This window comes from Dermacentor andersoni, chromosome 4 (genome assembly GCF_023375885.2).
Source record: "Dermacentor andersoni chromosome 4, qqDerAnde1_hic_scaffold, whole genome shotgun sequence".
Lineage (NCBI taxonomy): Eukaryota > Metazoa > Arthropoda > Arachnida > Ixodida > Ixodidae > Dermacentor > Dermacentor andersoni.
The window spans coordinates 171,691,342-171,813,237 of record NC_092817.1 but is presented as its reverse complement, the minus strand read 5'-3'; the positions used below and the strand labels follow the sequence as shown (position 1 = coordinate 171,813,237).

General features: G+C 47.6%; 2 protein-coding genes and 1 long non-coding RNA gene across 3 annotated transcripts; all 3 read right to left on the bottom strand.

Moving 5' to 3' along the window:
• Positions 1 to 9,148: 9,148 nt before the first annotated feature.
• Positions 9,149 to 68,266, bottom strand: LOC129384876 (neprilysin-2-like). The gene is made up of 5 exons (XM_055070462.2): positions 68,218 to 68,266; positions 27,666 to 27,835; positions 24,148 to 24,302; positions 18,902 to 19,184; positions 9,149 to 11,179 (listed from the first exon to the last, which is right to left on the bottom strand). The coding sequence occupies exons 1-5, from the start codon at positions 68,264 to 68,266 to the stop codon at positions 9,149 to 9,151; spliced, it is 2,688 nt and encodes an 895-aa protein (XP_054926437.2).
• Positions 68,267 to 69,744: 1,478 nt separating this feature from the next.
• LOC129384751 (uncharacterized) lies at positions 69,745 to 98,074 on the bottom strand. The gene is made up of 4 exons (XM_055070353.2): positions 97,936 to 98,074; positions 94,835 to 95,017; positions 81,530 to 81,655; positions 69,745 to 70,044 (listed from the first exon to the last, which is right to left on the bottom strand). The coding sequence occupies exons 1-4, from the start codon at positions 98,005 to 98,007 to the stop codon at positions 69,850 to 69,852; spliced, it is 576 nt and encodes a 191-aa protein (XP_054926328.2). The 5' UTR covers positions 98,008 to 98,074; the 3' UTR covers positions 69,745 to 69,849.
• A 4,811-nt stretch (positions 98,075 to 102,885) lies between these two features.
• LOC140217171 (uncharacterized) lies at positions 102,886 to 116,002 on the bottom strand. Its single transcript, XR_011893686.1, has 4 exons — positions 115,819 to 116,002; positions 109,159 to 109,384; positions 105,095 to 105,269; positions 102,886 to 102,996 (listed from the first exon to the last, which is right to left on the bottom strand). It is a non-coding gene; the product is annotated as an uncharacterized lncRNA (long non-coding RNA).
• Between the last annotated feature and the right edge of the window lie 5,894 nt (positions 116,003 to 121,896).

Sequence of the window (121,896 nt, the reverse complement as noted above, 5' to 3'; positions counted from 1 at the left end):
GCGTGCCAGTCCGATTCTCGCGCACGAGCTGCCGGTCTGTCAGCACCGGCCCAGCGTTGCCTTGCGGTGCTTTTCTTGACGCTTGCGGTGTGGCGGCTCTTTGAAACGCAGTTGGGATGTGGCGGTCGTCTTCTGTTCTCGCAATGCTGGCGGCATTAGCTCCCTCCAAAGAAGCATCGTCCCGATGCGTAGAAAAGGCCTATAGAGAAGCTAACTGCTTTAAAACGACGGTGGTCAGAGGATGGCTTGTGCTAGGCTTGATCGTACGTGCAAATTCTGGTAGTCAATGCCTTTCATGGTAAGGCTTCATTCGTACTTCGTGTACGATCTCTGGGCGAGTCCTGCGTCCTGTGGAGCAGACTTGGCCTTCAGGAGTTACCTCGTAATTTAAGGGACTTAGCCGGCGAAGTCCTCTGTAGGGGCCAAAGTAACGGCGCAGTAGCTTCTCCGAAAGACCGGACGTACGTATAGGCGTCCATACCCACACTTTGTTTCCGGGGTCGTACTGTACCTCTCTTCGCCCTAGGTTGTACCGGTTTGCGTCGACGTTTAGCTGTTGTACGATACGGTGCCTTCCCAACTGACGTGCTTCTTCTGGCCTTTCTATGTACTCACTAACGTTAGGGTCGTGTTCACTACTGTTGTTTACAAGTAACATCGCGTCTAGTGTCGTTGTTACTGTCCGACCGTAAACAAGTTCAAATGGCGTGAAATGTGTGGTTTCTTGTACTGCAGTATTAAACGCAAAGGTAGCATATGGTAGAATACTGTCCCATGTCCGATCCTCGATGTCCATGTACATTGAGATCATGTCAACAAGCGTTCTATTGAGCCGTTCAGTCAGGCCGTTGGTTTGCGGTTGGTACGCTCTGGTTTTTCTATGAGCAGTATGTGTTAGTTTCATAACAGTCTGCATCAAACGGGCAACAAAATTGTTCCGTTGTCTGTTATGAATACTTTAGGTGCGCCATGTCGTAACACTATGTGTGTGACAAAAAACTGAGCCACTTCAATGGCGGTTCCTTTTCTAAGAGAAGATGTCTCAGCATACCGAGTCAGATAATCGGTTGCTACCACATTCCACCGCTTTCGTGAGGTTGATACGGGAAATGGTCCAAGTAAATCCACTCCTATTTGTTCAAAGGGTGCTGCTAGTGGCTGTATCGGTTGCAGAAAACCTGCTGGTTTGAGTGGCGGTGTTTTGCGTCTTTGACAACCTCGGCATGATTTGACCTAGTGCTGCACTGAATTCATCAACTTCTGCCAGTAATATTTCTGGCGGATTCTCGCCAGAGTCTTACTAACGCCTAAGTGGCCAGCTGCAGGATCATCATGACAAGCTTCTAAGATCTCAGCTCGCAGCGATGATGGTACGAGAAGTAGAAGCGTCTCACCACTGTGCTTGAAGTTTCCTTGGTAGAGGACGTTGTTCCGGATGATATACGAAGACAATACGCGGACGAAAACTCGAGGCACTTTCACTTGACGACCCTCCAGGTATTCGACGAGCAGGAGTAATTCCGGTACTGTACGCTGGTGATGCGCCATTTCCGTCGTATTTACAGCCCCAAGAAATGGGAAATCTTGCTCGTATTCAGGTGACCTACATTCTATTGGTGCACGTGATAAGCAATCAGCATCATTGTGTTTGAGACCGGACTTGTAAACGACCCTGATGTCATACTCCTGTAGACGCAAACTTCATCTAGCGAGTCTTCCAGAAGGGTCCTTGAGGTTCGCCAGCCAGCACAATGAATGATTGTCGCTGATGGCTCGAAACGGTCTGCCATATAAGTATGGCCGGAACTTACTGATGGCCCATATAACCGCCAGGCATTGCTTTGCTATAGCTGAGTAATTTGTCTCGGCTTTTGTTAAGGTACGGCTTGCATAGGCAATAACTTTTTCTTCTCCTTTCTGCCACTCAATAAGTATGGCACCGAGACCAACGTTACTCGCGTCGGTGTGGATGTCCGTTTCGGCATTTTCATCAAAATGGTCAAGTATAGGAGGACTCTGCAAGCGCCGTCGTAGCTCAAAGAAGGCGTCTGCTTGTTCTTTCTCCCACACAAAAGGGACACCTTCTTTGGTCACTCGCTTGAGTGGTTCGGCAATTTTAGAAAAATTTTCTACGAAACGCCTGTAGTAGGCACACAGTCCCAGGAAACGTCTAATAGCTTTTTTTGTCTCTTGGCTTCGGGAACATTTCTACTGCAGTGATCTTCTCAGGATCGGGGCGGGCGCCTACAGCACTGACAATGTGTTCGAGAAAGCGGAGCTCGCCAAAGCCGAAGTGGCATTTTTCGGGTTTTATGGTCAATCCCGCCGTGCGAATAGCATCTAGAACTGCTCTCAGTCGCTGCATGTGCTGCTCGAATGTAGTGGAGAAGACCACCACATCATCAAGGTGGACGAGGCACGACTGCCATTTCAGTCCGGAGAGAACAGTGTCCATCATCCGCTGGAAGGTGGCGGGCGCAGAACACATACCAAAGGGAAGCGCCTTAAACTCGTATAGACCATCCGGTGTCACAAATGCCGTTTTTTCGCGATCTCGCTCGTCCACTTCTATCTGCCAGTATCCGCTTTTGAGATCCAAAGAAGAGAAGAAGTAAGCATTGCGTAGTTTGCCCAAGGTGTCGTCAATGCGTGGGAGCGGATAAACATCTCGCTTCGTGACGAGGTTGAGTTTCCTGTAATCAACACAAAATCGTAGGCTGTTATCCTTCTTTTTGACCAGGACTACCGGAGATGCCCACGGGCTTTTGGATGGCTGTATCACATAGTCTTTGAGCATTTCCTGTACTGGACTTCTTATCGCTTCTCTTTCTTTTGGAGCCACTCGGTACGGGTGTTGGCGCACTGGTCTTGCAGGTTCTTCGACCACAATGCGGTGTTTTGCGACGGGAGTACGACGGACTTTCGATGAAGTCGAAAAGCATTCAGCAAACTCTGTGACCAAGCTCACAATCTTATCTCGTTGCGGTGATGTCAGCGCTTGGTCAATGTCGATGGAGGTAAGGACACTTTCTAAAGTGACAGAAGCTGGTGATGCTGCATGGAAGGTTGACACATCTGCAAGTGGTGCATAGTCATGAAGAGACGCTATGACTGTTCCCTTCGCCACGTGTTATGCCTCATTGCCAAAGTTAGTCAAGAGGACATCAGCGCATCCGTTACGCAGGTGAACAAGGCCTCTTGCCACGCATATTTGCTTTTCCAGTAGCAGCCCGATATTTCCGTCTGCAAGTCCTTCATATTCACGAAATACGTCGCTCCTTACAACTACAGTCACACTGCACCGTGCCGGCACCGTCACGTGTTCATCCACAATACGGAGAGAGGAAATATGTGGCTGTTCTGTATCAGAAATGGTAACAGCATTTCCTGTAGAAAACAACACGCGTGATTCTGTCAAGTCGATAATTGCGCCATTCGTTTGCAAAAAGTGCATGCCCAGTATAAGCTCACGGGAACACTAGGGAGAGCAATAAAGCTGCTGACGTATGTAAAGCCTCTAATGCCGATTCTTGCTGTGCACATTCCAACGGAGTCGACTAAGTGTCCCGCCGCTGTACGTATAGGAGGTCCGGTCCGATGCGTCAATACCTTTTTCAATTTTTTGGCGAGTACACTGCTAATAACTGAATAGTCCGCACCAGTGTCTATCAACGCAGTCACTTCGAAGTCGTCGATGATGACGCGCAACTCAGAAGTAACGGCGTCATCACTGCACTGGTTCGTCGGTTCGTCACTGCCGTCATCTTGTCGGATTGGCGATGGAGGGCACTCGGTGTTCCGGGCGTCAGCGGCCTTGCCTCCACAGGTCGCTGGCTCTAGTTTTCCTGTCGCGGACTTTGTGAGCGACGCCTCGGTGAAATGGAAGAGGGACGCGGACTGGGCGACCTATAACGCATTGGGGCTGCCGATCGAGGTTATGTTGCTGGGGGTTTCGAATAGTTTGGCGGGTGGACAAAAATGCTTCAGTTTCATCAGGGCGCTCACTGTTTCGAGGGCAAGGTGCATTCACAGTGAAACCACGCAGTCCTTCTCGGCGATACTGCCATTCCCGGCATAGGTGACCAGCCTCTCCACAGTGGTAGCAGAGTTTTTGCAGCTCTTCCTTTACGACGGACCTCACTATTTCGCGTAGGATGTCCATGTTGTTGGAGAGGGCTCCTGACCCAACGTCAAATGATGCGAGGCTTACATCTCTGTTGTACTGCCTCGCACGCTGCTGCAGTGTCTTCTCCATCGTCGTCGCCTCTGATCGAAATTCGGCTACAGTGCGGGGTGGATTACGAACCAGGCCAGCAAAAAGCTCCTGTTTCACGCCGCGCATTAGGTGCCGCAATTTCTTGTTCTCAGCCATGTTTGGATCGGCTCGGCGGAAGAGGTGGGTCATATCCTCAATGTACATGGTCACACTTTCGTTGTTTCGCTGGTTCCTCGCCTGAAGAGCGGCTTCTGCCCTCTCTCTGCGGTCCATGCTCGGGTACGTAGCCAGCAGCTCTCGTCGGAAGTCGCTCCACGATGATAACGACGCTTCATGGTTTTGAAACCATGTGCGCGCAGATTCCTCCAGTGCGAAGTACACATACTGGAGTTTCTTTGTTTCGTCCCAACCATTACATCTGGCTACACGCTCGAAGTTTTCGAGCCAGTCCCCGGCATCCTCGAATGTGTTTCCGTGATAGGATTCTGGCGTCCGGGGTGAATCAACGACGACGTGAGGAGGCATTACTTTAGTAGCCATCGCACTGGTACCTAGGCTGACTGCTGCCGCTGCCCTTGGTGAATCGGCGAGAGGACCAAACTCGGGGGCCTCACCTCGTATGCGGTGGCTCGTGCGTTGGTGGACAGGTGTTAATTCCGTCGGCTCCAAACTACGGGGATCCGGGCTATCTTCCCTGGCGCGTGTGGGGCTTGAAATCATACCCCGCACCTCCACCAGATATGTAACCAAAAGTTATGACAGCCGTTTCTATGAAAACCAGTTTATTCTGGGCGAACCTTTGCCAGTCAACAAAAACGTCCCTTGAGCTTCGCCTCTTCTAACGTCGTTCTCTTCTTTGTCGCCTTCTGTCGCGTGCCAGTCCGATTCTCGCGCACAAGCCGCCGGTCTGTCAGCAGCGGCCCAGCGTTGCCTTGCGGTGCTTGTCTTGACACTTGTGGTGTGGCGGCTCTTTGAAACGCAGTTGGGATGTGGCGGTCGTCCTGTGTTCTCGCAATGCTGGCGGCAATATTCTTGCGACACCGCGCAGTAGGCATAGCCTTTTCCTCCACATGAATTTCTGGCAGCTGTTTACTTCTTGTTCGGCCCGTTTTACTGCAGTACTCGCATGCGACAGTCCAAGCGAACCCGCCTATGTGACTTATGTAACACACTGCTGGGTGGTGGGAAGGTAACCTAGACGCAACGGGCTGCGGTGAGACCTGATATTTACAAAAGGCTGCAATGCACGGTTGGTGATTTGTGCATTGTCACCAAGGGCAGCGCGATGCCTCGCAACAAGCAAAGAAACTGTGGCGCGCCAGCAAAGCATTAGCAGTCGCCGCACAAAGATTTTCGGCGACATTTCCTTGGTATTACCTGCTTGGATGAAGCTTAAGCCGGTTATGAGGAAGCTCCAGCTCGGCAGCTTCCACCTAAACACATGGAAAGAAAGTACTGGTTTCTCTCGGCAACCACGGCGCTGAATCTTCGAAGGTTTTCACGAGAAAAACGTGCAGCAATCCCCTGCGCTAATAGTTTAAGTGAAACGATCGCTGGTATACCTTCACAAAATTACAGTATCATGGTAACGCGCTTCCCAACTAGCAAACTGCGCGCACAAGTACGCGTCAAGGAGCCGCCTAGACTGCATTAGTTTCCCAGGATGCCGTCTACAAGATCGCATGCAAGGACTGCGATGCTGAATCCATCGGCGAATCTGGGAACCATGAACGACGCATGACGCAACTTCAAAATGAGGTTGCAGAAGCACACAGTGCCTTGAACGCCTTATCTGAGCACCGCGAAAGGACGGGACATAGAACAAACTGGGCCTAGGTATCTGTAATCGCCATTGAAAAGTAATTATCGACACGTATGCTACTAGAAACACGGCGCACACAAATCACACATCGCCAGATAAAACGGGCACGAGGCAATCCGCCCGATATTTGCTGCACTCGTTGCACCATCTACTTTATACATAGGCCACTGTCATAGCCTTCAATATATATTGGGAGCAAGGTACTCAGATATACTTCGAAACATGAAATATATTTATTATATTTAGTTGGCGAACGTGTGTTCTATTCCAAATATGTCCTTTCCTTGGCGGACTGGTTTCCGCCGAACACCATAGCCATCTAACCAGCCTGTATAGCGTGTCACTGCCAGATGCTACGTCATGCCAAAGTCAAAATGCCTCCAAAGCCATCTGTCAAAAGAATTTACAGTAGCCTTCTCCGACTCGTCCAATCCTTTGTCATATGCCACATTACCTATGTTGCTGCGTACCTCAACTGGTACCGGGCTGAGCAAAACAAGATCGACACCCTCATACGAGGTATCTACAAGCAAGCACTTGGTCTCCCACATTGCACCAGCACTGAACTCTTCAACCAACTGGGAGTTCACAATCACCTTTCCGAACTCATTGAAGCCCAACAACGCTCTCAGCTTGAACGGCTCACCCTTAGTGAAACGGGGCGCTTTATTCTGTCCACGCTTGGCTTCACCTACCATCAGCAACAGGGCCCCAAACAACCGATCCCGAACGACATCCGTAGCTGGATCTACATAGACCCTATCCCTAGATATATGCACCCTGAATATAACAGGGCCCGGCGCCAAGCTCGGGCCGGAGCTATCATAAAAGCCCTTGCCCACGTACCTGGCGTCACATTTGTTGATGCAGCCCAATACTCCCATGGCACAAGATTTGTGGCCGTTGTCACACGCGATGGAGTCCTACACCACGCCTGCAGCGTCACTACCCCCTCTGCGGAGACGGCTGAAGAGGTGGCCATCGCCCTAGCCGCTTTAGATCCCACCTGTCACACCATAGTGTGTGACTCTCGCTCAGCCGTTACTAACTTCAGCAAAGGCCGTATTTCTCCCCAAGCTCTTCGCATCCTCTGCCAGGCACCACACTCTAAAGACAGCATAATCTCCCTAACATGGATCCCGGCCCATGCCGGCCCTGTCCACCCACACCTCCCCAATCTCAACGAGGTCACCCACTCCATTGCGCGAGGCCTAGTCTACCGCGCCGGAGTCACTGGAGATGAGTTGGGCACCAGGGACAGTATGACAACTTATAACGATCTCGTGAAGGCATTTTACCTCAGTCGCCGAATCTTCCCCCCGCCTCACCCAAAGTTCAGCCGGGCGCAGGCTACCACCCTGCGTCTATTACAAACAAACACGTACCCTTCACCCGCCCGCCTCAACCTTATATTTCCGGACGTCTACACTACCCCCAACTGCCGGTGCTGTGGAACTCACCCGGCTACACTTGCGCATATGCTATGGGAGTGCCCAGCACAGTACACCCAGACTAACACCACGACTCTCTCGTCGAGGTTGCATGAGGCTCTGCGGAGCTCCGCCCTCGACGACCAAACCTGGGCGACCCAGCACACCCGCGAGGCGGCGCCGAGGCAAGCCCTCGACGTCCCTTCGTGGGAGGCTTAGGCCCGGCCATCATAAAGTGCTGGTTCTACAATAAAAGTTTATTCCTCCTCCTAGTACTTTCGAACAGAATACGTTCATGCCTTCTGATCAGTGTCCAAGGAAGTCGTTTACTTTCCATCTTTTTCGCTGTGTGCAATTGAGCGTAGTAGAATGAATTGCATAGTAACGCATTCCGATGTATAACTTCAGCATTGCGGTTACCAACATGCACCAGGGACGCCACCATTAAGGCAATCGCAGCGTTAAAGCACCTGGTCGGGAAGCTTCCTGCAGCTCAGTCGCTGCGACGTGCATTCATTTCAAAGAGGAAGCCGCAGAGTGGCGAAGCCGAGGGAATAAGAGAGGCTCACAGTCACAGTTATCACTTTCAGCAGGCGCCGAACGCAGTGAGCAGAATGTCCTTCGCTGCAAAGAGGCTTCACGCCAGATGCTATGTCATGTAAAACTCAACATACCCATAAAGTGTCCTGTCAAGTACATCACCAGATAAGTGAGATTGCATTCTCGTTATGCCGAAGCAAGGAACATCTTACGCGCAAAATCTACACTGATATTTTACCTCAGATATTTTTTTTTTTCCTGCGACCACCGCTTTTGACACAACCGCAGGAAACCCGCGTACGGGAATACTGTGCGATGTGGACTGGTTAAGGCTGCTCTCGGACGCCTGATTCTGCACAACAGACCCATCAGAGGAGTCGAACTGAAGTGGTCGCCACACGGAGTACCTACCTTTGGTGTATTACAAGAAGTGGACGTTTTCGCGGCAGACACGTTCTAGTTCGCAGATCAATTCTGTACGGTTTGATAATTTCAAGTTTGAAGACATTAGTCCGAAGCCACTGTTTTCATGTTGCAAACAAATTTTGCATACGAGAAACGCAGACAAATATAGAACAGCTCCGCAATTTATACAAGAGTAAATCACTTAATATCAAGCACATCAAAACAAGGGGACTCGTCGAAAATACAGAGCCGGTCGCTTACATCTTCGCAAAACCTTACGTTAGGCCATTCGTCACGACATCGAAAAATCACGCCTCGTACACGAAGGATCATTTAGCTTCCTACAGCAACCATCAAGATTCTGGATTCTAACGATAAAGAAAAACAAGCTAACTCAGTTCAGCGCATTAAACATCTCATTCACTGAAATATAGTCAGTGTCACAGCATTCGCGATACAGGGCGCACGTCTGCACGTAAGTTCTGCATTGGCAGGATCATGCACACGGTAGAGGCATCGACTCATACTTCACAGATGAGCACTCAGTTGTAAAAACATAAAGCAATAGTAAACAAATTATGATAACACGGGTGACAGAAACAAACTCTTTGAAGTAGCAGAGGGTAGGGTAAACACGTCCACTTAGCGTTTTCTTTATGGTAGTTCATCATTTACTCTTAATCGCAAAACGAGCGTAGGCATTCCAGAATAGTACGCATTCATCCACTCCGCAGATCAGAAGAAACTGCACGTTTTCTCCGGGTACATGGCGGACCCCTTGGAGCAAGAGAACGCTTCAGCGAAGGCGGCAGAGCCACGCACAGCTTTGTTGCAGTCGGCTGCGGAAGGATTTCTCTCTCCACGCTGTGAGCAGGTCATGTAGCAAAGGGTCAGGAAAAAAACCTTGTCTTCGGGCAGTGCGTGATCAATCGGCGGACGCGTCTCGTTGGATTTCGCGTAAGCAGCGTAGGCGATCTCCATAGCCGGAATCTCGGGAAACACGCTCGGCAGTCCCTCTTCCTTGAGGCAGCCATCTTTTGCTTGGTAGGCGCGCATCGTAGACCACGACTTGATGGAATACGCCAGGCCATGATGAGGATGCCACTTGAGGCCTTCGCTGTCTATCGTCTTCACCATCTGCAAGGCTATGGAAAACCCGAGCCCACCATACAACATCGCCCGCGTGCCGTGTGGGTAGAACAGCGGTCTCGAAACTGCTCCGATTGCTACGTCTACGCTGTTCATCATATAATTAAAGAGCAGGTACTTGGGCGAGTTGTTTCCGGGAATTTCGAGTACGTACTCGTAGCCAGGCACTCTGTCGTTCAGCTTCGGCACCAACAGCCGCGATTTCACCCAGTAGTCTCCATAAGACTTCTCGTTATCAGGGAAATCAAAGTAAACGGACTCGAGTGCGTCGTTGCGCATAAATTCAGGCGGCGGCCACAAACGGTTCGCCAGCCCTGACACCTTCTGACCGAACATTCGTTTGCTTCCGACATCGAGCCAGCTGGAGGCATTGACTTTTTCGAAAAAATTATCCTTGAGGCTGTCAAAAACGTTTGTGATAGAGTCAACGTCATTGGGCTGTAACCGTGACACGACGTACAAGGACAGGACAAGTGCCTTGTAGGACATCTCGACATTAGTGGCACAGAAGACCGGGTGGTAGAACGTGAACCTTTCGCCACCTCCGATCTGAGCATGTAGCAGCCTATAGCTGGCAACAGTCGCATACTGCTGAATAACATGCCAAGACAAATGACGCAGGAGGTCTTCGTTGCTGTAGTTCGCGAAGATGCTACCAATCGCTTGCAGGTAACGGACATCATCTGTAATCACTATATCACTGCTATTCAGTGCTGAGTCGAGCTCCATCTTGGCATTCAGTTCTTTAATCCAGTCCTCAGATGACAATGGCTTCGTGTGTCGTTCGATTTGTCCAAGGAAAAACACCGCAGAAGACTTTGGGTGTGTGTTGTAGGCACTGGCCAGCAACGTCAGTATGTTGGCCTCCATGTCAGCTACTTTCGCAATGTCTTCATTGCTGGCGGCAGGCCCTGAGCTGTTAAGGACGACAGACTCGAAATCCCTCCAATACTTGGCGTAATTCCCGCTTGACATTACGCTCACGTGGTTCTTCAGGAATATCGTGATAAAGGGACTGGGCGAAATTGTAACTGCCCGTGTCGATCCTAGATTTCGTGTTCTGACCACAAACCAGAACGCCGCTTGAAAGTCAATGTCGAGAGCGATGAGCACGCTGAGAGCTGTCACGTTTGACTCGGGTCTCCCCGGCCAGCGTAACCCGTAACGGTGGAGCAAATTGATAAATGTGTCCACCGACTCGCCGAATATTGGTCCACCGGCCATGCAAGTGTCATACATGGCGCGGACTTTCCTCCCCACAGGCAGCGCGAGCGTCCCAATAGTGAGGGTTGTGTTGAATCCCTCGTACCAGGCAAACCTCATTTCGTCCAACGTGGACTTCACGTAGTCGCGATACCTGCTGTCTGGTAACCAACGGGAGCACACGTGGCCGTAGAGATCTTGGCACGGGTCAATGCTCGTGTTAATGGCATGCAATAGCAAATTAGCGTGCGTGAGGCAGTCCCCCGTGTGACAAAGCTTCTGTCCGCCGAGTTGTCGTTCGTGCCTGGTCAAAAGAATGCCTACAGCAACCAGGGCGACAATTACCAGGGCTAGGGCAGCGATCGTGACCTCCAAGGTTCTTTTAGTGACCCGTGTCATCGCCTGGGTCAATACCTGAAAAAGAGCGTTTCACAAATCAGACCGAGCGATAGCACAGTAAGGACTATGCTGTACCCTGCCAATCTTTATTGAATGTATATCGGCATCAGATATGCGGAGTGGCAACTCCGGAGTTGGAATGATTCCAGGATATTTCTACGTTTATAAACAGGTGGAGTGGAATAAGCATGGTGTGATGTTACCTGCCGAGCAGATGGAATGGTAATAAAATGGGAGCCGGAAATCATGGATTGGAAGTCTGAATGGAATGGTCACATAGTACTGTAGCAATAAATGTTTGTTTTAGGTAATACTGGAAAGCTACAAAGCCGGTGAATTTACCATTTAGAATAAACTTGACTACGCCAATATATGCATTTCTCCTAGCGGTTATTACAGTGTCCAAGTCTATAGGATTACCTCTGCCGCTGTAATTAAACGCAGCACGGCATTCTGCACTTCTGAAGACCCGGAAGACTTTGTGCGTTAGACAAGGTCGAAGTGCGTGTAAACACAGCAGCTTCTAGTTATGATCGGTTAAGTGAGAGCAGGCTTGAACCTCCGAAACAAAGATGAGGATCAAGAACGACTTCGAATATAGATACACCTGGCGCGAGCCCACGGTGATTTAGAGCGCGTGCCTTGTTTTGCTTTCTTTTTTCTTTTTTCGCGCACTTTTGAGTATTCATAAAGTGCGATAAAATGAGATATGAGAGGTGACCTGGAAAAAAACCGCTCGCTAAGTGCCGGTAGATGTGAAACAAAGAACATTGCCTTGTAAAATTTAGCTTTTGCATTAGTAAAAAAAGTAACAGAATACTCTACGTGATTGCACGACAAGTGGTGCAGTCGTGAACTAACAGGTGTTCATCCAAAGTGAGGCTAACTTTACGGATTAGGAATGGGCAGGTGTAGGCTAGCACTTAAAGAACTGGCGTACCACGATGTCCTAAATCAGAGTCATGTTTGCCTTAATTATAAATTGAAGAAAAACCGCGTAAACTCGAAGACGCGTAATTTCACTTATGTAAGCCTCCGCCGTTGTAGATGCAGTTATTACGCCAAACGTCTTTCAGTTCGCTCACCAGAGGGGATAGCTTGCTAAACACCACAGAGAACAGCATGTTATACTGTTATGACTCAGGAAACGTGACTGTGCCCGCATCGACATGGGGATGGATACCATCACATTTTATTATCAGGTGTTCTATTGTTTCTACAGATTTACCACACACAGTACATGTGTCTTCTTCGTTAAATTTCTTCTTATAGCTGTGCGTTCTATGACATCCTGACCAAGCTTCAAATAGTAGGGCACTGCCTCTTGAGTTATCATAAAACCTTTCATTTATGATCTGCTGTTTCCAGTATCGATATAGTTCAACACTATGCTTCTTTTCCATTAAATTTATCCAATTTTTACCTTCCGCGATTTTAACCTGTCGTTAATTGCTCTTTCTCCATCTTCGTGTCTGGCATACTTAGTGGTTAGCTTCCTAGTCCTTTTCCGCCGTTGTGAATCAATGCTCTTTCTGTACAGGTATTTAAATACCTTAGCTGCCCGCCTGTTATCGTCGAATTTCCTCAGACGTTTTTCGTATAGTATTTTACTCTGAGCTTCCCGTGCTTCGAACGATGCCCAGCCCATATCCCCCTCTACTGCCTCGTTTGTGGTTTTCCCGTGGGCACCTAGTGCTAATCTTCCAACAGGGGCGCTATAACGTAAATCTATTCCAAACTTTTCTATTCCAATTCTGCTATCAGCCCTGCACGATTGGTGCAAAACTTTTTTCGACCACCCCCACTTCACCTGTCTGTCAGGCGGCATCACGAAAACCGCGATACCTCCCCATCTGATATGATGTGTACACACTGATTGTGCATGATTTGACAGAAGAAAGAAAAACAGTTATTTCTTATTTGACCCCTTTTCGCCATTAGTCCTCAGCTATTGGTAAAAAGTTTTCGGGCTGCACCCACTTCACCTGCCTGTCACGCGACGTCACAAAACCGCAAGAACTCACCGCGTCAAAGTGACGTGTATGCGATAAAGATGTATTAATATGCCGAACAAAACTGAATTTTCTTCGGAATAGCCGCAGGCTGCCCCGTTCCGAAAGGAATAGAAGACGGCTGCCGCCGATCGCTCAGTCGCTGGCTACTCGCACCTGCCGGAGAGCATGGGTGCATTTGCGTATAATAAAACTTCCTGCGTGGCCGTGTAACGTTTTCGAGAAATTTCGGCACGTTTACGCCCTCATTCTGCCAACTCTTATTTGCTGAGGGTCCGTTTTAGCGTCATTCTTGAGCTTCCGTTGCATGCCGCCGCGATTTTCGACCAGCCACCGCAAGCTAAGTAAGGGAAAGCCAACCAATCGTAGCCGCCGGCACCACCCTCTTCATCCGGTTATCGACTTTCAGTGCAGCGGCTCAGCCCCATCGAATCCCTCTCCACTTGAGCGTTCTCCTCGCCTCTTGTCAGCCAATTAGATACGACAAGCCGCTCAGTGTAGGCAATGATATTCGTTTTTCAAGCAAACAAAAGCGACCTCCTATGAACGAGGAGAGCGTTTGATTGGTCTGTTCAGACAACCCTGTGGGTGACCGCCCGGTGCCTGCGTCGGTGGTTACGCAAATTTGACGTCAGGAAATTGGAATAGAAACATATTGGAATAGTTTTACGTTATAGGGCCCCAGCTTTCTGATTTACTTCTAGTATCGGCTGAACTTCTGCAGTTAAGTACAGGACCGCATTACCGAAAGTAAGCCCCGGCACCATTATTCCTTTCCAAATACCTCTCAATAATTCATACCTGTTGTACCCCCGCAATGCCCTATGTTTCATTATCCCGGCATCTCTTCGCCCTTTTGCTATGAAAGACTGTTCGTACTTTTCCGTGTACATCTGCCCTTTGTTTATCCATACCCTGAGATATTTGTATTCGGGCACTCGGGGTATTTCATGGCCTTGAATTGTAAGCTCCTGATAAGTTGTATCGTTGAAGAGCATCCCACCGGGCTTAGCTGCACTAAAACTAAAACCTAGAGTGTCTCTTTCGTCTCCACTTGGCTATTTGCTAACAGTACAATATAGTCCGCATACATTAAACCCAGTAGTCCTTGCCTAACAACCTTTACGCATAATCTGTACGACAGATTATACCCTAGATTGCTTCCTTGTAGCATTTTTTTCCATACTTGAAGAAAACGAGTAAAAACGAGTAAAAACGAGTAACAGCACCAAACAACGGGACGCGATCGAAACAGACGAAGCGATGACTTTCAACCAATGTTTTATTGCGTACATAGAAATATACAGAAGGGCTCGAATAGGAAGGAAAGAGAGGAGATCATATCATAGTAGGAATATATTCCTAGGAAGATAGCCACGACAGAGAATGTAAAAACAGCACAACTAAATTGTCGCTGTCGTTCACGTGCAAGATACGCGAGCTTCTTCTCGAGGAGCGATATCGAAGGAACTCCCCCGCACATATGGTCTTCCGTGTCGCTACAAAGTAATTCGCATATCACGTGCACGCTCGTCACCATGGCACCTTAGTATTTTGCGTTTGTCAAACAGTGCACAACCACCACAGCGGAAGCTATGCGCGGCTAGGTGGCTGTCGACACTGCCCCCCCCCCCCCCCCCTTCGTTAAACTGGAATGTTCTATGAGGCGGTCATTATTGCAACGGTCAGCTTGGCCGATGCAGCATCGACCGCATGACAGGCAGATGTCGTACACAGCATTGTGGCAGCAACCATCACGCTTTTCAATGTGTTTCTTGTCACACGTGCGGGGCCCCGTGTCTGCCCTATTCACTTTTTTGGTACATACTGGAGAATTCGCTTTTTGCCGAAAAAAGAAAAACAACACTAATGCCTGCCCAATGTGCTACCTTCTTTATACGATGAGGCATTTGGTGCAAATAGGGAATGACCGCGGTTCTTGAATGCGAATTTGTGCCTTTTTCATTATTACGTTTATGAGGTTTTGGCTCTTTTAAGGCTGCTAAAAGACATTCGGCAAAGGTTTGTAAGCCTCCGTCGTTGTAGATGCAGTTTTGACGCGAAACGTCTTTCAGTTCGCTCACAAGATAGCTTGCTAAACACCACAGATGAACAGCATGTTATACTGTTATGGCTCAGGAAACGTGACTGTGCCCGCATCGACATGGGGATGGATACATCGCCATGTCCCCTGGGGATGAATACATGGGCATGGATATGGGGATTGATACATCCCCTTTTGAATCGAAACGAAAGACGATATGTGCGGGAGAGTACCTTCGATATCGCTCCACATGCGTATTTTGCACGTGCATGATGGCGGCCATTTAGTTGTACTGCTTTTGCATTTACCGCCGCGGCTATCTTGCTGACAATGTATTGCTACTATGATATTATCTGCACTCTTTCCTGCATATTCGAGCGTCTGTATATATTTCTGTGTGCGCAATAAAAGGTTGGTTGAAAGTCAGCGTTTCGTCTGTCTCGGTCAAGTCCGGTTGTTCGGCTCTGTTGGTCGTTTTCTTCAGACAGCATACCCATGTTTGTATTCATTATGGTTTTTAAAAGGCCTAGAGAGAGAGAGAGAAAGAGAGCCATTTCTTTCGCTTTGATTTTTATATGTTGGGAATAAAAAATTGGCTTCGGAAAAGGGGACTGCATGTAAGATTGTCCCCACAGATGAATATATTTTAGAGATATATTAATTCAAAGGCCTTAATATATTTTGCAATCTCAATATCAATAATATATTTTGTATGTTATGCAATAATGCCACATATTTGTTATTCCTAACCCGCGCAGCTAGCACATGCATGTTGACGCTATTTGACAAGCAACGCAAAATTTTTGTAATAATGTTTTATGTACTTTTTGCCTAGTCATATTACACATGTAATTATCTTGAGTACTCAGCGTCGGTTCGTGTATGTGAAATTAGATCCCCTAAATGGGTGCTATACTAAATAGACACGTGCTTTGCAATCCGAGTATTTCGCGAAATGCCGCTCTTGTGCGCTCGTAGTCGTTTTCACAGCTGATAGGCAGCTGAATTTTAGCTGAAACCAAAACTTAGGAAAGGCTCCTTTAAAGATCGGTGGATATTGGAGAGGTTACAGGCAACACCGCGCAGTAGCGGTTACAGCTGGGCCGCGAAGCATGTTTTTCATGCAAGAAATTGTAGTTATCTCTAACGTTGTTAATAAGTCAAAAGCATGCTTCTTTTTTTCACGAGGCATACAAGGGGGCACAAGAGTAAACAACTGTAGAGCAAGCGTTCGCCTTTCTGGAATTGCAGAAATGAAAAGAATCAGCTCAACCAGTCCACGAGTGGGAATGGTAAACTCTCACCATTCCGAGGAATTAAAAGGAATGAAATTTTAAAGGATTTGCGCTCTTCGGAATAGAATGGGAATTGAATGGAGAGCCCTACTCCGCAATTCAGATCGGAATTAACAATTTCGGGCCGCAGGATCTGTGACAGAACTTTGTATACGATATGTCGCGAAACTTGGACGTTCCTCGCCTATATAGAAGCGTTGCAAATAACTACTGAAACTTTTTTTCTCCATTCTTATGCTCTATACGAGGTTTGTAGTACGTCTCTCCGATGCCCTCGGTGAACTAAACAAGGTAACTTGTTTTTGTATGTTTAAAGTTAGGGGTATGTTATGGGCATTGTGTAGGCGAAGCTCTAAGTGTGTGAAGTAATTAGCACCTTAGCAGTAAATTACGCATGCAAATGATTCGAGGCGTTATGGGCGTGTTTTACAAACATGCTAGGAACAGTGCTAGGAGAATATGTATTTATGAATTGGTACCTTTATTAAAAAAAAATCATCGACATAGTTTAAAACTCCCTCAAAGAAAGATCATCAAAAGATCCCTCAAGAGAAAAGCTTATAACAGCTGTGTCTTACCAGTACTCACCTACGGGGCAGAAACCAGATGCCTTACGAAAAGGGTTCTACTTAAATTGAGGACGACGCAACGAGCTATAGAAAGAAGAACGGTGGGTGTAACGTTAAGGGGGGACGTAGATAAGAAGAGAGCAGATTGGGTGAGGGAACAAACGCGAGTTAATGACATCTTAGTTGAAATCAAGAAAAAAAGTGGGCATGGGCAGGGCATGTAGCGAGAACAGAAGATAACCGATGCTCATTAAGGATTACGGACTAGATTCCAAGTGAAGGTAAGCGTAGCAGGGGGTGGCAGAAAGTTAGGTGGACGGCTGAGATTAAGAAGTTTGCAGGGACAACATGGCCACAATTAGCACATGGCCGGTATAGTTGAAGTATGGGAGAGGCCTTTGCCCTGCAGTAGGCGTAGCCAGGCTGATGACGATGATCATGATGACGGCGATGATAAGAAGAAGACGATGATGATGATGTGGGCCAGGTTATAAACTATGCAAACACATGCGGGTACCTTTAAAAAGTGCGTGATCTAATTACAGGCAGCTTAAGTTCTTATTGTTTTTGCTCCAAAAAATGGAGTCGTTGGAAATTTGGTCGTGATTCTAAAATGTCGCATAAGACTGCTCTCTTTTTTTGCTGCATTGAATGCGAAAACTTGCGTGCAATTCATTGCCGACGCACAGGTCGCCGCAGTACAGCTTGTATATATAACCATGTGCACAAAACTTTGTCCCAAATTTTGTCCCTTGTAGCGGGTGGGTCGTAAAACCAGGTGCGTGAAAACCGGAAATTGTTTGCAAGAGTTATATAGGAAATATATGAAGGACGCTTAAGCTGTGCCTTTAAATGCGGAATGCGATAGCATTCATCGATCCCTGACTGCTTTTCACGCTTCCGGACAACTGCAGCTTATGTAACCGTAATATTTACGGGCAAACGCTGGCGACAAAATCTATGCACGAAGGCGAGTTCTCTGGTAAAAACGCGGCCGCTTGCGTGGGCTGCTCTTCTCTTATTGTTTCACATGGTTGATATTTTAGTCTCGGAAAATTTAACATAAAAGGCACGTGCTGTCGGTGATTTGTTTCATGACATTTGTTTGTAGACGCCATTGACAAACTAGACAGAAATAACTTTGCAAAGAACGTAAGATAAGGTATCAGTAATTTTAGTGATAGAACAACTTTAGTGCCATATCGAATATGCGTGAGCCGGTGTTTTTTTTTTTTTTTTTTTTGCGAAAAGATGGTCTACGCTGGACGCGGGACGCCAGATTTTCTGCGACACGCAGCTCTTGACACTATCACGTTAGAACTAAACCAGGTAGAAAGCATAGTCTATTATACTAAATTATGTTGTAGACGGCTAGGTCGCAACGTTGAAGCCCGCCTTTTATCGTCGCGGTGAAATATGGCGCCAACGTTCTGTTGCAGCAAGACTGACATTCCTGATCGGCGTCTCCGCAAACGACCAGCATTGTGAACGAAAGGGGCAAGCAATGCTTGTAAACGTGTTAACTGACCTCACCACAAAACGGCTGCACCAAACATTTCTACATTGCTTGTTGCGAAAAGACAAACTGAAGAATATTTGCCGCTCTTCATGCCTTGAGAGACTTGTCTCTCTGATAATAGGGTTATTGCAAAATAAAATATAAAGCGAAAGTTTTCAGAAGGTTTCTATTACAAATGTCGCTGCTCGAAAGTATAAATCTCGCTCCTCCGAAGATTGCTCCAAATCACAATTGATTGGTAGTAGCAATACAAGTTTCATAACGTGGTGCAGACGCCGTCCGTTTCTGGGACACTCACCGAGGACCGGCCATCGAGCACGCTTTCCAAGCGGCCGCGGCTCCTGGTCGTGACGCCCTTGGTGGGATATCCACAGCTGGGATATCCTTCCGGGTATTCCAGTTCCTCGTTGAGTGGACACACCGAGCCCTGGTCGCGCGCTTTCACCTCGGTAGCCCGTGGCTGCTGGTCGCGCGACGCCAGAGCGTTCCGCTTGGAGACGGCCGTGCGAGTAGGTGCCATCTGGTCGGAATCAATGATGACCCGTACTTCCTGTCTTGGCCCCGCTCCGTCTAGGAACCGCCTGCGGACACGAAGACACCGCAGACACACAAAGACGAACCAGGTGAAGCAAATGTGTGGCTGCAGCAGCGCGACGTAACTTGTCAGAGCGTTTCGCATAGCAGAATCGTATTGTGTGCAAGAAACCAAGGCAAGCGCTACCACTACATTTAAATGTGGACCCATATAAACACATGCCTTAAACCCTGCATTAGTGACACTTACTTTGTCACCAATACAGTGCGTCGTTATACGGCTTTCGTGTTTTACAGCGAAGCTGGTAGCCTCGGGTTGGTCGGGATTTTTGTGTCTGCATGCGTGCCCTTTGCTCATAAAAAATGTGGGCCGGTCACAGAGAGTGCAAAGAAGCGGAAAACACACAGTGAGCTGCTTCGCCAAGAGGTATCACATGACGCGATCAGGTGACACCATCCCTTCATGAAAACGCCATCGTGTGAGGTCCCGTTTGACATAATGAGTTCATCAAATTCCGTCATAACGCCGATATGTCATCGCACAACTTTAGGCGTGATCACGCAATCACGTGACGTTTCACGTGCATTAGCAATGACGTTACGCCATCATGGGTCCACCCCGGATCTCCGCTGCTTCCCCATGAGGCATCCCACGACATCATCAGGTGACAATTTCTCTGGACGATGACAGCATCACATGACGTCACCAGGCCATATTGCAACGCGAAAAAGCCGTGATCATGTAACGCAATGTTTCATGTGATGATATCATCAAGCGACTTGTGGCGTGATGAAGTCATCACGCGACGTTTGAGGTGATGACGTAATCACGTTTTGTCACCATGTAAAACGCGTCGTCACGTCTTGGTCACATGTGTGTTGCTACTATAGGATGTTAACGCTGCATTTTCCGCTTCGTGGCGCACATAATAATTTATTATTTATACAGAACACTCCCCCTCAGCAGTTGTAGTGGCGACTTCCCACAGCTTCACTGGACGTCCACTTTCGCAGGGCCGGGATAGCGAGTCATTATTCTCGCTATGCCAAAGGCCGCAATTACTTCTACCCGGAATCAACATGCTTATGTTAACAATTTTCATATTTACACGAAATATTTTAATTACTTACTATATTAAACTATTGCGATAGAAGCAGGCCTCCGTCTACACTTACATTGTCACCAATGCAGACCGTCGTTACATATTGTGTGTTTTCTTACCTGCACCGAATTTCAAAAAAAATTGCCTATGGCAGATAGGAATATTCTGATCATTGAGATAAATTACTCGATGCTGCGCGAATTACTTCTGCGAGAAATTAAAATGCATAATTACCCGAATAATTTCCATAATTACATTATCTTAATTATTTACTTTGGGGCGCATATTTCAATCTAGCAATAGTAGCTTTAGTTTGTAAAGCATGGTTGACTGGTTGACCGCATAGACGAGGGGTTTGTGTCTTGTGACGATCAGAAAATGACGGCCCTCGACAAAGTGTCGAAAATGCTTTACCGCAAGGCATGCATCCAGGAGCTCTAGCACAAAGGCACTGTACCATCTTCGTGCAGGCTTGAGCTTCATTGAAAGAAAAGGCGAGAGGACGCATCCGCCATAGTGGAGGTTTGCGCGTCAGGCCTGGAGAGTACAAGCAGTGTAGCCTTGGCGAGCACGATTTTTACTCGAGTGAATGCCTCGATAGACTCTTCAGGTCATTTCAAGGTGGATTATTTGTTCTTTATTGGCAGCATGGCGTCGAGAGGAGCGTATAGTTGAGCGCATCTTGAGATGGTGTGGTACTAAAAGTTTACGAAGTTTACGTTATGGGGGCAGAGAGAAATCCTGTATGCCATGAACCTCATCTGGCAGCGCCTTAATACTGCAGGGGTTGACCAGATCTCCCAGGAACTCAAGTTGCTTCTCTCGCAGTTAACACTTCATTGCGTTCATCGCGACCCCGTGGCTTGCCAGTCGGGAGAACAGCATTCTAAGATGCCCCATCTGCTCGTCAGGAGAGAAACTAAAACGAGCAAGTCATCCACGTAAGCTAATATGAAAGCAAACCCTCGTGTGAGCAAGTCTTTGGAAACACTGGCCGGCACGGCGAAGGCCAAAAGGTATAGGAATGGATTCGAAGACGCCAAACGGGGTGGCTAAGGCGGTCTTCGGTATACCGTCTTCGGTGTACAACGTCAATCTTTCAGAACATCACCACGCCATGAAGGGCAGCCGTAAGGTTCTGGGTGTTTGGGAGATGATACCTGTCAGGAACTGCTATTCTGTTTAGTGCACGATAGTTACCGCAAGGTCGCCAGTGCCCCGTTTTCTGAGGAACAATATGTAACGGAGACGCCCAGTCGCTTGAAGAAGGTCGTACAATGCCTCTAGCATGTGCTCGAAGTCTACTTGCACGATTTTTGGTTTATCAGACGCCAATCGACGTGAAGCAACAAGTACGAACGGACCGCTTGTTATGATATGGTGGCGGACGTCGTGTTGTACAGGTTTCCTCCAATCAGGGAGTCGAGAGGGTCTAGAAAATTCTCTAAGCAGTGCGGCGAAAGTACCGTCGTTGACAGTGGTCAGCTTTGCAACGAGCCTTCGCCTGCTACTGACATGTGAGTCATACGGTCAAGAAGCTGTCGACGCTTGACATCGACCCCGACGCCATGACTCATTCCGAAGTAAGCTCCAATTACCGCGCTGTGGACATTGGCAACTAGAAATACCCAGTGGAAAGATCGGCGTAATCCCAAGTTCAGGAAGAGCAATCGCTGCGTGTTGCAATTTTCGTGCCGGTTACCTCCGGACCGTAGGAAGTTGGTGGCGTTTTCATGACTGCCTCAGCAGGTGCCCGGAGCGCCGGCAAAACCCAAGCGCGAGTGCATGCAGCAGGCGTCTGCGAGGCTCTCCTGCTGCGACGATAGCGCTGCCTTGACCGAGGTGCAGCCGCTACAACGTGAATGCCCATAATAATCTCTGGGGTGACTCGCAGTGCGACGCACGAGGTCGAATAATTGAAAACTTTATTTTCTGTATTGGTACGGTTCTGTTGAATAAAAAGAATTCCATCTTGTATACTGACAGGCAAAAAACGCACTAGTCTACTACATAAGAGTAACGTCTGCAGCAATAATGCCGTAATAAAAATGAAAGGTATTAAAAATGCGTACAAGGGTGGCCACTTTTCCATAGTTCTAAACCTAAACAACCAACCAAGTTGAACGGCTTGTACATATACCACGTATGAAAAGCGACACAGCCGACTGGGAATGTTTTGGAAAATGTACACATTTGAAGCGAAATCACTTCGCAGCTTTTAGCATAGATGATGCAGTGGCGTACTTCGCAGCTTTTGTTATTGAGGCTGCATAAAAATGCATCCCACAAACAAATAGAAGGCCCCGTAGGCGATGCGTCCCTACGTGGAATGAGGAATACATGGAGGCGCGTAAACACAAAAGCAAACCCTGGAGAGCTTCACGAGAGTCTTCAACTGTTGAAAAGCTGCAGGGAAAACGAACATGCCGACAGGCGAAAAGGAATTGCTGAGAGAAGTACCTAACGAGCCTCAATCCAGATGAGAAAACACAGATGAGAAAAAACGAACAACCCTTCCCCTACCAGAAAATAGGGGTAAGCGAAGCTTGTCCTGCGCGCACCTGACCTTCGTCATGGGTAAGTAACCCGCAGATAACGCGGTCGAATAGCTTCGGCCTCCCGCTCGCTCAGTTCGGGATCCTCTCGTTGCTGTCGGAATGCCTGGGCTCGCGTAGCTGTAGCGGCTGGGTCGGCGCGCGCCGCGTGCGAGCCCTTTCGCGATCGACTTCTCGCCGCGCCTCGTCTAAAGGCCGAGCGATTTTCCGGCAAAAAAGGAGCGACCGGTCGCCTGGCGGCCAAACCATAGCTGTTCGCCGCTGATCAAGCCGGGCTCGATATCCTCGCGGTCGTCAGCCGCGGGCGGAAGCAGCGAACGCAGGCGAGTAGCACAGACCAATCAGGGCTCGACTGCATCCGACTTCCGGTTAAAATAATGGCGGCGGTGGCCTGGCGGCCGCCACCTGCTTTTCGTTACTTGTGCGTGCAGCACGTCGAAGGGACGCCGCCGTGTCGCCGCGTTGACGCTTACCGTCGAAAGTTCGCCAGTAAAGTTTGCTCCGTGCGGGTCGGCCTTAAAGCTGCCCGTTCCTCGGGGGAATGCACAACACGTGGACGTCCCATCCGTTTTTCGAGACTGAACTCAACGGAAACGAAGCCGTCGTAGCGCGCACAATACCCTTTCCAGTCCTGTCCCTCCCCGACGGAAGTGAAACGGCTCTGATCGGTTGCGCACGCGGCGTGAGCGCGAGATTATGCAACGGGAACCCTTGCTAATGCCTAACGCTCCGCGCCGGCGCAACTGTCAAGTCATGAAAGCACCCTCTCCCGCAGCTCCTCTGCTCTGGGAGCAATGTTTTTTTTTTCTTTTCTTTTGCGTGGCACCGAATTTTGTGAGCCAATACAAGCTTTGCTTGTTTAGCCCAGTCCCCATGCACCCTCTCTTATTGGAAACAATCCACTACGAATAGTGAGCGAGCACGACTGCAAAATTTGAGCGAGAGATTCCCACTACGTGTAACGTCAGTTAGGCGTCTAAGTTTTTAATACGTAAATGAATGTAACTTCTGCGTTTGGCTACGTCATTTCTCTACTCTTCGCTCCCACACACCAGCTGCAGCAAGCGCAATTAGTTTCATGCACCCTAATATGGCTGCGTCACAGATACAGCCTACAAGAAACCTTCCTTTTTAATTCATGCTGCCTCATTCTTGAGCGAACGTTGCACCTATCGTGTTCCGCTCAATGGCTGGTTTAGCAGTCTTTCGCTTTCTTTCGGTTTACTTTGCTGTCCCGGACCGTTTAGCAATGACAAATGTTTTTGTAACGCATTCTTCATATGCATAATATTTGTGAGCTGTTGTTCCCGAGTAGTGAGAGATGAGTTCGTGTGCTCGAGCCCGATCCTTACCCGATCTTAGTCGTAGTGAAGTCCACGTCTTTGTCCGTTTTGGCGCCGTCGTTGACGCCTGCCTGCTGCCGCTGCTTGGTGCTGGTCAGAGGGTCGTGACTAGCCACTGTTCTTTCGAAGCCCGCTGCTTCGTTGTCAGGCACCGTTGCTCGCTTCTGCCGCAATGAAATGATTTCGACTAAGCCTTGTAAACAGCGCCTAATTTCCCACCAAAAAAAAACCCAGACCAATTGACCGAGAGGACAGGCACCTTTCATTTACCACATATCTGCTATATCCTATACCCAATATCACCTGATAAGTTCGGCTGAAGGCGCCCCATCCCTGTAACACCAAACATCCAAGGGGGCCAGAAATTCACGCTACCATGTAAGTTTGCATGAATCAACAGTGCTACAAGAGCTCAAGACGCGTCCCATTGTCGAAACGTTGGCTACAGCGACATTCCTTGTCCCTCACTGCTTTGAATATGTGCTTGGTTGTTGGGGGCACCCCTGCCCGTACGACAAATGCTAAATGGGTAGAAGCAGAACAGGAGAATGGAAAGACAGTAAAGAAGTTAGGAGATATTTAGAGAGGCACATTCGATGCGGAAGTTTTGGAAATTAAATGCGAATACAAGCTAACTGAAGCGTTGAGAAAACAGTTAGGAAATAAAGGATTACGGCCCACCGTCACGTGATCCAAGCCAAGGGAGCAGGGCCGCTATAACGTAAAACTATTCCAAACTTTTCTATTCCAATTCTGCAGTCAACCCACCGCGATTGGTCAAAAAGCTTTTTGGACCACCCCCACTTCACCTGTCTGTCACGCGACGTCACGAAAACCATGATAGCTCTCCATCTGATATGACGTGTACGCACTGATTCTGCATAATTTGACCGACCAAAACAAAGATAGTTATTTCTGATTCGACGCCTTTTTGCCATTAGCCCTCGGCTATTGGTCAAATGGTTTCGGGCTGCACCCACTTCACCTGCCTCTCACGCGACGTCACAAAACCGCACGAACTAACCACGTCAATGTGACGCGTATGCATGAAAGATGCATTAATATGCCGAACAAAACTGAACTTTCTCTGAATAGCCGCAAGCTGCCCCGTTCCGAAAGAAATAAAAGATGGCTGCCGGCGATCGCTCCGGCACTGGCTACTCGCCCCTGCCGGAGAGCATGGGTTTATTTGCGTGTAATAAAACTTTTTGCGTGGCCGTGTAACGTTTTCGAGAAATTTCGGCAAGTTTACGACCTCGTTCTGTCAACTCTTCTTTGCTGACGAACCGTTTTAACGTCATTCTTAAGCTTCCGTTGCATGCAGCCGCGATTGTCTACGAGCCCTATCAAGCTACGTAAGAGAAAGCGGACCAATCGCAGACGCCGGTAACACGCTCTTCATCCGGTTATCGATGTTCAGTGTAATGCCTTGGCCCCATGGAATCAATCTCCACTTGAGCATGCTTCTCGCCTCTTGTAAGCCAATTAGATAAGAGAAGCCGCTCACTGCAGGCAATGTTATTCGTTTTTCAAGCAAAGAAAAGTGACCCCCCATGAACGAGGGGAGCATTTGATTGGTCTGTTCAGACAACCCTGCGGGTGACCTCCCGATACTTGCGTCGGCGGTTACGCAAATTTGACGTCAGGAGATTGGAATAAAAACATATTGGAATAGTTTTACGTTATACGGCCTCAGGTCAACAAACTAGAGTTAGGAGGCGCTTCTGCACGATACCACGTAAAGAGTGACCATTTCAACTTTCTCAGCAGGCAAACATTGGCCTGTGATTGTACTAGTCTTAATCAAAGCTGAACAGAAGCAAAAAGAAATGAAGAGTGTATTTGTTCTTCAATACAGCGCAGCCCTTCGAGACCATCTCGCATTTCCTGTTAACAATTTATGCTCAATGAGCACACGATTGCACTGAATTCCACGCCTACCTCTTAAATGTTCCGACATAAACCGATCAACGCTTCTATCTATTCTATTATTCTAATTAGCTGAGCTACGCGATGCAGAAGCTGGACGCGGAGTTTTGGACGCGGAGTTACGTTCACTCGAGGGCGTGGCAGCGCTCTCCCGTGCCGCCGAGTTTCTCCCCATGTGGACATTCATACGGCATGTGCGGACATCTTTCTTTAATTTACCTATTACAATGATTCATGCAAGTGTAACCGCTAAAAAGTTTATTAACCTATTCTAGTTAATTAGTGCACTAAGTGCCTGGTCTGAACCGTTCGCTGACGTCCACTCGCACTTACATCACGGCTTCATGTGAGTTATACTTTTATCGCAAAAAGCTTATTGTTCTTATATGAAATGTCTTGTACATCCACAATGTACAAGATGTACAAGATGTACAATGTACGACCCTCACAGTAGCAAGATTCTAGCACGGCTTATGGCCCTTTATGCAGTGTCATCTGTGGAGTATCGCAGGGCCGTTCAGTGTCACGCGCAACGAACAGGTTGCACGATAGCTCCCATGAGCGCGCATCCTGCTTTCACCGGCGCTTAACCATTGCAGTGCGAATTGACGAATGCACACGAGGCACACGCAGGTATCTTTAGTTTTTATACAAGTGAAGCCCGAAAGAGGGAGAGCACTGGCTCCCGCGACAAGCAGAGTTCAGTGATCGATACGACAAATCTAGGGTCAGTACGTAGCTCTCTTCAGGTGGGAGTCACGATGGAAGCTCGCAACGTAAGAATGAGCTGGCAATTTACCTGTGCAACGAAAGGCTTACCGACCGCATGCGCTAAACTTAGAGATGTTTTTTTGATAATATGAAACCTGCGGACATGTTATGTAAAAGTGGATTCTGTTTTCCAATTTTCATTCATTACTATTCGGGCAAGTGAGAATGGAAGAGAACGATGGAAAACAAAGTAGATTGTTACATCTGCGCTGCTTCAGTACGACTGACGGAAATGGCAACTTATACATTCCCGCCACCTATTATCCAAGCCCAGAATAAAGAAATCTTTCATGGAAGGAGCTTTACAGAGGAGGGGACTGTAGAATTGTTTCGAGATCTAAGCTCTCGGGTAGCGTTAATATGATAATCATTGCGATAATCATTGCGGCGAATCGTACACGCGGGTACCGCCTTCCTCATCCGATAATCTACACGTACTTCGACTGTGCTAGATAACACCCATAGAAATCATCTCCACCTCTGCACGCTCGTCGTCTCTGATTGGTCAATTAGATAAGAGAAACGTGCAAATGCAGGCAATTCTATTTTCGTTGGCGGCAAGCAAAAATGAACTTCTATAAATGAGGAGAGTGTTTAAATGGGTTGTTCAAAGTAAGCCTTTCTATCATCGCCCGATGCTTGCGTCAGCCGTCACTTTAAGTTGACATCAGTTGATTGGAATGAAATTAGAATCAAATAGTTTTATGTTATATCACCGATGGTCTATATTACGAGCAGATCGGAGTTAGTACAACGACTTTCCGGCTTGTTTGAACTATATTACGCACAGTAGCTGGTTCCGTGTCGAGGCCCGAGTGCCTGCTTACCTCCTCCTGCTTGTCGACGGAGCCGTACTGTGTCCCGTACCTGGCACGTCCCGTCCTGCGTACTCCGTGACCACGTGCTGTGTCTTGTTCCGGGGCTACCAATCTCTCGTGATGCAAGCCGTCCGCGTCGTAACCGGGACGCGCGGACGATGGGGAGCCGGACGAGAGCGCTGAAATAGCCGACAACGGGGAAGCAGATGAAGGTGGGGAAGCGGCTGACGGGGGGGGTAGCGGGCGTAAACGTGGCCAAAGTCTGTTTAAAGCCGTCGTTCGGTTGTTTCTTGCGGCCTTTGGGGCTATGATGGCGCAGCGTTATCAGATGCGGTGCGGTGCGGTCCTCGTCAGCCGTGGACGGCACACTCGGCGATGGCGAAAGTAAACCTTGCCGTTGATGTGGTCGCGTCCAGGCTGCGTTGAAGGCTGCTGTTGGTTTCGTCGTCGGGGACCTCCCGACGCGAGAGCGTCTTCTGAGCAGCTCGTTTGGTGACACTCGTCCTCGCGAGCTGCCGGGCGATGCTTGACGGCTTGTGCCGCCACTTGAGTACGCGGCAGCGCTGGCACCGTGGTCACTGCGGGCAGGGTCGCCTTGCTCTGCTCGGCCTTCGTGCATACTGGATGGCCGGCGCATTTCGACAACACCGAACGCGCAAGTCGAGTTTGGCGTTGCCTGTAGTTCTACTATGCCGTGCTTGCCGTGATTGTCCGAGTGTGTAGCGACCTGCCCACGGCTGGAAACTAGGCGTGCAAATGCAGACTTGGGAAGTAGATTGCAACGCAAGCTGCGGAAACGTCGACCTGCGCGGAAGGCCAATCTTCGTCTTCAACTTTCGAGCAGTCAGCACTCACGAGGCCCGATTCATGCTTCCTCCTTTTCGTTCTCAGTGGATGATTTTGCACCGACTACTGAGCCGAGCCCTCATAACAGCCACAAAATTCATTGAGATGGGCACAGGGACGTGTACGCAAAGAGCACTACGACGACAAAAAGCAACACGAAAGGTAAAATTTCAGTTCTCTTTTCCACAAAGACCTGCCACTGAATGCATTGGAATGTGTTCTGTTTCAGTAGTTCCCCGCAGCAGATTCAAAGCTACGAGGCCCGCGAGCGCAGGTTCTTGCTCAGCGAGATGTAGGGCGAGGGTTCGGAAGCCGTTGGTGGAATAAATGGCCTCGACAAATGGTCTCGTCGCCAGTTGCCTGCTTGGAAGCTTCTCTGCAGGTCTTAGGTCCGATTTTGCCTCAATTTCGCTTTCGCTTCTGAATAAGATATGTATTGAGGTTCCATGCAACAGAAAATGAAGTTCTCCACTTGTTAGAGTGGAAACGTGCAGGGAGCAAAATAAATCAAGGCAACGCTGCCGTATAGACATTAAAGATATCCGGAACCACACCTCGGGCTTGTGAAGAAACAATCTGCAGACAGCATAAGCTGCTGCGGACATCTCAGCCGGATTCTGCTATGCTGTCATATTTTTCACATATTTTTCAAGTCATATGTTTTTCAAACACTCTCATTTCAAACGAGGCCTTCTCCTAACCCTCTTTGAAACTGACGATGGCTTTCATATGTCCTCATAATCGAAGTTCCCGTAGACGGCTACCATTTGATGACAGCTCATGTCAAGGAGGCTGTTTGGATCAGTCTGCTTCTTTCTACAGTTGCTGTGTATATTTGTTGGCGCCGTTTCAATAAACACGCTGGAGTAAGCGAAAATCTGCTTTCTTATTTCTATACCAATTAGGTATTTCCGGATAAAGCCTTGTCTGCTCATGCTCGACCGCGGCGACAATCGTAGGAATAAAATATTGGTCGCCCTCCTTATCGGTGTCGTAGCCATTGGGTCCCGCTAATTTGGATTTGTTTAAACGCTCAACTAGCCTCGAACATCGCAAAATTTAAGGTCAGAGTACACGCATGCTTGACAGCGCGCGCTCACTCCTGGCCGGTTCTGGCTATACACCTTGGTAGACATCGCTTCGTACTGAGCTATTGAAAGCGCTTGAAAATGCGCAAGTTGGATGTGGCTACCATGCCCCGATCAATCGGGTGTAGGTCAAGCTGGTCTGAACCACGTAGCACTGCCATACGTGAACCCGAGCGCGCACTCCAGCCCTGTTACGCACAAAGCAAACCTCGCGCATACACACAGCAGATGCATGTAGCTTCGGTCTGCTATGCATGCCCACCGAGATTCTGCGTGCGGGCAGGTTATGTTCCTGCCATCAGATTTCGCTCGCTCCACAGCAAGAAAGCGTAATGCGGCGCGCACCCACCTGGTCCAAGATGGCGCTGTAAGCCGCTGGCCGCTAAAGCCCCTTGATAATTTGAAAGAAGCGAGACTCTCCTCCCCGCAGCACTCTCCTCCTCCATTCTGAAACTTGGGGTTGCGTCAACTTGAAAAGTTCTACACCACTGGGGCGCGTAAGTGGCCCAAATTGATGCGATTTCACCGAATAGGCGGCCGCGCGCCAATTTTCATCCTAGACGCCAGCGTTCGTTTCTCCCCTGGCGGAACGATTTCACCTGCCACGGGTGTACGTCTCCGCCGCTTCCCTTCAAGGTCGCGCCCGCGCTTAGTTCGTGCTTCATGCGAAAGGTCTCTTGTTTGCGACGGCGCCCCTTCGGATGACTGGAAATTATTATTGTATTGTTAACTGTCACGACAACAATGTAAACATGAAAGGGTAGCTACCAGCATTAAAATTCTGCCGATTTACAAGAAAATAGTACGAAAAAAGCAGACGACAGACATAAATTACTGCGGTGCACCCAACGAAAGTAAACAGCTGGCAAACGAAGCGAGCTCGGTCATTGATCACTCGTGAGTGTATGACGGTTTTTATATGTAACCCACACGAATTTCATGATTACTCGATATAGAATCCTTTTATTCATACAAAAACTTTCAGTTGTTCGACAAGCGCTTGTCCTATCTTCTTTCTCGTGTTTCGTTTGTGTGTGTGCTACCAAATAATGGGAACCGCCTCTGTAGCGTGCGCTAGCAGCGGTCGGAGTTCACGCTTGCCGAGAAATTGAATATGTGCACAATGCATTGAACATGACCGGATTTCATTCCTGCATCACCACTGCACTGATTAATCGAGTTACTGAACGATACACGCCCGCGTCTTGGTCGCGGCGGCTTTGCTGAAGCAGAAATGATTACTAATACTTTCAACTTTTGTCTCTCGAGCACTGTAAAAACATGGCCAAGCTATTTACGTTGCTGCCTCTATTCTATATTGTAGGGGACGTACTAGTTAAAAGTTTTGTGCGCATGTCTTAGTTGTGCTATGCGGCGATATATTTTGTCTATTTCAGCACAGTGTCGATGGAACTCCGTTGTCGCCATCAGAGGCAACACGGATTTGTAGGAAACACTTTGTGGGAAACTGCAAAAATGACTTTAGCTAACACGCATCGTATCTGCCGACAATTTTTCCGGCGGCACATACGACGTCGTTACCAATTACCTGCTCAGCGTCACTCACATGGCTAAGCAGACGCTGCCCTTTCGCCGAATTGCAGCCTTAAAAATAATCATGAAGCGTACCGATCTTCTTAAAGGCAAATAGAAGCGTGTACATCGCCCTTCGAATAAAACGTCCACGCACGCATACGTAGGCATACACCGCGCGCGGTACGAAACGTGCCCAAACACGCGCAGTGCCAGAGGCAATGAAGGCGGTGTGACCTAAAGCCCCTCCATCCACGCGCCACCGCCGCTATCTTAAGTAGCGACAACCGCCTTTTCCCCTTACAACAAATCCGGTTCCGGCATTTCCGCTTCCGGCATTTCCGGTTCCGGCATGTCCGGTTTTAAGATTTCCGGTTCAGGCGTTTACGCTTCCTGGAGTTGCGCTGCCAGAATTTCCACTGTGATTGCAGACGATGGTGAGACGTCCGTGCTTAGCAACCGGTGCTAATTTGAGTAGCTCGCTCTAGTCATTCCACCAAGCGTCATTCGTGTGCATCTACGTGCTTGTTTGCGTACGCTGCGCCCGCACGCTTTGCCTGTCGTCCCCTTTCTCTGACAAAGTGCGGAGAGCCATGGGCTGGTGCACAACACACGAACATAATTCGCCGTACACATCTGCTCGCGTCACAACACTAACACAATTCGCCGTACACCTTTGCACGCGTTACAACACCCACGCACGCACCAATTCACTGCACACCTCCACTCATATCGCACAAGAAAAGCACACTTGTTTTCACCATGTCACTGAATGCCCTCCACGCAAATTTGAACTTGTTATATTTCATAGCTTCACGTCATTGCAGTTCTTCACGCAGTGCACGCACTTGGGACGTTCGTTACCTTCGATCTGCCGTACGAGACAAGTTCAACCTCAGAATCAACAGCATAAACTCTATGCGTCTGCCGTACAAATTGGCGTCGCGAACTCCTTCACTAAAGTCCCTCCATACGTGCTGGCTGGAGGGGATGTATGCTTCAAAACAAGAAGAATTCAAAGGGGACAAGCTGTTGTATTCCGCTGAAGTAGTAGTTTGCGGTCGCTGTTTTCGAAATGCACGAAAAACGGGAGCGGTCTGCAAGCACCCAGGCACTACATTCCACTATACGTTGTCTCTCGTGGCACAACCCGTCGCAGGCTGACGCGAAGCAGCGAACACGACCAGATCGCCGATTACAATAGGCGGTGGTTCTTGGATGGAATCGTATTAACAGTTTCAACCGCAGCTAGTGCAATTAAAGCCTCTCCGTAGACGCGAAAGTAAACAACGCTAAAGGCATAGCGTCACTTCCACTCAGAACAGGAAGCTGAAGCTACGTAAGTTCCGCTTGACGCCGGAAGTTGAGGGTGTGAGTGGGAGAGGAGCGTGGGGGAGGACGGTAGGTTGGCGGTACTTAACCTGATCGGCGGTGGCGCGTGGATGTAGGGCTTTAGTGTGACCGAGAGATGGGAAAGACGTACACTCGCTAGTTGAATTTTGCCCCGCATGCGGCGCTCTCACGCCGGCGCAGCAGCGCCACTCGCGGTGCCGTTCTTGTCCTACCGCAGCAGCCAATACGAAAGAGCGTGCCGTGCGCCAGCTTCGCGTGCAGCTGCCGCACGGCAAGCTAATTCTCCTCGGCTCCCGCGGCCGCGTCGTAGCATTCTATGAAGGCGCATGAATTTCGGACACTTGCGCGCACCAGTGGTGTAGAATCTTTTGAAAAATGGTGATAACAGCATCGAGAATGCTGAAGGTAATGTTTATGAGAAGGTTGGTTTCTTCTTAAAGCCGTATGAATGGGGAATACTGATGTAAAATGAGCTTTGAAGCGAGTTCTATACTCCAGACATTTTTTTCTGCCAAATATTAAGGTGCTTTACTTTGTCTGATCTAGTATTGCTCGTGACACATCCCTCTCTGCTTAGCTTTTTCTTCTTGCCTGTACACGCATGTGCACCGAAGCTTTTATATTCGGTGTGCTTTCTTATAATGAATTAGTCGCTAGTGCATCGTCCGTCTATATGTTTGTCTTCTCAATGTGAATGTAGCTTTTGCGCTGTGGTCTTGAAACTAAATAGGACGGTTGCGTAATATCAGTGTGAGCAAGCGTGCGCGATCATATGAACGTCCTGTGCACATTGCCTGTATCCGTGAGAAAAGCCAATAATAATCGTCGTCCACTCATGCGTTCGTGGCAGCCCGATTCAAAGAAAGTTCCAGAGCTGAAAACTAATGCGGAAACACTACTGGAGTTGTCTAAATATGCGTAAGCATGCCCCGAATTTTGTTTAACCCGCCCCCAAATTTCCCACCTCCAAATTTCAAGTTGACACAACCCCGAATTTCAGGTTGACTCACCCACAAATTTCACTTGCAGGCATAAGAGCAGCGCCAAAAAACACAACACGAAGAAAGGACCGCTGACAGTCACGGACGATCGCTGCACTCACAGTGAGCTGCTACGGCAGCCCACGAGTGCGGATAGCAAAGCCGCTTCGGAAATAATTGGGGGCACCTTAACGAAGTCGATAGGTCAAAACCAAAAGCCGTCCACGACGGCGTCTCTCTCATAGACGCTGTGAGATGTTTGGAGGTTAAGAATGCCGACTGAAAAATAGGTGCCGCGGGGTGCTTTCGACGATTACTCCAGCCCGTTTATACCGCAACATAAAAGCAATATACCCTGTCTGCCTTTCGAGAAGCGTCTAAAAAGCCCAGAATGAGTCATCGCTCGTCGCGACTAAGGGCTCTCAGGATAATGCATTCTCGCCAGACAGTGGCGTAGCCAGAAATTTTGTTCGGGGGGGGCTCACGTTGCAGCTCGGCCTCCTACTTAAGAGGAAACATTAGGTTGGATGCTCCTGTCTAAATACATGTAGAAGGAGAATTCGTTTTTCTCGGCAACCATTGCACCAAATTTGACGAGGTTTGTTGGATTTAAAAGCAAAACTTAAATTCTAGTGAACGTTTGTCTCGAATTTTCGATTTAGGTCGTCAATATTTTATTGAAAATGGCAAAAATCGGAAATTTTCAGAAAACGAGACAATTAAGTTTAGGACTCTGTAAATCAGCAATGAAATCAGCATATTGATATGTTACACATGAGCCTCAAAAGATTAAGTATTATGGAAGTACGGCTTTTGCAGAACCCTTGTACATAACATTACTAATCCACGTAAGATACAAATTGACATATCGAATTTGACCGATTTTAATGGTGTAATGGATGCCGTTTACAGAACCGCGATATCTGTTCTTGATGCAGAGCTCTTAATTTGTGAACTTCGTGCTTCTATGTTTTTCGAACTTTCAAATTTTTCAATATGTTTTAAAGAAAGTTCAGGCCCTAAATTGAAATTCCGCTTCCAACAGACACTAGAATTTAACTTAGTCTCTCAAATGCAACAAATTTTGTTAAAAGCGATTCAGGAGTTATCACAGAAAAGCGTTTCTGCGTTTTACATGTATCTGAATAGGCCGCGTCGGAGTAGGGCCCGAGCTAAAGCTTGCTCTCAAACAATTTGCCTAGGGATCAAATACATGAATAATAACTGCATTGCCATTGCCAAAGATGCTGCAAACGAATTCTTGAACGCTAAGCACTGTCAATACAAGTAAAATATGTATTTTTTTTCATAAAAGAATATATTCGTATGTGCCAAAAATTGTGCCCCACATAACTGATGTCAATGCTTTCATGTGTTTTGTCTATTTAATAAGGAAACAAAATATCACACGAACTTTAGAACTACATCAGTTCGAAGCCAGCAAACCAGTGCATTCCGCTGATATGAAAAATGTAAAGGCCATGAAATGAACAAGTTGAGAACAAATATATTAACGACACTTTGTCATACAAGATCCTTGTTTACATTTTTGTACATATGCAACGGCCAGTGAAAAATCTCAATGACGCTGTCATTTGTTCCAGCGTATTACGCAGCAGCAGCTGTCGCCGGACGTGTATCGTAATTGCACCGAAATTATAGTCGCAACAGAGCACGTATAAAAAGCAAGAGTTCTGCAGAATATACGAGGGCGAGTCAAATGAAAGTGAGCCAATGCGAATATATGACAAACGGGGTACTATAATTAAATGTAGTCCCCATGAGCATTTAGACATTTGTCCCATTGACTAACGAGTCGCGCAATTCCCGTCTCATAAAGCTCCTTGGGTTGCTCCTTCAAAACCTCTGCAACTGACTTTCACTTCATCGTCGGAGACGAATCTGGTTCCCTTGAGCTGTTTTTTTGTTTGCCCCAAAATGTGGAAGTTGCAAGGCAACAGGTCTTAGCTGTGTGGCAGATGTTGCAGCGTTTCCCGCTTGAACTTTGCCAGTTTTGTATTAACCCCATCAGCGACGTGGGGACGGGCATTGTCATGGAACAAGATGACCTCATTCGTCAATTTTCCACGTAGCTTGTTCTTGATTGGGGCACACAGCCGATCCCGCGTTTCACAATATCGGAAACAATTGATAGTCTCTCAAGATTTAGCAAATTCTATGAGTAATGGCCCCTGACGATCGAAAAATATAAGTCAACAACACCTTTCTGGCAGAAATGACGTGCTTTGCTTTCCTTGGGGGTGGTGAGTTCGAATGTTTCCATTGTCAGCTTTGCCGTCGTGTTTCAGACTCTTAGTAGTGGCATGATGGTTCGTCTCCGATCACAATTGCAGACAAGAAATCGTCACCCTTATTGTGATAGCGGATCAGATGAGTAAAGGCAACGCCGATCTTCTCCGTATTCTGGCGGTAGTTCAAAATCTTGCGCATCCACTGCGCGCACAAGAGCCGATAACCGAGATGTTCATGAATTATGGCGCGAACCAAACCGTGACTGATATTCACACGCTTAGCCAGTTCATCGATGCTTATCCTCCGTTCTTGTCTCATCAGCTCATCAACCTTTGCAATTTTGTTAGGGGTGATTGCACGATGGCTTTGGCCCGGTCTCGATGGGATCGTCTTTGCAACTTTCAGGTCCTTTTTTGAACAGTTTGTTCCAACGCTTCACAGTGGCCAATGAAATGCAATGTTCCATGTACACGGCAGTCATACAGCGACTAATTTCTTTTTGAGAAACACCTTCAGCTGTCAAAAACCTCACGGCACCACGCTGCTCAACTTCTGGAACGTGCATTACGGCACGCAACCATGTACAACCCAGTGTATGAGAGCATTAAAGAACATTTATCCTCTCACCTGCGTGTCACTTTTTAAATGAGAGATCCCTGTGTGCTACGCGAAGGCCTTGCAGATAATCAACAGAACCATAATTTCGCGCGGTGGGTAGGCTCACTTTCATTTGACTCGCCCTCATACATTAGAAATGCGAAGATACAATGGAATATACAAATGGGAAGAAACAGCTTGATAAAGGGCAATAAAGTGCCACTGGAAACAAAGTTCACTACACGTATACACAACACCTCGCAACAAAATATTTAAACATACGTATAAATAAGTCTCTAATAAATCTACGTATCTAAGAAAAAGTCACGGTATATAATGCGTCAAACTAGGCAAATAAACATGTTGCGCAATCATAGATTCACAGAATCCTAGATCCTTGCCCCATTCCATCCACTCCATCCGATGCATGCACTCGGCCAGAGAAAACCGAACGCGCACCGAAGTGCGCTGCTTGATGGACGGGGCAACACGAGAAAAACGCATGCGCTCTGGCTGGCTCTGGCAGCGCGCGGGTAGGGGAGCGAGAACAAAAAAAATGAAGAGGCTCAACGTGTCCTCGCGATTAAAAGCAAAAGTAGAAACAATAAATAAGAACGTAGTTACCTTTGCTGGCTTTAGTGTCTTCACTGGATGCTTTGGCGCAGGTGAAAAAATAATTTTGATATTTTTTTATGTGACATGACGGCACGAATGAACCACCACAACGCTTCGTTTCATCAGGCCTCGCTGCGGGCTTTGTCAACTTGCCTGATAGTGTGTTAATTTGGCTTGTCTCGTTGTATGGCCCGATGTACGACTTTGGAAAAGTCAATGCACCTTTGGCGCCAAATATTTATGGGAGCATTAAACTTACAATGTTCCGCAATTGAAAATCTAAAGCGCACGTTTCAAAATGTCAATGCACCTTTCACATAAAACGTTTATGAGAACTTTATACCCATAAAGTTTCGGGATTGATATCCACGCGCTCTGTAAATTCCATGATAGAGTGTAGATTCCGCGGCCTCCGCGAGATGCCGCGGCGAGCCCGTTCGCCATCAAAACGTCCTTGAAACTTTGTGCTCGCATGGGGCTACTTGCGTTATGTGACTCCTGGTGCATGGGCGTTGCCGCGAAATTCAGCCCGAGTTCGCGATTTTCGCGGTGAAATGGCTTTTCGAGCGTGAAAAAGACGCTCTAGACAAAATCCAGAATGATTTCCGGCGCCGGGGGTTGCTTTGGTAGGCGGTGCATGGACAGCACAAAAATATTTCGGGGGGGGCTGAAGCCCCATAAGCCCCCCCCCCCCCCCCTGGCTACGCCCCTGTCGCCAGAGTTAACGCGCTTCATGAAAACGGCGTCGCATCGCCTTTCCCAAATGCGTTTGGAAATGCGATGCGCTACTGTCGCAGTCATGTAAACGCGGCTTATGTATATATGTACGTTTGTATGTTTGTGCTAAACGATTTGCCACCTACCTGGGTCACTGGGTAGTCAGTGGTCAAATGGGTAGCGCGCATCAGACTGCTGTGCTGAGGCAACAGGGTTCGAAACCAAGTGCCGGAAGAGAATTTGACGCCGACATTGTTCACTGTAAGATGCGGCACTGGGTAGATGGAGCTTCCCGACGAATCTCTTTGACGTTGACTTGGAGCCCTTGGTATGTGCCACTATATCCGTGCTGAGGGAACAGGGTTCGAAATCGACCATTGTGCCACTGCCAACTGACCATTTGTGGTATAGTGTCTCCCCCTGCCAGATCTCCGTGTCTCCCTCTCTGCGTCGGCGCTCGCCGCGCGTTCGCTGGTCGGGGGCCCCCGCTTGCCTGCCGCTGCCGACACAACATCTTATGGCGACGAGGATGGGATTCGCGATGCGGTTCCGACCGAAGCGCCGGGGAACCAACGAGCTTCGTAAGTGAAGCGACCCTTCCGTGTCTGCACGGCAAGCAAACGCCGCCGACGCACTTGGCGTCGCGAGGCTTCCGAGCCTAGGCCTTCTCGCCCCTTTGTTCTTCCTTGCCCCATTCCTGCTGCAAGCTCCGGCTTGTTTTCTGCACTGTCTCCTGCACGCTACCGGGCATGGAGCCTTTTACGGCGAACCTTCCCGTTTTTTCTGGAATTGCCCGGGCCACCGTTAATTCCATGGTATCGATGGAAAAACATTTTTGAGGCCCACCTCGAAGCGCCCGGTGGTGGCGACTGGACGGACGCGCGACGAGCGTCCGCGCTCGTCAGCGCTCTCGGGCTTGAGGGACAACGGAAGTACTTTGCAGACGAGGAGCAGGAAGCAGCAAGGCATTTAACCGGCGCAGCGTCAACGTCAAGTGATGCGGTCCCGTCAGTGTCAGATGTTCCAGAAACTCTTGCAGCGGCTTGACCGGCTGTTCGCCGCGTCAACAAATGTTCTGGCGGAGAGGCACGAATTCACCAGTCGAAAGCAGTTCGAGGGAGAAGGATTCCTGGAATTCGTGACCGCATTGAAGGAGAAGGCGGTATAGTGCAACTTCGGCACAACCTACAACGAGCGCGTCCCAGACCAAATAATACATGCGGTAGCGAACGTCAGCGTTCGCGAAAAGTTACTGGCTCATGGCGAAACCCTGTCCCTGGACCAGGCAGAAGAAATCGGACGCTCGTTAGAAGCCCTGCATCGAGCGAATCGCGCGTTCGACTCCGAAAAAATACAAAGAATCGAGGCAGCTCAACTTGGCGCTCCGTCGACGACCCAAGATGGCCGACTTCTTCCGGGGAGCCGCCAAGATGGCCGACGTAGTCCGGGAGGCCATGAAGATGGCCGTCTTCTTCCGAGGAGACGCCAAGATGGCCGGCGTCTTCCGGGAGGCCGCCCAGATGAGCGACATTTTCCGCGAGGCTCCTCCGGGACCCGCAATGAAGCACAGGATGCGAAGAAAGACCCTAATTTCGACCGTAGTTCATGCGATCGGCGTGGCAGCACGAAGCATATTGCAACGTACAGGAATTGTCCAGCAAGGAACCGGCGGTGCAACGCCTGCCACACGTTGGGCCATTTTGCATCAGTATGCCGAAAAACCCGTACTGTTCAGCACGTCTCTTCCGCAGAGACACTGTCTTCGTCAACTTCCGCAGGGCAGCCATCCGCGTCTGTCTTGACGGTGAGCACTTTGGAAACTAAAAAGGATTTACAAGTCCCGGTCGTAGTTGGCGGCGTTGCCATGCGGCTGCTCGTTGACACAGGAGCGTCTGTCTCATTGATGACGGCCGAAGATTTTAGAAAGCACTTTGGTCGACAGCACAGACTGTCAAAAACAGCAGTGGACTTGGGGAATTTCTCCAAGCAACGCATCGACATTCAAGGCCTTTTCCAAGCCACTGTACAGTTTCTTCAAAGGTCGTGCTCAGTCACGTTCCACGTAACGTGTACAGGAACATCACTGTTGGGTCTTAACGCCATCCAGCGCTTGGGGATACAAATCGACGGTACGTCACTGACATGCTGCCTGGACTTAGTGCACCGAATTCATCGGCAACAAGATGCGAAACCAGTATCTTCAAAGTTGTGCCGACTACCCCTGGCTCTCCGTGACCAGGTCACAAATGAATTGCGACGTCTCGACGACTGCGACGTCATCGAGCGCGTCGAGGCTTCTGAGTGGGTGTCTCCACTCGTGGTGGTGCGCGAGAAGGATGGAACCATGCGGCTCTGTGTAGATCTACGGGAACAGGACGGTCTTGTGCCTCAAGTTCAAGAAAGGGTCTTGCAGAAACAGTGGCAGACTAAACAGTACGTAGACAAACGTAGAGGTGCTCAGGCAACTCGTATCAAGGTGGGAGACACCGTCAGAATAACATTTAACAGGAAAGGGTTTTTTTAAGTACAGTAAACCTCCTACAGTTAAAGCCCAGATAGGACCATCTACTTTTCTACTCGGTGATGGGAAGACGTGGCATGTGTCTAAGTTAACCCTAGTGATAAAGGATTCAGCAGATAGTACATTGTGTACAAGTGATAGAGACTTTTTGTACTCATATTCAAACTTGGATAGTCATTCCGATGACTCGTCTGTAGTGGCATCGTCTTCTCATAGTTATAAGCATCAGCTAAGCAGTTCGTCTGACTGTATCACTTCCGAGTCTACACAGTCAGCAGTCGTCTCTGATTCCGTGGGGGAATCGGTAGCCTCCCAGGACTTGTTGGGACTTCGAGAGGAGCTTCCTGGGCAACCCTCTCCAGCTTTGAGCGACAACCTCATTCAATTGTCCAACCAGGGGGAGGGAAATAATAGTGGGACGACTGGGTCTTCGAAGTCGACCGATACGCGTCGCAACCCCCAAAGTTCTTCTGAGGTACGCACACGTCCTCATCGTGACAGAAAACGGCCTCCGGGGCTCGATGATTATGTTTCTTGAATGTAGAGCGCATTGCCGTCTTCGAAATGCCACGGCTAGGGGCCTCGCTGTGACGTTTAGGAGACAGTTCACATGTTTCGTTAACACAGGTATAAAATGTGTTCCTTGTTGCGGTGCAGCGAGTCTTGTGCCGTGTTACTTGTCGGATTTTCTCTTGAGTGACTGCCTGTGTTTTGCTGCCCCAAGTCTGGTGCGCGTGTGGACTTGGGCGGGAACGAACTGAATTTGTTGTGGACTTAAGTGCGTGCCTTGTGTGCGACTGGTGCACGTGTATGTGCGCGTGGGGGGGAACGAACTGAGTTTGTCTTTGGACTTAAGTGCGCGTCTTGTGTGCGCGTTTCACTGTATGCTTACTTTGTTTCCAGGGGGGATGATGTGGTATAGTGTCTCCCCCTGCCAGATCTCCGTGTCTCCCTCTCTGCATCGGCGCTCGCCGCGCGTTCGCTGGTCGGGGGCCCCCGCTTGCCTGCCGCTGCCGACACAACACCATTGCTTCAATCGGCTGCGGGATCTCGATGACGAGAAAGACGACTCTGCTTGCAAGCAGCATGGCCGGTTGGCTTCTTGCCCAAGCACCTGAAGTGTAATTAGCGCCACGAAATAATGAGCAAGAAAATAAAGCGTCGCGCGATCCCCTCCGACATGCCTTGCACGAAGAAAGATCTTATCGCCGGGAAGTAGAACAACGAAAGCGGCAGCGAGTCTTGGGCACGCTGTACTAACGAATTTTTTGGCAAATGTTTACCGAAATACATTACAAACCAAGGCATTAGCAGACTGCGCCACAAATGCAATGCCCATGTGCCGTTCTTCAATGAACCTCTCACCGACTTGGGTCACTGGCCACATGGCGCTGGGTGTGCTGCAAACAAGGGAACAATTATCAGCGTTCGCAGCCACCAGTGCGCCACGCTTCTCGTCTTGGAGGCTACGCGCGCGATTCTCGGCAGCACCAGCAGATGGCGCCACGTGTCTAGAAAAAAGCGCGAACGAGGAACCCGGTTGCCACTTGACGCGTTTTTCAGCGTTCGCACGCACCAGCGCGCCTTGCATATCGGAGGCGGTGCGCAGGTTTCGGGGCGGCGGCGCTGCATGGCATCGAGTACTCTTAGGGAGGTTCGAAAGGGGATACCAGCTTCAGTACACACCTCACACATAACCCGTTGCAACGGTGGCAACACGTTCTGCCGCCATATTGATCCAATGCTAAACGCATTATCGCCGGCAGTCATTGTGAGATAGGTCCTGCCGCAACCTTTCCCCGACACACCTTTTGTGGTATATACGAGTATCCGCTGCTACTGTTGGAGGCCGATCAATGCTGTCTGGCGACAGCACTGGTCCACCAGACAGCAATCACGCAAGGCAGGCTGGCTACGGGACACCGCTGCGATGGCCACCCACCTTTTCGGGGAAGCCGAACGAAGACGACGACGACTGGCTGAAACACTACAACAAAGTGAGTCGCGACACCCACTGGAGCCCTACGAAGCAGCTCGATAACGTGGTTCTTTTTCTCGCTCGATCCGCGCACCTCTGGTTTGAAAACCAGGAGAACGTTCTTACAAGCGGGTATAATTTTGTAGAAGAATCCGCCAAGTGCTTCGGGGACCCATTCTCTAAGAAAAAGGAGGCTGAGCAGACGCTTTCCCGACGAGCACAGTTACCTGGCGAAACATGTACAACGTACACAGAGGCTGTTTTGAAATTATGCGGGGTCGTCAGCGCCACCATGACAGACGAAGACAAAGTAGGACATCTGCTTAAAGGAATCGCTGAAGATATTTATAATTCTTTATAGGGAAGAAAGATCTTAGTACTCCGTCTGATTTAAAGAAACACTGCCGGGCGTTTGAAGCGCTGAAAATGAGGAGGATTGGACCAAAGTTCGGACGCTTGGACAATATCACTACTATTGCAAGTGTGTCCGTCCCAGCTCATGACGACATCTCCTCGGTGATTCGGCAAATGGTTAAAGAAGACCTTGAACGCTTTAACGTTGTTCACGACGCCTATGTATGTCATCAGTGTGCATTTGACGATCGCTCTCGTGTGCCACCGGCCGCCTGGGAACGTCAGAGTCGCCGGAAGTCTCACAGGACCTATGCAGATCGACCGGAGAACAGCAACTTGCCACCGCAACCGACAAGTCTCAGACGCCCCCAAGATGAACCACAACAATTTGTTCCGCGGGCTCTTCCTTCCTACAACCGGCCTCAGAGTTCATTTTTGCCCCTGACACCCATGTCACCGGTGCCACCCGCGACAAGCCGCGACAAGCCGCGACTCCCGCATTTGCTACACAGCTGCAGCGTGCCTGGACCTATTGCTAGGTATTGCCACCGCCGCCAGCAGCGTGCTCCAATATTTAATGCCCATACACCCCGCGTGCCCGCTGACGAACCCTGACCGTATCCCAGTTCCTTCGAACAGCTGCAACAGGTACGCGCGAAGCGCGGTGACTCCTCCGTTTCCGAGCGCAGCCACCACCACCGACACCACAACGGTGCTCTCCGTCACCACGTCGTCGCTCGTTGTCACCGCCGCCGCTGGGAAACTAGCTTGTGCGACCCACGGAAATGAGGCCGCAATATATTCATCTTCATCAAGACCGCCCTGTGCAAGATTGTTTAAAAACAAAGTGTGTGTTTCAGTTGACAATGTGAGTGCTTTTGCTTTAGTTGATACCGGGGCTGCAGTTTCTGTTATGAGCCTGTCCTTCAAAAATCGTCTTGGACAAAAAGTTATGTTTTCTTGGGATCCGAACGCTACCTTTCGCGGAGTTGGCGGGGAAATGTTACACCCACTTGGGGTCAGTTCTGTTTCAGTTATGATAGGGTACCAGACAGTGCAAAGTGAACTTACTGTGCTTGCACGTACAACGCACGACATTTTCTTAAGAATTGGGGCCCTATATTGTAAAACTATTCCAATATGTTTTATTCTAATCTCCTGACGTTAAATTTGCGTGACCGCCGACGCAAGCATTGGGCGGTCACCCCCAGCTTGTCTGAACAGACCAATGAAACGCTCTCCTCGTTCATAGGAGGTCACTTTTATTTGCTTGAAAAACGAATAACATTGCCTACACTGAGCGGCTTGTCTTATCTAATTGGATGACAAGAGGCGAAGAGCACACTCAAATGGAAAGGGATTTGATAGGGCTGAGCACTGCACTGAAAGTCGATAACCGGGTCAAGAAGGCGGTGCCGGCGTCTGCGATTGGTCCACTTTTCCTTACTTAGCTTGCGGTGGCTGGTCGAAAATCGCAGCGGCATGCAACGGAAGCTTATAAATGACGCTAAAACAGACCTCAGCAATGAAGAGTTGGAAGAATGAGGTCGTAACCGTGCCGAAAGTGCTCGTAAACGTTACACGGCCACGCAAGAAGATTTATGATACGCAAATAAACCCATGCTCGCCGGCAGGTGCGAGTAGCCAGCGCCAAAGCGATCGGCGGCAGCCATCTTTAATTCCGTTCGGAATGGGGCAGCCTGCGGCTATTCAGAAGAAAATTCAGCTTTGTTCGGCATAATAATGCATCTTTAATGCATTGACGTGGTGGCTTTGACGTGGTGAGTTCTTGCGGTTTTGTGGCGTCGTGTGAAAGGCAGGTGTAGTGGGTGCCGGCCGAAAACTTTCGACCAATAGCCGAGGGCTAACGGGGAAAGGGCGTCGAATCAGAAATAATTATTTTTCTTTTGCGGTCAAATCTTGCATAATCAGTGTTTATATGTGATATCAGATGGGGAGCTATCGGGGTTTTCTTGACGTCGCGTGACATACAGGTGAAGTGGGGGTGGTCCAAAAATGTTTTTGACCAATCACGGAGGGCTGATTGCAGAATTGAAATAGAAAGGTTTGGAATAGTTTGACGTTATAGCGTCCTTGATTTCTTGTTTGAGGGAGCGCGGGGGGGGGGGGGGGGGGGAACTTTGGATTGTGGCACCGGCGCGATTTCTCTTCACGGCGACGCGCGAACTTCAATGGCAGACAACATCAGTGCTGCCGCGGACGTTCTCTCCGTGTCGGGAGCTGTGTATTTGCCCCCTGAGACTGCAATGTTTGTACCTGTCGACACTTCTCGCCCTCGTACGGGCTCTTGTTGTGGTTTAGCCGAGCCCGATTATAACAACGCGCTGAAGAAATATTTGACGGTCCCTCGCTCCCTCATTGTCACAACTGATGGCTGTACTCGTTTGTGGACAGTGAACATTTCAATCCAATCCATAACATGGCCGCTAGGACTTAAACTGGCAAGTTTTGATGTATAAGCCATTGTCAGCGTCGGAACGGTCGAAAAGCGAACTGTCGAAAAAAAAATCCAGCTCCGATGGCAGCCATGATAATTCTGCTGAGTTTGAGCGCTGGATGAACAAGTCGCTTATAGTGAGCAGTGTCTGCTTCAAGGAGTGCTCCCTCGCTACGTCACAGTGTTTGATTTTGCTCAAGACCAACGGGCGTCCCATATACCACTGGCGTCTCGTATGCCACACCGCATCCATAATGGTCAAGCGACGCCAATTCGTCAGGAGCCTTTTCGCGTTTCACCTTCAGTGAGAAAAGTCATCGCCGAGCAGGTCGAAGAAATGTTAGGGAAATGAGTGATTCAGGAATCATGTAACCCCTGCGCTGCTCCTGTGTCGTAGTCAAGAAAAAAGACAACTCATGGAGATTCTGCATGGACTATCGCCGCCTAAACAACGTCCCAAAGAAAGACGTGTGCCCCCTACCACGAATAGACGACGCCGGCGATTGCTTCCACTCCGCGTCGTATTTCTCTTCTGTCGATTTACGGTCAGGATATTGGCAAATTTCCATGCACCTCTCAGACAAGGAGAAGACAGCCTTCGTGACACCTGACGGTCTCTTTGAGTTCGACGTTATGCACTTTGGCTTATGCAACGCTCCAGCGACATTCGAGGGATTTATGGATACCGTGCTCCGCGGATTCAAATGGGAAATTTGCATGCGCTATTTAGACGACGTCATCATCTACGGCCGCACAGTTGACTAGCACAATCAGCGTCTGTCGGTCATTCTTGACTGTATACAGCAAGCTGGCCTTATTTTAAACCAGAAGAAATATCATTTCGGTGACCGTCAAGCCCTCGGACTTGGCTTTCTGGCGGATAAAGACGGCATACGACCAGACCTTGAAACAATAGCAGCGGTTTGCGACTTCGAACAGCGACACGCGGTGAAACATCTGCGAAGTTTTCTGGGCATTTGCTCATATTGCCGGCGCTTTATGAAGAATTTCGCACAGCTTGCCTCTCCCTTCACGTTTCTCCTTCATAAAGACACCTCATACATGTGGACTGCTGACTGCGAGTCGGCGTTTTAACGGCTTAAATTTTCTTTTTTCTTTTGGCTTCTGGACCGTTCCTGCGGAATTTTGATCCGGTGGCGTCAACTAACCTGCATACTGACGCCAGCGGTGCGGGTGTTGGCGCTGTGCTTGTTCAGATATACGGTGACCATCAGCATGTCATTGCCTATGCTAGTCGGACACTTACGAAAGCAAAGAAAAACTACACCGTTAATGAACTCGAGTGTCTAGCAGTCGTCCTCACCATCCAGAAGTTCCGTCCATATCTACACGGCCGCGCATTCACGATAGTGACTGACCATCATTCACTCTGTTGGCTCGATGGGATGCGTGACCCGTCTGGCTGGTTGGCCCGCAGGGCTTATCGCCGTCAAGAGTACAGCTTTTTTGTTACCTACAACCCGCTGCGGTTGCTCAGTGGCTATGGTGTTAGGCTGCTGAGCACGAGGTCACGGGATCGAATCCCGCCCACGGCGGCCGCATTTCGATGGGGGCGAAATGCGAAAACACCCGTGTACTTAGATTTAGGTGCACATTAAAGAACCCCAGCTGGTCGAAATTTCCGGAGTCCTCCACTACGGCGTGCCTCATTGGTTTTGGCACGTAAAACCCCATTATTTAATTTAATTTTTTTTTGTTAACTACAAGAGCGAACGACGTCACACGCATGCTGATTGCATCTCCCGTACCCCTTCGCCGCGCACTAAAGCTGACGATCATGAGTTCGATGACTACCTAGGGTGCGATCTTGTACGCGTTCCAAAATAGAACGGAGGCGGTCCGTTCCACCGATTGGCACAGTGGCACATGATTGGTCAATTTGAATCGTGACGAACGCCATAACGTCAATTGTGACGTGATATCTGCTGTCAATCGTTCCGTGTCGTCTGCTATCGGACGAACGCCACGGAACGCACCGCCTATTTAGTGACGTAAAGAACGGACCGCCTCGTTCTGTTTTGGAACGCGTACAAGATCGCACGCCTAGTTTCCATTTCTTCCGACTTTCCAGACCTGAGTACCTTCTAGAGCGAGAAACTTTCCGACCCTACATTGAAAATCCCTACGGGCAGCTGCACGTGAGCCAGCAGGAACAACACCGTTCACTTTTCCTAATGGTTTGCTGTAGAAAAAATTTACTCGTCTTATGATCCTCCATTGCTTCTAGTTGAGCCCGAAAACCTGCGCCCTGCTGTCCTTCGTTCCATGCATGACGATCTCACGTCCGGGCACCTTGGCTTCGCACGCACACTACATCGACTTCGCCAGAGATTTTTCTGGCCCAATCTCTGGAAAACAACGAAATAGTATGTCGCCAGCTGTATGTCGCCAGCTGTACTGTACTGTGTCGCCAGCGCCACAAGCAAACGACGACGGCTCCAGCAGGCTAACTTGCAACCAGTTAGGCCACCGACATTGTCCTTTGAAAAAGCCGGCATTGACGTGCTCGGCCCGCCTTCAAAGATGTCAGCTGGCTACCACTGGATTACAGTATGCCTAGATTACCTTACTCGCTACACGGAAACGGCGGCGCTTCCATCCACCACTGTAGCAGATATCCCCTCATTTTTGTTGCATCACGTCATACTCCGTCACGGCACTCCACGGGTTGTCATCAGTGACTGTGGACGGCAATTCACCGCCGACGTCGTTGATGAACTTTTTACGGATTTGTGGTTCTGCATATCGTCATTCCACTCCTTACTACCTGCAAACCAATGGCCTCATGGAGCGGATGAATCGAAACATTACCAACATGTTATCCATGCATGTCGCTGCTCACCACAAAAATTGGGACACCATCTTACCTCTTGTAACGCACACGTACAATAGTGCCAAGCACGAAGTTACTGGATATGCGCCGTTCTTCTAGCTGTACGTATGCATTCCCCAGAGCTTTCTGGACGCTATTCTATCTTTATCGTGTCAAGAAAATCCTTCCATCACACAAACTCTGTGTCCTGCTGAAGAAGCACGTCGAGTGGCACATCTTGGGACGTTCTCATAAGGCAACAGCAAGATTCGCTAGGATGCGCGGCATATCTCCGTCTGCTTCATTCCCGGTGAATGTGTTTGGTTGTGCACACCTACTCGCAAAAAGGGATTGTACCGCAAGTTCTCGCCACTTATACTCAGTCGCTTGAGTGATGGGGACTATGTCGTCGCCAAAGTGACGGCAAGTAATCGGTGTTCACGCGTGACACAAGTTGTTCACGTGGCCAGACTCCAGCAGTACCATCACAGGCCCCTTTAACTCGCTCAGCGAGCTTCGTCTGCCCCCGGGGAAAATGTCGCAGCACTGAGCGACTGAGGCAGAGAAAGAAGGAGAGAGCGCGCGCGTGATGTCGGGGTACTCTGCGCTGGCTGGGCCTGGCCTGTGGCTTCCTCCTGGACCTCGTTTCACCCTGTAAATAAACATCTTTCATTACAATATATTCGCCAAAAGTACATTAGTACGGCGTGACAAAGCCGCACTGCCGCCTTCGTTGTCCAGCTTCTCGGCGATAAGAGCTCCTTTCGTGCGAGGCAAGTCGGACTGCATCGCGCGATGCCTTATTTCCTTCCTTAAGATTTCATCGCGCTTATTCACTACAGGGGATTGGCAAACAAGCCAATGGACAATGCTGCTTCCAAGCACAGTCAGCTTTTTTGTCATCGAGATGCCGCAGCCGATTGAAGCAATGGTCAGATGTCAGTGGTACAACGATTGATTTCGAACCCTGTTGCCGCAGCACAGACTGAATGGCACATACCCAGTGCTCCAAGTCAGTGTCTGGTTTTCGTCGAACAGCTCGATCTACCCAGTGCCACATCTCACAGTGGCCCATTTTGGCGCGAAGCTCTCATCCTATGGATGTATTCGAACCCTGTTACCCTCAACACAGAAGTCTGATGCACGCTACCCATTTGACCACTAACTACAGCGACTCAGGTAGGCGACGAAAGCGGTTTAGTACAAGCATACGAACTTACATAGATACACAGCCCCAAAAAGAGCGTCAAGTACCCTAAGAAAGCTAACGCTAAAAAAAAAATCTGCGGTAGTGTGTTGCGTTGGCCCCTCACCTACCCGAGGTCCGCGAAGCACGAAAGCGCTTCCAGCTCGGGGCCAGCCGTGACCTGCCCCTCTTTCGAGAGACTCGGCCATCTTACCATTAAGCCCACAACCGCACCGGCAGCGTACGTGCTCGCTCAGCGCACGTGACCAGCCCAACCGGGGCCAGCCACACCGACACGCCGAGGACGAGCACATCTCGCCACCTCCCAGAAGCGAAGACGCGCGGCATTCGCCACGCGAGAAGTCTTGTGGTGATTGCGTGAGGCGCCATGGGAGACTAAGTATTAATGACTAAAGATCATATGGCTCATGAGGCTCAAATATATGGCTCAAATATATGGCACTAAATATGGCTCATATGGCTCAAATCCGACGTTGTCGGCGTTGGCGTGGACCCCACGCTGGTCGAAAAAGGTTACGAACACTCGACCTTTGGTAGAAGCCACGACCTTTGGTGTTAATAAGGCACAGTTCACTCAGAGTTAAGGCACTCGCACCCACGACCTTTGGTTTAATGAATTATGGCAAAGTTAATTAAAATAGAGTTAAGGTACTAAATCCCTTGAGCTTTGTTGGGAGTCAAACCGTCCACCTTTGGTGGGAGTCAAAACAACGACCTTACGTTGAGCGGGCTTGTGACGAACACTACTCGTCACGTGACGTCGCCGCGCCTCTGCAAATTTGCTGACGTGGCCACACTGCTTCTGTGTTCATCCTTTCTTAACAAAAGGTCGTTTATGAATTCAATCGCAAATGCAACTGGAACGCTATGCATTTCTCCGGAAAGTTCGGGACATAATATCTCAAAACTGCTGTCATCCTGAGAATTAGTTGCAAGTGGATCTGCCTTGCGAACTCCACGGCTAAAATTTGTAAATTGCAATATCGATCATAAGCTTGTTAGTTTAAAAGTTCATCAGTGAATTTTTGTTTTTTATTCGATTATGCACTTAAATGTTTTGTCCTAGTAGTGTCCGCTGCTTCGAGTAGACCACCTCATGAGCAAGAATTGGGCTACCTGCCACAGGCAACCATTTAGAAATTTTGAAAGTGCTCGCCGAAACACTCGGTATCATTCATTTCTCATCATCATCAGCAGCAGGAGCAGCCTAGTTTTACGTCCACTTCAGGACGTAGGACTCTACCCACCATGACTAATTGCCCCCTATCTTACACTAGCTGACTCCACGTTATCACTGCAAATTTTCCATTTAAATCCCGCCACCCGTTCCTCTGCCGCCCTTGGGGGCGCTTCCATAGTGGTTATCTGCCCTACGCTCTACATGGCCTGTTCGGTGGCCTGGATCTTGTAATTCACATTGCTTAAAGGCCTACTTTATTTCGACATTATTTCGGAATAAAATACGCGACGTATTCATCCGGAATTTGGTGCGTCTAATGCATACGGAACTGTACGGAATTGATTTAAGCATATTCTAACCTTCAGCCGTCTGTCGTCGAGGCGACGAAAACATTGTCGCCTGTGACGTCTGTGCCGACGTCACCTTAAACGGCGGGGCCTGTGACGACCATTGTGTCGTCGCAGCCGACCAAAAACAGCCGCGCAGCGTGTTTCTAAAGCCATGTGTCGAAATGAAAAGTGAGAGACGTGAAGCATCAGTTCACATGCCAACCTGCCACGCCATGTCACAGCTTCAACTGAGTGTTTAAGCCAAGAAAAACAAATTTTGCGCCAAGGATCGTGAAAGGACGGCTATACATTTGTCACGTACACGGAGACATTACCTTTGGATTATATATTAGGAACCGACTTGAAAAAACGATTATGTCCCTGAGTTGTTTTTGGGTCACGAAGAGGTCATTTAAGTATAGAAATTTTTCATCGACTAGCTTGCTCTAAATACAGGATAGTGTTCCGGCGCCCTGAGCAATTTCTGGCATTTCCTGCTTCAAAACCCGGTGTGGTGCATCTGCGTTGGCTGGATTTCCACTCGCTGCGACCGCGTTCCGATATGGGGGTAGAATTCAAAAACGCTCCCGTACTTAGATTCAGGCTCTCGCACTAAGTGGTCGAAATGAATGCCGAGACCCCAACTACGGCGTCTATCGTAGCCGCGCGTTGGTTTGGTGCAGGGAATTCAATAATTTGATAGATGTATGATTTTATCATTTTCAATGTCATTTTGTTGTATTATATGTGATGTCCTTGAGATTCGTACCTACATAGTGTTTGTTTAAAGGTGTGTACATACGTATCATATGTGGGCATAGACTTGTAAGTACGTTTAATTTCGTTTTTTCTTGTACATAGTGCAAATAGTATTTTCCTAAACAGATGTATAATTTCCTGCCTAAAAAAATAGAAAGAAAGCTGCTGCGGCGGACTCCTGCCTCGTACCAAAGTTCACTGTGCACTGACACAGTCACTCCCGCAAGAACAGCGGTCATGAGATGTCTCGCTTTGGGGAATCGTCGACAGAGCTGCTTCCTCGTTAGGTTGCACTACATTATGTCACCCTAGACGACCGAAACTGATCCACATAATGTATTATGAGCATCAAATGAAACGTGAACAGCGGAGCGCGTGGTCGAAGCACAAGCTATACAGCGCGCCATCCAGTCATCACCATTGACTGTCGCGCGCATCCGATATGGCCGCACTGCGCTCGTCTGGCATTCAACCCAACGGCCAAACGGGCTCGGCACGCCGACGCCGGCCAGCGTCGGGGCTGCCAGCGATACCGCGCTGCGCAAATTTGCCGATCAAAATAATGAATGGGGCGCACAAGCGCTAACCACGTGAGCGAATCTATCTCTAATGATGACTGCAAACCGCACCACGCACACCGCTGTTCGCACCGATAGCATGTATGTTTTTGGCGAACTGTGTGACAATACCCGCCGTAAACTGCAATATTCTAGCTTCTGTTCTCGTTTTTTACAATGAATGTTAGAACCTCGCTGGGTTTCTCATTGTGTCCGCAGCTTCTCCGAGCTGGGGGAGAGTAGCTGAGAGAGAGTGAAAGCAGAGCATAAAAATAGCATCGCGAAGCATAGCGACGCGGCGAGCGTGGGTAGTAGTAGTGATTTTAAGATGAAAGGAAGAGAAAAGTGCAGTGCCGTAACTGTCTCTCAAGGGAGGGCACCTCAACAGCACTGCACGGGGTATGGGGAGTGGGGAGAAAAAGATTAGAGAGAGAATGAAAGAGAGCGGAAAAAAAAACAAGAAGGTTAAAGAAGAAGCAAAGCGGGGCTTACAGGCGCGCTCTCAGCTGAGTCTCGTCACAAAAGTCAAGGAGGGCAGCAAGCGCTCTCTTTGCGATGGAGGCGGGGGCTGCGGGAAATAGGAGATCACCCTCCGTGCTGCACGGTATTCCGACTCGGCGATATGAAGCACAGAGCGCGGTGCGCTCAACGTCGAAGGATGGGGAACGCAGGAGAAGGTGTTCCAGTGTCTCATCCTCGCCGCATTCCGTACACGCGGGGCTGCCTGTTCCGAGCGTGGGTGGAGCGTAGCCAGCCTAGCGGGAGATAAGGATCGGTGCGCGCGCCAACGAGGAACGCAGCCCGGATGCGTGCCCTCTCCTGTGGCGCGCGAGGCAGGGGGTTAGGTGGTGGAAGAGGCGCGTTCTTCTCCGGCGGTTGCTAGGGTGCCTCGACCTACTCCTCGCCCGCCGCTCTATAGCGTGAAGACAACCACGGCGACTACCGCGGCGTTGTCCACGTGAATCGCGGGCGCCGTAGAAGGCGCCTTTGGCGGGCACCGTAAGAACGCGTTGCCAGCGCTTGTGTGTCTTGTCTGCGGTTTGGCACTATACTGGCCTTCCCCCAGCCCCACTGCACTCTGGTGTTTGTGATTGCAGAGCCACACATAAATTTTCTTTTCTCCCTTTCAAATGTGAAAACCAGAACAGAAGCGAAAAAAACTTACTATATGGGGATCGCCCAGTGCGATCAAACCCGATGTGCGCGCATGTCAATGGTGATGACTGAACGGCGCGCACTATACATTCACTTATGCTTGGGCCACGCGCTCCGCTGTTCACGTTTCATTTGACGCTGATAGTACAAAATAATCGCATTGGTGTAGTGCAGAAAGCATTTCTAAGTAGCGGCTCTACGAGGTCGACTCACACGTAAATATATGGCGTCAACATACACAATTTCGCTGAACGTAACCTGCTAAATGCGTCGTACGTACACATTCGCGATGAGTGCAAGATGCAACACGGTGCCCGTGGTCGAAGGGGCCCGAAGACCATGCGGTGGCGCCGACTTCCGAAATATCCACTGACTCCGGGGGCACGACACCGCTTTGGCAATGGAGCGCTTACCCTTCCTACTGTTCCAGGCTACGCTGCTCCTTGGCTCTTCGAAGCCTCTGTTGTCGGACACGGACTTCACCTGCCCTACACAGAACGCTGATCGACCCGTGTGCTGGACGCAACAGCCTTACCTACCCGACCATTAGTGTGATAATCAATTCCCCGGCTGGCAACCTCAGTCATTCACCACCAGCGATACCGGTATGAGCGCCGGTCACGCACGATATAAACTGCTGCCCGAGAACGCCTGTCTGGGGCACGACACCGCTTTGGCATTGGAGCACTTACCCTTCGTACTGTTCCAGGCTACGCTACTCCTTGGCTCTTCGCAGCCTCTGTCGTCGGACACGGACTTCACCTGCCCAGTATAAAACGCCGATAGACCCGTGTACTGGACGAAACAGTCCTACCTACCGGACCATTAGTGTGATAATCAATTCCCCAGCTGGCAACCACGGTGATTCACCACCAGCGATACCGGTATGAGCGCCGGCCACGCACGATATAAACCGCTGCCCGAGAATGCCTCTCTGGGGTACGACACCGCTTTGACAATGGAGCGCTTACCCTTCCTACTGTTCCAGGACAGTTACCTTGATCATTGTACGTGCCTAAAACGCAACAATCGCTGCCTGTTGTTGGTGTCTCTTTCCAGGGAGTGGTTATTTGCTCTAGAAACTTGTGCAGAAAGTGTTCACCGTTGTTTAAGTAGCATTCTAATTCTTTCCGGGGACGTGGAAACTAATCCTGGACCCAGCTGACGAAGTTCTGGCTACTTTGCTGGAAACTGTGCAAAAGATTGAATCCGGCCAACATGCAATGGCAATGATTTCAAAGATTTTAAGCTGTGCCAAGCGTCGGTAGATATTGAACTAACGCAATTGTCTTATAGGTTTCGCGCTGCTGAAGTCGATGTTTCAGAACTAAATAACAACCATTCTTTATCGTCAGCTGATCACCTGGTGCGGTTTCCAGCGGCATCTCTGATCAGGTCAGAAAAGCTGAATCGCGTTATAATATCGTGATTATAATCGTAGTAACTTGCTTTTATTTCTGCTTTACCGATGATATTTCTGAGACGTGTTCAAACTTTAAAACTAAAGTCATTGACCTGCGCAAGGCAAAATTAGATAATAAAATTGATTCATCCCAAATGGAACGGGCGCACCGAATTGGCAAATACGAGACGAATAAATGCAGACCAGTGATGGTCAAATTCTCGTTCTTTAGGGACAAGCAACAGATCATTGGGAACGGTTCCAAACTCAAAGGAACTGATTTCGCAGTGCGCGAATATTTTCTCTTCCAGACGCGTCTGGCTAGGAAAGAGCTGCCAGAATTCGCCAAACCGAAACATGCTCCGTACAAGCTCAACTTCGACAAGCTAAAATTAAATGACAGCGTGTACAAGTACGCTTCTGTTAACGACGCCGTAACCTTGTCTTCCGCATAGGAGAGGTGTAACTCGACGACACGTGCCACCAGGAAATGAAAATTGATGCCTTATCGTGATACCACTGCACACTCGCAGCTATCTTTAGGCACATTTGAAACGGAACAGCGCGGCTTTCACAGGGACAAGCAGGGAGAAACGACAGGGACGAGCGCTGACTTGCAACTGACGTCCTCTCGTTGTGTCGTTTCTCCCTGCTTGTCCCCGTGAAAGCCGCGCTGTTCCGTTTCAAATATGTCTTACCAACTCGCCCAAACGTCTCTTTTATCTTTAGGCTTCACTATCATACACAGCATCCTTCCCTAGACGCATCGGGCTTTGTTCTCATCTGGACAGCTGTGAATCGGACATTTTAGTTGTAACCGAAACGTGGCCGCACAATGAAGTTAGGAATGACGAAGTCTTGCCTGATTTGAATAACTTCATTATCTATTGAAATGATCGGAATGACAAAAAGGGAGTTGAGGTGCTGATTGCGGCAAAGAGTAACTTCTGTTCACATTGATACTCCTAGCAAATTAGAGATTGCGTGGGTTTTCATCGCATCACCATCTTCCAAACACGATTTTGGAGTCTGTTATAGACCGATTGACAGTCTCCAATCAGTCACCTATGATTTGCACGATAACCTCGCTCACTTAAAAGCCAAATTTCCAAAATCTAGTATATGCCTAGTTGGCGACTTCAACTACCTAGAAATCGATTGGTCTAGCTTAAGTTGGCGAACGCGTGACGGTAATAATGTTCTTCAAATAACTCTAGATTTGTCATTGTTACAAGTAGGGGATTAGCCTCCCCGAGAGAACAACACGCTCGACCTCGTCTTCGCGTCAGCCTCAGACAGTGTTAGCTCTATTTCTTCTTCTGAGGGATTTAGCGACCATGGGCTACTTCATTTCATAATTTTCATATCCTCCTGCACACGTGCACTAACGCATAGACGTGTTTTGACTATAACCGTGCTGACATCAATGCGATTAATCTCGGCTTGCAACGTTTCTGTGACTCGTACCTTCCGACGTTTTCCCAGGGTTCCGTCGATGACAACTGACTTTTGTTTAAACACCGTTGGCAGGAATTAATGCACTTTCATATACCACTACACTCATTTCGCGTGAACTCGTCTAAACTATAGTTTAACCGGATGTTGCATGTACTAAAAAAGAAGAAAAAGCGGCTTTTAAACGCTGCGATAGCCTTGGGGGGGGGGGGGGCACGCCTGCTTCAAGGCAGAAACACTAAACCCCCGATAAAGAATATTGCAGCGCCACTCGCAAAGCTAAGTCAAAATACTATTCCGGTGACCTGCAATCGCTTATGACGCACAACCCCGAAAAATTCTGGAAAGAGATATCGCCTACTGATACTGCAGCCCTTATTTCCTTGTTCGATGACACTGGGACTGCAATAACTCAAGCTTTCCCGCATATTTTCAACGACTATTTTGCTTCAGTTTTCACGAAGGAAGACCATTCCACTATTCCGTTATTATCTGATATAGATTACCCCCACATGAGCCCCGTAAAAAATTAGTTTCACCGGTATTGAAACACTGATTAACAGTCTCAAGATATCAGCTTACGCCGGTGTTAATAATGTCAGTTTAAAAATTCTCAATAACACTGTTATGCATTCACGCAATATTCTCTTTCATATCTTTCGTCAGTCGCTAACAACTGGAGATATTCCATAGGACTGGAAACTTGGATAAATCATCCCTATCTTGAAATCGGGTGACAGAACAAAGCCATGCGATTGTCGCCCACTATCATTGACATCAGTCCCATGTAAGATTCTGGAATACCTCATCGTATCAGGTGTTGCGAAGCATCTGGATAATAATTTCATTTTTTCTGACCAGCACTGGTCCACGAAAAACTTCTTGCGTGACACTAAACTACTAAAATTTATTAACCAACTACTGCAAAATATGGACGAAAACTTTCAAACAGACTGCGTATTCTTCGGCTTCACGTTCAAAAGCTAAAATGACTTCCCTTAACCTTGACTCCTTAACAACATCATGGATAAGGAATTTTTTGTCATCTGGCAAGCAGTTGACAGCGGTGAACGGTCGCTCGTCTCCACTTAGCAATGCACTCTCTGATGTACCTTAACCTAGCGTCCTGGGCCCGTTGCTGTCCCTCATTTACATCAATGACCTGCCATCTAACATTAAATGGACCATTCGCATGTTCGCTGTCGACTGCATTATTTACCGCAAAATACGTTCATCTGTAGATCACGCAGCACTTCAAAGTGACCTCGATCACGTAACCTCTCGGTGCACATCGTGGAAAATGTCCCTTAACATCGATAAATGCAAGTTAATGACATTCAGCCGGAAAAAATGTAACTCTTATAGTTACTCAATTCTATAGTGTCTCGTGCGTGCTCATACAAAAACCTTGGTGTTCATTTCCGGAGTAAACACTGCTTGTCAACTCACACACAGAAAGTAACAGCTAAATCATCACGCACATTAAGCTGTCTAAAACGTAATCTCCATGCAACTCCAGCCGCAACCCGTAAGCTCGCCTATCAAACATTCGTTCGTCCGCAGCTAGAATATGCATCACCCGTCTGGTCCCCGCATCAGGCTTATCTAATAAATTTCCTTGAGATGGTTCAAAATCCTGCACCACGTTTCATTTCCAGAAACTACGACCGTCACTCCAGCGTATCACACAATAAATCATCGCTCTCTAATTAACATCCAATAAGCCTTGTATAATCATGTTACTCAAGCTCCTGACTATGTTCCCATCTTTGTGATCCCCCCTCACACAATGCTCTGATGCTCGGAACCTGTGAGGTGACATGAATAAATAAATAAATACATAAATAAATAAATAAATGAATAACTAAATAAATAAATAAATAAATAAATTTATTTATTTATTTATTTCAGGGCCAAATGATGTTCTAATTACTCTTAAGTATCAAACCAACTTTTTGTATTTCCATGCCACCGTGCAATCTTGGAGACTCTTCGACCACAGTCAAGGTGTTGCGGCTCATAATAAACGCGACTGCGCATGTCTGAGTAGCGCTGCTTTCTGATTGCTGGACCGACACCTCTGGCACTCTCTCGTGGATCTTTCTACTAAACCCTTGTCAGCTCGCAGTGTCTTGTGATGGCTATGCAAAACCAATTTGTTTGTTTCTACCTTTTTTCTTCACAACCCAAGAACAAAATGACGCACCACCACCTTCCTTACACTCAGCTTTTGTTACAGCAGAACACCTTTCTGATCTTTTTAAATCCAAAACAGTGTATCAGGCAAAAACTTTGGTACATGCCAAATATAGCACGGCAATATAATTGGGCACTCTTACAGGCTGGTTAACTTTCTTTCGTTGTATATATCACTCACTCAATCTCATTAATCCTTAATCTCCCACCCGCTCAATTACTCACGTATTATAAATCAGTGCGCTCATTAGCAAGTCATTAGCACTCGTTCACGTGAGTTACACACAGACGCTCGAAGTTGAACATTTCCTCATGAGCCACACCGTGAACATTTGACGAGTGCTATCGTCTTTCTTTACAAGCCACGACAAATTTCAAACCAACTATGTATTAAGCCAGGTTCGGCGCACAAACAAATCTGTCGTTACTGGGCAAGTCCTCCAGCGATTTGGTATGAAAATAAGTAATCAGATGACACAGCACCGAGAAAACAGTGCTACTTCGATGGGAGAGGAATGTATGCACTACACTGCCGTGTAGCGTGCATTCGACGCATGTTGAAGAGCCACAGGTGGACAACATTTATCCAAGAGTCCCCTACTACTACGCGCCTCTTAATCATATCATGCTTTTGGTATGTGAAACCCCAGAATTTATTTTAACTTACAGGCGCTGCTTAAGCAACAATATAAGCTATGATTTTAAAGCGCTTGGCAAATAAAGAAGAAAACGAAGTAAACACCGATACTGATTAAATTATAGGGCGTAAAGTAGGTGTTATTGTCTTGAAATGTTGTTTCTGTAGCTTTGCCTTCTAGCCCGCCGAACGGTGGAGCTCGCAGCATTCGTAGATGGCTTAATGAGCTCGGAAGGACGGTTATGCAGCATTTACATGTCCTGTGGCTCTGAAGCTTCGGCCGAAGCTCAGTGTCGTTCGCACAGACCTTGTCGACGATTGATGCCCAAACTGCGGCTTTATGCACCACGTCATGTGTTCCCATAAACTGAGTCAGCGGAACCAGGCTGATGCCAGTGATGGAAGCGTCATCACGAGATCGAACATGGCCGAGCCCACTGGAGCGCGCCGTGGAAAGCCTGTTTAGATGCATCTTTCGTGCAAAACCAGGATTTACACGATTTTCAAACTTAGCGTATTTAATGTCGCTCGCATAACGAGTAGTAGGGAAGCAGACGACCCGACAGAGCGAGTGCCAATTAAACATCGCGCTGTCTGGTCCCTCGTGACGACGTTGTTACGTCACGACGACATACACCTCCCGAGAAAGCAAAACAAAACTACATCGTTGTAGAAAAGCTGCAAACTGCTTTAATGTATTATATAGAGCGCTACGAGGCTTGCCACTCAATAGCATATCTTCCAGGGTCGCGAGGTCGAGGGCTGTTAGTTAAAGCAAAGATAACGTTAAACGAAAAGTCCGCAATGTCATGCCGGGATTCCTCAACATCAGCGGTAAATAATAAGCAAACCTATCTGCATACTACGAAAGGTCGCAACGGGAGCGAAACACAAAATTAAAAAGGCGCCCCACTGGGAAAGGGTGCCTGCTCAGTCAGTGTGACAGCGTCCGCAAAGACAGTCTTAAACTGTTCATTTTCCCCATCTTCCTTCCCAGTCATCTTTCGCACTTTATCTTCCCCAGTACAAGGTGGCGAAATGGATTTGTATCCTCTTGGTAACTTCCATGTCTTTTCCTTATTTTTATCTCTCCGTTGTTTCTTCCCTTTGTCTTCGCCCCCATTCGCGCGGTTTCGCAATGTGATTGGCACCAACTGGCAAAACTTCAAATTTTGTTGAAGCCAATCTTTGCTACCGGGTCCGACAAGTAACAATGTCTGTTGGCGATCGCACTTCTCTGCTTTTCGCTTCTTCTTTGTTCTCTCTGTCTCTCTCTCTCTTTCTGATGGCACGAACCTTTGTCAATGGTACCGACCAAGATGTCTACCGGAAATCCGCCCCAGATTTTGGCGGAATTTGACACCACCAGACATGGAAGAAAGGACAAAAAGACAAGAAACCAGTGCAACTCATCTCAAGGTGGCTGTCAATGTTATTGCGGTTAGCATTCCGAAAATGTATCAACACACCGCATTGCTGAACATACCTTAATTTAGAATGTGTAGTGGTCAATGTCAGTTTTCCTTGCTTCGGTTTCGTTCCTCATTATTTGCACGGATCCCACGCTTAACGGGAATCGCTGTTAAGCAAATCTCTTTTTGATGTATGAACAAAGAATAAATATTGTCGCAGCACTGCGCGGCTGAGGCAGAGAAAGAAGAAGCAGAGTGTGCGCGCGTGATCTCGCGGTAATCTGCGCCGGCTGGGCCTGACCTGTAGCTTCCCTCTCGGACCTCGTTTCACCGTTTCACCCTGTAAATAAACATCATTCGTAACATCTTTGGTGGCGTGCGGGGTAAATCTTGGACGATCCTGGACGACCCAGCTCTACCAACTGTCCGACGGAGTAGACGCTTGGCCGGTTTACGACCACAAGCAGCGGACATGGCCGATTCCGGAGAAGGCAATGACGACCCCACCTGCGGCGGACCAGACAGCAATCAAGCAGGTCAGGCTGGCTACTGGACACCGCTGCGAGAGCCACCCACCTTATCGGGGAAGCCCAACGAAGACGTCGACGACTGGCTCAAACACTACAACAGAGTGGGTCGCCACAACCACTGGAGCACTACGAAGCAGCTCGATAACGTGGTTTTTTTTCTCGCTCGAACCGCACTCCTCTGGTTTGAAAACCACGAGAGCGTTCTAACGAGCTGGGATAATTTTGTAGAAGAATTCACCAAGTGCTTCGGGGACTCAATCTCTAAGAAAAAAAAAGGCTGAGCAGACGCTTTCCCGACGAGCTCAATTACCTGGCGAAACGTGTACAACGTACATAGAGGCTGTTCTGAAATTATGCGGAATCGTCTGCGCTACCATGACAGACGAGGACAAAGTAGGCCATCTGCTTAAAGGAATCGCTGAAGATGTTTATAATTTTCTTATAACGAAGGAAGATCTTAGTACTCCGTCTGATCTGAAGAAACACTGCAGGGCGTTTGAAGCGCTGAAAATGAGAAGGATTGGACAATGCTACTACTATTGCAAGTGTGTCCGTCCCAACCCACGACGACATCTCCTCGGTGATTCGGCAAGTGGTTAAAGAAGAGCTTGAACGCCTTAAAGTTGTTGACGATGCTCATACGTGCCATCAGTGTGCATTTGATCATCGTTCTCGTGTGCCACCGTCCACCTGGGCACCTCAGAGTTTCCGAGAACCTCGCAGGACCTATGCTGATCGTACGGAGAGCAGCGACTTGCCACCGCAACCGACAAGTCTGAAACGCCGACAAGATGCACCACAACGATTTGCTCCGCGGGCTCTTCCCTCCTACAACCTGCCTGAGAGTACGTTTCTACCCATGACACCCATGTCACCGGTGTCACCCGCTACAAGCCACGATTCCCGCATTTGCTACAGCTGCGGTGTCGCTGGACACATGGCTAGGTATTGCCACCGCCGCCAGCAGCGTGCTCCACGGTTTAATTCCTACAACACACTCGGCGTGCCCGCTGACGAGCCCTGGCCATATCCCAGTTCCTTCCAGCGGCTGCGGCAGGGACGCGCAAACCGCAGTGACTCCCCCGTTTCCGATCGCAGCCTCACACCACCACCGACACTACAACGACGCTCTCCATCACCTCGTCGTCGCTCGTTATCACCGCCGCCGCTGGGAAACTAGCTGGTTCGACCAGCGGGGGTGAGGCCGCAATATGTTCATCTTCATCAAGACCCCCTTGTATAAAATTGTTTAAAAACAAAGTGTGTGTTTTAGTTGACAATGTGAGTGCTTTTGCTTTAGTTGACACTGGGGCGGCAGTTTCTGTTATGAGCCTGTCCTTCGAAAATCGTCTTGGACCAAAAGTTATGTTTTCTTGGGATCGGAACGCTACCTTTGGTGCAGTTGGTGGGGAAACGTTACGCCCACTTGGGGTCTGTTCTGTTTCAGTTACGATAGGGGAGCAGACATTTAGAAGTGAATTTACTGTGCTTGCACGTACAACGCATGACATTATTTTAGGAATTGATTTCTTGCGTGAGTGGGGGGCAACTTTGGATTGTGGAAGTGGCGTGATTTCTCTTCGCCGCGACGCGCGAACTTCAATGACAGGTAGCACCAGTGATGCCACCGACGTTCTCTCCGTGTCACAAGATGTGTGTTTGCCCCCTAAGACTGCAATGTTTGTACCTGTCAATACTTCTCGCCCTCGTACAGGCTCTTGTTGTGGTTTAGCCGAGCCCGATTATAACAATGCGCACAAGAAAAATGCGATAGTCCCTCGCTCCCTCGTTGTCACCTCTGATGGTTGTACTCGTTTGTGGACAGTGAACGTTTCAACCCAATCCATAACATTGCCGCTAGGACTTAAACTGGCAAGTTTTGATGAACAATCCATTGTCAGCGTCAGAATGGTCGAAATCACAACTGCCGAAAAAAAATCCAACCCCGATTCCAACCATCATAATTCTGCTGACTTTAAGCGCATGATTAAGAAGTCGCTGTCTTCTAGTCAGCAGTGTCTGCTGGAAGCTGTGCTCGCTCGCTACGCCACAGTGTTTGATTTTGCTCAAGGCCAACGAGCTTCCCATACACCACCGGCGTCTCGTATGCAACACCGCATCCCTACAGGGCAAGCGACGCCAATTCGTCAGAAGCCCTACCGTGTTTCACCTTCAGAGAGAAAAGTCATCACCCAGGTCGAACAAATGTTACAGAAAGGAGTGATCCAGGAATCATGTAGCCCTTGGGCTGCTCCTGTAATCCTAGCCAAGAAAAAAGACAACTCATGGAGATCTTGTGTGGACTATCGCCGCCTAAACACCGTCACAAAGAAATACGTCTACCCTCTACCACGAATAGATGACGCCGTCAACTGCCTCCACTCCGCGTCGTATTTCTCTTCTGTCGATTTATGGTCAGGATATTGGCGAATTCCCATGCACCTCTCAGACAAGGAGAAGACACCCTTCGTTACACGTGACGGTCTCTTTGAGTTCAACGTTATGCACTTTGGCTTATGCAACGCTCCAGTGACATTCGAGGGATTTATGGACACCGTGCTCTGCGGACTCAAGTGGGAAATTTGCATGCGCTATTTAGACGACGTCATCATCTACGGCCGCACATTTGACGAGCACAATCCGCGTCTGTCGGTCATTCTTGACTGTATACAGTAAGCTGGCCTTATTTTAAACCAGAAGAAATATCATTTCGGTGAGCGTCAAGCCCTTGTACTAGGCTTTCTGGTCGACAAAGATGGCATACGACCAGACCCTGAAAAGATAGCAGTGGTTCGCGACTTCCAACAGCCACAAACGGTGAAAGATCTGCGAAGCTTTTTGGGCCTTTGCTCATATTTCCGACGTTTTATCAAGAATTTCGCACAGCTTGCCTCTCCCCTCACGTCTCTCCTTCACAAAGACACCCCATACTTGTTGACTGCTGACTGCGAGTCGGCGTTTCAACAGCTGAAATTCCTGTTGACTTCTGGACCGGTACTGCGGCATTTTGATCCGGAGGCGTCAACTGAGCTGCACACTGACGCCAGCGGTGCGGGTGTTGGCGCTGTGCTTGTTGAACTCTGCGATGGCCGTGAGCATGTCATTGCCTACGCTAGTCGGACACTCACAAAAGCGGAGACAAACTACACCGTTACTGAACTCGAGTGCTTAGCAGTCGTCTTCGCCATTCAGATGTTCCGTCTCTATTTACATGGCCGCGCATTCACGATAGTGACTGACCATCATTCACTCTGTTGGCTGCTTGGGCTGCGTGACCCGTCTCGCCGGTTGGCCCACTGGGCATTGCGCCTTCAAGAGTACAGCTTTTCCGTTAACAACAAGAGCGGACGCTGTCACAGGGATGCTGATTGCCTACCCCGTCTCTCTTCGCCGCACACTGAAGCTGAGGATGATGACTTCGACGACTACCTAGTTTCCATCACTTCCGACTTTCCAGACCTGCGTACCTTCGACAGCGAGCAACGTTGCGACCCTACTTTGAAATCCCTACGGGCAGCTGCACGTGAGCCAGCCGGAACAACACCATTTACTTTTCGTAATGGTTTGCTGTACAAAAAAATTTCTCGGCTGATGGTCCCCCATTGCCTCTAGTTGTGCCCGAAAACCTGCGCCCTGCTGTCCTTCGTTCCAAACATGACGATATCACGTCCGGGCACCTTGGCTTTACACGCACACTACACCGACTTAGACAGAGATTTTTCTGGCCCAAGCTCTGGAAAACAACGAAACAGTATGTCGCCAGCTGTACTGTTTGCCAGCGCCACAAGCAAACGACGAGGGCCCCAGCAGGCTATTTACAACCAGTTAAGCCACCGACGTTACCCTCTGAAAAATGTCGGTATCGACTTGCTTGGCCTGCTCCCGAAGGCGTCAGCTGGCTACCACTGAATTATAGTATGCGTAGATTATCTTACTCGCTACACGGAAACGGCGGCACTTCCATCTGCCACTGCAGCAGATGTCTCTTCATTTTTGTTGCATCACGTCATACTCCGTCATGGCGCTCCCCGTGTTGTCCTCAGTAACCGTGGACGGCAATTCACCGCTGACGTCGTTGAAGAACTTTTACGGCTTTGTGGTTCTGCATATCGTCATTCCACTCCTTACCACCCCCAAGCCAATGGCCTCACGGAGCGGACGAATCGAACCCTTACCAACATGTTATCAATGTATGTCGCTGCTGACCACAAGAATTGGGACGCCGTCTTACCTTTTGTAACGTACGCGTACAATAGTGCTAAGTACGAAGTTACTGGATATGCGCCGTTCTTTTTGCTGTACGCCTGCGCACCACAGAGCTTTCTGGACACTATTCTACCTTTATCGTGCCAAGAAGATCCTTCCATCACCCAAACTCTGTGTCGTGCTGAGGAAGCACGTCGACTGGCGCATCTTAGGACGTTGTCCTCACAAGGCAACAGCAAGATTCGCTATGATGCGCGGCATATCCCCGTCAGCTTTACTCCCGGTGATTATGTTTGGTTGTGGACACCTGGTGTGCGATCTTGTACGCGTTCCAAAATAGAACGGAGGCGGTTCGTTCTTTACGTCACGAAATAGGCGGTATGTTCCGTTCTGTTCGTCCGATAGCAGACGACACGGAATGATTGACAGCAGATATCACGTCACAATTGACGTCGTGGCGTTCGGCACGGTTCAAATTGACGAATCGTATTTGGCTCGGTGGAACGAACCGCCTCCGTTCTATTTTGGAACACGTACAAGATCGCACCCCTGTTCGCAAAAAGGGATTGTACCGCAAGTTTCTCGCCACTTACACCTGACCATTCGTTATACTCAGCCGCTTGAGTGATGTGAACTATGTCGTCGCCAAAGTGACGGCAAGTAATCGGCGTTTACGGGCGACGGAAGTTGTTCACGCGGCCAGACTCAAGCAGTGCCATCACAGGTCCCTTTAACTCGCTCAGCGAGCTTCGTCTGCCCCCGGGGAAAATGTCACAGCACTGCGCGGCTGAGGCAGAGAAAGAAGAAGTAGAGTGTGCGCGCGTGATCTCGCGGTACTCTGCGCCGGCTGGGCCTGGCCTGTAGCTTCCCTCTCGGACCTCGTTTCACCGTTTCACCCTGTAAATAAACATCATTCGTAACAATATTGTTAATTAGTACTCCCAGAAGTATTATGATATGCCCTTTCTGTTTTTCATGAAAAGCATTTTAAGCAAATATAGAACGTAATTTTTTTGCCTGTGCTTGGAGCAACAACGGAACAGTATTTGCAATACATATTTAAGATAACAGAATTTATTTGCAGAGTTCTCATATGACCTACTGAGCACTTGAGGTTATCATTCATAAATTTGTTGAAATCCTGTAACACGAATCTAAACTTAGTTACCAAGAGAAAAATTGGACTCCTTGTGAGTAAGTTCACATTTAAAAAATAATTATCATGTCTAGTAGAAATCTGAAGACTGCGCCAGAAGCATTCTCAAGAAAGGACAAACCATTGTTCTTGTTCTTTAGCGCAGGGGCCTCAGCCTGTGAGAAGCTGTAAGAAGCTTCATAATTTAATATTGTGTATAAACGCGCGAACAGTTTACATCTGTTGTGTTTGACAATAAATACTGCTCAATGGAAATTGGCGTCTACATAAAAAGTACTTGAACTGGCACGTGTTGATATACCCAAATTATCATTCCGCTTTATTGTATCAAAACCTTGGTTTAACAAAACCCTGCGCACATTCATAAACAAAAAGAAGAGCCTTTTTAGAACTGCTAAACATTTGAGGATGCCGGCATCATAGGCGAAGCAAAACATTGTTGAAGAAATGTATCGTAGTGCTTTTCGAAAGGTAGAAAAAATTTCACATGAATCTGTGACAAACTTATTTTTGCAAAGTAAACATCAAAATAATTTGTCAGTCACTCTCATACTATGTTATGGAAGCAAATATTTGTCACGTAAATACGCAATGTTAAGACCAGTCAGGTGTGAAACTAATATTGCAGTTAGCAGGAAGAAGTGGTTTGGTAGAGCTACTCTATTTACTTGAAATATTGTGGAAAAGTCAGAGCTATAGTGTGTTTCATCGTTTAAAATCTGTAAAAAATAAATTTTACACCAAATATCAAAATATTGTTTAGATATGGCCAAGCTGACCTATTTGAAAACATTCTGTGCAACATTCCTACACTTTCTTCTACAAGAATTCAGTGGGCCATGATCCTGAGCCAGCCAGCACCATTGAAGTGTCATCATCAGGTCGCAAAAATGTTGCAATATCTCCTCGTAACTTTCATTTGTAAACCTAACTAAGCATAAATACAGGGGGCACTCTTGTCTTTGCATTATAATATGCACTACTGCAGTACTTTACTACCAGGTTTGCTATTATAAAATTAAATTGGTCGAGTGTTCAATGTTGTTATTGAAGTTCATGTTTTATGGCGATTAACAGTGGTTAGAAGAGAATTATCCATGGATTCAACGCTTTGTCTATGGAACCTATCATCATTTGAGCAAATGATGCCCTGACGAAGACCAGTCCCCTGATGAAACCATTCATTCCAGTGACATTTCCTGTTTGACCATGGTTACTCACTTCAAGCCTCCATATTATTTTGAATCTCTCTCTTGTTTACATTTTATATGTTGTAATTTCAGTATATTTGTATGCGAAAAAATTTATTAAATACTTACATATTACCTTTCTGGTTGAATATTTGGACAGACTGATGTTTAGATGTAAGAAAACGTTACAACTGCTTAAATAAATTGGGCAACCTTCTCACAATCTTTCTTAACTGCAATTCTGAGCATGTCTACAATGTTGATAATCTTTGCTGTAGTTAGCCAATGGTTCATATAATGAGTTGGGACTGCATTAACTGTTGGCTTTTATATGGCAATGTTTTTCAGACACCTTCCTTGTTATCCGAGTATCATGTATTATAAAACGGTAGCTCCGGACTGTTACAGAATTGATTGGACAATGCCTAAGGACAACTACAGTTGAGGAGTAAGTGAACATGTTGCTGCCGTTGAAAACGGAGGAGGATGTCAATGAAGCTGAAATAAAGCTGCGGCCCAGCCAACAATTTTACAAACAAATGGCAGGAATAAATAGGAAGCATATGAAATTCTGCTTGTACTCTTCGTCACAAATCTTGATTGACGCAACCAAGATGGCAGCCATCAGGCTGGAATTGTAAATGAGGTGTCAACATGTTTACCAGTTACATCATTGCTGCCGACTTGTGTCCCTGGACCATCCAAGCCTTAAGTGTATCTCACCTTTAACTCTGCTACTAGCGGAAACGCATCCGTCTTAATGAGGAAGGGTAAATCTGACGCGTGGGACAGCCTCCTTAAGGAATTTCGCATATGCCGTATTATCATTTCGTTATGGTGGAAGCAAACCATGTGCAAAATTAAGGTTCTGTTGAGAGCGCTACAGGCCCACTTACAGCCTACACCACACAAATGGTCAAACCAATTTCACGACGGGGAATCTAGAGCTTAATTGCTAGGTAACAGCCAATCAGAGGCAAGCTATTCTTTCAAAGAGGGCTATGCATGTTCGCTGGCAGATGAAACGCTTGTCAATTGTGTCGTATATCAGCAGCGAAATTTACCTTCTTTGCAGTACAGCACTGGATCTGTAAAATCAAGGCACACCTCCATGGTGCCTGCGAAGTACACGAAAATAACCACATACATGATTCTCTTGTTTTGTTACCACACTGTTCAGCCTGGTTATGGCAATTAAGGTAGTTGACTACATTGTTTTATTGTGATGTATTCTTTGCGTCTTACCAGCTACTTTGAAGTTGGCAGGTTTATAGGTTCCTGTTCTGGCTAGTTTGGGTTTCAATAAAAGTAAGTGTCTGATGGTGGCATCTGACCCAGTGTTCACAACTACAGCAGCTGCTTTCTCTACCGATTAAGCCGTACCCATTTGCATAGCCAAGTAAATAACAACCTAAATACCCAGGTTTGTCGGCTCGCGCATTCAGATGTTTTGGCATCTGAGGCACATCGCATTACAAAAGTTTGCTTATAAAAGCATCAGCCCGCGATTTTCCCCCATTCACTCACGTGGCAGCTATGTAGTGTTTGAAATGCTGTGCTGCACTACAAAGCTGAGAGGAGTGGCCCAGCTTATCTAGTACACTACCTTCAGGATAGGCCCAGGTTATACTGTTTCTTCACTTGAGCACAATATATTGGTCACAGCACCAACACGTCATGTTTATGGCATCATCACTCCCGCTAGCTAGGCTATTGTCACGGGGATGAAAGTTATGCGTCGATTGCGCCACCTTGCGCCAAACCATCGATCTGCACCAACCTGCGCCAAACAATAATTTGGAATAACGTTGCCAAACTTAGCACGATGTGCGTGTTCAGTGGCAACCACGCAGCCATAGGCATGCGTTGGCTAGCGCTTAGCCTGCAATCCAAGCCTAAGCAATCCGTTTCAGCGTTCCCATCTTTGGAGCGTGGGTATACTTGGTGGCATGATTGCAACAAGGCCACAAGAGAACGAAAACAGTTTTGTGCTATAGTTTCATAATTAGTCAACCTTGGCAGCCAAATTGCTGTCATAATAAGTGTTCAGTGAAATCGCAAACCTTCGCCATTGTGTTCGCGGCAAAGGTGTTCACAAAGCGACTTGAGTAGATGGGGTCTAAAAATTTTAATGAACCGTTGTTCGGTGCAGCAAATATCGGTTGCCATGTTACGACCATTGGCTTTATGGCGCCACAGGCGCCAAAAAGCCAATTTATCTACTTTATTCATAATATAGGGTCGACGAGGCAGACCGGAAACCCAGTGAACATTTCTGTCTATTGTTTTCAAAGATATCATGCAGCTTCCTGTTGGCAAGAGATGTGAAATACTTGCAGATCTGCAATGACCAGTATGTGCACTTCACATTTATTCTGCGGTTTTCTGCTATCTTAACTGAAGGCCATCAAGAATTAAAGATTACCTTAGGGCACTAGCCAACTGCGTTCGCTGTAGTTTGGTCGGTGTTGTACGTGGTGGTCAGTTGTGAATAAAATGGACGTCGCCTCATACTTATCTTCCGTTTCAGCCTAACCCTATCCTAGATTATTATACGTATCCATGTAGTCAACATTTCCACGGAAAATGAATTTGTGAAAAATGTATATGCTTTATTTTTTGGACATGATGTTCGAATGATTACAATGTCGTGAAAGGAGCTGAACGATGAACGACGTAATAGCACAGGCGTCCTGCTAGCCCAGTGCCTTGCATGCGTGCTCTTGGGCGGCCGACGTGTAATTTCGTGATAGAAAGTCGGCTATGGCCTTCAACATGGTGAGCCGGTGGTAAGGTCCGAAGCCGCAGATGTTCATGTAGTCTTCAAACTGAATGTTGACGGCAGCCAAGGTGTAGTTTACATCCACCGCTGCCCGCTTGCTCCCGCATAACTGCACATGAAACAATGTCTAATGACAATACGGCACAAAGAGAGAGCTTCATTTTTTAGTTCGGTCGATGAATACAAATACATAGATTCAACAACTTGGTTTGTACGCCAACTGCAACGCCGAGTTGGATGAAGTTTGATCTGCTTCCAGTGGTAAATTGACGTGAATGAAAGAAGCCCAAACTTGCACTTTGAGCTGGATGACAGCATATTTATTCAACAAAAGATCTATTGCATGGCATAATTCACTTGAGATTATTACCGTTCCCGTATTTACAGCAGAACCTGATAGCGCATCTCCAAATTTTAGCTGAACAAAGTAATAGGTTACATGCTATAGCTATACTAGTTCATATGATATAAAAGTACATTATAATATTATAATCAAGTGTTATTATTTATTGTAATGTAATTATATCATTATATATAATAACTTATGTCGATGTCTTGCAGTTTTATTCTTTGATGTCTTAGTGACGTTAGTAGCAAACAAAAACGTAAAGAAAATTGCTTTAAGAAACACACTAACAATTGGAACTACGAATTTTTATATCATTTTCGTTGCACGACTAGGATAATGATAAAACACTGTCCAATTATTAACTAAGAATAAATAAATAAATAGTTATATTCTGCTTTTAATCACTGCATTTACACAAACCTTTATCGTGAGCGCAACGACAACTGAGCTGAACGGTTCTAGCATGGTTGCCATTTCCCTCTTGCTGCCATGTTATACGTTGCCAAAAGTCTCATGAAGCCAACCTTGGCTTTATAAGACTGTCTCGCGAGCAAGCATAGCAATACTAGATCTTTTATTTCACTAAAAACTGCATTTGGTTTAAATCGCATATAGAAGACAGCACAATTCTCACCCCTATGCTCCCCCACCATTAGTGAGTGCCCAGTGTAATGTTAAAAGTACAGCACCATCTTTATTTGTTGAATTCAGTATGCCATTTTGCTAAGAAAGGGCTTGCCAATGAAACCACATAGTAGTTTTTTTCTCAGCTGCATAATGTATTTATTTATTCATAAAAATTGGAGAACTACTAGAGATAGTAAGTACTTCCAGACAGAGCTTACTTGTTTTTAATCATGCTTAGTACTATCCTTGAGAAGCAGTTTTCTGTGTTTAAGGGTAGAAAACAATGCTTGAACTGATGAATACCTAAGATTGCATAACCACTGCATATTTACAGTGTTGCGTGAAAGTGAATGCAGGTGCACTTTGTAAAGTTCGCTGGGCCTATGTGCATTGCTGCGTTTTAATGCAGAAGAATCTGGTGCGCGCGCTCTCACGCACTCGTGCTGCGCAATGAAACAGTCCTTATGATTACTTATAATTATTTATTTTAAATCGAAGCTTTCTTTGCTTCTTTCTTCGACTTTCCGCTGCTGCTGCTGCTGCAGTCTTGAATGCCCCTTACGTCGGCCACGTCGGGACGTAGTTGAGACGTGGCCATGTCACAGAAAACGTAAAAGGCTTGCGAAGTTGGTGTTTTGTTTCATGACATCGGTTTATTAGCTGTCATTTTCAAAATTCCGAGGAATAACTTTGTAAAGAATCTAAGATAAGGTATGCACCACGTGGAGGGCCTGCACGGTTGTGGGTCAAAAAGATCATTCGCCATGTGACGATTAATTTATTTTACCCTCAAGGTACAGTAGCACCCTGCAGAGAGGAGGCGGCAAAGTAGATACGGAGGCAAAACATGCATACCTGATTATAGGAACAAAATACAAAAAACCTAAAAGAAAACGGTGAAATCAAACACGTTGAAGTCAATAAATAATAAAAGAAAAAAGAGGAGAGAGGGAACAGACGGTAAAAAGAAGAACCGGCCGCTTCTTCGCCGATGCCTCATTGGGGGTACGCGCCACAGTATGCCAGTATGCATATCATTCGTATAATCAACATGCAACCACGCTTCTTGGCCTATCCCCTTGTGGGTGCCTGCCATAGCATGAAAAGCATCATCATCGTCAACACGTGGCAATAATCTCAAAGAGCTGGCTGGTATTTGTACGATATGTACCGCTCGCCTTTTGGCCAATCCCCAATTGGGGACAAATGCCGTAGTATGGACATCATCATCATAATCAGCACGCTTCAAGGCCAGTCCTCCATTGTGGGTATGTTCCATAGTATGGCAATCATATTAATCAACAGGCGGCACTTATCTCAAAGAGCTAGTTTGCGTTGGCAAGATATTTCCATCCCGCTATATAGCCAACTACCCGCAGTGGGTTTGTGCTCTTGGATGGAAACCATCGGGACTTGATTGAGCATTTGACCCGCCGTGGTTGCTCAGTGGCTATGGTGTTGGGCTGCTGAGCACGAGGTCGCGGGATCGAATCCCGGCCACGGCGGCCGCATTTCGATGGGGGCGAAATGCGAAAACACCCGTGTACTTAGATTTAGGTGCACGTTAAAGAACCCCAGGTGGTCGAAATTTCCGGAGTCCTCCACTACGGCGTGCCTCATAATCAGAAAGTGGTTTTGGCGCGTAAAACCCCATAATTAAAAAAAAAATTGATTGAGCATTTTGTCGCTGTGAAAGCGGAAACGACAAGTGGGACAGATCACTGATGTAGGTTCCGAGGAGCATTTAGTTCAATGGAGCGCGTTCCACACCGTACCATCAGCGAGACAAAAAGGGCACTTCCCAGACATGCTCGATGCAGACGATGCAGGGACAACTGTGTCATGTCCCCATCTATTTTGTATCTGAATGGAAGCTCAGACAGTTCCATGCCTGCTGTGCAGTCATGTCTACATTGCACAGTTATTTTGCTCTACAAGCCCAATAACTTCGATTCATAGAGAAAGGGAGCCAGACACACAGAGAGAAACCATTTTCAGCCATGAATTTGTGCATTCTCCACATTGCCTTTGTGGCGCCCAGCGACCGCTTCACGAAGGGCTATTCCACCTTCGAAAACCCTTCATCTCCTTATTATTCGTTCCTGCGCCAGTTCAACTGTGCCCTAGTGCAGGCGTTGACTTTCGGCGGTTACTTCCTTTTTTCCTGCGGCCGCTGTGGTCCATTTTTACTGCACTTGTGTTCTTTGGACACTTCAGGCGCTTTCTTGGACTGCTGCTTTCGCACCTCTTTCATGGCACTCTTCAGTTGCTACGAGCGGACTCCATAGGTGCCTGTCACACAAATGAAAGTGAGAACGCCCGCTCTTCTAGCTGACAACAAAACGTTTGACGCCTGCACTGGGCGCCTACGTAATCGCGCCGTGGTTCCTTTGTAGTCAGATACGCTGAGCCCTAATTCTAAGTGCATATTCATATAAAGAAGGACACTGGTCGCGTTTAGTGATGCTATCTTTGTGGCGTGCGGAGGTGCGCGCATTAAACACCGTGGTGGTGCTATAGCGCATGCGTGTATTAAATGCTACGAATCTTCTCAGCCGACTTCCTCTCCTGTATGAAGAGCAAATAAAGGTACCTTCAGCAACGCGCTTCGTTGCTACACCGCTGGAATGCCAATTGCAATATTGTCGACAGTCTTCGAGAGATGGATTCTGCCGGAATTTCCTTTGTTTTCACGTCGCTCGTACCAGCCAGAAAGCGTCTGTGCATAACTGTTCACGAACTCCTTGCTGGTTTGCTTCAGGCAGACGCCATACAAAATTCCACTTGTGAACCTGTAGAGGCGTAGCTCATTCCGATCCACATCATTGTCCAGTCTCAATTCACGCATATAATTCGTGACGCCCCCTGGCCAATAGTGATAGTGGTGGCGTGGCGTCGACCTAGCCAAAGTCAAAAGGCTGAAGGAGTCAACCGGATTTAGTACAAAGAAAATTAAACGGACTCGTTGCAAAATGTAGTCTTAAGTGCGTCTCCTTTCGCGGCATTTTCGTTCAACACTGACAAGTTAGCTGCTCGTACAGTGCTCGCTATGCATTCTCGTTATATATGGAGCCCACCACTTCCGCCATGCATACTGAGCTCGACGTACAGGTTCCCTTCGCTGGTAAAGCGCAAAAGACACTTGAGAAAAACGGGGACAAAGTATAAACAGAAAAAAGAAAAAAAAAACGGCTCGGACATCGCCCTTTTTCTTTTCTCGTCGTTTCCCAAGCCTTCTATAATGTACCAACTAGCCAAGCGTTGTATTGCTTTGGTGTTTTTCTGCACTTTTAGCATGGCTCAACAAATTTTTAAACAGGGCCCCATTTTGTAACGATCCAAGCAATTTTCCAATTTTTGCACCCATGGTCATTGGCGTCATCGGCTCAGACACCGCGGGATCCGCATTATCGCTGTGATGTTGTACTCTGCAGAACTGATGATAAGAACAATGCAAAATGAAACGGATCGTCACCAAATATTGGTCCGACATTCCGTGATGCTTCTTTTTTATCGTTATGCGTTTCCTTCGTCCTGCTTCGCACACAACTGCGTAGCTGTAATCACCGAGTTCGGGCATTCGGCGTCGCAGACAATTGGAGCAGGGTGCTTCGGATAGAATATATTTACAGTTACCGTAGCCGTTCATTCGCAATCTGCCGGCACACTGCGCCCAAGCTAATCCGCACCGTACATGCACACGGTGGGGGGGAGTGGGACGTTTGGCAGTACGTAAAAAATAAGTGATCGCGGGGAAGGTTACACTCAGCCGCAGCGCCGTGCTAACACTATTTTGTATTACTAATTGCGATGCGTAGAGTATGTTTCTGGGTGAGTTATAACAAACACTAGTAAATTTTAATTAAAGACCGGCATTAGTAGCAATGAAGAAGCAGTAAATAAATGTAAAGAAGTCTGCAAAACAAACTGGTGTAAATATCTGTGTAATTAAAGCATATGTCTGCTTACAACTTCAGACTCTACATAAGAGGAAGCTTAGCACGGGGCAAACTCCGATTTCCTCGTTCGAATATGTGTAAAACGTAGAAATTATTTTATGAGAGAACCGGTGCACTGATTTAAATTAAATTTGCTGCATTTGAGACAGCAAGTTAAGGTATAGTGAATCGATCAAGCTAAATTCCAATTTATTGTTTAAAATATTTGACGAAAATTGGCAAAAAATTGTCAGTTTAAGAAATAGAAGCATGAAGTTTACAAATCGGTAATTCCGTTATAAATATAGATATCGCCTTTCGGTGAACTGCATCTTTTTGAGGAGCTGAAGCAGGGAAGTATGATATATCAATTTACAGCCTAAAAGTGAAAGTGTTAGAATGCTAAGACGGGTCTGGCGAAAGTTCTATATTAGGGAATATTGTCCAATTTATGTTTATTGTTAGGAACTGTTCATGATGATGATAGCAGCTTTATTGTACTGCAGTATAAGGAGGCCCCCTACTCCCCGTCCGCGGCACACAGGCCTTGGGGACGGGAGCCGGGACCTAGGCGATTAGAAGCAAGCAAAGAGGTCTAGACTATTCACGGTTTCTTCCGCCAGGCGGATGGCGTGTTGCTGTGGAGTAGGGTCCTCCCTCTGCAGCAGGGATTCCCAGGCCTCTCTACAATTTACGTTTGCTTTAGCCCCTGGGGAGCTAGCACATTCCCAGATCATGTGGTCGAAGGTCACTCTCACACCGCAGTGTTTGCACTTATAGTTTTCTCTACTATGTATAACATGCTATGCCCAGACCGGTTTTAAGAAGCTCCCAGCTTGCAGGCGCCGCCATGCGACTGCCTCTCTATTGTTTAGACTTTTATCTGGTGGTGGAACCAGTCTCCTGCGCAGCCGATAATTTTCGACAATCTCCGTGTGATTTTGCAGACGCTCGTCCATGTTGCGGCAGTCGGGCGGTTCCACAGCCATCCGGAAGTAGAGAGCTCGGGCTAACTCGTGTGTGCGAAACGGACGTGTTTGCGGGGGTCCAAATTAGGCAATTTTTTCTGTTTAGCCGTCTACTGGCCAGAACCCCTGCCGCTTCCGGTGAGATCGTACCCTTTCCAAAATTCCAAACGACGGTGTAGTATCGCTAATTATGAAATTTGCTTCCGTTCCCACGCAAGCGAGCGCTGCCGCAGCTTCTTCAGCCGTTTCCGTGTTGGGGCTTCTAATGGTGGCGGCCGATACGGAGGCACCTCGGCCGTCGATCACTGAGGCGACTGCCGCAGCCGCCTTGCCACTTGCCGCGTTCACGTACGCAACCGACTTGCAGTCCATAAAATCGAAGCGTTTGATCAGTGCTTCCGCTCTCTTTTCTCTTCTCTTGGTTTTGAATATGGGATGCATGCTACGAGAATGGGGGGGGGGGGGGGATTATTAGATTTTCTCGGCACTCCAGTGGGATGTTTCTCTTGCCTCGTAGTTCCCTATCGGTTTGCGGGCCTACCGTTTCGAGGATAGCGCTTCCTGTGGTCGTTCGGCTTAATCTGTCAGCCTGTCAAATTCTGACAGCCTCCGCTATTTCGTCCAAGTTATTGTGCACTCCCATAGAGAGGAGCTTCTCTGTGGAGGTGCTAATTGGTAAGCCTAAGGCCCTTTTTATGCCCCGTCGAATGAGCGAGTCGAGTTTCTTAATCTCGTCTGACCTGATGTTTAAGAAAGGCGTAGCCTAGCAGACGCGGCTTATTACGTATGCTTCGGTTAGCTTAAGCAAGCTTCTTTCCTTCAAGCCTCGTCCTTTTAGCGCGACCCTTCTAAAGATGTCAAGGGCTTGCGTGGTAAATCCCTCTAGATTTTTTATAGTCCCATAACTATATCCATTTTACTTTATGAAAAGTCCCATGATTCTGATTTGGTTTACCTTTGGGACTGGTTTCCCCTCTACTTTATAGTCAAATTCCCAGCTACGCTTGCATCGGAGCGACGTTGGGTTGTAGATGAATAATTCCGATTTTTGCGGAGAGTACGAGAGACCCCTATTGGCAGCATAGTCCACAACAGTGTCCGGCCCCGCCTGCAGGCGCTGTTCGATGCTCGCATCGCCCCATGGTTGGTCCAGAGGGTGATGTCATCCGCATACATACTGAAATTCAGACACTGTATGCTTCTCAGAGCTTCGGGGGGCCCCTCATCACCACATTGAAGAGGAACGGCGAAAGAACCGAGCCCTGCAACGCGGCCCTGCTTCCTAATTTCAGTGTAGTGTAGGATATTCAAAGTCTTGGAACTTAATGCAGGCAGTTCTGTCTGGCAAAAAGTCCTTGTCATAGTCGAATCTTCGCGCGCCTACCCCGATTTATTGGAGACGGTGGAGTAGAGCTTCGTGTTTAACATTATCAAAAGCCTTTGTCAAGTCCAGGCCGAGGATTATCTTGGCGTCTCTAGAATGTGAGTCGATGATGTCATATTTTAGTTGGAGTATCGCGTCCTGCGTGCACAAGCCCGGTCGGAAGCCGAGGATCAAGCGCGGCCACAGGTCGTTCTGCTCCATAAAGCGGTCAGTCTGGTCTGGACTACGCGCTCCATCAATTTCCCCATGCATGAGGTTAGGGAAATGACTCTTACGTTTTCTAGTTTTGGGGGTTTGCCCGGCTTCGGGATTAGGATCACTTTTGCCATCTTCCGCTGGCGTGGCAGGTGACCTTTAGTCTAACTTTCTTCTATGTACTCCGTCACAGCGCTGATGGAGGCATCATCCAGGTTTCTTAGAATTTTGTTAGTTATCTTGTCAGGGCCCGGGGCTGATCTAGTTTTTAGCCACAATATTACTGCCCTGACCTCCGCCTCCGTGATGGGTGCGTCGAGCTCCTCATTGGGAGCTCCGTCGTACTCCTGGAGGGATGTGCTATGAGTATCGCCAATGTACATGGTGATTAGTTTGTCCATAAATTCCGCGTCTCTACCCTCATACACGCGCCAGGCTTTTGATAATCTAATTCCCGATAGGGTTTTCGAATTCGTCTGATCTAATAGGTGTCTCAGGAGACCCCACGTTTTGGAAAGGCTCATGTCGCCTTCCATCTCGTCGCATCTGCTGCTCCAATTCTGTCCGCATAATTTGGTCGCACAATTTTCAATTTCGTTGTTATGTCTAGCAATCGGCCTTCTAAGATCACGGTTCCATTTTCGCCTCTTAAGTCTGCGCTCCATACAACGTTTTGCCTTCCACATGTGAAGCAATTCGCTATCGACTATTTCCGGGGCACCATCTCCTTCAAAAGTCTGGGTCGCCTATTTAATGTGACGCGGGATGAGCTCTGTCCATTTTTTTATGTTTGTGATTTTCCCTATGTCAGCTTTCTCTCCCTTCTCCATAAATAATCCCCATTCGATGAGCCTTGGTTGACGCGCACGACGCGTCTTCACCACTTATTTTAGGATTCAGGCCAGAATGAAATCACTTCCGAAATTCTGCTCCGAGTTTTTCCAATTCAGATCTGTCACATTTTCGGAGAAGGTGAGGTCAGGTAACAGCGTGTGTCTGCGCAGACGCTGTTACCCACCCTGGTCGGACTACTGGGGTCCGTGTGTAGGGTGAGTCCGAGCACGTGTGCGTCCTCCCATAGCTGCCTACCTCTTCGATCTTGTTTAGCGTAACCCCATTCCGGATGCGCCGCATTAAAGTCACCGACTATTAGCAAGAGGTTAGTCCCGGCTGCCTGAATAGCTTTGCGAAAGAGGGCCTTGAATCTGACCCTTCTCTGCTGTGGAGTTCTACACAATGTTAATGGGAACAGGCTCAGTGCTGCTTTTTGTGCGATAAGAATTTCCAGTAGCACTGCCTCAATATCTCTCGAGTTGATTTCGTGCGCGATTGCCGCAATATTTCTCTTAATCAACGTTGTGACGGGAGATTTCTCACCCCTGTCACTTGAACAAGCTTGGTATCCCGAGAGTTGTGCTGCTTTGCCCGTCTCCTGCAGGGCTATAGATAGAGGCTTCTCATCTAATAGCGTCAAGCAGTGTTGCACTAACGCCCGCTTGCGTTGGAAGCCGTGAAAGTTCCACTGCCACATTAAAGACTCACTTTGCGCGCATCTGGCCATGTTGGAGCTGGTCGAATTGTTCCTCCGCTTTTAGTTGCCATTATCCGATGGCTACTAATTCTGCCCTTTGCTTTTGTACTTCGCCCGTAAGGGCTTGGATCGCGCTTTGAGTCTGCTGTATTGCTCCCATATTTTGGGCTATGAAGAATCAAATTTAACTTCGATTTTGGCTTCTAACCTTTCTCCAGTGCCACCAACGCATCAACATCTTCTCCTTTGCGTTTCATGGGTGGTGGTATAGCCGATTCGATGATCATATGTTCCTTCTCCGGTGCGGCAGTCTACATGGGAGTTGCAGCCGTAGGGACCGGGCGGGTCGGTTTCGATACCAATTTTGGTTGCGCGTTGTGGGGGGAAGGGGACCCCGTACACGCCTGCAATATTGGTGTATGCAACGCTTCAGTGAGCTTATAACGACCTCTTTTAGCTCCCCAACCTCTTTCCGTTATTTATCGATCTCCTCATTCTTGTTATCTTTTGCCTGGGGAACCCCACTGACAAAGCTTACATTGTTTCGGTCCCTGCTCTGCTTCCGCTTCTTAGTCCATGGGTGCGCCGGGTCCCTGGAGCTCGATCTCCCCCTTCGTCTGGATCCGGAGCGCCCCTTGGTGCGGGACCGCGAACGACCACACTGCTGGTGTCCTCCGGTGGTGTCCTCCAGCCTCGGGAAGGCGTCGTTTCCGACGCGAAAGTCCTCGTTTCCGCGCCAGACCTTGGAATGACCCCGGGGATTCACATCGGCAATCGCTCCGGCTCGCTGCTGCTGCTTCTGAAGTTGCTGCGGTAGCATGTTGATCTTTCGTTCCTACTGCCTCTTCTTCACCTCGTAAGGAACACGGTAGAGCTCTCTACATTTTCTGTCACCGAGCAAGTGTCCTTTCCCGCACAGTTGGCACTTGGGTTCGCATAAATCGTCTTGTGGTGGTTGCTCCATGCCACAGCCGCGACATTTCACATTCGCAGGGTCCGGGCAGACGTCCTTGTGGTTTTCGAGCCGTCCGCAGGCGTTACAAACTTCGTACTTCTTGCGTTAGATTACGCAGCGTTGCGCCACGGGCGTGAGTCTCACCCACCGCGGCACCTCTGTCTTCGTGCAGCAGTAAAACTCTCCTCGTCGTTCTTCCGAGTCGTCGCATTCCCAGGACCGGAGGATCCCCATAGATCTGCAGCCTTTTCAAGATTTATGCGTCCGAGAAGGACGAAGGGACTTCCTGCACGACGACTTCCCACATTTCGATCCATTCCTATTGGAACACGAGGAGCTTCAAGTCGGCGTATTTTCGCTTGCTTTGCTCGCTGACGGTGGCGACAAGAATTGAATGTTGCTTCACATTCATCCAGATGACGTCCTGTCCCGTGGCGTCTCGGTGAACGCCAGCCGCCCAAAGTATTACGTCTGCCAAATACGCAGTTCCGTATTTCGTGAGACGTACGAGACCGCCGCGCGCCCTCATGAATACTTTCTCGGCGCCGTCCGGAAGTCGGGGAAATAGCCTTTCAATCGACTTAGCTTCTCGGCCACGCGCTGCCGCTCCATATGGCATGCCTCGTTGTTCACTAGGCGGTCCGCTTTTCCTTTCTTCTTTCTAACGTACCATTGCCGCGGAACGTTCAATTCTTCGGGATCGATCTCCGTACCTTCTATGGTCTCCATCGTAGTCTCCGAGCTGAGCCTCCGCCGCCGCCGGTGGCTTCCCGCCGCTATGTGAAACCTTAGGCTTAGCTCACCGTGCAGCGCGTCGAACACTTCAAAGTCTCAGAATCGTGGTAAAACGAGGGCCAACCTCGGGGAAGCTTCTCAGCGTCCGTTCGTCGAGTGCTGTTGATTCCAGCTAGAAACCAAGACTGTCGAATCCAACTTGTGCTCGAGCGGCCGTAGTCGACGGAGCCCATCGCCCGCACCTGTTAGGCGCTATTTACAGAAATCTGACGTTGTTTCTCATTGCTCATTGGCAGAGTTATCAATTTGATAGTCTTATTTTTTTTATTTTCATATTTCTAGCAGTAGGTATAAAACATTGGTGGCCTAAAGATAAAACCTTTTTGCACAGTTGCTATACTTTACCATATTAATTTAAATCTAACAAACTACACCAAATTATGTGCATTGGTGCCCCTCCCCCCCTGCGGAAACAAAACGATTTCTTCGTTCACATATACTCATGTGGAAGCCCCGGCCCTAAAGCCTCCTCCTAAAGATTGCCTGTGTGCAAGCCGTTGTGCTGGTACATGACACAATGTTAGATGCTCCTACTTTACTACCTGATGTGCATTGTTGGAACAATGCATGACAAACTGAGCAACTGACTGAACCTTAGAAGATGACGTAAACGATACTAATATTTTTTGTCACGATCGGATTCTTACCATAGAACTGTACTCACTTTACGAAACATTCATATTTGCCACGAACACATCATAACCACGTTTTTGGCAGCATCCTTCCAGGCCACTTCCACTCACACAAACACACACTACATTCTCATGGACGCATGTGGGCGCGTGCGCCCATGCAATCGAAAAATATCACTTGGAAAAGACAAGCCTTGACGGCATGGATAGACTTTCTCACCTTAGATCGAAGCGAAAGGGCGCTATCGTATGTAAAAAGCCAGTTCTTCGAGCTGTCATACGCGACAGAGGCTTCATAGGTTCCGTCATAGTAGAACGTGCTGTTGAATCCCGGGTTCGAGCAGACCTATCGGAGCAGAGGAACGACATTTCAGACTATTGAAGAGAAGTACAGTAACTTCACTGCTATCTTCAGTGCATTCCACCAACTACAGGGCCAGTGTTGGTGACCAATGCTTCGGTGAAAGAGATGCAAGAGATTTTTCTCCTTCCAAAAATCATGCTTTTGTTGAACAGAATCTCAGCGATAGGTATAAGGAAGGCAACAATTGTGGGTACTAACATATTTATTAGAAACGTTGGCAGAAAGAAGGTGTCACCTCTCTTATCGATCCGCAGATTTGCACCGGTCAAAATTGATATAAACGTTGCAAAGGCTCATCGGGCACCAGTGCGCCAGGCATTCTTAAGCCACCATCTGCGCATTGTCGCAAAAGAAGTCAGGCATTGTAGCTGACATCACAAGAGCAAGCTGCTAATGAAGCCTGCGGAAATACCGATGACGTCAAGCTCCTTCCACTAGTCAGCACGTGTGCACTGCGCCACACAGTTGCTGAATCCGGCAGCGCAAGGTTGAAGAAGAGCTTTTGTTTGAGCTAGTTGGCTAGACCTTTGTACACGTCGACATGACGGGCACCCGTCCCGTCGGCGTGTGTTTCAACCTCCTCAGTTTTTTTTTTGCGCCGCGATACTCAAACTAGTCGAGGCTAAATGAATGCCACGTATTGTGTTTGTGCGACACAGAGTAACACCACCCAATTAGGACTCCACAATATCTTCTGTTTGAAAGCGTGTGCGTGCCTCAAAGAATCGTGCTGCGACACTCGCACCATAACTCTGCAGGAAAGTTAAGTTCGCTTCTTGTTAAAATAGCAGATTGATGTCACCCACAGCATCAAATGCAGTGGGCGTTTTTTTTCTTACTAATTTTTACATGGCAACACACGAGACATCAGGACTTATAGAAGCAGAATATTGCACTCCAAACAAAAGCCTCAGCGCCCCGATCAAATCTTACCCGTCGTGATGGCTCAGTGTGTACTTCTGCGGAGCACGATGTTGCGGGTTCGGTTACCTTCAGCGAAGGCCGCAGCTGCGAGGGAGCGGACGCCAGAACCCTCGTTTACTTAACTTCAATTCCCCCACCACCTGGCCTCACACATGGTCATGTTTCGTTTTAGGAATCTGAACGCAGCAGTTTGGCTTAGTTCAAGCTGGTATCGGCTGCACAGGGCTTTGGAAGAACTACGTACAGGCGTCAGATCACCATTGAAATGTTTAGAATAACACTGAATTTTTCCAAACCGCAAAAACTTCATTACGAGGTGCCTTCCTACGAGCTACAAAATTATTTCAATGAGTTTGTGTTTTTTGAAGACATAACAATGTTTCACAGTTTTACGTGCGTAGAGACACAAACAAAAGAACTAATTACAAAGTAGTTACAAGAGCAGCGCAGAGCAGACCAAGCTGAAAACCAGCTCGGGCCAAGCCCAGATGCCCGTCTTCGTCTTCCTTTGCACCATGTAGCTTCAACGTCAATTGCGTCGCAAGACAACACCTGGCGTCCCAGTGCCGTTAGATATCTGTGGTCAGAAGAGAGCTGTTGAGCCTGGCGATGTGGACGATATCACTGGCGGTCCGAGCGGAGGACGCTGCGAGGCTGGCTGTAACGATTTCGTAGTTGAGATCAGTGACTTGGCAAACCAGGCGATATGTGCCTTTGTAACAGGACCGGAGTTTCTCGCAAAGGCCTACTCGACTGGGAGGCGGCCAAAGCAGCACTAGTACGTTCACGTCGCAGTTACAGAGGTCATGCCGACGTTTCTGGTTCTCCTGTAACACTGATAGGTGAGCGCGTGCAAGTTGTCAAACATGGTCAGCGCGAGTGATGGCATCACGGGCATATTCACTGGTCGAGGTCGTAATCGATGGCAGCAAGGTGTGTGCCTGTAGCGTGGGTTCACGGCCATAAAAAAGGTAGAACGGAGAATTGCCCGCAATGTCAATGCAAGAAGAATAATAGGCGAAGGTAATGTAAGGTAGAGCGAGGTACCAATTGCGGTGACCGGCGGAAACCTATTTCGCCACCACGTCTCTAAAAAGCGGTTCAATCGCTCGGTCAGCCCTTGGTTTGTGGATGGTAGGAATTCGTAAGCTGCTCCTGGATAGAGCTTACGCGCATTCTGTCATTGATGACCATGAACAAGATGGTACGTCCTCGGTCTGTGAGCAGTTGATATGGAGCCCCATGCATCAACATGAGGGCGTGTAACAGGAAATGTCATATCACTTGCGCAGCTGAATGGGAGAGCGCACGTAAGGGCCTTTCTGATCGCGCAATCAACTGCTACAGCAACACATCTTTTCGCCGACGCATATACCGGGAAAGAACCCAGGGAGTACAAGCCGATATGACTGAATGACTTTACTGGGATTTCAAGTGGACGCAGGTAACCAACTGGAAGCAGGGATGCTTTCTTGCGGTGTTGAGATGGCTCACAAGCTGTGACGTAACTTCGCACAGAACGTGCCAGACCGGGCCAGAAGAAGCGGCGACGTACTCTGTCGCAAGTTCGAGATACGTCCAGCTGTCCAGCGATAGTTGCGTCGTGAAGTTCATTTAGGACGGTGCAATGGAGCTGTTTTGGGATGATGAGTAGATCGGGCCTTTGGGATATGCATTACGGCTGTACAAAGTGCAGTCCCGGGGAACGAAGAAGCGTAAATAAGTGCACTCACAAACGTGTAGTGCAGTGGGGTTGAGCGGGGATCCTGGGACCTACAAGCCCAAACCCCCTGGTCAAACAAAGTTGTTTCGCTTTCGTCGAGCGCAGATTCAAAACGATGGATGAGCGCTTTTAGTGAAGCAACGGGACATTGCTCGTTGGCCATACTGAGGCGCTGTGACATGGAGAAAGCACAAGAGGCATTCTCGATGACAGGGACGACAGAGTTCCCAACGGGGTAACGCGAGAAACTATCTACGTCTTTGTGCCGGCGTCTGGACTTGTGAATCACAAAATATGAAAACTCTTAGAGCCTTAAAGCCCAACGAACTAGTCGGTCCCTGCGGTACTTGAAAGGTTGAAAGCCAGCAGAGGGCATGATGGTCACCTACTAAGGAAAATGCACGTCCGTAATGTAAGGACGTAACTTTGCCACTGCCTAAACAGTAATTCATTCCCGTTCGGTAATAAACTAGTTGCGCTCTGATGGCGAGAGGAGGCGACTGCCATAAGCGATAACATGATCGTAGCCAGTCTGATTCGGCCCTAGCATAGCACCTACACGTTGACTGTATTAAGGTGGAAAGTTAGGCGAGTTGGTATACATTCATAATGATAACAGCGCGAACAAAGCGACGACGGAGTGACAGGAGACAGGACGAGCGCTGGAACTTGGGAATGACCTGACCTGAAGTTCGACAGGGGCTTGCTGCGTGTGGAGAGACACAAACAAAGGAGTTGATTACAAAGTATTTGGAAGAGTAGCACAACCAGAGACCAATGTGGAAACCAACTCATGCCAAGCCCAAATGGCCGTTTTCGCCTTCCTTTGCGCCATGCCTTTTAAGCGTCTGTTGCGTCGCAACAGTATTCTGGTTTTAATTACGGTCGTGAGAATGGTGTCATGACGTGTACGTCAAAGCTGAACCCAGCAGCCACGATTGAAGTTCCTGGATCACTAAAATATACCGAAAGGCTTTACTTCACCTCTGAGATACGTGTGGATGGACGGACGGACGGAAGATATGAGCGTCGCCTTCGGAACAGGGCGTTGGCTTGTGCCACTAAGCTCTTGTTATTCTATTGCATAATGTCCTATCTATGTTAAAAACAGAAAAATACAAGACAAAAAACGCGGAGTGCTTCCATCACCAAAGTTTATCAACCCAAATTTTTACTTTGTTTTCCTACGCCTCCTTCCTTTTTCGTTTCCCTACTTTTATTCCATCAATCTTCCAATCGCCTCTTAAAACTCTCTATTCCAGACATGTTTACTTTCCCCCTGCTATCGCTGAACCCAAGAGCTTCGAGAAGGCCAGAGGTGGCTAAATCGACCGCTGGACAAATATCTTCCCATTATAGTAAGACATGCTCCATTGTTTCCCTAGCTTTACCGAAACAAGCACATGCTTCTTTTTCCTTGTTGTATCTCGCTTTATAAGTGCGTGTTCAAAGGCATCCTGTTCTCGCTTCGAAAAGTAATGAGCTGCCCTTTGCGTTATCATAAATTGTTTCTGTCGTGTTTCGTTTTGTAGTTGCACATGGCAGGTTTCTTTTCCATTGCCGCCAACCATGGGATTACTTGAGCATCTCTGACTTTCCGCTTGACGTCTTTGTTGCTGTGTTGCTCCCCCTACAGGCCGTATGCTTGCTGGTAAACTTCCTAGTTCTTTTCCTCCGCTGTGAATCGATGCTTTTCTTGTACAGATAACTGAGCACTCTCCCAGTCTATTCACTTTCTTCCATATTCCACAGTGGTTCTTCATAATCAATATTACTTTTAATACTTGTCCAGCCTCTATCACCCTGCACAGCTTCACTTGTAGTCTTCCCGTGAGCGCCCAATGCGTGCGGCCCAATGACCTTTGGATGCCAAGGAGTTCTGATTGTATGCCTGATTTCAAGCAAAGAACCGCATTTCCAAATGCAAGTCGTCGAACCATTAAGCCTTTCCACATACCCCGGAGCACCTCGTACCTATAGTATCAACATTGTGGTATGCGTTCCATTATAGCCGCATTTCTCTTCCTCATTGGTGTTTCTGTTTTTTCCTGTGTTGCCATATATTTATTGCCTTCGTTTATTCTTACACCAAGGTATTTATATACGTTTATCCGAAGTATTTCCTATCCCTGTATTGACTCTTTCTCGCGACTGTTTTCATAAAATAGCCTAACACCTGATTTTCACGCTAAATTGTAGACCTAAATTATCGGCTTCCTGTCCAGAGATATTACCCAAACGTTGCATTAGCTAGCAACACAATGGCGTCCGCATAAAACAAACCTGGATGCTGGTGCTCTACTATTGTACCCGCCTGTTTGTATGAGAGATTAAACCCGATATTACTTCCTTCTAATGCCCTCTGCATCTTCACAAAGGGAACCCTTGCCTCAGTTCCTTGTTGATATCAACTTTCTTCTCGCTCCTCATCGCTTCCCATTCAACGAAAACAGTATGTTCTAGGTAAATCTCCCTAAAAACCTGTAGACAATCGTCGCCTAAGCATTCCCCTTCCAGAATATCCCAGAAAATGTTGCGGTCTACGTCATCATACAATCCGGAAATGTCTAAAAAAGCCACATATAGAGGACTTTTTTCTTCTTTGGATATTTCAATGACAAATAACTTGGAGGACGCCTAAGCTTCGCCTTCAAGAGTGGAACGCGATAGCGTTATCGCACCCCGTTCCCAGCGCCCACTCATTCGCTCGGCATGCTTTTCAGTCACACAAAGACGAAACGTGCGCCTGAGCAACAAAACAACTCGGTGTATCTGAGGAAGAAACGATCTACGTGAGCCAAACGCCGTAATCGGCACGGACAGCTGGGCCGCGACGCGCCATGAAGGCGGACGTGATCATGGGTCTGACACCTTGATGGGACCGCCCTCTATCTCGCTTGGGAGCACCACGCAGACGCATGACTCCTCGCCAGCAACACGGCACACATCGCAGGGGACGCTTTCCCACCAGACGCGCTACGGAGCAGCGATCACGTCAGAGGCGTCCCGCATTGGACGCTGCACTTAGGAATTGCGCTGTGAGCGGAAAGAGGTGCCGCGTCGCGTAAGCACGAGAGTTCGAGTGATGAAAGTTATCCAAAGAAAGGAACGACGCTTGATTCTGCAACCCATGAGGGAGCACGGCGAAGCGTCGTCAGGGGAAAGGGAGTGGGAAGTGATAGATGATAGAGAAAGAGGGAGGATGTGGCCTAATAGACTTCACTTTGCACGACAGGTGGCAGTCCTCAGTGAAGTTGCCAGCGTTGTAGCGGGCGCTTATAGGGTGTCTATTCCCAGCAAGCTTCGCCGCGCAGGGAGCTGTGCACACACCGGAAACAGCACGTCAGTCTCTGTGGCCGCTGGAAGGCCGTGGCGTCTGTAGGTGCTGCACGCTGGAACTTGGAAGTGGAGAGAGCGAGAAAACTTATTAAACGCAAGGGTATTGGGCATTCTCGCACCGGTCCCCGCACGGCCCCAATACGCTAAAACGAGACGAAAGGGAGAAGCGGGCGAGTGGCGCGCTACCTGCCAGGGCAGAGCCGTACATTGCGAGGAGGGGGCCGTCTGTGTTTCCCACAATATGGCTCTGCGTGTGCGCCAAGCTCAGAAGAAATGTAGCGGAAAACGTACTTCGCTACTCGTTTAACTGCGACTTCTGTAATTTACATGCTCATAATTACCGATGTACAGCGCAGTATAACTTTCTACGGCCCGTTTCTAAGGCGACACCGTATTCATTAGAGGCCCTTTTGTCGCGATTTGAACCATCGAACTCATGGCTGAGTGGTAGCGTCTTCGTCTCAAATTCCGGAGACCCTGGTTGGATTCGCACCCAGCCCATCTTGCTAGCTGTTTTTTATTGATGAGTTGCCTTCCGGGATTTTTCGCTGACGGCCAACGCCGCCTACACCGGCTTTTCTGCGACACGCGCTCATAAACGCTGTCGCGTTAATAAAGGACAAATAAATAATCATCAAGGCGCCTACAGATTCTGAAGCCATTCGAAGTTTTCCCAATATGCCATTATTCTCTGAAAATGCTTGCAGCTTTACTTTAAATAGCCTGCATTGCTAACCTGCTTATTATTGATGTAATGGTCAACGGCCCATACGAGTGAATTCTGTCTTTCTCCCCCTTACCTTTATAAACTAATATTCATTCTACTTTGTCGCCAACTGTCTGGTATTCGTCTATCTTTTAAAGTTTTTTTCCACTGCTTTCACCACAGCTTCCTTACTTTTTGATCCTAGTTCATTAATCAGCCCAATGGGAACCTCGTCTAGCCCTGTGGCTGTGCGCTTAGGAATTTTCTCTTCGGGTTTCTTCCAGTTCAAATTTGTCAGCACCAGCTCCTTTCCGTCTGGTTATCGTTCATTCTCTTTTTTCCTCTTCATTGGCTTGTAAAGATTCGGCTGTGATCTTTCGGATGTAATTTGATGCCGCGTCCCCTTCCAGTTTCTGTCTTCGTCTAGGATATGTTGTTGGATTGTTCCAGACTTCCTTCCTAATAAGCTTATGTTGTTCCAAAATATTCCAGGCACGGCCTTCCTTTCTTCGCGTTTTCCTGACAACCGACGTTCACTTTCATTGCTTATTTTTGCATAAACCTTTATTGGAACCATGTAATTTTTCTCCAGGTATATTTCCCATTTTCTGGTTATTTCATCCTGTGGCAACTGCGCTTTTTTGCCTGCCTGTGCTCGTGGGATGCTTTTTGTCATTCGGCGATCACTTCTCGTATCTCCCTGTTCCGCTATCTTTTTTGTTTATTTTTGCCTTTTCAAAGAGCATGTTGCTTCTCTTTCCGCATTTCTGTCATTGTTTTACTCAGAAGCTCATTATATTCATACACTTTTGCTTGGCCATTTGCCAAGTACTTCCTCAACTCTTGTGACTGCATTTGTTATTTGCATTTTGTGATCCTTGCTCTTTTGCCCAACTTGATATACGATTTTCGAAATGCCGCATTTATGGTCATTCCCTATGCAGGTATACCCTTCCTCGTGAAAGACCATTTCTCTCAACTTATCATAAATTCCTTCCGTAATGAGACAGTAACAAATGGTGGATTTCCGGTTTTCTACTTCCCAATTGGTCTGCCCATCACACTCAGGCCCTTTATTCACGACAACAAGGTTGTGCTTCCCAAAAATATGTACCATTCAGTTGCCGTTGTTGTCGGCATCGTTATCTAGATCCTGTATGTGGACATTCATGTCACCTAATAGAGTAATTTCGCCGTCATTCCCGAAACACCTAATAACAGCACTTAGGCGTTCCCAGCCAAATGTTCTTTCCTCTCGTTGTGCATGATGTAATAGTTCTGCAGAAACCCGCAAAGTGGAGAGAAGCAGTTAACAAAGGGAAAATCTGACATCCACCCAAACGTAGCTACGTGATATTTTCAATGTGCATCGTAACCAAGAAGGCTCTTGACATTTTGAATCTACTTTTTTTTCGTTTGGCTCCCTGATGGATAAGCATCTCGATTTCCCCTCCCTTTCATTTCGACTTAGTTGAGTCGTACCTTTCCCAAACATATAATTCTCAATCACTGGCGGCTGTTCCAAGCCTTTTAGCCGCGTTTCTGTAACCGCGTACACCCCTGTTTGTTGTCTCTTGAACTGCTCCTCAATACCTACCCATTTTTCCTTTCCTCTTCCGCCCTGCATGTTTATGTAGCCTCTTACATGCCGAGCTCTCTTTCTTGCTTTCCTCCCTTTTCTGTTACTGAGTGCGGTGCTACTCTGAGGTGCACCTAGGGGACCTTCTTTATTGCTACCTACCTTGGACTCCTGATCGCTATTGCACCAAAGCCCCTAAAGGGTCTAAAACTAACGACATCTCTCTCCGCCTCGTATGCCAGCGCTCCTTCTCTCGGCTCCTCATGGGCGCCGACAGTGGCGGCATCTATGACTGGTACAGCTAGCACATGCTTCCAACCATGGCCTCAGAGATCTACCCCCGTGCGCGATTTTCAGGAACGCGCGCTGCGGTAGATCTCGGAGGCCATGTCCCAACGTTCGCTCCTTTGGCGCGCAGCGCACTGCGCGCCTGGAGGATTTGGTTGTTCCGTTTATGACACGTGAAGTTCGTAAATGAGTTACCCCAACAGCTGCCAGTATCCGCGTTGCACTGCTTTGTCGAAGCTCCTTCCGCTGCGATCACTTCGACTGTGGTTGTCAACGGTGGAGGTGGTGCCCTAAAAAGAGCTAACGGAGGGTTTTTTTCTCGAACTGCGCCTTTTGATCAGCTTCATTTGAACTTCAACGCCGCCAAGAGAAATTAGAACAACATACGCTTTGTATGTGGATATTTACCTTTTCCTTTTTTTTAAACACCGACGTGGGGCCTAGGCTTTATATGAACAGATGATGGTGTACTACTTCCATATTATATTCTGTCAAAGGCGCGTTTTCTCGTACTACAAAAAGGCTTCCTAATGCATCGGCGTTAATTTCTTGATGCCGTAATTCCGAAGGATTTGGCTTTCAAATTGTACAGATCATAGACTTTTTCTGCCGGTATATTTCCAAATTACTGGTTACTTCATCCTGTGGCAACTGCGCCTTCTTTGCCTGCCTGTACTCACGAGATGCTTTCTGTCGTTCGGCGATCGCTTCTCGTATCTCCTTGTTCCACCAGCTTTTCGGTTTCTTTTTTTCCTTTCCAACGAACATGTTGTTTCTCTTTCCGTATTTCTGTCGTTATTACACTTAGAAGCTCACCATATTCGCACTCATGGCCATTTGCCAAGTTCTTCCTCACTCTAGTGACCATATTTCCTATTTCTGCAGCGTTCAAATTTGCCCTGGCCATTTTGCTCTCCTTGCTCTCTTTCCGAACAACGTATCCCATATTCAAAATGATGTGTTTATGGTCACTCCCTACGCTGCTAAACCATTCCCCATCGATGACCATTACTCTCAATTTATCATGAAGTTCTTCTGTCATCAGACAGTAATCAATGATCGATTGCCGGTTTCCCACTTCCCACGTGATCTGTCCTTCACACTTAGGCCCTGTATTCACGATCACGAGGTTATGTTGCTCACAAAGGTCTAGCATTGACTTCCCGCTATTGTCGGTATAGCCATCTAAATCCTGTATGTGGGAACTCATGTCACCTACTAGGACAATTTCAGCACCATTCCCGAAACCCTTAATATCACCGCTTATCCATTCCTCGAACTCTTTATTCTTCTCTGTGCAAGTTTCTTTCCGACTCATTGTACCTGATAACCAAAGATGCTCTTGACACTGTGAATTTACTCTTTTCCATTTGGCTCTCTGATAGATGAGCGTTCCGACTCCCCCTCCTTTTCTTTCCGACTTAGTTCTGTTGCACCTTTCCCAACTATAATTCTCAATAACTGGCGGCTCTTCTGAATCTCTAAGGTGCGTTTCTGTAACCGCATACACCCCTATTTGTTCTCTTTGTAAGTGCTCATCAATCTCTGCCCACTTTTCCTTTCTTCTGCCACCCTGCATGTTTATGTAGCCTATTGCATGGCGAGCTCTCTTTCTTGATTTCCTCCTTTTTCTGTTATCGACGGCGATGCTCTTCTGATGTTCCCTTGGGGGACCTTCTTCATTACTGTCTACTCTGACCTCCTGTGCGTCCGCGGGCCCACTAAAAAAGCACCAGCGCGACGACCAAGTCGCCAGCCCACTTCTCGTGCTATCCTGTAATTGAAGTGGATCCCGTCTCGTTTAAAACCACCACCATTTCTCACTTCCCTGTTTACTTCGACAACCTCGAAGCCTTTCTCTCGGCTAATTTTCCATATTGCCTCATTAGCAACCACTACGGCTCTTTGTACGTGACTGTCACGCACAGGCACCTCCGGCACCGTGCACACCACGATCTGCACTTGAGGGGATAGTTCGCGAAAGTCGTCCACTCCCTTCGCCAAGCGCTGGGCTAGTCCTGCCGTTTCCTGTTTAAGACGTCATTTAGCCCACCTGCTTCTATGACAAGGTTGCGCACGTGGACATTTTCTGCGAGCTTTTCTTTTGCTCGCTCCATGACAGAACCCAGTGTCCACCTCGGAAATGTCCCTCCCGCCACTGTTTTGTCGCCTTTCACCCTGTCCACAATTGCTTTTGAGCACCCAGCCAGGTTTGAGTCGCCAGCTATAATCACCCTTTCACTCTCTGCTACCTCTCCCTGCTTCCATTTGTCCTTTTCTGCGTGATCCAGACTCGACAAGGGCCAATGTCCACTGGGCTCCTGCTTTTCCCGCGCGGCGGCCTCAAGGAAGGCGCCGCTCTTTCCAGCTAGCCCATCATCACCCTGCATGCGTTCTACGTATTTCATTGAACCTCCCTCGCCTGGCGCGTCGGGGTTCTCCGTTCCATTGTCACGCACATTCTCGGTCACAATGGCGGCCCTGTTCACCTTTACCTCGGTTGCTTCAAGTTTCTTTTCAACTACCTTCCGTGCATCATGTTCCCTGTTTAGCTCGTTTTTGAGCTCTTGCACCTGTTTGAGAAGCTCTTCCTGGAAAGCCTCCATTTTCTGCAGCCTAGTATCGACATCACATTGTGTGCTGGTTGATTCGACGCCCTCTCGATTCTCATCCGTCTCCTCATCTGCCTTGAGGGACCCCCCACGTACTGCCTGCTTTACCGGCTTTCTCGCCATGTATTGCACCGCTTTTTGCACATACTATACTACTGTAATAATGCTACTACTGATGCAAATGCTATAATACTATATCAATGCAGAGCACGTGCCTTTTAGCAAAAACCGATACGCACAGGATCCAAATTTTCTAAATGCCACAAAGCAACTCTCACCACTCTTTGAAAAAAATCAATGCCGCGGAGACCGAAGGCATGACACACTCTCACACGCGCTCAACCACGCGGACATGCTCTCACTTTTCTGCCAAAACGCGCAAAGTAAAACCACTAATAGCTATTTGTCTTGCCACTTCCAAGCTACCATTTAAAGACTACAATCACTCAACGTCCCACCCGGCTGCACGTGTTGGAGCACCGTGGCACGAAAGGGCGCTCTAACCATCCTGCAAAACAAATGTACACGAAGCACACCCGCGCACCCGAAATACGAGAGGCAAAAAAAGGAAAGAATAAAAAACCCCACCCAATTACTATTTAAAGGCAAAGAAAACAGTAAATAAGAAACAAATAAAAAACAGAAGCAAGCTCAAAGCATGCAGAAAAACTTAGGATTTCGTCGCCGCCATGGAGCCTCCAAAAGCGCGTCCATTCGCCACAAAATCAAAAGATCCGATGGATGGATTGATGGATAGATGGATGGATGGATGGATGGATGGATGGATGGATGGATGGATGGATGGATGGATGGATGTTATGAGCGCGCTCTTTGGAACGAGGCGGTGGGTTGCGCCACCAAGCTCTTGCTATTATACTGCCTAATGTCCTACCTAGGTTAAACAATGAAAAAGAAAAGAAACACTATGAACTACAAGCCTTAATTTTCTGATCTTCTGTTGCCATCTGTGCTATTGTACGTCTCCGTCTTTTGTCGTTTCCCTACTTTTCTTCCACCAATCCTCCAATCGCCTCTTACTGAAGTCGAGTGATTGCGATTTATTACTCATTACTGATTACGGAAGTCGATTGATCGATTTCAGCGCGCCACCTGGTTTGCGCCTTGAGAAGCTAGCAGAGACGGACGCCTTGCAAGTATCGTTTTTCATTCTGAATCAGCGTGAAGGTTTCACGATGTCGCCCGACATTGTGATCTCGCACCTTGCAATTACTACGTTCGCAGTTACTGGGGTCTTCTGAATTTGAACACGCAAATGATAAAAGAACGAACCACTTTGACAACCATTAATGCCGCACTCCCGAATCGGCCCCTTGATGTCGCACGGTCGTTCAGTGTGACCGGTGCGACAGGCGCGCGCATTTAAATACTTTTTTCGCTGGGCACAAGCCGGGAGACGCTGCCGGCAGTTGTCGCTACTTTTTTTTTAAATATAGGTGGCATTCATCGCCGGTGCCCTAAAACCCACCGCTCTCTTACTTTGCAGGGTAGCCGACGCCGCCCGCTACAGCACCAGTTCTGTACTAACAGCATCGTTAAATCGGTGCCGTTATCCATTTTAAGCATGCGAACAGGAAAGGCGGAACGTCCTTTGTTTATTTCGGCTCTCTGATAACACGCAGCGGACAATACGTATAGAGTGAGGCTGACGAGAATGATGGCAACTGGACAAATTCGTAAGTGCGTTTATCTGGCGCGTATGGGACATTGCCGTTTCGTCATCGCTTCAGGTGCCCTCTGTAGGGACATCGTTGTTAGCAGGGACTAGCAGGCGATCGAAAGCAGACGAAGGACAAAGAAAGGCTTTATTCACGAGCACAACTTTGTGCTTGGATGGAGCGCAGTCCCGGCGACACAAACACTTTCTCTCAGGGCAGCCGAACATTTGAGGTAACGAATGTGTTACTTAGACCGCAGTAAAATAGGTCATTTCACATTGTGTAGACCAGTCAAGGAGATACAGTCTGCCCACCTTCGTAATACTGACGATCTGGTCGCCAGCTGGATAGTGGTCGTGAGCGCATTCGTCACCGAGCGAGACGTTTGCAGGCGGGTCCTTGGGCACGTACCAACGGCCGCCCATCCCCAAGGCCAAGGCGAACACTGCGTCCGGCCACAGAGTTACCTTGGAAGTCAAGCCAGCGATAATCGTGTCCTGAAAGATAACCGAAAATGGTAACATAAGTCTATTTTTTTCTGGCCAGAAATAACCGGTCAATAGGACTGACGTCGTAACTGTGGAGTTCGGAAATCTCATAGCTGCCTGTTTTATTCTAAAGTTGAACGCTTGCTTTTGTAATGCTCACGGTAATGCTGTATCACTGGTGTATATATACACTCTGTGAATGGCGTACTCCACACACACACACACACACACACACACACACACACACACACACACACACACACACACACACACGCACACGCACACGCACACGCACGCACACACACACACACACACACACACATATATATAATTTTTTTTTCCGAATATCTTTATTTTCTGTGCAATTCTATACTGTATGACTGAAATTTGTCTGTATGGGGGGCTTGAAGCTCAGTCAAGTGAAACAATTTACACTTATTTTTTTCAGGCCCTCTTCTATTCTCAAGGAAACCAAATTGAAATTGATTACATGGTGCAACCGACATCTTTGCGCCAGCATCTCTTTTGCGAGAAGATCTGAATAATTTGCCAGGATCACAGGGTATTACACTCAAATTACTAAACGGAAACCTGGCCCCAGCGTCTGCGCGTGCCGACTGCGGAACTTTATAATCCAGGCTGGCACTAATGCGTTGTTCATGCCTTTCCAACATCATCTGTTTGGCTTAACCTAATGCGGTCATCTAAAATTTGCGCTATGACAAGAATTAGCCTCATTTGATCAGTAATTTCCACGATCGTAGCATTTTTATGTGTAAAATAAATGTTGATACGGAAGAGGATAAAATGGAGGCCATGCCAGTGGGGCTGTATGGAAGAACAGAAGGGAATGTCAAGATTGTGCAGATAGTCGACCACCGCCTTGTTCGCGCTCGGACAAACGTTGCAAACAAACCTCGTAAGCAACTTTCTGGTGGACTTGCAGTAACGTCGTGGCGGGGGGGCGTGTTTCCCAAACCTGCCATCAAGAGGAGCCTCCCCTACGCAAGCTACGGCATCCGTGTCTACCACTTTTATCACGGCTTCAACACTTAAGTGAAACTGAGAGTTTCGCGAGCTGGTAACAGTTTTTTTTTTTAACGGCGCCATAAAGAAACACGAGCACGGAATGACACTGCGCTAAATGAGTTACGTGGAATTTGCGGACGTGTAAGAGAAAAGCCAGAAACAAAGAACGTATACAGAGAGACAAAGAAAGAAAGGCCATGGAACCGCAGGCTTGTGGCGTGAAGCACAGACCGCGGGCAATTCAACGTGCCATGGGAGTGGTGCACAATATCCTTCTTTCGTGTGGCTCTGTCTATCTAGGACTGACCGGACGGCACTGCGGTGCCATTTCAAAGAAACGATTTCCAATTTTCGTCTTCCTGGCGTGTTCTCTGCTGTCGGCAGTCCTGACGTTCATGACTGGCCGAGTTACTATTCAGAGTTACTTTCAACGTACTCTTCAAGATGTCCACAATAGTCACCCACGACGAGAAGCAATGCCCAAAAGCCATGCGGACTTATCCAGACGAACACACAGAGCTGTTGAAACTTACCTATAAATACAATTGATCGCAACAACACGATAGTGTGTAGTTGTCAGCTTAAAACCTTTATTGCTTTAAGATATGCTGTGTTAATAGCGAGCAGCAGACTTAATCTCTAGCAACACTAAAAGAAGCTGCAGCATTAATTTAGTAAATCAGTTGTGCGGAGTGCCGCAAGATTTATTTATTCGGCTTTACGTGCCAGAATCACCATTTGATTAAGATGCATGCCGTAGTGGGTAGACTCCGGATCTATATTGACAACCTGGAGTTCTTCAAAGTGCACGTAAATTCAAGTACCCGGACTGAGCCCGCACCTTAGCCACTGGGATACTGCAGCCGGACAGTGCAGTAATTGAAGGCAGTCATAGAGGACTGAATTTGCAAGATAGTTGAAGATAGCGGCAGCTCCTTTCTGCACCAGGTGTAACTGTAGCTTGGTGTAGCTGGCACAGATTGACAGTGGGTGAACGGGAAACGTTTTTTTCCAGTAGCACGACATGGAGTAAATCTGATATTTCAAATCAGTTCTGTGAGGGTAATAACGATGCGATGTTTCAATTAGTGTACTGGCATTCTTACTCAAAAGATAACAAAGAAGATCAACTGGAAAAGTCCAGCGCGAGCCACTAATTTTGAGTCTTGTTCTTTTCTTTTTTTTTTTTGCAATTCCCCAGCTACAGCTGGCTCCTAGTAAGGCAGATAAGAGAACGACTCATTGAAATAAAAAGAAAGCCATTCGTGCTGGCTACAGCTTCAGAGACACCAGTGGGACGAGCCACTTTTTTTTTTCAACGTTGACGGATAGGCACCGCAATAAAAATTACTTTAGAATACGGCCTTAATACTTTTTCCTAGTTTTTCGGATAATTCCGCTTCCGCGTCAATGTGATGACGTGCAGTGCTTCCCGCCATGAACAGCGGGCACCGTCACGATGAGCCACGTGGTGAAATCATTTGCCACGTCGTCGTTCGGCCGGTGCGACGTTGGCGGTTCGATTCCCTGCCGCGGTGACTCGCGCTCCGACGCACGCAGAACGAAACGAGGGCTCAATTACCCGAATTCGTGTGCGCCTTGTGGAACCGCCGGTGCTCGAAATTAACCCACAGCGCTCCCGTTACAGCGCATCTCATAGTCCTAGCGCTAATTAGAGGCGTTAAACCTGAGTAATCGGTCGCAATGCCGTCCGTGCTATATGACCACATCACACTCATTCCTCTTGGTGGATAAACTGAAAGGGGAAGCAATGCTCAGTATGCAAGATTCAATAAAGACAATTTTTAATATTTCTAGGGACATTCATTACTACTGAGTTTGCATGGTACTTGCGAATCCCGTGTGCATAGCAAATAGGAGGTGCTCACGGTACTTACCAAACGAATAGGGTACTCATCTTGGATGTAAAGAGACAGTAGCTGCGTGGAGCGTATGGTCGGTGGTACCATGCGGCAATCCGAGTATTGCGAGTCTTGCTCCGCGTGGAACGCAATGAAGACAAACACGTCCACCGGATGCGCCCTGAATGACATAACATGGTGCAACGTTATCTGCACAGAATCCTTATTTCTAGTTTTCTGGCATTCCGAACTTAATATTACTCGCTTCACTTACACGATACATCACTGCAAGGCAAAAGTGATGCACAGAGCTGAATTAACATAATGGTCTCCTGGTTCTCCCAAATGAAACTGCGACTGACAGTAACCTGGGCAACTGGTTTTCGTTGCGGATTTCGCAGTAGTTTAGGGCTCGTCACGAGTTGTCACTGGTGTCGCTCTCAAGCAATCACCGCACGAAGGTCGAGCATTTGCATTACCGCAATGATTTCAACGTATTAGATGTAGTCTCGGATAAGTACGGTACCATCATCGCACCAGATTACATTAAATGGGCCCTGAAACACATTTTTTGGAAGTGAACAAATGCATTTGAAGTTAAAGTGTGCTATTTTAAAACTACTTCGCTACCAGAAATACTTCAGTGCGTTCAGTAGAAGCGGAGTGTTTCGCAGTGAAACACATCCATCAAAAGTGCTGCCGCTACTTCAATGCATTGCACAGCAAAGGCTACGGAGGAATGGGGCGTGCCCAAAACGCTCCGCCTACTGAATGTCACCATGAAGCGTGGTTCAAATTTTATTTTTGATGTTCGCGTATACGCTACAACTCCCGATTCTGGCGCCTACGGCGACGCCAAACTAAAGTTACTCTCCTTTTCTTTAGGGAACCCCCTTCATGGAGGCAGAGTTGCGCCACCGTTTTCCGCGCGCCGCTCGCACCCCCTTCGAAATTCTAGCGCCGCTATTCGTTGAGCAGCATCACGTGGTGAAGACTGGCTCCAGTGCTTTGCCTAGACGCCAGCACTCCGCAGGAACCCGCCGACAAGTCACAATTGGCCGCGGCATTGTCAATATATTCTGGTTGCGTGTTCCTCGCTGCTACTGACCGAAAATTATGTGTTCGCATAGTGTTTCTCACTTAGATTCTGGACTAAATGTCACAGGACGCACCTAAGCGCTTGCGGCATGACGGAGTGTGAAACAAAAAGGTTCTGTCTGAGAGCTCAGCTCTTAGGTGCCCAATCCTGCAGCGAGCGCCGGCGTCAACGAGCGAACTAGCACAGCGAAAGATGAAAGCGAACGCGGCGCGCGCCAGCGTGGGATGAAAAATCAGTGCACACTGTGAAGAGAAAAGTCCAGCCAAGGTGGCGCTATGGTTGGTTTTGCTAAGTCTCCGGAACCTCGACGTCGCACCGGGGAAACGTTCCGATGGTGGGTATTGTAAGCGTCGGATATGTTTTATCTCTGCAAGTAGGCCTTTAGAAGTCGACTGTAGAAGTGCACTTGTTTATTGCACTTGTTTATGCAGCATTAGTCAACACGTGCCTACTGCATATGAGACCCATAAGACGGCTAAATTTGTTAGCAACATGAAAAACAGTACAAGGATGTACTGAAATCCTCATAATCGACATAGTGGTGCAGGGGGTGTTAATGCAAAATGTACTTGAGTGCATGAAATTCGTCGGGTCATTCACCTGGAACGTATTGAAATTCCATACTTTATACACGAGGAATGTTGGAGGGGTCAGCGCTGTTCCTTCAATACGCGCATTCGTGTCCTTTAGATGTCGCGAGCCGTTGTCACATGCCTGCCTAATAAGAATTATCGCTTATCTATAAAACTTAGCATTATATTTTACACTTCGCACGGAAATCGCAAAGGCTCACGACGGTGCCACCATGCGCCGGCGCATGCGTTCGTAGAACGCTGCAGTTCCCCTAATCATGAAATAGTAAGGCAGGCAAGCGTAATATCTAGACTTGTAATCATCAGCTGAGGTATGGATATTTACTCGTCCAAAACCAAGTATAAAAAGAAAGCGAAAAAAAAGGAAAAACACTGCTGGCACTGTCGCGCAAGCGCCGCCCCTACGTGTACTGGGAATGGCTTTTCGCATAGCCTTCGAGCCCAAGATGGCGTACCTTGACGCAACTCTGTCTTTCCAAAGGGAGTCTATGCAGTAAATCTACGCCAAATGTGAGCCGAACGCGCTTCTCCTCAGCGAGCAGCAGTGCGCTCAACCAACGGACTGGTCACGGCACCCCGCGGCGGCCGCGATTTCTACGCGTAGCAGGCCGGAGCTACCTGCGAAAGTGCAGTGCGCAGAGCTTGCTTTGTGCGCGACAGGGCTTCAGTGCGGAATCACGCTCATACGCTCCAGTCTGGCCGTACGACGCGGTGCGGACCGGCTTTGTCTTGCACCTACTTGCGCATTTTGAAGCGGTATTAATACATCATTCCGAAGCGAAGCCCACCAAGTCGTGTAACCAGCAGCGGCCAGGAACGCGCGGTGTCTAGATTGCCTGTGGTTGAAACTAGTGGAAATTAGGGAGACACAACGGCTACGACACCGATGAGCAGGGTCGCCAAAGTTTCGTTCCTACGCGGCCTAGCGTGAGCAGACGACAGTCGGCTTCTTCCGGAAGTACGCAATTATTATCCAAATTACAAAGCTGATGTTGGCCTACTTCAGCACGTTCCTTAAAGTTTGTCAATTAATACACACAGTAAAAGAAGCAAGAAGCGCACTTTCAATCCACTCACCCTTCTTGATTGATCTCAGCTATAGACCAATAGCAGCTGCGCATGGCAATCTGCTATATTATGAAATAAAGCGCACATAAAAGAGAGAAGCAGGCTTCCGTTGAAAAGGGAGTGTTTGAGAGAAAAGTGACTTCGCGCTCCAGTCATGAGCTTCAACCGCCGCGCACGACAACAAAACCTGGCTGAGATGTTCACTGCAGCGCAGGCTATCCGCGGTCTATGTTGTTTCACCAAGCAAGAGTGGTTGTTCAGCAACCCCCCCCCCCCCCCTGCCCGTTTAAGCTTAGTTCTCCTTACCAAGCAGCTTGCCAAGCTAACCTACCCAAGAACCAAAGATCCAAAGTCGTAGTCTTATCCAAAGTTTCAAAATCTACTAAAAAACTAAAGGCGTAGTGCTAAGAGCTGTAAAAAGCACGTCATGCGCTATCAAGCTGCGCTCACTTTACAATAACCGCGCAGTTTCGTCTCGGCATTCTGGCTGCTGCGTGTGACGCCTGCGCTCTGCTCTATAATTATGAGACGCCGACGGAATGCAATTGCCGTCATAACTTAGCAAGGTAGAGTGACGAGTTCCTGAGCATAATGAACTGCAAGACTTCTGAATATTAATTCGCGTCGGATGAAGGGCATAGCGACATTGGTACCATGATAGGCAGAAATTAACACTCAGTAAGACTTGCAAAAAGTCTACCCGGTCTTCCATATCCGACTAAGTTGCGCTGCGCAGAGCACTGGAAGTAACTCGAATGGTATACGAAAGAAAACGCTAAATGAGGTGTGCAAATTACTAGCTGCAGTTTATTCCTCGAACATGAACGGGTATACAGGAAATACAGGAGGTTTTTTGTTTAGTCTCAGTCGGGGCAGGAACATGGGTTAGTGAGCCATCGGTTCCGCTATCTAAATAACAGACTGCATTCACGAAACAAGCATGGCGTTGTCTTGGTGTCTGTACATCCGCACTCTTCCGGATTTGATTTGATCATGTGGCCCTTTACTTGCAATTTCTCATCCTATCTTGTTCTTTTTCACGTGTACATTATCTTTATTTCGTGTTCACGGTTCCGTTTCAGCAATGTACAAGTAATTATGCGTACTTCGTCTAGCATTGCACTCAATCTGTCATTCGTGTGGTTTTCCAGCAAATTGCACTTAACAAGTTCCTCACGCGAAATATAAATCAAGAAGCACCCCGTGGAATAATGTTTTTACTAGTGTAAATTTTACTAAGCTAACCCATGCAATGATGTAAAATTAAAGCACCTCCCAACATTCTTAGCTTTTACATAGCCTCTTATGTCAAACAAGAAAAAGACTCAAGCTATGCAGTTGAGTCAAAACTATCTGTGGCGATATCTAAGGACGGTGCAAAGCAAATAGATAGTCACGTAACTGGGGAAATCTGGTTAAACTAGGTAAAAGCAGATGAGCTCCCAGGTTGCTGTCACAGTTTCCACACAAAGTGGTGACGTATATTGCACGCTCAGAAGAGCTAATACTTGACGGTGAAGTAACATAGTTTTGTCCAACAGGTATCTTTCTGAAGCCAGAAATATTAGTGGGAATGCCAGCCCTGTTTTAACTATAGGAAACAACGTGAGCCATCAAGTTTGTTTCTCAGTTCTTCCATAGAAGTGTGCGATTTGTAAAAAAAAATAATGAATGGAACTGAATTTAGAATTGCCTCCACATGCTCTACGCACTCCTATTGCATCGATTACCAAAAGCAGAGCTCCGCAGCACAAAAATAAACGAAAAAAACTTCACTGAACTTGTAGTTTTCATAGAGAAAAAAGAACGCTCAACATACATGTGGATGTAAGGCTATTTCTGTTAGAAACTGCCTGTGTGAGAGGTGGCCATGCTATTTCGACTACCACAATTCAAGCACTGTCCTACGCTATGGGAAATGTGGTCAGTGAATTTTTGATTGCTGGGTAGCACTGCGTCCTTGGTCGATTCATTTTGCGTTGTGTCGATGGTTTTATCACTAGTTGGCCCGCATTTTGCCTACGTATCTCATTGCACCATCATGGCAGCTGCAAATTTAGGAGCTTGTATTTATAGCAGTAGTAGTGAATGCAACCATGCGCACTGCGGCGGCTAAGTAAGCATATTAAAATCGGTTGAGCACGACTGCGAACAATCGCTATGTATGACTGAAAGTTGAAATGTGTAGCTGTTGAGCATATGTCAGCAACCAGACTCTTACCTCAGTACATCAGCTACGTGGGAGGCGGATTTCTCGGAGTGCAGCGGGAAATGTAGTATCGTGTAACTGGGTCTCAACATGGGATCTTTCCTGTCGTTCATCAAGTCCGAAATTATCTGTTCGTTAAGGGAGAGAGGGCTCAATTAGATGACAGCGACAAACTCGCAGAGCAAGTAAAGGTCAGCTGCGTGATGGAATGACATAGTCACGTGGTATGGATTCGTGCTTTTCTCGCACCCCGATAAAGAAGGAGGAACTGCGATCCCAGTCGTCACTATTGTTCAGCGCTATCTAGAGGGCAATAGTGACGCAAATTTTTGCGTCACTATTGCGTCACTATTGCGTCACTATTGCGTCACAATAGCGGGCAATAGTGACGCCATTATTTCACCAGCTTCTTTTTTGACATTTTGCTGATAACCAACAGTGTATCAATATTCCAGGTAGTCATGCGCCATATATGGCTCTGGCGTATGCGACTTCGGCTGTGTACCTTACTGTTGAATGGTGCACTAGGGAGGTATGCACCGATATTCCGCATCTGTAGGCCCTTTTTTAGTCAGACAGGCACTTGGCAGTAGAATATTTAGAGGTATGAGATTGTCGATGATTCACGCTAATCCGCCACATATTTGCAGTCTACCGGAATATCGGCGTATGCCTCGGCTGTGTACCCTGTTGTTACTTCACATTGATCTAGTATGTAGAATGCAGTTAAATTCATACACGAGAGCAACAATATAGAAGAAGCTCTAATATCTGCGTGATTAGCTTACGCGTTCCACATCGTGCCATACATAAACCAGACATGTAATTTTTTTTATTCATTACCTACCTCTATGTCACTGAAAACGTATTGAATAATTTGTGGTGTTTAAATATCGGCGTGCTGGTGGAAAAAAATATTTAATTTTTCTTTTGACTGTCATAAAAAATTGTAGAAATTTGTCGAGTGTGTGAGCTCTTCGAGAAAGTGACTCGAACTATCACACTAGATGAGCGGGATTTCTTGCACTGAAAAATAGACTGGTGCCATGTGTTTGAACGATAACATAAGCATTCTTGTAATATCAACGGTGACATTTGTCTTCGAAATCTACAGAAAAGTAATAAAGCTAGGATGCCTTTGAAGAACAACCATTAACGCTTAGTCACTGTGTTCGGCTTACAGAAGGCTAGTTGAGTGACGCCCCTGACACCATTTTTCGTTCAATTTCTGCTGGAATAATTTCATGGTTACCTTAGCCAAATAAATTTCTAGAGCCCATGTATAATGCTCATGCAGTGTTTTTGTCTTCAGTTTTTTTTTAAATATGAATGTTTATGAATAAGAACGGCTGCTTTGTTGAAACGGCGTCTCCTGAAATCGTGCTGTCACAATGTTATTACAGTAGGTTGGTCGGTAAACTGCAACAGGCGGCCTAGGCTAAAGCCTTCAAGGCCCCTTGAAAAAAATGGAAGCAGGGGTAGGGGTCCGCTATTACGTATCTCGTTCTTACCACGCTTCTTAAGCACAAGCACCGTTGCTTTCTCCAACAACGATGAACAGGTGCCTGACTCATGTCAAACAAACAAAAAATGAGGGCAACAAGGACGGCAGATATATCGACAACATAGGCGACACCTGATTATTATTCATCTTATAGGATGAGCGGCATTTAAGGCTATGGACAGCTGTAGTGACTTTTCGAATTGTCACATGATCACTGAGTACAATGTGCCCATTGTTCAATGTCATCACGTCAGCGGGTCGGATACAAAAAATTTATTTGCAGATTACTCATTGAGGTATTTGGCTAATGCGGCCAACTCAAGTAACCGCGAGTCGCAGTAGTCTTTCTTGGTAACTCGAGCATAATACTAATTTAACACATTGGACAGGGACTTCCAAAAAACTTGGCATTTGGCTACCGCAGTTAGTATGAAACGACGTTTAACGCACTCTTGACGGACCCACCAATTTCTAGTAAGCATCGAACGACGCGACGCAATGAAAGCCTGGCACATCGATTTCGACTACTGTCTTCACATTGAGACCATAGATGTGAAACAAATAGCGATGGCAGCTTTAGAAATCATACCCCATTGTTTTGCATTTGTTGCAATATAGACGTTCGTTTTCTCTTTTGTTTTGAGAGGCGGATGTAACGATCGCAAGTAAAAGAAGGTGCAGAATTTTCTGCATTTGTAGCCGTAGGCAATAATGAGACGGACCTTTAGGCCTCTCGCTGATTCCACCACGACAAAACCAGGACTTCGGCCGCTGGGTCTTATTGGCGTGTTTACTTGGCCATAGTGGTAGACTCGCTGGTCCCACAGCGTATTCAAATGTAGTTTGGTGTTGGCGTCAGCCGCAAGTGCCCTCATGCTGGCGTCGCTCCTGCAAAAGCTGGTGAGGGCAGACGAAATATTTACTCTCTAGAGAAGAAAGTGTCAGCTTTGGTGCACCGTTATGAATGGGCAAAAGCATTTACGGACATCAGAAAGTGTGGTGTTCTTGCCGCTTGGATAGGCGCTCAAATCTGCGGTTTAGACGAAAATAATGTCGGAAACGGGAAAACAAATTTCACAGGGTTCAGGCACCAGAGTCTCCCTAAGGCGAACCCTCTCCTTTGGTCACCTTCCCCCCTCATTTTGAGACATCGTAACCATACTGCAGTACGTTTCAAGCGCCGCTGGCTCAATGAAAAAAAAAAAGTGTGCTAGCACACGTAATGTATATAAGAGCCCTAGGCCAGTATTTGTTTGTTGGCGTAGCGACTGCATCGCAGCAGTGCCATAAACATGTGAAAATTGCACCGTAAGCATACATAATCTTAATACTGCCGCTTATTTGTATAACATCATGGCCAATGAAGTTTTCGCGCCAGTAATAACTGGATAATACCAAGTGCGAAAAAAAATTATAGCAGAAAACACAAGAACTATGAGGCTTTTCCCTTTGGAGAGGAAACAAGCCGCAATGGCCGTAGCCGAACGCAGCCCACCGTTACTCTCATAAACGCATATATACAAGCACTGCACAGCGTTTTCTGTAATGAACAGTTATGAAAAAAATGAATGTCTAACGCTGGAGCCAGCAGTTCGACGAGGAGACTTGCCTTCTTCATGCCCCTTGTAGGAACAATGGCTCTAGCCTGACACATACTTTGTTCGACCACTTATCACGATATGTATATATATTTTTTTCTAAATTCCGCATTTTAACTTTATTGACATTGATGGGAATTACGAAGAATGCACATAACCTTGCTTGTACACATCGCCATCAAGGCGAGCACCGTGTATAACAACGTCGACACTCAAAGCAAAAATCACTCAATTTCTAGGTAGTTCTGCAAACAGACAACAGGAATGAGAGATTTAACAGAGTCATCAAAGCTTTTTAAAAACAAAAACGATTTCCTTGGAGACTTGATGAACTCGGGCTTTAATGTTATTGCGTATGAAATTCTAATAACAGCAGCTAAAAATTATACTGACAACAAATACATTGTAACGCTTTCGTACTGAGAGCCGGTAAGATAAGTATGCTCACAGAGGAGTATCATTCTACTTCACGATGTTCTGTGTACATTGCAATACGCTTATTTTATCAAGCAATTCTAATAGTAGCACGAAAGTTGGATGAAAGCAGGTTTGCTACTCTCTGCACTTTTGAAATGAGCTGATTTGTATTGCTTCTTTCTATGATTGGCGCAGGTACCGGTTCCAAATGTAGCGCGTAGGTTTTACTCGACGATCATGGCACGTAACTAGGGAGCATACGCAGAAAAGCATGTTAAAAAGTATGGGCAAGATGTCTATTGGAATGATCGTGACCCTGTAGAAGAGACGTGACATGCATTCGCAAACCTTGAGCATAGGATGCTGACATGGGTCATGCACATTGGAGTCAGGTGTAATACCGAATTATTTATAACACGGAAGAAGCTGCAACAGTGTATTTTCTATGCATGAGCACAAAATGTCGGAGTTTAACTGGTCGCGTTTAGTCTGATAAACAGCATATTATGTTTCTTACGTTAATTCTTGAGTGGTTACTTGCAAACAACGACTGGACTCTCTTCAGCTCCTAGTTATTTTTCTCCTGCAATTCGCGCGTTTTATGTGCGACAAAAATAAACGCCGTGTCGTCCGCGTATGTAGGTGCTTACAATTTACCAGCAACGACGGAATATTGTCGATAAAACATGAAAATGATTGGTTCCTCACGACTGAACCTTCAGGTACACCTGTTATCACGTTGCTTGCGGAAGATATTGCATCACACATGACCAATTTTTGCCTGTCAGAGAGTTCACTTTTAAGAAGCGCAACGATATTTTGCTTTTGTTTAAAATCCTCTCTACCAAATTCAAATTTCCAACCGTAGATACGATGGTGAACAGTCTCGATCGTTTCTCGAATGCCTAAAAACAGGTATTCGTCATTTACAATGCGTTCACACGACATGCGACATCATGTTTTGTAAGACTCCTCGTTCAATGACATTCTAAGTGCTAAGTTGTCCAAGTATACTACTTGTCAACCAAGGAATCAAGACTCGTGCAAGCAAATCTTGGACTTTTCCTTGTAGTGCATAGACATTCGAATGCTTAAAGCATGCATTCGTAGCGAAACACGCACAAAGTGGCACGTCGAATTGCCTGCAAATCTGCAGAAAAAAAATGATTCTAGTACTGGGCCTCTACATGCTGCCGCGAAGCACCTGCTGAAAAATTCTTTTGTTTTCACCCAAAGTGATGCGCTCCACCTCTGCCTTGATTCACATATTTCAATTTCTCTTTTCAGCAGCGTTTCCTGAGAACCGACCGGTCGACTTACAGACAGAAGGAGGGTATTAGGTGAATATAGCCGTTTGTGATATGTATATTGGCTGTCGCCAATAAATGCACGCAACTTTTTGTGAGTTTTTTAAGGTAGAGCCTGTGCGTTTAAGAGCTGCTCGGTGCACTGCCTAACTTGTGGAGCACGAATGACCGCTGTTAAATACTCATCATACACGCGTACAGGTCAAACAACGTCAGGACCATTTCCCGTTGCTCTTCGTTACACCGGATGTATCCTTCTGCATGAGTCGTTGGTTCACATATCGATACCTTCAGTGTCGGCAAGCAAGTGCGTGATAATCACTCTTCTCATTTATGCCCACTGCTGGACGAAGGCCTTTCCAAGCGGTGTCTAATTTGCGGCAAATTAGACAACAAAAAAACAAGCGGAACCGGTTAAATAGCATGCAACGAAACGAAAATGTTGGAAAGGTTTTTGTGCCCGTGCAGCAGAGAGTTTGTGCAAACACACGAAGTGGAATAGCAGCTCTAAAACACTGCAGCAACTAACCGCTTTATTGCCTCCGTGAAATCGGAAATGTTTAAGGGAAGTACTAAAAAGAAATTGTATTTGCTAGGGGGACAGACTAAAACATTCTCGAGCACGAAACATCGTTTTCCTTTGTTTGAGGCCCAATACCAACGAATTTGTGTGTTTTATATAAATCAACCCGAGAAACCGTTTACGCAGGCAGTCGCGTAGCGCCTTAATTCAATGTACTCGATATTTATCTAATTCTATCGCACCTAAACTATTTAAAAGGTGAAAGCAAGCATTCCCATCCATATCTGAGGAGCAGCACGATTGGATCTGTTTCTAAAAAAAAAAAAAAAAAAAAAAAACGTTGACCGCGCCGTGATAAGGCGATTCGGAGTCCTTTAGTATTTAAGTTTTTTCGCAAGTGATTTAAAAAACTCTTTTTAGAAGAAACTTACAATAAGCTAAGCTCAATTCTATTTTCCTTTCTTTTTCTCACTTCAGTTAGTCAGAGATACCTCGGGGAAAGAACAAAACATTTATTTACCTAACTTATTAAAAATATAATAATGGAAGAAATTTTCCTCCAGCTGGTTTTATTAATCTATCCGGTTTTATTAATTAACAAACTGCTACGCGCAAAGGGTCAATATACACGCCCGAGCACCGCGCCTACGTGTTGACTGGTGTAGCCAGTTGCCGCCATTTTGGGCACTCACCATTGCCTACCAGAGAGCCAACACTTCAAAATACAACGTGCACTATTCTTGTTACGGTGCAATAAAGTGCACTGTGGTTGTGAAGTCGGCTGACAGCGCCACTAAATGGTCCATCCCATTCACTACTTTCATGGACTGCGCATATTTATTTGTCACTGCAAACTCCGGGGTTGTGGATATTTGCTATATGAACATGGTAAATCCCCGCCATTTCTCGGGCTGCCACTACGACCACCACGACACACTCACCTGTGATCGATTCCGATCGCATACTCGGTGACGCGGTGTTGCCTCGCCGTCTCCAAGAAATACTCGAGGTCGGCGCTATACGGCGGCTCCAACGTGTTTCCTGAACTCGTGTACAGCGAGTCGAATGTGACGATGCCGCAGAGCCCGTCTGGTGGAAACTGGAACGTGCTTTCGTTGAAACCCTCTCGTACAGTGCACAGCAACGAGCCCAGCCCTCCAGGTTTGCCTGCGAGTGGGTAGACAGGGAGCGAACATTACCGATGATAATAGAGTCCATGCGCAAGTTAGACATCCACCGGTAGGCCGTAGTGGCGGTTAAATGTACGACTGTTATTCGCACTATTCAAAATTCGGAAATTGCGAAACATGTGACCAGGCAAATTTTAAATAGGACAAAGTGTGTTGGCATAATATCACAAGGTCGGGCGTTCGAGATGTTTTCTGTATGCTGTATTTTTTTTCTTTCTGCACTCGTGCATCCTCCACTTTTATAAGGATACTAATATCATGAGAGGGCCTCTCACTGATTGCACCGCGAAAGACGTGCCTTTGTCGTAGGATTCCCCAGAAGCCGCGATACTGCGTCCTCTTACAACCTCCTCCCTTCCCCCCCCCCCCAATCACCCTTGCCCATAGTGACACTCCGCCCCTACGTAAGTCCGCGTGGGTGTCCCCGTGTCCGTGGCCATGCACCGTCTCAGTGCAACGTAAACGTCGCCACGATATTGTTACTGCCTACGCCAGTCGCCTTTTTTCACCGTCGGAGAAAAATGACTCCATTACCAACCGAGAGTGTCCGGCTCTTGTGCGGAGAGGTGGAAAATTTTGCCCAAGCCAATCTGCTCGGTCCTTCTGCGTTCGTAGTCCCCAACCTTCACGCTCTCCTTTGAATTTCGTCGCTATATTTTACTCGAGTGGGCTGTTTCGCGGCTCAGCTTTTCGCTTACCAGAGCGGTATTCCTATTTGGTAGACTACAAGCGTAGGTGCCTGTACACAGACACAGCCTAACTACACCGTAATTATTTAGCTATCCTAAATCCTATTGGCGCGGTCACCTACGTTCTCTACGTCTCCGAACCTTTAGACCTCCGCGGCGAGCAACGTCTTGGTGCCACCTCGCCAGCCCCCGCCCCCTTAAACGCGGAGACTCTGATGTTACCAAACCAATCGTATGACTGTCCATGCTACAAGGAGGCTTCAATACCGCCATAATGTTTTACCCTGACGGCCAAAAAGCTCTGTCGTTCCTCTTGCGACGTTCCTTAGCACTTTAACTAATTTCATGGCGCATCGCATGAAGGACATCACGGTATCTCTGGCAGCTGTGTTTACAATAGCGTCTGCCAGTGATAGGTCTCGCTCTATCTGTGCGGTGCGTTTCTTCTCAAAACACAGGAAATAATCCAGCCACGTGCTCCCTGTGGACTCTCGCTATGCCCAGCGAGCTTGTTCGTTCGTGTCGGCTTGGGTCTTCATCTCCGATTCCAGCTCCACCAACAGAAACGGACTGTTGTAGCTGCTGATTACAGGGTGCGATACACGGGTAGCTGAGTGGTTTCAGCCTGCTGCGCGACCGACGCCGTGGACTCTTTCCTCCGCGACGTTACGTCATTGTGTGCAGGCACCCGATGGCTGCTTTCTTACAGGGCGCACATTTCCCTCGATAGTCAGTCTCGCCACGTCTCGCACCCTGGTTCTACCAAGCACGCGTTCATCAACTCTTTCCACTCTCAGTGTGGTAAACTCGCTAAAGGAAATAGGAATATGTTTCTTTTCTATTTAGTTATTTAAATTAACTTCAAGTTCAGAGGACTTTACAGAAGGGTGTGGTTACAAGAATAGCCATCACAAATATGCTATAAATGTGAAACAGAATCGCGCTACACGTCAATGAGAATTATTCTAGGAAGGATCACAATCATAACGAGTTGTTTCCTTATTATTGAACGTTCGCTAGTGCTTTCATGAAGGCGACGTTATTTTCAATAGCGACTTTTCATGACGGAAGGCGGTTCCAGTCGTGGAGTGTGCAGCGCTCAGTGATTAAAACGCGATACTTCGGCCGCATGGCGGCCAGGTGCTGTTGCACCCCCGATTAGCACTGAATGAGCACTTTGTCAGCCAAGTGCACTTACCACGCATCACAAACGCTCTCGCCCTCGTCGTATGCCAGAGTGCGTCAGCTCAGGCTCCCCAGCGCCCGCCGGTGTCATAACAACCGGAAGGGACGCGGTCTGACTAACACGTTTGAATCGCTGAGCACTGTACGTGGCAGATGTGAATGTGAAAACGAAGTCGCCCTTCGTTGCGGAACAACAGCTACGCCAATTGGATCAAGTTTCTGTAATATGTACCGCGCTAGAACGGTTAGTTGCTTGCGCAGATCACAATGCTGATGCGACCTCTGAAAAAAACCTCTGAACAAGATATTTTACGGCGAGTTCTTTAGTTTTGTCGGCTTCATTAACTTAATTTCATTTGTGGCATACTGGCCGCATGGTCCCGAGTAGATAGTAATAATTAAACAGAATTGTTTAATACCATTTCTAATGAGTGAGTTAAATTCGTTTTCCGTGGATCCCATACTGATGCAGCGTACCGAGTTTAGTCCTGACAAGGATTTTGATAGGACAACCTTAAGTACAGTAGGATCTGGGAACGTTTCGTCGAATGTATCCCAGCATGTTGTAAGCGTTGTTAATGACATACCGAATTTGCATATTTGAAGAAAGGTTGGATGCAACGGGGCACTGGCGCACTTATGTGAAGACACATTTCCAAATAGGATACTGTTCAGACTATATAAAGATCTTGATTCGTTAGTTTCGCTAGCTACACAAACTTTCACTTATGATATCACAACTTTTATTGATGGGCCATATTTTCAACCTACAGAAAACAGTGTTAAGATCAGACTGAGGCTTCATTACGTCATCGCCGGAGTTATCTCGCGGAATATTACGCAATCAGCAAATAATTCAATGCTAGAAGAAACACATTATGACATGTCGCTTATATAAACAAGGAAAATAAGCAGACCAAGGCAAGGGCCATGCGGTACATGAAAGTGTACCGCACAGAGCTCAGAGTTATAATCATTGCTGGAACTGAGAGTGGTTGTAGAGGAAGTATCAGATACATGTTAAAAGCTCTTTGTCATTGTTACGCAGGCTGAAATTATATATAGCAGAATTTCGTGACACACCTTGTCGGAAACTTTAGAAAGGTCCGGAATCAGCAAGGGATCATTTGCCAATATTTAAATTCCGTTACTGTGCGTCGGATATTAGCTGTGTAACCCACAAGTATGATTTTCTACAATTACATTGCCGTTCACTGAATTAGTTATATTCTTAAACGTTGGCAAGGAGAGAAAACAAAATGTGTTCAGATATTTTACGTGGTGAACTGACAAGTGATATGGCTGGGTCAGTAATATTATACGCAGATTGTTCCTCAACTGATTAAAGAAGTATTGTCACCTTCTCGATCTCCCAGTCGGATGGTAGCGAGCTTTCATTAAGTTTTTCTTCAAAACTAATAGTTAGTATTGTCGAAGAATACAAGGCGTACCCATTGAAATTTTGGCACTGGTTAGCTCGCTACCAGACGTTGACGACAGCGTTAAAGGGCCCCTGAAACGGTTCAGACAAATTTTGTAGGCGCGTAGGGTACAGCTTAACTAGAACATTTGCACCACAATTTAAGTGAAGCGTTACGTATTAATGGAGCTACAAGTGATTAAAAGTTACCCTCCTCCCTAGCCATGCTTTTCCTCCTCAACTCGCTCGCCGAGCGAGCGGCGCTAAGCTCCGCCTTCACTGGTACTGCGTGACGATGCGACGTCACATTGTCCACTTCCGGTTGTTTTGGAGCACGCCCCTTCCCGCGCGAGACCTCTCCGCTAGCCGCTTGGCCGTCGACCAAGAGCTATCGAAGTAGCGTGCGTTGCGAGCATTCTGTCGTAGCGCCGAACGTGTCCGGTATTCCGGTAACCACAGGCAAGCTGGTCATTTCGGCAAATGACTGGAGGCATAAACTCAAGCGGATGAAGGAACTTTAGCGTAGACGTACGTGAGCAGCCTGATCGGTCAGCACGGTCCAGACACTTGTTGGCGCAGCGCTTAACCAGTCAAACAAAGCGCTAGTATTGCTCTAACCAAGTGTAAAACATTCTAAACATTTATAAAAACAACGTGTTGATGATTACACTCCTGCGAAAAATACACACCAGCAGCAAAGAAGAATACACTTTGTTGCTGCTACTGTGTATGGTTGAGCTCTGTGCCACCAGGTGGCTGCACCATGCAGACCATTCACATTTGCCCTTCTGCTCAAATCATGGCTCATCCGGGCACAGTCAGGCGGCCAGACCCTGTCCCCTTGCGCTTGCGTTTGCCCTAATACCGGAATCGCCAAACGCTATTGCATTAGTAATCTTCCGGTGTAAAGTGACTGCCACAAACGCGCAAATCCTGGCGTCAATCGGATAGCGGCAGTCCGATGCGCAGCACCCAGTTCGCTCGTATGCTACCTTGTAGAGGCGCACGATGTCGCACCTTGACATATTGCCAGTCGCTAGGTTTGCAGTCCACAAGGCAACAAAGTCAAATCATAGTGCTCGCGAAAAGATTGAGACCGACTCTGACCGCGGAGCTGTCGTCAAAATGGAGTACGTTGTAACACAAGCAGACGACGCTTGCTATGTGCCGGAAGTGCTTAAGTGTACTGAAAAATCGTTCTTGTGCCTTCCCTGTACGTTACATTCTTTTTATAAAAACAAATTGACTAACATTCCAACTATGACGAAGATCATTTGTTTACGACAAAGTTGGAAAAATTATCGATCACGCGCCCTGGTCAGCCAATCGGATAGCTCGCCCCACTGACGTCATATGGGTGATTTCCGTCATATGGGTAGGGGCGGCTTAAAATTCCGCCGAGCAGCGTGCTGCGATCGGCAGCGATGTGCATTCTTAAAACCTTATAATAAATTACACGCTTTACGCGGAGCACTTAGATGTGTCAATTAATGATCAGAAGGACCTACTCTAACGACTCAGTATGTTTGTAGAAAATCGTCAAAATCGCTTCGGGGTCCCTTTAAGTATTTCATGGTATTTTGGATGCCATGATAATTAGGAGTTAATGGAAACATTGCAGGGTAGGGGTAGTCGTGTCATCGACGCAGACCTATGTTTTAGCAAGGCTGTAATTGCACGCTAAAAACCTCACTTGATTATGACTGTTCTCACTTGAGAAGGAACGTCATTTTTCGACTGGGATCAGTTCACCAGTAGCATCAGAAATTGCTATTGTGTCATCATCCTTAAAGTAAACAACACTTCTGAACTTTTTTTTTGTGTCTATAAGTATACTCCAAAGAATGTTGATCAGGAAATTGCCCTTGCCCGATTTGATAATTTGAGAGCCTTTACTTATTTATCAGCGGCGTGTTGATAGGCTAACTAACGAGTGTTGTTAGAAGTATGATCATAGAAATTAAAACAAATCCGAAAAGGACCCCGAATGAAGTGGATCTTTCCTGACATGTGGCAAAATATGGTTCCCCCAATTTATATGACTTTAACCTTGCTCTGCCCTATGACAGAAGTGCTTTCAAATGTTACCGCCACGAAACCACTGAATTCTTCTGTTTGAGATGTTCTGTTACAAACCTACGTTAGCCTTGTACACTTCGCTTTCCTCTGCTATACTGCCTCGGACAAAAAATATGCGCACAAGTCTGAGGAACGCAGAAATAAGAAAAGGCGCATCTACGATCACTCGCACGTTGGCGCATACATTTCAGTAAGTTCCTTTGTGGTGCTTTTGGGCCCTCACCATCGTGTCGAGCGCACAGGCATACTCCTTCTTTGCTTTTACGTTGGGCCACAGCAAGTGACGTCGTTTACGTAGCACGAACTAAGCCCTTTCCCACTCTCTCTGATAATCATGCTCCTCGCGCCGCGTACGGATTCTTCTTAAGAGGGTAGTGCCACATTGAAGTCGAAGAGAATCAACACCACATTTCTGAAGGCGATTATAAACAATCCATTCGAGCTCGTGCTATTTTCCATCTTTGCGACCGATGCGTGTAATGAGTGCATCGTGGTGTAAATTGCTTTTCTCTCAGTGGTCTTTTATTCGCGTAGAATGAAACGCTGCCAAAGAAACAAAAGATTATTTTTAGTGTATAGAATAAATCAAAATGAATTGTATTTTTATGGCACTCGGAGGTTTTCTTTGTTCCTTACCAATTTTCCTAGCAGTGGTAGTTTCATAAGATTATGATTGACAAACGCGATATGTTCATAACTGTAGCTCCATAACACTAAACTCAGGTGAACGCGCCCACCAGCATTATTAGCAGCGAGTAAGACGATATGGCAATATGAAACCCTATCGCTTGCGGTGCTCAGACGTTTGGTTATATTATGCCTTGAGTCGTTTTCTGATTCGTGTGTTAAAGTAACAGACCTAAAACTGGCGCAAGCTTGTTTTCTTCACACCGGAAAGTCATACTAAAAGGGCGCCAGCTACCCTACGTCTAATTGAAGCACACGCCAGTTTGAATGAAAAGCGTTAATAGTAATACCACAAATTGTACTACTGGTAATTTCAGTTATAATAGCTACACTTGTCCTCGCTGTACGTACCTTGTGCTTTCGTTGTGCTTGGGCTTGTAGGACTTGGGATTGTGGGACCTGGGATTGTGGGACTTGGGATTGTGGGACTTGGGCTTTTAGGACTTGGGCTTGTAGGACTTGGGCTTGCGGGACTTGGGCTTGCATGACTTCTAGGAGTTGTCACTCTGAGTTTCGTCACACTTGGTGTTGAACCTGTTGTATGAAACACACAAATGTACAGACTAGCCGTTTAAAAGGCACAATTTAGTGTAGGTAGAATCAGCTAGGTGAAAAAAGATAGAGCGGTAGGGGCACAAATAACGCTAACTTGCAACAGATAATCTTCTTTTATTGACGTAAACACTGCGCCGATAAACCGCCCACCAGCGCGCATCGTGAATGAACTCAAGATCACGTTCTTAAGAATTTTTAGTTGCTGTGATAGCGCGAGTGAAGGCTTAGACACACAAAGGCCACCGAACTTGGCTATTATTTCCGTTTGAATAGTCTCGTTCGTCGTCTGCTTACCACCAGCCGCGTTAGCGCAGTGGTGATGGGGTTGTGCCGCTCAGCTCGCTCAGGTTGCGGGTTCAATAACGACTGCGGCGGCTGCATCCCGATGGGGGCTCAGTGCAAAAGAAAACGCTCCTGCACCATGCTTTGGCTGAACCAAGTGAACAAAACTATTACGAGGTTGCCCCACTATGCGTGCCTTGTAATCAAATGTCGGTTTGGCATTTAAAACTTCGCAGTTTATTTAGTTCTTTATTCAGCTGTTTACCGCTTTGCCGGACAAAGATTGCTTTATAAATATTTGTATGACAGTTTCACACTTTCGCTTTGGGGCAGTCAGATGAGTAGTGCTTTTTTTATGAAAGGCAGTAATTAAAGCACGCACACGAAATGTTGCTTACATTTCAGATATAAGACCGAGGCGTCAGCAAACGTCCAGTCTTACGCCAAATTTGAATGCGGTTGCATTTCTCAGAGGTCTGTGGTCAAACACCGCGTGCAGTGCGCGTCGCACACCCAGAACGCTTCTAAGCGCTTGCATAATCGATTCCCTGCCCACACTGTAATTATTACGCGCGACATAAACATTTCGGTACATAACCAAGGGCCAGTGTTATCGCGGAATCGAAGCACACCGCGCCGTTCCGTTTGCCTCGTGCTGTGGCGAATCCTTTTATCGTCTCGTATGGTCAAACGACAAACATTTTATAGCATGCAGAAACTGCACGACGCCAAAACGAAAGGAGAAGCACAAGCACTAACACAAACAAAAGTTTTCTTGCTTATAAGATGTTATTTATACATAGAAACACTATGTAAGCCTGTATTACAAGCGCACCATAAGGTGATGACCGCGGGACATACCGATGCCTCAGAAAAAGAAGCGTGCCCGAATCTGTGCTTCATCGAGATGATGGCACGTTAGCCGCATGCTAGCGCCTTGCACGTTAGCGCATGCGGTTCTTTTAACCCGTTTGTGTTCCGTGCTTTCTGCAGCGATGAAAATCTTTGGTGACGTAACACCAGCTGTCTCGATCTCTCCCATTTTCGATGTAAACCCCGTAGAAAAGAGTATTTAGGAAACATCTCAGGCGAGTAATTGAGCCAGGAACGTGAGACAGGAAAATGAATTGAAGACGGCAAGTCTTCCATTTGTAGCAAAGTTGAGCACACCGCAACGCTTCGTTCTCCCAGAAGAATCCTAAAACATGTCGGCTAGCGGCCGCATAGCGATTTCGAGCAATAGGATAAGTGGTAGCCTTGTGGCATCCGAAAGTTTGCATTTTGTGCCCGGTGGTGGCAGTTTGTCGCACACCTGCGGCATCTTAAGTTATGGGCGTGGTGCACATTCGTCGCCAATGTCCGCTGCCCCTCGTTCTTCTGAAGTACACCGTTTCGTCTTGACGGGTTACTAAGGCTTTGCTTGCACCATTCCTACAGTGCGTAGTATCTGAATGATTTCCTTGTTCCTGAACCAAAACATGTGACCACAGAAGGTGGGGGCTAGATGGTGCTGTAGCAAAAATGAAAGGGATTACACAGAGGTGTGCATATATCACGTGGTTGGCGGATAGTTCCAGTCACGTGACGAGCATGGTCACAGCATTTCTTGCACGTTTTGAAGGCCTCCAGCGCTTCCTCTGGCGATGTTGCCTAACTCGGTCCGCTGAATTCTTCGCCGTTGAAGCGGCGCTTTCCCACGGCGGATTGACGGCTTGTAATATTGAAACACTGATAAACCGGGTGCCCTAGAAATGAGATATTGAAACTGTATAGCGCTAAGATCTTCTCTTGCTTTCACGTGATCAGGGCTGATCGTCAAGAGTGCGTTTGGGAGTTGACAAAGATGCACAGGAGCGTTTCGACGCGTTCATGGGTTTGCGTTTGTGAGAGAGAGGGATTGGTTCCCGACGAAGGAGAAAGCCTGCCGACCTCACCAGCTGCCTAGCGCTCTGTTGACACCTGAACATCGGTCAGCATTGCGGGGACGGAGGAGAAGGGACGTAATGATGAACGAGATAAAAAGGAAGGGAACGCTCGGAATGAATCCGTGACGCTGCTCTGGTGAACCCTCCGAACCAATAAAGATAACGAGGGGGAAATTGAGGCAGCTCTGCAACTGGTGGTCGATCGAGTAGAAAGTTACGCCGCACGAGCAGCACTCACCTGCTCACAGCCCAATTCTAAAATCCCCGTTATTCGATGTGAGGTCAGATGTAGGCGGGCGCATCAAGATCCCATACCCACCACAGTTAATGTTAGCAGCCAACCCATACCAGAGCTCCAGAAACTTAGGGTATTGGGTCTATTCCTCCAAAGCAACGGTAATAACGCCGAATTCATTAACAGGCTTTCTGCCAGCGCCCATGAGACAACACGTTTAATCGAAGGGATTGCAAACATGAGAAAAGTATGAAGGAGAAGGATCTGTGCACATTAGTTGAGGCCTTTTTTCTGAGCCGCTTCACCTACTTTGTGGCCTACCTACAGCTCAATGCTGCAGAAAAAAGTGAAGCTTGAGTGCATAATCAGCCAGGCATTCAGAGCGGCGTTAGGGATACCCCAGTCTACATTTACAGCAAGGTTTCTCCGACGTGCCATTCATAACACATTTGAAGACTTGTGCGCGGCCCACATCACCACACATATTGGTATTGGTATTGGGTTTTATGGCGCATAAGCAACTCAGGCTATCATGCGCCAAACACATGGTATAATTTAACACACATAGGTGCAGCACACTAAGCATGAAACAGAGAGAAGTATGCTCGCCAAACTAGACGAAAACGTAAAACTACAAATAAATGAACCAATATACGTACCCTCACCAATCAGAAAACCACTTGCACTTAAACGTGCGAGTCACGACGGCGACGCGAAATGCAGGAACGGGCGCCAAAGAACTAGGTTTTAAAATACGCATCCCATACACCACGATGGTAGGAGGAATGCCAGGTCAATCCATAAGGCATATCAACAGCAGGCGGTGCCATCTACGTCAATGCGGCTGAATATCTAGCTCCGAATAGAGAATTCGCAGTGGCAGGAATTAGGCGTCAACATTCTGCAGTCATTTCTGCCTCCATCCGTATACGCACATCCGCAATGGCTGAGGAGGTGGCCATCGCTTTCGCAATTACAATTTCACAAGCAGATATTTTCAGCGACTCCAAGAGTGCCATACACAATTTTGCCCGGGGCACCATTGCTCAATCCACTTTATTTTCCTAGTAAGATCACCCCACCAGATAGGGATATTTAATAGATCTGGGTACCGGCACTTTTTGGAAATCCTGGAAACGAAGCGGCTCATCAGACAGCCCGAGATTTAGTCGGCCGGGTGGGCAGCACTTGCGCCCTTGGGATAGCGAAGGACAGCCTTATTTCATTTCATGATCTGACCCACCACATTCCGCCCTACACGAAGCAAGTTTCCGCCCCCAAATAATAAGCTCAATAAAGAGCAACAAACAACCTGGAGGAGACTTGAAACAAGCTCCTTCCGTAACCCGCTAGTTCTCTCTCATATGTCTTATCCAAATCTTTTCCCGATTGAGTAGTGTGAGATTAGAGGGCTACCATAAGCCATATACTCTGGGGATGCAAGGAAGATGCCCCCACCTCCACAATTAGGGAAAATTCTGCTTCCATATGATCCTGCTACCCTGCACAACTATCCGACTGAATAAACGTTTTCTCTCTCTCTCTCTCTGCTCCGTCGAACGCTAAGCACACTCAGCAGGAATGGGGGAAGCGACAATGTGAACGTGAATGGACGCCTAAATCGTCTTGAAACGCGAGTTTCTGTTCGCAAACGAGAACCGAAATGACCAGATTTCTTCACGTGTTCCATGTCAGTGTTTTTAAGCATTGCACAGTAGCGTGAGGACTGCAACTAGTTTGTACAAATCTGTAACATATATCATGAATGTATAATGACGCAAATACTGGAGAGCTTTAATACACGTAGGGTGTAGACCGCAAGTGGCTGCAGTGCTTGTAGTGTACGCGATCTTCATTTCATTGCGATAGCAGTTATATGGACACTTCAGAGGCGTTTCTGCCGTTGGCGTCACCATCACCTTGAGGTTTCGTATAACTGAAAGTGTGTGAGGATGGGCCGACGAACGCGGTTCAATAGCGCGCGCGCGAACGAGGAACGCGACCCGGATGGGTGCCCTCTCCTGTCGCGCGCGAGGCAGAGGGGTAGGGCGAGGGAGGACGGGCGTTCTTCTCCGGCGGCTGCCAGGGTGTCTCGATGTGCTCCTCACCCACCGCTCCGTACAGAGTGGAGACAACCGCGGCGTCTACTATGGCGTTGACCACGCGAATTGTGCACGCTGCAGTGTAGTAAACGCCATTCGCGCACACCATAGGGACGCTTCGCCGGCGCTTCTTTGTCTTGAAAGCGATCTGCGACGCGGCCAATGGCCACGCCCTCGCCGGTGTAGTGCCGGTGGCTTCGCATGCGCTGTGCTTCCAACGTTTTGTACGCGTTGAAGCAACAGATGCACGGAGGTCAATTGGTTCGCGGCTGCTGCCGCGATTCCGAGCTCTAGCGTTTTCGTAGAGAGTTTCCGCTGTCATCGAGCGATTTGCGTTCATGTTTACTTGTGCGCGCGTGACATCGTGCTGGTTAATTTAGTTAAAACACGTGGACGGGCTAGTTGGTTTGAATCCATGATACAATGTGAAAGCGCGGCTGAACAAGCACGTAGAAAAAAGCAGGCACACAAAGGCAGCGCTGTTTCTTAGTGTATGTGTCTTTGTACGTCCTCGTTTAGTCACACATACATATTGTGACAATGTTAAATTAGTAATAGTAAGCGATTGCTTCACAATTTTATACGGCCGCGAAAGCTACTATCCTTACTTCGAATAGCTATTAACTAATTTGCTATCGCAATCGGTGCTTCGCCTGTCGGGCGGAACTGAGAATTTTTTTTAGGAAGGCGCGTAGAACGAAGGATGTGTGCTTGGTCTCATCGCTTATTCTACCGAATTGATTTATTTGGCTTCTCCCCCGTTTTCGCCGTGCTCGGCGATCGACTTTTCTCCGCTAAAGGCATGTGTAACCGAGCTATATCTGCGGACAATTTTCTGTGGCCATGAAGGGAAAGCTACGGAGGCAAAGCGCACACAAGAGAGAGTGCTACGGAAAAGAGACCTGTGTTTTCATCCATGGTAAAGCTCGGGAAGCAAACACCTTATTAGCAGCAGTTAAATAGGACAAAACACACCACTCAATGTAATAGTTTAATTATTTTGGGGCTTTTCCCTTCCGCGTCTGTGCGAACGCGAAACCGTCGCACGTAGAAGTTGCGTCGATACAGCGTCTGTGCGAGGAACCAAAAGCATTGTCAAACGCTGGCGAAGTACTTGGCGCGGTAGTACATGTGTAGTAGCTCAATGCCACAGCAAGTTGTCCGCGAGTGTAGTAACCGAGTTTCCCCACGCGTTCGTCGTTGAACCCTAACTTGCTCTTTGAGACGTACGCGCGCTGTCGCGCGACCAGTTTGTGGTGCCTGAAAGCTAAGATCATGTGGCGGGTGGTGGCGGCTTTGTCGCGTTTCTCCACCACCTGGGCTAGCGGTT

Coding starts and splice junctions, on each gene's coding strand:
- LOC129384876 (XM_055070462.2), bottom strand. CDS start 68,266: ATGGAGGTGTGCCTTGATTTTACAGATCCAGTGCTGTACTGCAAAGAA. Junction 24,303..27,665: donor CCGTCGACAAGCAGGAGGAG/GTAAGCAGGCAC, acceptor TCATTGCGGCAG/AAGCGAGCAACGGTGCCTGA. Junction 11,180..18,901: donor TGCTCGATGGCCGGTCCTCG/GTGAGTGTCCCA, acceptor GCTCTTTTTCAG/GTATTGACCCAGGCGATGAC.
- LOC129384751 (XM_055070353.2), bottom strand. CDS start 98,007: ATGGTACCACCGACCATACGCTCCACGCAGCTACTGTCTCTTTACATC. Junction 95,018..97,935: donor ATGAGTACCCTATTCGTTTG/GTAAGTACCGTG, acceptor GTTATCTTTCAG/GACACGATTATCGCTGGCTT. Junction 70,045..81,529: donor CCCTTTCGCTTCGATCTAAG/GTGAGAAAGTCT, acceptor TTTCATGTGCAG/TTATGCGGGAGCAAGCGGGC.